Source organism: Coregonus clupeaformis, chromosome 21 (genome assembly GCF_020615455.1).
Source record: "Coregonus clupeaformis isolate EN_2021a chromosome 21, ASM2061545v1, whole genome shotgun sequence".
Taxonomy (NCBI): domain Eukaryota; kingdom Metazoa; phylum Chordata; class Actinopteri; order Salmoniformes; family Salmonidae; genus Coregonus; species Coregonus clupeaformis.
In genome coordinates, this window is record NC_059212.1 from 20,131,214 (window position 1) to 20,254,099 (window position 122,886).

General features: G+C 43.6%; 3 protein-coding genes and 2 non-coding genes across 8 annotated transcripts; 1 reads left to right on the forward strand and 4 right to left on the reverse strand.

Annotated features, from left to right (window-relative positions):
- The first annotated feature begins 3,079 nt into the window (after positions 1–3,079).
- Positions 3,080–5,693, forward strand: LOC121535043 (DET1- and DDB1-associated protein 1). 2 transcript variants are annotated; one of them, XM_041841728.2, is made up of 6 exons: positions 3,080–3,175; positions 3,489–3,620; positions 4,011–4,091; positions 4,330–4,381; positions 5,148–5,209; positions 5,334–5,693. In XM_041841728.2, exons 2-6 carry the CDS (start codon positions 3,612–3,614, stop codon positions 5,436–5,438), a joined length of 309 nt encoding a protein of 102 aa, XP_041697662.1. In that variant the 5' UTR covers positions 3,080–3,175; positions 3,489–3,611; the 3' UTR covers positions 5,439–5,693. The 2 variants fall into 2 exon arrangements, with proteins under 2 accessions (XP_041697662.1, XP_041697661.1); XM_041841727.2 differs by having other exon boundaries at positions 3,094–3,620.
- Positions 5,694–15,332: 9,639 nt separating this feature from the next.
- LOC121534795 (anoctamin-8-like) lies at positions 15,333–51,292 on the reverse strand. 3 transcript variants are annotated; one of them, XM_045206239.1, is made up of 17 exons: positions 51,026–51,292; positions 41,758–41,868; positions 40,992–41,124; positions 35,276–35,414; positions 32,368–32,464; positions 31,936–32,052; positions 31,628–31,755; positions 30,879–31,040; positions 29,532–29,684; positions 27,694–27,820; positions 25,689–25,744; positions 25,470–25,544; positions 24,715–25,368; positions 24,284–24,475; positions 23,447–23,578; positions 22,532–22,642; positions 15,333–16,445 (listed from the first exon to the last, which is right to left on the reverse strand). In XM_045206239.1, the coding sequence occupies exons 1-17, from the start codon at positions 51,042–51,044 to the stop codon at positions 15,798–15,800; spliced, it is 3,054 nt and encodes a 1,017-aa protein (XP_045062174.1). In that variant the 5' UTR covers positions 51,045–51,292; the 3' UTR covers positions 15,333–15,797. The 3 variants fall into 3 exon arrangements, with proteins under 3 accessions (XP_045062174.1, XP_045062176.1, XP_045062175.1); XM_045206241.1 differs by lacking the exon at positions 23,447–23,578; XM_045206240.1 differs by lacking the exon at positions 41,758–41,868 and having other exon boundaries at positions 51,026–51,291.
- trnak-uuu lies at positions 29,727–29,799 on the reverse strand. Its single transcript has one exon. It is a non-coding gene; the product is annotated as a tRNA-Lys (tRNA).
- Positions 30,053–30,125, reverse strand: trnak-cuu. The gene has a single exon. It is a non-coding gene; the product is annotated as a tRNA-Lys (tRNA).
- A 16,286-nt stretch (positions 51,293–67,578) lies between the features above and the next one.
- On the reverse strand, positions 67,579–76,723 carry LOC121535044 (keratin, type II cytoskeletal 2 epidermal). Its single transcript, XM_041841729.2, has 6 exons — positions 76,081–76,723; positions 75,439–75,529; positions 74,183–74,904; positions 68,248–68,899; positions 67,923–67,983; positions 67,579–67,752 (listed from the first exon to the last, which is right to left on the reverse strand). The coding sequence occupies exons 1-6, from the start codon at positions 76,468–76,470 to the stop codon at positions 67,740–67,742; spliced, it is 1,929 nt and encodes a 642-aa protein (XP_041697663.1). The 5' UTR covers positions 76,471–76,723; the 3' UTR covers positions 67,579–67,739.
- Between the last annotated feature and the right edge of the window lie 46,163 nt (positions 76,724–122,886).

Below are 122,886 nucleotides of genomic sequence, written 5' to 3' on the forward strand. Positions count from 1 at the left end.
CTGCTACAGGTGGGAGGAAGAAGACTAAGAACTGGCTGCTTCCAGGGACTCCGGAGAGCCCTGAGAGGGAGCAGAGGAAAGGAGAAGAAGCCTGTAAGCAATTACTAGTAATCATACTGTAATACTTTGTCATACTTTCTCTCTCTTGTTCATTTCTTAAATATACAATGGTAAATCTCATGAGATTTGTATCAAATAGATACTTGGAAAACGTGATTAGATATTTGAATGCAGTTGTCATTGTAGCAACACATCCTGTTAACACAGAATAACACAGAATATTATACCCTGGACGACGCTGGGCCAATTGTGCGCCGCCCATGAGTCTCCCGGTCGCGGCCGGCTGCGACAGAGCCTGGATTCGAACCAGGATCTCTAGTGGCACAGCCTTAGACCACTGCGCCACTCAGGAGTACCCCACCTTTTAGAGCGCAGGTACTGCCTTTGAAATTTATATCACCTGGAACATGCGCAAAATCACATCACAGGCAGAGGGGGCAGGAGTGATCCAGCAACTCCCCTGGCACCATCAGCAGGTTCGCACAGGGAAGCGGGGAATAGAGTACCAGCCCAAGAATATAAAGCGGAAGAGGACCCATGGCTGGATCAAGAGGATCAGCACGCAGGGTGGCATCGAGGTGATTCTCCGTAGGATGCTAAAAGGACGGAAATCCCTCTCACACTAAGCACCCAATGGACTCTTTTTTCAGTAAACTTATCGAAGTTGTGGTGCAAAGGTGCCCAGGTTTTACTACTATGTTAAAGAAGATGCCTAAAAATGAGGTACGAAACGTGGTGATGCCTTCCAATTATGTAGGCAACACCATGCACATTTACATTCAAGTAAGAATGTTAAATAAACTTCATTTACTCTGCCGATTGTCTGTGGTGTTGGTCTTTGAGTTGGTAGAAATGTTTGAGAAAATATCCACAGGAAATAATTATTAACCCAACTTCAAAACACGGGTCTCTGTGTGTAGCAATCAAGATTTGTTTGCTCATGACCAAAGGCACATGCACAAGACGGAAGTACATGCGCGCGATGCATGCATGTAACCAACATCTGCAGGTGTTTACATGGTTTTGCGCATGTTCCAGGTGATATAAATTTCAACGGCAGTACCTGCGCTCTAAAAGGTGGGGTAAACAACACTTTCCTGCAGATATTTTGTCTAAAATTTAGAGTGGCTGAAGGACCAACCACCAAACCGCCTTGCACACACTTGCCTGCATCTAGCTGATATAGGGTGTAATCATTAGTCCAACAGTTGCAAACGAGAGTTTCTATTGAACAAATTCAGGTATGTTTATCCCCGTTTCGTTCCGTTTTTCAACACAATCGGCGGAATGAATACACCCCTAATCACGTGTAAACACAATTAACTTTCATAGCAGCAGCACATAAGTATTACTTATCTCATTTATGCACTCTCCTCCTCTCACCTTTTCCCTTCACTTGTGGACTTCAATGCACAACACATCAGCCAAAATAAACATATAATAACCGCTACACACAGCCTACATCTTTGTCACCGTATTAGCTAAAGTAACGTCATATTCAAAATAGCTAATAGAACTAACGCGTTAGTAAACCCGCTACAATCATGCAGTAACGTTACAGTGTACAGTCAGTAAGCAGTTTAGCACTTACACCGGCGGGCCCCGGTGGCAATACATTTGTAAAACCAAAAGCTTACCTTGACTTGGAAGAGTTCCAGTGTTGTGTTGGATAGTCATAGCCAGCTAGCTAACATATAATCCCTCTGTTTGAGTAGGCTAAACTAACTAGCTAGCTGCATTTGCTAGCTAAGTAAGTGAAATTGAAAACAAATAACAATCTCTCTCTCTCTCTCTTGCTTCTCCTTCATTTTGGAAGAAATGTATTTGTTCAAAACTGTTCAAATATTGTCTTTCTCTCTCTTTGAGTCAACTACTCACAACATTTTATGCACTGCAGTGCTAGCTAGCTGTAGCTTACACTTTCAGTACTAGATTCATTCTCTGATCCTTTGATTGGGTGGACAACATGTCAGTTCATGCTGCAAGAGCTCTGATAGGTTGAAGGACGTCCTCTGGAAGTTGTCATAATTACTGTGTAAGTCTATGGAAGGGGGTGAGAACCATGAGCCTCCTAGGTTTTGTATTGAAGTCAATGTACCCAGAGGAGGACGGAAGCTAGCTATCCTCTGGCTAGACCATGGTGCTACCCTACAGATTGATGTTGAGGCTCCTGTAGACCTTAATTGCAAAACAGTATGTTTTAATCAATTATTTGGTGACGTGAATATATTTAGTATAGTTTTATTTAAAAAAAGAACTTTTTAAATGTTTTACAATTTTTATTTTTATTAAATTCACTGAGGATGGTCCTCCCGTTCCTCCTCTGAGGAGCCTCCACTGGAAGGCAGATGTATTTGCAGATGTATTTGACCATGCAAATGATTTTCAATGTCTTTGTCATCTATTTCAGACACAATCTTGGAAATGCTTGGTAGTGTGGTGCAGTTAGTCAATTTAGCATAAATGGCATATGGATGCAACTGTGACAAAACTCGAATTACTTATGCACCTGTCAACATGCAGTGGTGGGGTTGAACTAGTTCCTGAATTTGAATATTGGACTTTTAATATGCAAGTGCTGGGATATAAGCATCTGTGCTGCTTGTGTAAGGTATTTAGTTGCTGCGGAAATAAATATACCTTCGGACCTTGATACCATGCTGATACATAGTTGTCATTCAAGTTTTTGTCTTGTTCAAATAAAAGCACTCTTTCTATGTGTAGTTGGTTGAAGTCAGTGATGATGGAAGATTAGAAAACCATTGTTAACACATTTTATATCTCAATGTCTGTGTTAATATCTCCCTGTGAGAATAATTTCACAAACTTTGATACTGAATAACAATTAATTTGTATGCCGTAGCTAGCGACTGCTTATCACTGCCTCTTCGCCATCAAATCACGTGACGGCATCTGAAGCCCCTCTTCCCATTAGCGGGCTGGTTTATCGTGTAAAAACTAGTGACCCAATTAGCATTGTCCTTTGTCATTCTACGACTGTCCATCATCTCCTGCAGCCAATGGAGCATCAGGCAATACGAAGACGAACGCCCATACACGGACTAGCAACAAAGATGCAATTGTTATGCTAACTTGCGTACTAGCTAGCAATGAAGTATGCTTGGTTATTCGATTCAACATAGTTTGATTAGCGTCAATCTCAAACCTAATTTCACAAAAAACATCTCACTATTTGATTGTAGCATAGTCTACGCGAACTTGTAAACAACCAGTGGTTTCTTAGCTACGACAAAACACTGTCTAGTAGTAGTAGCAAGCAAGCGAGCTAACGTTAGTGAGTTGCTAGCTGGATAGAACGGGTTGTCTAGTTAGCAAACTGGTGGTCTTGCTAGTTTATATAATACTTGTAAATGACTTGGAATTGATGAACACATTCCTTGTACTTTGTGTAATCTTGAATATTTCAGATAGCCAACGCTGTACCGCGCATTTCGCTTTAACTAAGCTAGCGAACTACGCAGGTTCGTGTTGCTAGCATATTTTCAACGCGCATCAGCTTTTTGTCTGTCTTTCTGCGGTATAAAGCCACCATGGATAAGGTAACGTGTTATCCTTTTATGTAGCTATCAAACTAAACATGTTATGGTTACAGTTGACTGCTAACTAACTAGTAAGTTACCCTGTTTTGAATTTGAACTAGTTCAATTTAGGCCCTGTGTTCATCATCAAGCTGACTTAGTTAACATAATGACAGCTAGAAAAAATTAAGTTTCATGATATAGGCCTAACGTTATGTTGTCCCTCGATAACTACTTATCTAATTTATTATCTAGTTAGTTAAGCCAATGTCATTTGGGTAGGTACCGCAATTGTTCAGTTGGCTACCCAGGAAGATATTTCCCAATCCCAATGTTCAGACTTGAAGTATCCTAAAAAGCTAGAGTAGTCGGCTAGGTTCATTTCTCACATTTGCTTTCTTTCCTAAACAGGCAGAGTTTTTAAAAGGACTACCTGTCTACAACAAAAGCAATTTCAGCAGATTTCACGCAGACTCTGTCTGCAAAGCATCAGTAAGTGTCTTCCTGCCCTTAGTTCTGTATGTCAAAGCAATTCCAAATTAATGTGATTGTTGTTGGGCGTTTCAACTGAGAGCATGAATTGCCAATGGCCAACATAGATATTGAATTTAGTGCCAAACAATGCATCTTGTAATTGGTCTTTGTTATATTTCTCGCCTGTTGTTTGGGTTAGTTAGTTAGTGGACACATACTTGATTTAGACTCTCACCTATTTCTGTCTTTATTTCAGAACCGGAGGCCCTCTGTGTATCTCCCAACTCGGGAGTATCCATCAGAACAGAGTGAGTGTCCCCTCAGATTCAAATGATACTCTGTTGTCACAGTATATGTTTGCTGGTGTGTACTTCAGATCTGAATAGTGCGTAGTTTGACTGATAAAGGTTACATATTATTGATTAGCCTGACGACCGACGTTGAATTGTATTGGATTCAACGTCGGGCATAATTGAGCGTTTGGATCAGGAAAGTTTCCTCTCACGACCTCTACAAGCCAGAATGTTGAATACAATTGTATTTTAACTTACTTTAACATTTGTCTGTGTGGTTGGTCCTTTTGCAGGTAGGAATATGAGACAATATATCCACAGGAAAGTATAATTACATCAACTTTTCAAAGCGTTGGCAGTGCACCTGAAGCATGCGCAGAACTATGTATACATGTGCACGAGCTTGGCAAGTATGCATGTCTCTCCTGCATGTATTTTTATCTTGTGCGCATGCTTCAGGTGATAGAAATCTGAACGCACTGCCAGCGCTTTGAAAAGTTGATGTAGTTATACTTTCCTGTGGATATATTGTCTCACATTTCTACCTGCAAAAGGACCAACCACATGGACAACCAGTAAAGTAAGTTAAAATATCAGTTTATTCAACATTCTGTCTTGTAGAGTGAGACTTTCCTGATCCAAACGCTAATTTATGCCCAACGTAGAATTCAATGCAATTCAACGTTCGGTCTTCAGGCTAATTATTGATATACATTTACAAGATAAACACGTTCTTTGTGATTTATATTGGGTTTTGATCTGATATATTTTTTCTTCTAAGTCATTGTCACAGAGAAGACAAATATCCTATTGAGATATCTTCACCAACAGTGGGACAAAAAGGTAAAGTATTGGGAAGGTTGATACCTTCATAATGCATTGTTTCTTTACTCAATATGGGCACTGTATTGCTGTTTACTGTAGGTTAGCTAGTTTTCCAACCCCTCTCTGTATTTTGTCTCGACAGAATGCGGCCAAAAAGCGGGAGCAGGAGCAAGCTGAGGGGGAGAACACTGCACCCCCGCGGAAAATTGCCAGAACTGACAGTCAGGAATTAAATGAGGACTCGTAGAGTGCTGTACACACACACACACACACACACAACTATAGATAAAGAAGCACACAGGCAAAGTTGCATTTGACAGACAGGACAGACCACTTTCTACATCGTTCAACATGATCTTGGGATGTTGACAGTTTTCTCTTTGTGTTTTATGTACTTTTTTTTTGTTTTTTCCCTGAACTGTCCTTTATAAGTCTTTGATTGGCACATAGCTGAAAAGCTCTGCGTTCATGACGAAAGGCACAATAACATTACCTCCTCACCCTACGACTCATATTTAATTGTTGCTTAACCATGTTTCTACATGAGGAGCATTTTCAGTGCTCTGTTTGCTTTCATTAGTTTACTTGTACTACATGTGTACTTTGACCTGCATGTTTTAAAGTCATGTCCATTTAAGCAATTAAGTTCCATGCCATTTATATACATCCTTCTGGGCTTGGAGTGAATAGAATATTGTCTCTATAGCCTCGGTTATAGTTTGAGATATATGCGATGACAGAGGTATACCGTAACACTGAAGGATGCTTGTCAGATCCCCAACAATTATTCCAGTTACTGAAAAGGGAAGACTGTGTATAGACTTAAGATTAAATTAGTCTCAGGTTGTTGTTATGGGGAATGATGCCTCAAAAGGATTTATTCCTGAAAGTGCTGACGTCTCCTAGTTTGAGTGATTAATTGCCTTAATGGAAATGTTTCTTGATCAATGAAGGACCCACCCTCTGTTTACATTATGACGACAGTGGAGGAAATGCACACATTGTTGAGTTAACGAGGGGATTAATGGTGTGGATATGGAGAATGCTCCCACAGTGTCATATTGGGGCTCATTTAAAGGCATACCTGACACAAACCCTTTTACAGTATAAAAACAGACCAATTTTGTAGCAATACATCACACACGATGCTTGATGTTTGTCAATGTGCATAAACGTTGTTTCCCCATAGACGTGCTACAATCTACCACTAGCAGCTAGATTGTCATCACATCTAGAAAAGTTATTTTGTTGCAGATAATTGTCTGTGGATAGTATAGGGAATTGGACTTACCTGTCTGTTAACATGGCATGGCTCCACAAGTAAAAGCATAGCTGCTAAGTTGCAACTTAGCTCAATCGATCTATATGAACCTATAGGATATGCCTTGCTAAAAGGACTTTAGTCAATATGTAGGGTAAATGTGCAATTCAGGTGTATAGAATCTTGTCTCAAAGTAACCCGCTCACAAGTGTGATGTTAATGTGGGGCATAGTTTGACAAATGTAAATACAAAAATGGGGCGTATTGTTCCTGATATGCTCTCTATATCCCTCTGCTGCTATTTACAAAGATCTGGTATTGTCTAGTTGTGAATCCTGTCCAAAACTATGGGTTATAAAAACGATGGGTTGTGTATACATGGTTTGTTTCCTCAGACCATTATCAGGTAATAGTTCAAGGACTCGCAGGGTCCAGAACCTTTAGATCATTATATAATTGTATCTTACCTGAAACAGCCACACCTAATTGTTGTTTGAATGCATGTACAGTATAAACTCCGCAGGCCATATGTTTAGGTGGTGTCGGCTCATCTTGTTTGAGGTGATCTTGAGGCTGGCTGATGATCAGTTACCATATTTATATTTTAGTCATTTAACAGACGCTCTTATCCAGTGCGACTTACAGTTTAGTGAGTGCATACATTTTCATACTGGCCCCCCGTGGGAAACAAACCCACAATCCTGGTGTTGCAAGCGCCATGCTCTACCAACTGAGCTACAGGGGACTACCATTATGTTCCTTGGTGATGCTAGCTGTCTACATGTGTTAATGTTGAGAATTCTTTCCACAGGTAGACAAGTATTTTGTTTTTTATAATGGAAGATGACACACTCCTTCATTCAGTTCTCAATAATAAACGGTGTGATGACCTGAATAGACATTGTGTGCTGTGATTTAAACAGTGAATGTGGGGCACGGCACATTCACACAGTTTAAATCACAGCACACAATTTTGAGGTAATATTTAGAAAATTGACTTCTTTACATCCATTTCTCCCATGTTTGTTGAATGTTTCTCTTTAAAAAAAACAACAGCGGCAAGCTAAAAAAAACAGCACCTTTTTTGACGGATCTCATATGGAAATGGAAAAAAACAGCACCTTTTTTGACGGATCTCAAATGGAAATGACCCTCTGCAAAGATGTTGTCAATAAAGTGATCTGGGTATTGTGTGGATTTGCTTATGAATGTTTGTTTCTACTGAGCCTCCATGAGGTATGTTTTTTCTCATATATAATGTTGGAATTCACCAAAACATATTTTGTATACACACAAAGGTGGCTAGTAAAGAATGTAACTGCAGACGGTAGGAATAGGCAGGCTACATGATAAAGAAGTTATGGTAGCTCATTTTATAGTTATGTGTGAAACCCCTCCCACTCCTGCTTCTTATTGGTTGCCACACACACCTGTCAACTAATCAACCAGATCACCAACTCCTGAAAGGGGTGGGGCTAGCCCTTTAATTGTCCCATCTGCAGTGATTAAGTCCTCTTTCAACCAAACAGTACGGACCACTAGAGAGGCGTTACTGACTACAGTACCATTTCGCACCATCTACATCTATCAAATCATACACCGTCTGAAGCCCTTTTAACAGTATTGCTTCCGTCCTTATCCTTGCCCCAACCTGGACCTGAACCAAGGACCCTCTGCACACATCGACAACAGTCACCTTTGAAACATCATTAGCTATCGCTCCACAAAAGCTGCGGACCGGCAGAGCAAGAGAAACAACTAGGCCTACTTCAAGGTATCAGAGCGAATGACGTCACCTGATTGATACGCAACTAACGCGCACTGCTAACTAGCTAGCCATTTCACACCGGTTACACCTACAAAGACCAAAGACCCAAAATCTATTCAATAAAAGGTACAAGGCTACCCTCTCCTTGTGTTCTTGCAGATATATCCATTGCGTTGCCTCCTACCCAGACTTTAAGCTACACTACAAGACCGAAAGTATGTGGACACCTGCTCGTCGAACATCTCATTCCAAAATCTTGGGCATTAATATGGAGTTGGTTCCCCTCCCCCCTTTGCTGCTATAACACCCACCACTCTTCTGGGAAGGCTTCCACTAGATGGTGGAACATTGCTGTGGGGACTTGCTTCCATTCAGCCACAAGAGCATTAGTGAGGTTGGGCGCTGATGTTGGGCGATTTGGCCTGGCTTACAGTCGGTGTTCCAATTAATCCCAAAGGTGTTCGATGGGGTTGGGGTCAGGGCTCTGTGCAGGACAGTCAAGTTCTTCCACACCGCTCTCAACAAACAATTTCTGTAAGGACCTCGCTTTGTGCATGGGGCATTGTCATGCTGAAACAGGAAAGGTCCTTCCCCAAACTGTTGCCACAAAGTTGGAAGCACAGATGTCTAGAATGTCATTGTATGCTGTAGCGTTAAGATTTCCCTTCACTGGAACTAAGGGGCCTAGCCCGAACCATGAAAAACATCCCTAGACCATTATTCCTCCTCCAACAAACTTTACAGTTGGCACCATGCATTTGGGCAGGTAGCGTTCTCCTGGCATCCGCCAAACCCAGATTTGTCCGTCAGACTGCCAGAACGCGTTTCCACTGCTCCAGAGTCCAATGGCGGCGAGCTTTACACCTCTCCAGCCAACGCTTGGCATTGCGCATGGTGATCTTAGGCTTGTGTGCGGCTGCTCGGCCATGGAAACCCATTTCATGAAGCTCCCGATGAACAGTTATTGTGCTGACGTTGCTTCCAGAGGCAGTTTGGAACTCGGTAGTTAGTGTTGCAGCCGAGGACAGACGATTTCTACGCGCTAAGCGCTTCAGCACTCAGCGGTTCCGTTCTGTAAGCTTGTATGGCCTACCACTTCGCGGCTGAGCCGATGTTGCTCCTAGATGTTTCCACTTCACAATAACAGCACTTACAGTTGACCGGGGCAGCTTTAGCAGGGCAGAAATGTTATTTTAATTTCACCTTTATTTAACCAGGTAAGCCAGTTGAGAACAAGTTCTCATCAGCGACCTGGCCAAGATAAAGCAAAGCAGTGCGGTAAAAACAACAACGCAGAGTTACATATGGGGTAAAACAAAACAAAGTCAAAAATACAACAGAAAATATATATACAGTGTGTGCGAATGTAGTAAATTATGGAGGTAAGGCAATAAATAGGCCATAGTGCAAAAATAGTTACAATTTCGTATTAACACTGGAATGATAGATGTGCAAAAGATGATGTGCAAATAGAGATACTGGGGGGCAAATTAGCAAAATAAATAACAATATGGGGATGAGGTAGTTGGGTGGGCTAATTTCAGAATGGCTGTGTAAAGGTGCAGTGATCGGTAAGCTGCTTTGACAACTGATGCTTAAAGTTAGTGAGGGAGATAAGAGTCTCCAGCTTCAGAGATTTTTGCAGTTCGTTCCAGTCATTGGTAGCAGAGAACTGGAAGGAATGGCGGCCAAAGGAGGTGTTGGCTTTGGGGATGACCAGTGAGATATACAGTGGGGAAAAAAAGTATTTAGTCAGCCACCAATTGTGCAAGTTCTCCCACTTAAAAAGATGAGAGAGGCCTGTAATTTTCATCATAGGTACACGTCAACTATGACAGACAAAATGAGATTTTTTTTCTCCAGAAAATCACATTGTAGAATTTTTAATGAAGTTATTTGCAAATTATGGTGGAAAATAAGTATTTGGTCAATAACAAAAGTTTCTCAATACTTTGTTATATACCCTTTGTTGGCAATGACACAGGTCAAACGTTTTCTGTAAGTCTTCACAAGGTTTTCACACACCATTCCTCCATGCAGATCTCCTCTAGAGCAGTGATGTTTTGGTGCTGTCGCTGGGCAACACGGACTTTCAACTCCCTCCAAAGATTTTCTATGGGGTTGAGATCTGGAGACTGGCTAGGCCACTCCAGGACCTTGAAATGCTTCTTACGAAGCCACTCATTCGTTGCCCGGGCGGTGTGTTTGGGATCATTGTCATGCTGAAAGACCCAGCCACGTTTCATCTTCAATGCCCTTGCTGATGGAAGGAGGTTTTCACTCAAAATCTCACGATACATGGCCCCATTCATTCTTTCCTTTACACGGATCAGTCGTCCTGGTCCCTTTGCAGAAAAACAGCCCCAAAGCATGATGTTTCCACCCCCATGCTTCACAGTAGGTATGGTGTTCTTTGGATGCAACTCAGCATTCTTTGTCCTCCAAACACGACGAGTTGAGTTTTTACCAAAAAGTTCTATTTTGGTTTCATCTGACCATATGACATTCTCCCAATTCTCTTCTGGATCATCCAAATGCACTCTAGCAAACTTCAGACGGGCCTGGACATGTACTGGCTTAAGCAGGGGGACACGTCTGGCACTGCAGGATTTGAGTCCCTGGCGGCATAGTGTGTTACTGATGGTAGGCTTTGTTACTTTGGTCCAGCTCTCTGCAGGTCATTCACTAGGTCCCCCCATGTGGTTTCTGGGATTTTTGCTCACCGTTCTTGTGATCATTTTGACCCCACGGGGTGAGATCTTGCGTGGAGCCCCAGATCGAGGGAGATTATCAGTGGTCTTGTATGTCTTCCATTTCATAATAATTGCTCCCACAGTTGATTTCTTCAAACCAAGCTGCTTACCTATTGCAGATTCAGTCTTCCAAGCCTGGTGCAGGTCTACAATTTTGTTTCTGGTGTCCTTTGACAGCTCTTTGGTCTTGGCCATAGTGGAGTTTGGAGTGTGACTGTTTGAGGTTGTGGACAGGTGTCTTTTATACGGATAACAAGTTCAAACAGGTGCCATTAATACAGGTAACGAGTGGAGGACAGAGGAGCCTCTTAAAGAAGAAGTTACAGGTCTGTGAGAGCCAGAAATCTTGCTTGTATGTAGGTGACCAAATACTTATTTTCCACCATCATTTGCAAATAAATTCATAAAAAATCCTTCAATGTGATTTTCTGGATTTTTTTTCCTCAATTTGTCTGTCATAGTTGACGTGTACTTATGATGAAAATGACAGGCCTCTCTCATCTTTTTAAGTGGGAGAACTTGCACAATTGGTGGCTGACTAAATACTTTTTTTCGCCACTGTATCTGCTGGAGCGCAGACTACGGGTAGGTGTTGCTATGGTGACCAGTGAGCTAAGATAAGGCGGGGATTTGCCTAGCAGTGATTTATAGATGACCGGGAGTCAGTGGGTTTGGCGCCAAATATGTAGTGAGGGCCAGCCAACAAGAGCGTAGAGGTCACAATGGTGAGTAGTATATTGGGCTTTGGTGACAAAACGGATGGCACTGTGATAAACTACATCCAATTTTCTGAGTAGAGTGTTGGAGGCTATTTTGCAAATGACATCGCCGAAGTCAAAGATCGGTAGGATAGTCAGTTTTACGAGGGCATGTTTGGCAGCATGAGTGAAGGAGGCTTTGTTGCAAAATAGGAGGTCGGTTCTAGATCTAACTTTTGATTGGAGATGCTTAATGTGAGTCTGGAAGGAGAGTTTACAGTCTAACCAGACACCTAGGTATTTGTAGTTGTCCACATACTCTAGGTCAGATCCGCCGAGAGTAGTGATTCTAGTCGGGTGGGCGGGTGCAAGCAGCGTTCGGTTGAAGAGCATGCATTTAGTTTTACTAGTGTTTAAGATTAGTTGGAGGCTACGGAAGGAGTATTGTATGGCGTTGAAGCTCGTTTGGAGGTTTGTTAACACAGTGTCCAATGAAGGGCCAGATGTATACAAAATGGTGTAGTCCGCATAGAGGTGGATCCGAGCGTCACCAGCAGCAAGAGCGACATCATTGATATACACAGAGAATAGAGTCGGCCCGAGAATAGAACCCTGTGGCACCCCCATAGAGACTGCCAGAGGTCCAGACAACAGGCCCTCCGATTTGACACATTGAACTCTATCTGAGAAGTAGTTGGTTAACCAGGCGATGCAGTCATTTGAGAAACCAAGGCTATTTAGTATGCCAATAAGAATGCGGTGGTTGACAGAGTCGAAAGCCTTGGCAAAGTCGATGAAGACGGCTGCGCAGTACTGTCTTTTATCGATTGCGGTTATAATATCGTTTAGGACCTTGAGCATGGCTGAGGTGCACCCATGACCAGCTCGGAAACCGGATTGCATAGCGAAGAAGGTACGGTGGGATTCGAAATGGTCGGTGATCTGTTTGTTAACTTGGCTTTCAAATACTTTCAAAAGGCAGGGCAGGATGGATATAGGTCTGTAACAGTTTGGATCTAGAGTGTCACCCCCATTGAAGAGGGGGATGACCGCGGCAGCTTTCCAATCTCTGGGGATCTCAGACATTACGAAAGAGAGGTTGAACAGGCTAGTAATAGGGGTTGTGACAATTTCGGTGGCTAATTTTTAGAAAGAATGGGTCCAGATTGTCTAGCCCAGCTGATTTAGGGGGATGGTGGCCGGGGTAGTGGTAGCCAGGTGGAAAGCATGGCCAGCCGTAGCAAAATGCTTGTTGAAATTCTCGATTATTATACATTTATCGGTGGTGACAGTGTTTCCTAGCCTCAGTGCAGTGGGCAGTTGGGAGGAGGTGCCCTTATTCTCCATGGACTTTACAGTGTCCCAAAACTTTTTGGAGTTAGTGCTACAGGATGCACATTTCTGTTTGAAAAAGCTAGCCTTTGCTTTCCTAATTGATTGTGTATATTGGTTCCTGACTTCCCTGAAAAGTTGCATATCGTGGGGGCTGTTCGATGCTAATGCAGTACGCCACAGGATGTTTTTGTGCTGGTCAAGGGCAGTCAAGTCTGAGGAGAACCAAGGGCTATATCTGTTCTTAGTTCTGAATTTTTTGAATGGGGCATGCTTATTTAAGATTGAGAGGAAAGCACTTTTAAAGAACAACCAGGCATCCTCTACTGACGGAATGAGGTCAATATCCATCCAGGATACCCGGGCCAGGTCAATTAGAAAGGCCTGGTCGCTAAAGTGTTTTAGGGAGCGTTTGACAGTGATGAGGGGTGGTCGTTTGACCGCGGACCCAGTACGGTCACAGGCAATAAGGCAGTGATCGTTGAGATCCTGGTTGAAGACAGCGGAGGTGTATTTAGAGGGTACATTTGTCAGGATGATATCTATGAGGGTGCCCATGTTTAAAGATTTAGGGTTGTACCTGGTAGGTTTGTTGATCATTTGTGTGAGATTGAGGGCATCTAGTTTAGATTGTAAGTTGGCCGGGGTGTTAAGCATATCCCAGTTTAGGTCACCAAGCAGTACGAACTCTGAGGATAGATGGGGGGCAATCAGTTCACATATGGTGTCCAGGGCACAGCTCGGGGCTGAGGGGGGTCTGTAGCAAGCGGCAACAGTGAGAGACCTCTTTCTGGAAAGGTGGATTTTTAGAAGTAGAAGCTCAAACTGTTTGGGCACAGACCTGGATAGTATGATAGAGCTCTGCAGGCTATCTCTACAGTAGATTGCAACCCCACCCCCTTTGGCAGTTATATCTAGATGGAGAATGTTGTAGTTGGGGATGGACATTTCTGAATTTTTGGTGGCCTTCCTAAGCCAGGATTCAGACACTGCTAGAACATCAGCGTTGGCGGAGTGTGCTAACGCAGTGAATAACTCAAACTTAGGGAGGAGGCTTCTGATGTTAACGTGCAAGAAACCAAGGCTTTTACGGTTACAGAAGTCAACAAATGATAACGCCTGGGGAGTAGGAGTGATACTGGGGGCTACAGGGCCTGGGTTAACCTCTACATCACCAGAGGAACAGAGGAGGAGTAGAATAAGGATACGGCTAAAGGCTTTAAAAACTGGTCTTCTAGTGCGTTGGGTACAGAGAATAAAAGGGGCAGATTTCCAGGCGTTGTAGAATAGATTCAGGGCATTATGTACAGACAAGGATATGGAAGGATATGAGTACAGTGGAGGTAAACCTAAGCGTTGGGTAACGATGAAAGAGATAGCATCACTGGAGGCACCGATTGAGTCGGTCTCCGCATGTATGGGGGGTGGGACAAAGGAGATATAAGGCAAGTTGAGCTGGACTGGGGGCTCTACAGTGAAATAGTACAATAAGAAATAACCGAAACAGCAATAAACAAGGCATATTGACATGGGAGAGAGGCATAAAGCAATCACAGGTGTTATTCGAGAGAGCTAAGACAACAGCTGGTAATGGCGACAAAGTTTGGGCTGAGGCTAAACATAAACAGGATGCGGTACCGTATAAAGGAACAGTCCAGCAGGCATCAGCTGTATAGCTGAGTTATCATAAGGTCCAGTTAACAGCAATAGGAGAGTTGGGAGGTTGCTCGGGGGCTGCTACAGCACTGGCGAGCAAGAGGCACGGCTTGCGTGTGCTAGCGGGCCGGGGCTAGCAGATGGATCTTCGTGGTCGATGTCGTAACAGGAAGCCTGTTGAAACCACATCAGACGATTTTGTCGGCAGACCAGTCGTGTTGGATAGTTGGAAAGGTGGCATCCTATAACGGTGCCACACTGGAAGTCACTGAGCTCTTCAGTAAGGCCATTCTACCAACGCCAATGTTTGTCTATAGAGATTGCATGGCTGTGTGCTCGATTTTATACACCTGTCAGCATGGGTGTGGCTGAAATAGCCGAATCCACTAATTTGAAGGGGTATCCACATACTTTTGTATATATAGTGTATTTTATATCGTTATAGTTATCGTCCTTTGTGTCGTAGAATGTGTTCAAAACGTGATGCATTACATTTTCTGTGGTCTCATTAAGTTTATTGAAGTGTGTTTTGCATCATTGAGGTACATTCACTATTTCATGTAATAAAATAATTCATAGAAAAACAAAGTTAAGAAAAAAAAATATCTCTGTCACAGTGAATGTACTCATTCTGTACTATTGCAGGAATATAAGATGTCTTTGGCTTATAAGGTGCTGAATAAGACATTTATTTCAGGAATGCAGATGATTCGCCATGCTTTTTACACATCAAATCTGATGAATGGAAAGACAAAATATGGGATGGAATAAACTGCCATCCAGATCATCATTGCTTCATGATGATCAGAACCACAAGTCATGCAGTCTTATAACTGCATTTAATTACGGTACTAGGGACTCATTCAAGGGGGTAAACTGTTGCAATTTGTACATAGTATCCACTATAATGTCAGTATATAGAACAGATATAGCCTATATTTACTGTCATATCATCTGGATTGTGGAGAATGAACCCAAAACCTGCTGCATTCTGACCTTACATTACATCTTAGCTTATTTCGTTTATTCAGTATGACCTACAGGAGGTGCATAAACCATGTTGACATTTGAACAAGAATAATAATTTATTGTACTCTGCATCCCTTTCTTACATTTTCCATATTGCCATGATGATTGACTAAAACTTGGAGCCAGAAGTGTCAGTATCGCTAGATTGTCTTGTTTTTCCCCTCTCGCTCTCAGACGAGGGTAACTCGCCTGAGGGAGTTGTATTCAGGTCCTGCCTGGTGGGCTGAATGCTAGGAGTCATTTGGGGGGCAGCATCGCCTGGTTTGGACGGCTGAGCCCCGTTCGCACACACCACTGCCCCCTCTGATCTGCTAAAGCTGAACAGCTTCCCTGGGCTGAAGGTCCTGTTGGGGGACTGGGACCTCTCCTGGTTCACGGACGCAGCTGTCACCACGGTCCCCGGTGCTGGTGTTACCAACAACGGCTCCTTCTTCAACTCCGGAGACTTCCGGAACTTGAAGCTGAGGAAGCCTGCTAGTTTGGCTTCTCCCCCGATTGGGGACTGAGGGGAGCGGGCCTGCTGGGGGAAGATCTGCTTGAACTTCATCACATTGCTGTTGCCCAACAGAGAGCTGGGTCTCTTGGGCTTGTCCACAGGCTTCCACTGGGTCTTGTCGTGGTGGTGCTGCCGGTTGACCTTGTGGTACTCGTTCTCCTGCCGGGCCTCGGCCTGGAGCTCCACCTGACGCTGCAGCTCCTCCTCATGCTGCCTCCTCAGCTGCTGCTGGAAGTGCTGCTGGGCCTGACGCTCGTGCTTCTGCATATGAACAAGGTAATACTGTATGTTTAATATGTGGCAAAAAGAAAGCAGATTTGGTAGGCAACACTATCTGCAACCACGTTTCCATCCATCTCACTCTTGTCCATAATAATCTCATCATGTAGACTAGACAACCCGCACTCAGTGTTGACAACTCTAACGCATTCTTCTTCTTCTGCTTCTTCTTCTTCTTCTATGATATCATGGCGGTCTGCAAATAATCATTTAAGTGCATGCCGCCACCTACTGTGCTGGAATGTACGATCAATCATGATCTGACCTTCTACCCCATTAAACTTGATCTATATCATGCTGAAACACTCCACTATTAGGATTGTTCTACATGTCAAAACCATTTCAACAGTAACATCTGTTACCCCCAATATCTCTTTTGCCGTCTCCACAATAACCTTCAACCTGCCATTTCTGCTTTCCACAACCTGAGTCGTATTGATAACCTTACAAATAAAAGATATGAAGTCAACTTTATTTATTATCAAAGTGTCCTTTGACACCCCACATTCTGAACAGGCCTCCAAACCATGCCAGGACCAGCAGAAACACCAGCCCCGACATTAGGTCCACTTAGTACAGGAGCAGCCATGGAAGCTCCATCATTCCACACGGTAGTTCCACCAATCCGTCTTAAAGCCTCTGCATACGATACATCATGCCTCATTCTATATCTCTGAGTCTCTCTAGCCTCTCTCTGCACCTGGCATCCACCAAATGCTGCACTACAACCGAACTAATTTGACTTCACCTACATTAGTTAGTCGGATAGGGTGTAAATGAGGCCCTGTGGTATCATCAAATACGGTCACCACTTTCCACTCTAACACATTATTATGACTCTTACGCCCCACTGCTTTCTGTATCATGATCGCTCTTCTTCCTATGTCTTTCCACTACCGACAGTTCTGGTCCTTGACCCTCATGCTCCCGCTCCGTATCGTCAGAACTGACACCCATATTGTTCGCATTCCAGCACAGCTTTTGCTTCACCAACTTTTTCACCATTTCCTCCATTTAGTCCGCACTAATCGCCGCCATTTCCGACTCACTCCTCCACGCCGAAACTCCAGCCATGTCTTCCTTCAAAAACACAACAGCCCAAGAAAGTATTCTTCTTAGGCGTTGGATATCATTCACCGTTTAGTCCACTTTTATCCACGGATTAGCAACATTTTACTTCTCATTCTGAACAAGTCATATGACATTACTTGCATGCACTTCTGTCTGCTCTGGACTTTACATCAAGCAGCATGATTTCCTCTTGACAGCTGCTCTCGACGCCTTTCCTACTTCAAACTTTGAATTTCAGCGGGTCTTTGGACAGTCAGTGGTGCGTGAAAACATCACCATAACATGCTGACCACACCGCTCGCATTACGTGCGCGAGCACTGCAAAATAAATGTACACATACATGCTATTCAATAATTTAATCTAAACTGCAAGTGAACATCTCCGTAGCCAGCCGCTAAAATATAATTTAGTTCTATTTTTGACGCTTAACGCGCTGCAAGTCCCGCCTCTCCCATCTCCTCGTTGGTTTTTAGGAGCATAATACACACGTGGGGGATTGAAAGCTGAACTGAGGTCCACACTCCAGTCCAGTTGTCGGTGGTAATGCACCTTAAAGTTGGTTGCCACCCGCCATATAAAGTCCACAGAAGAAGACGGAAGGCTCGATTACTAGAAACTAACAAAATTGCCCCTTTTATCTGTGAATTAACTGTGGGAGTAGAGAACACACAAAATGAGTCAACATTCTACAAAGATCCAGGAAAAAAAGGACCTTGTGCATTTCAGGTAAAATAACAACACAGTTTATATCCCAGGACAAATTAGCTAGCAACAGCAAGCTAGCTAAATGTCCATGAATGTTGCATGTGTTTCGACCTGTCCCCAAATTAATATAGTTGGTTCAGAGTTCGTTTTGACACCTCAACCTGTGTGTCTTGATCGCTTCTGGTATGGATGGACAAAATCAACATGCGCGTGCCCGGTGTAGTCAGTGTGTATCACTACCGTCACTCTCACGCATTGGCCATGACACACGCATTTGACCCTCTTCACACGCCACACCTCTTATTTATCACGCACTGAAAAAAGTACTGATTTTATTTTCTAATTAATTCACTGTGCGTTCATTTTCAACCGTGCCTCCAAATCATTTTTTAAATCGGAGCATATAATATGCGCATGCAATTCTACATCACGAGCATTGTAACCGCTACAGCTTCAGCGGGGAGTTCCATCATTTTCCTGCCACTGCACCGTGAACCGCAACAGATTTAAGCTTGTGATTGGTTTAGTAAGGGTCGGGGACCAAGGTGATTGGATGCGCGTTTGTGAAGAAACGCCCCTCACGATTAGAGTGGAGCGCAGCCACGTCAGACTGGACAGGCACGTTCGTTTTCCGCTGATCACATTTTATGAACTAAAGAGTCAAAAGAGAAGCAAGGCAACTTGTCTTGTACGCTGTTTTGTACACATAGTTGTCAACAAATTATTTGCAGCCACTCCGGTCCCTGTCGCAGAATGCTTCCTTTTGACTGCATGTGATAATATAGCCTACTACAAGTGATGTATTAATCCACCACTTGCATTAGCCCAGATCCATTGGCTACAATATATTCATCTTGTTTGGTCATTGGCAATTTAGCACTAGGTTCATTAGGATGGAACAACGAAAAGGCAGCATTCTGCAGGAATTTTGATATGGCTACCTGATTTGTCTAACTGTATTATTAACATTATTTTGCCACAACAGATTGTGATCCCAAATGTGCAACTGATTCTAGTGGGGGGACAATACATTGAAGATACAATTTTGGGTTGGGTGTAGGGGCAGATTTAGGCTATGTCATCTTGTCTTCAGAATATTTTATTATCTTTTTAATTTATTTGGTCTTTCACAATAGTTGATGTAAGTCAATTCCCATTCCCTACATTGGGCTAAAATATAGAACAATTACTGAGTGTGCTTATCTCAGCAAGAACACTACTGTTATTCCCCATACTTTTATTATTTCACATCTAACCAATTTTGCTTGTGTAATTAGGCTATTTGAAATCTGATATGCCAACTTGTGTCTTTGAAAATAAATAAATAAAATAAAAAAAGTTAAATGAGAGCTATGCATATTTGTAAGCATTTATGGACAGTGAGTGAGCTCCAAAAGTATTGGGACAGTGACAAATTTTTTACGGATAGTCGGATAGTCCTGAATGAATCGTGAATAATGATGAGTGTGAAAGTTACAGACGCACAAATAGCATACCCCCAAGACATGCTAACCTCTCAGCATTACAATAACCAGGGAGGGTAGCTTTTTTTTTTGGGGGGGGTATCAAATCAAGCTTTATTTATACAGCACATTTCAGACATGGAATGCAACGCAATGTGCTTCACAGGAAAAAAACTAATTAAAACAATAAAATTTAAACTGAAATATTTACTACTCAACAAACATAAGAGGGTAAAAAACGAATGAATAACAATAAAAAAACAGAACTAAAAAGCACCCTATGGAAAAGCAAAGCTAAAAAGGTGTGTTTTTAAGATCTCTTTTAAATATGTCCACAGTTTTGGCTACCTGGCAGGCTATTCCAGAGGCTGGGGGCATAATAACTAAAGGCTGCCTCTCCATGCCTCTTGGTCCTAGGCTTTGGGATAGTTAAAAGGCCAGTGCCAGAGGACCTGAGGGACCTACTGGGTACATAACTTAAAAGCATGTCTGACATGTATTGGGGTGCACAATTGTGGATTGATTTAAAAACCAATAGAATAATCTTAAAATGAATTCTAAAACACACAGGCAGCCAGTGCAGAGACTTTAAAACCGGTGTAATGTGTGCTGTCCGTCTGGTCTTGGTCAGTACCCGTGCATTCTGTATGTTTTGCAGTTGACCAATGGCTTTCTTGGGTAGACCAGACAGGAGAGCAGTCATGCCTGCTTGTAATAAAAGCATGGATGAGTCTCTCTGTATCATATATGATATTTGTGCATCTGTAACTTTCTAACTCATCATAATTCCCGATTAATTCAGGACTAGCCGTAATCATGGTAGCATCCACATTAATGTAGAAGTGTTTAGAAAAATATTATATTCTTATTTACAATAAAAATGACTCCAAAATTACACTACATTATTTACCATTCATTTCTATTGGGCACAAAATAATCTGAAATGCAACCAAAACCAACAGCAAATGTATCCAACAAGTTTGTAGAGTCACAAGCTTGATGTAATCATTACGTGCTAGGAATATGGGACCAAATACTAAACATTTGACTACTTTAATACACATATAAGTGAATTTGTCCCAATACTTTTGGTCCCCTAAAACTATGTACAAAAAGTGCTGTAATTTATAAACGGTTCACCTGATATGGATGAAAATACCCTCAAATTAAAGCTGACAGTCTGCACTTTAACCTCACAGTCATTGTATCATTTCAAATCCAAAGTGCTGGAGTACAGATCCAAAACAACTACAAATGTGTCACTGTCCCAATACTTTTGAAGCTCACTGTAGGCTAAGTCATAAAATATAGGCTATATTGAAATGCCCCTTGCCTCAAATATGCTGTTTTGTCATTTTAGTATTGTGCACAAGCTACTAGGCAGAAACGGTAGGCATAATTGTAAGATGATGACAAGGTTTTGCAAATCAGCCTCAACCACCTGAAGATTGATAATCATTAGATTTTTCTTAAATGTGGGATAATATGTAGAATGTCAAATGTCACAAGAACATATTCAAACCCCCAGTATTTGGGAAACATAGATCAAGGGGGGCCAACACCCTTGGAGAGCTACAGTACCTCTAAGCAGGATTTTATTTACATGTTGGTTTCTTATGGACAAGGAGAGACTGCAATCCAGCCTATGGTTAGCCACTGCCACCGACCATTAATATTAGCATTTTCTAACCAAAAACCAATGTAATTCAATGTCCCCCAGTTAGCATAAGCATACTCTAAATTCCATGCCCAAATAATCTCAAAGTAGCTTCAAACTAAGTCGTCGAGTTTTGAGTGTGTATTCAACTTTAAAGAATCCTGAATACACCTGACCTGAGCTTTAAAAAATCGTTTTTTAATGGGGGGAGGGACCACCAGACCCCCGGCTAGGGGTGGAGCCAATGACATTAATGATAGGCAATCTCACTCCAAGCTATCTTCAAAAGTTGGCAGCCCTGCACATTGTATCTGCGAGCTGTTGGCTAGAGCATACCTGCCAAGACCAGAGTAGGCATATTTGCTACTTAACGCAACAGTTTTTGTGACAAAACTATCGGTAGAGTTGAAAATGCTATGTAAACACATTGAACTTTAGATTTTTATCCGGTACATGTAAACTTACGCGAAAAAGTACATTTTGTGTGCTCTATGTCATCATGCATTGATTTTTATCCGCAACAAGTCCATTTGGTGGAAACATACCACTGGTGGGAAAATTTGCATATTTTCTTTATGCAAATTCTAGAATATTCGCATGCAAATCTTTCGCCAACTGGATGAAAACCTAGCTTGTGACCAGCTTTGTCTTGTTTCATGACTGTGTAAAGTTAGATGCCATATGCTGACATCAGCTTTCATTTACATTTTAGTCATTTAGCAGACAGAATAAAAAATATTCCAAAACATGCATCCTGTTTGCAACAAGGCACTGAATTATTCCTGAAAAAGTGTGGCAAAGCAATTCACTTGTTGTCTTGTTAGGGGCAATTCCAATACAACACATTACTGAGTACCCACCTCATATTTTCAAGCATAGTGGTGGCTGCATAATGTTATGGGTTTGGCTGTATGAAATCTGTTATGTAATTACATTATGACAGCATTATGTTATTATGAAGGCCAATGTTACCAGAGGGTTCAAGTGAAGTGTCATACATACTTTTGTCAGTACAAAAGGATGCCCTACAGTGGCTGTATGTATCAGAAAATGCAAAGAAAATACACCAAAAGGACACAAACATGGAGGATGATAGTGAGATGCGAAGTACAGTATATAACAGCTTACTCTGTGGATTTAGCCAAAAGTGTTTTGAGCTATGCAACTGTACCTTGAAAGCCTCCCTTCGACGGTACTCTAGTTTGGCCATCTCGTCTGCGACCCATCCAGGAATATCAGGGATGGCCACATGGATGATGTATTTGAGGAGGATGGCAAAATGCTGTAAATCCCAACACAAGAAAGGACAGGCTAAACAAACAGTGACATGAAAACACAGAAAAGTATAGATTGCTGGTATCAAATTCTAGATGCCATTGCCTGCCGTTGTGCCCTTGAGCATGGCACTTAACCCCCCACAACAACTGCTCTGCAGGCGCCCAATGTGGCAGCTCCCTGCTCCAACCTCTCCAACCTGTATATGTATGTGTGTCTTATGGAGGGGTTGGGATAAAGCGGACATCAAATTTCAGTTAGACCTTGTGTACAATTGATGAATAAAGTGATCTTAATCTATACCAGAGTGGAAAGAGTATGTGTGATGTTGCCATGCTGTGTGTGGTATGTAGAGGGAACTGCTTGCTCTTTTCAAGCCCGGCTAGATCAGCCAGTAAAGCATGAGTCTCTTACTCTCAGGGTTGTGGGTTTGAGCCCCACATTGGGCACAAGCATTTTAGCAATAGTTTTTGTTCTTAATTACCTGTCCTTTCCTTTTTAATTTTGAAGACAGCACAATGTGGATCTAACTTCTTGTACAATGCTGCAATTGATATTCAAAACAAGATGTCATCTTTGAGTGAAGGCTATTCACTTGTGCTTGGACACCTCCTCCTCCTTTTGTTGCTATGCTCCATTGTTTTATATTCTGTAATCTTTGTGATTTATGTACAGTGTCCTTGGTTTTGATAAAGGGGGTATATAAATAGTACCACAATTGCTACGATTGTTGTCTGTATTTGTGACATCGATCTACTAGGTGTCACAGAGTGAAGACAAAATGGCTGGCTGCCACTGCACTGTCCTTTACCTCAAGTACCACGATGGAGATGATGACCATCTCCGGGCTCAACCAGGGGAAGAGACGCTGCAGTTGACCACACTGGCCAATGAGATAACAGTTCACTATAATGGCTATCAAGCCCATGGCCTCCATTGCTGTCTGCACACACAGAGGGTGAAATATCTCAGAGGAAAAATAACTTCATGAAATAAATAACTGTTGGCATGCTTTTTGCAGAGATGCTTGAAATGCATGATTCTAAAATGGTTATCTGAGCTTAATTGCAGGTGGGATAAATATACACTGAGTGTACAAAACATTATGAACACCTGCTCTTTCCAAGACATCGACTGACCAGGTGAATCCGAATGAAAGCTATGATCCCTTATTGATGTAATTTGTTAAATCCACTTCAATCAGTGTAGATGAAGGGGAGGAGACGACAGGTTAAAGAAGGATTTTTAAGCCTTGAGACAATTGAGACATGGATTGTGTATGTGTGCTATTCAGAGGGTGAATGGGCAAGACAAAAGGAAGAAAAGTGCCTTTAAATGGGGTACGGTGGTTGGTAACAGGCGCACCGGTTTGTGTCAACAACTGCAACGCTGCTGGGTTTTTCACGCTCAACAGTCCACCAGCCAACTTGATTGTGGGAAGCATCAGAGTCAACATGGGCCAGCATCCCTGTGGAATGCTTTCGACACCTTGTAGAGGTTGGAGAGTAGGAGTGCTGACCTAGGATGATTTTTGCATTTTAGATCATAATGAATAGGATTATATGAACAAGGGGGACCTGATTCTAGATCAACACTCCTACTCTGAGACATCTTTTGAATAAGGGCCCAGATGTGAGCGACCAATGACCTGCCACTGTCCAATGCTCTCCACCCTCTGGCCAAAGGGCCTCTGCAGGCCTGTGCAGAGCTTCAAGGCGTCACTCCGGATTTCAATGATATTGTTGATGAGGGCCCACATGGCAGCCAGTGGGAAGGCGGAGGAGAAGAGCACCACGTAGCCAAACTGGATGAACATCTCCTGGTAGTCCTGCAGGGTGTCCTGTTGGGTCAGAGGTAAAGGTTAGAGGTCAAAGTCACATAACAGCTGGGGTTGTCATAGAATAGCATTTGTGTTTCAAATTACTTTTTACTTCAAATTGGAATGTACTGCTGCATGTACCAGCTACTAACCCTAGCCAGAAATACTGTCCAAGTCCATTAAATGTAACTAAACACGCGTGGAATATAAACCGACAGCAGGTCAAGTTCATAACAACAGATCTGATGACTAAGACACACCTCATATGTCTGCATGCAGCTCTCAATCTCTGCTTGGGTGAGAATTACAGACTTGGGCTCATCAGGCGGGTCAATCCAGGACTTTGCCTCTTTCTTTGGGATTGGACTCTTCCATCTCTGACATACTACCGTGTCATAGCCATTTGGTGGGGAGACACTAGTCTCCTTGGTCTCAGAGGACTCATAGTCACTGTCATCGTCACTTATCTCAAAGACGCTGGAAGGATCCATGCCCTCCTCCACCAATGTGGGACTGTCCTCCAGGAAGCTGTCCTCGGGCTGGGTCGCCATGGCAATGTCCCTGGCAACATCCACCTTCTCATTGAAGCTAATCTTCCGTTGCCTCAGTGTGTCATTTATGTCCCACTCTTCCTCTGTGAACCTATAGCCAGCTTTGAGATCTCCTCTCTTGTTCTGTTCTGTCTGTCCAGGAAGTGTGGCAGGGCCTTTGGGGCTTAGCAGGGACTGGATAGTCCATGAAACCTGGGCTTTTCCTACAGCCAGGCGGCTGTACTTGAGTACTATGGCCTGGAGAATCTCCCACACAACCTTGGGGGTAAATACTCCTAGTTTGTGGTGCTCGTACAGATAAGGCTGGAGCACCTCCTTGATGTTCTGGAAGAACTGGCGGAAGATCAGGAGAGTGGCTAGCATCTGTGAGGAGACAGTGTGAGTGATTCTGTTGCTGTTCTTTAGGGAAGATAATTTTGTTCAATCATGTTTTCCATTATCCGAATCTAATTGACAGATTTTACCTCCTTCAGTCGCTCCATGTCCTTGAGGTAGAATCCGATGTAGAAAAGGCTAAGGTAAGAATTTATAAACTCAAACTGCAAAATGAAGAGAATGACTTTAAATCAGACATGGCATTTCTAAACATAATTAATATACCAAAGTGTTAGTCAATAATATACCCCCTTGGATAACAATGATCAGTATGGTCGAAATAAAAAAAGAAGAAATATCTAACTTACAAAAACCATTTTAATGATGAGATTATTCTCATAGGCACTCTGAAGTCTGTAGTTCTCTGTAAGAAAATAATACCAATCATCAAAAGACATCGCTCCATTTGATACTGATTACTGAACAAACCTGTGTGATCACTTTATACAACACTACGTACCTGGTTTGAGGAGTTAGCGAGGTAACTTTGGTCAACTTGGGATAACCGGTACTACGAAAGTGGCTCACATTTTAGCCAGGTAAATTTATATGGCAACGAATCCTTCAGAACTAACCTGCTCCAGGGCAGGCTAACTCAGGGCTAACTCTATTAATCCTGAATGAAATGTCTGAGCCGCAAGTTGAGGACCAATTAAATCAGATTCCCTCCCTTTGACAAAGACTGCGTCATCATAGTCTTCATTTGAGGAAAACGACTGATTTTAAATATTGTTTTTGTAGGCTAAGAGTAGGCCAACTATTCAAATAGATAAATGTGTCTGTCAACTGAGTCAGAAATTCACCTGTTTCAATATTTGTAAAAATAAATCCGGTTTTTGCTCTCAAAGTCATCCTTTATTAATAGAAAAACAACAAAATTGGATGTTCTAAGTCCACAACAATGCTTAAACCACATCAGGTGACCACTTTTGAGGTCTGGGAAAAATCTAAGACATTTAGATATTTTAGTGTAGTTACCCTTTTATTCAAGTGTGCTGGCACCTAGCACTGTTGTTTGGTTAGCGGTGTTTCTGTAGCGCATATGAGATGGAGTTTGCAAAACAAATGGCCACTGGATTGATGCAAATAATCATGATATCATTCTGCCAAGTAGGCACAGGCTCCTTTGTATCTATTTAACATTTAATTGAAAAAGGTTTTTGGGAAAGCCTTTCCATCTACCAGAAGACAGTTAGGCCTATCATTAGCTCCAATATATTTTTCCTGTTCCTTAATTGTTTGAAACCTGGACGTTTTACTTCATATTATGAAGCATATCTTATCTTGTTTCAAAGTAGCCAAGCCAAAAACCGACCATAGAAATGTTGAGGGAAATATTTTATAAACACTTCCTCATATGCGCTCTCCTATTCTATTGATTTTCAAATCAACTTTCTTTCATTGTCTAGCAGCCAAAGGTATTTTCCTAGTCATACAGTATTAGCAACCCATGATAATTGTTGCATCTTTAGACCTCCCACCTTTCTAAAATTCGAACAGATATTTCCATCTCTGTCCATGAAACTGCTCGCATGCGCTGAGCATTTTAGTACGGTGTTTTCCTGCAAATTGTATTTTGGAACATTTGTGCGTAGGCCTACAGTACCACCATGTGGACATTGCTGCACTAAAAATGTGAAGAAATAACCTTTCATCAACATTTTAAGCGAAACATTCAGATCTTTTCCATCAGCCTTATTAATTTATACAGCATATACCTCCACTACACGACTTTGATATAACACATCAGTTGGGATTAAGAAATTAGTATACGCAATGCCGACTGAAAACAAAGTGGGTATACGCCGTATACCTGCGTACAGCTTCCACTACACCACTGTCCACCGTCGTAATACGGATGAAAAGCTAACTGAAGCTGGCTAGCTTTTGAAAACCCTGAGTAGATCTAGCTTGCATCGTAGTATACCCCTCTGAAGAGATCAGAGCCAGTATTCATAAAGTGTCTCAGACTAAGAGTGCTGATCTAGGATCAGTTTTGCCTTGCATATCATAATGTGGTCCTCTGTAGCTCAGCTGGTAGAGCACGGCGCTTGTAACGCCAAGGTAGTGGGTTCGATCCCCGGGGCCACCCAAAAATAAAAAATAAAAAATGTATGCACGCATGACTGTAAGTCGCTTTGGATAAAAGCGTCTGCTAAATGGCATATTATTATCATATTATAATGAATAAGATTAAATGTACAGGGCGGGACCTGATCCTAGATCAATACTCTTATTCTGAGATGGGTGCTCACTGCTCCAATCATTCCTCACCTGGTGCTGATATTAATGAATCTCAGCTGCACAGCTTACCCATATAATTGAGCCAATGGGCGATCTTCCTATACACCTCATCACATACAGTCACAACGATGGCCTGTAACATTTTAGGAATGAATCTTGTGATACTGGGTAACTCCTTAATTTCCATCACAAACTCCTATAAAAAAAAAGGAGATAAACCACAACATAGGTATATTTAATTACAGAAAGACAGGTTAGAGTGGCTTGCGAAAGCATTCACCCCCCTTGGCATTTTTCCTATTTTGTTGACTTACAACCTGGAATTAAAATAGATTTTTTGGGGGGGTTGTATCATTTGATTTACACAACATGCCTACCACTTTGAAGATGCAAAATATGTTTTATTGTGAAACAAACAAGAAATAAGACAAAAAAAACAGAACTTGAGCATGCATAACTATTCACCCCCCCAAAGTCAATACTTTGTAGAGCCACCTTTTGCAGCAATTACTGCTGCAAGTCTCTTGGGATATGTCTCTATAAGCTTGGCACATAAAGCCACTGGGATTTTTGCCCATTCTTCAAGGCAAGACTGCTCCAGCTCCTTCAAGTTGGATGAGTTCCGCTTGTGTACAGCAATCTTTAAGTCATACCACAGATTCTCAATTGTATTGAGGTCTGGGCTTTGACTAGGCCATTCCAAGACATTTAAATGTTTCCGCTTAAACCACTCGAGTGTTGCTTTAGCAGTATGCTTAGGGTCATTGTCCTGCTGGAAGGTGAACCTCCGTCCCAGTCTCAAATCTCTGGAAGACTGAAACAGGTTTCCCTCAAGGATTTCCCTGTATTTAGTGCCATCCATCATTCCTTCAATTCTGACCAGTTTCCAAGTCCCTGCTGAATAAAAACATCACCACAGCATGATGCTGCCACCACCATGCTTCACTGTGGGGATGGTGTTCACGGGGTGATGAGAGGTGTTGGGTTTGCGCCAGACATAGTGTTTTCCTTGATGGCCAAAAAGCTCAATTTTAGTCTCATCTGACCAGAGTACCTTCTTCCATATGTTTGGGGAGTCTCCCACATGCCTTTTGGCGAACACCAAACTTGTTTGCTTATTTTTCTGTTTAAGTAATGGCTTTTTTCTGGCCACTCTTCTGTAAAGCCCAGCTCTGTGGAGTGTACGGCTTAAAATGGTCCTATGGACAGATACTCCAATCTCCGCTGTGGAGCTTTGCAGCTCCTTCAGGGTTATCTTTGGTCTCTTTGTTGCCTCTCTAATTAATGCCCTTCTTATCTGGTCCGTGAGTTTTGGTGGGCGGCCCTCTCTTGGCAGGTTTGTTGTGGTGCCATATTCTTTCAATTTTTAATAATGGATTTAATGGTGCTCTGTGGGATGTTCAAAGTTTCTGATTTTTTTTTATAACCCAACCCTGATCTGTACTTCTCCACAACTTTGTCCCTGACCTGTTTGGAGAGCTCCTTGTTCAATTTTTTCATTCCACTTCACCAATTTTGACTATTTTGTGTATGTCCATTACATGAAATCCAAATAAAAATCAATTAAAATTACAGGTTGTAATGTAACAAAATAGGAAAAACGCCAAGGGGGATGAATACTTTTGCGAGGCACTGTAGCCATTCTCTTTTATCTTAAAAGTGCCTACCCCTCAAAAGTTAATTGGTTTGCATGTGATTTAAATGGGAGAGTGTATACACTAATCGTACCTGACATTAACACTACTAAGTGCTTTGACGAAAGGAGCTTTCCCCTAAATATTATTAATGGGAATTAAGCTGCCGTCCTGAACCTTCTTTCAATACCGGACCATGTTTGATTATCATGACTTTGGGAATATGTCTGATGAGTCTATTGGCTATTTCCTGTTGACTTGGCTGTCTCTTACCTGCATCTCCAGACAGACTAGCATGGCCAAGAAGACAAAGCAGAGACAGAGGAGACAGATGGGGAGGCTGACCATCCACCTGAACATTGTCCTCTTCCAGGGTGGGTAGTATAACTCCTCACAGCCTGTTATTGGACTGCACCGCTTCACACCCTGCACACAGAGATACCGGGCTTAATCCAACTAAAATACTTGCGCCCAACATGGGGCTCGAACCCTCGACCCTGAGATTAAAAGTCTCATGCTCTACCAACTGAGCTAGCAAGGCCTGATAGGGGTGGAGACAGCTCCCCCTTTAGAAACCACAATACAGTAGTTGAGAAGCTCAGGAACACCAGCTAACACATTTACGCACAACGTGGGGCTCAAACCCACGACTAAAAGTCCCATGCTCGACCAGCTGGGCTAGCCAGGCCTGATAGCAACAGTGACAACTGCCTGTTTAGAAACCACAGGAGGCATGTGTCCCCCAAAGACAAGACGGTAGTTGAGAAGATCAAGAACACCAGCTAAAAGATTTACGCCCAACATAGGGCTCGAACCCATGACCCTGAGATTAAGAGTCTCATGCTCTACCAACTGAGCTAGCCGGGCCTGATAGTAACCATGACAACTGCCCGTTTAGAAATCTCAGGAGGCATGAACCCTGCCCCCAACTCTTGGAATTCACACAACACTCTCCAAGCCTAGAGCTCATATTACTTATCACTGTAGACCCGTAAACTCTGGCCCTGGAAAAGCTACTTGAGGCTGCTGATGGAATTTGTACTCTGGCTATAGTCCTGAAGGAACCAAACAGCACTGGTAGTAATCTAAGGCTGGGATTCAATCTAACGTGCGTTGTAGAGTGCTATCGACAATACGTCTTTTAAAGGCAATGTTCCCATGGCAGATGTCGGCTCAATCGGAATGTACCTTTAAATGTCAAGGGCTCTACAATGCGCCTCAGATTGAATCTTGGACTAATCTCCAGAACTAAAGTATTGCGTAATTGGTCAGCTGCTCGATTAAGTTCTGGGTCCAAACGTTTTAAGAGAAGAGATGAAGAGATGCTAGAACAAGGAGCTGAACCAGAACGAGGAGCTCCACCCTCTCTCTTTGCACGTTACAGGCCGAATGTTCCATCCCCTTCCAAAATTCAAAAGATGCTAACGCCATTGAAATCGTGATTTGTCCAAATAACCAGTGACGAAAAACCCAAACACTGGAACTACTGCTGCTCATTACCCCACGCATCCCATCCCTTCCCGACAGATTCTACGGTACCAGTTATGTTTATGTAGATCTGTCCACGAGAGATTAATCTCAACTCTGAAGATTAATAGAATGCAATAATAGGTCACTCACCCGGAACTGGCGACGGGGCTCCTCAAGGGACTCGGCAGGGGTGTCCAGTGTTCCCCACATGTATGCCAGCTCGGCCTCTCTCCGCTTCCATCTCTCCAGGAAGACCGTCGCCCACACCACGTTGAAAAGGGCAAACACTACACAGCAGATGTCCTGGCTGGTCTGTTGGGGAGTGTGTGAGCCATATGAGATACATACAAATCATAGGGACCTTCATACAGTAACAAAAAATAACAATGGACTGTATCATATTACAGTCAAGTAATTTAGCAGACGCTCTTATCCAGAGCGAATTAGAGGAGCAATTAGGGTTAAGTGCCTTGTCAAGGGTACATCGACAGATTTTTCACCTAGTCGGCTCGGGGAATTGAACCGCTAGGCTACCTGCCATATCACAGGGATAGTAAGAGCTGTGATGGGTGATACAGTTTTGAAGTATAGGCCAACACATCCATATTTTTTCACATGCTGTTTTATGCAGTGTTTGTGAAAAGAAACACCTACACATATTCCCACAATAGGTGAGTCATTTGTATTGTATAACTGTGAAATCCCATTGTGTATGGTAGCTACATTTAGCCTAATCCACGATCTGTTTGTGCTATCTTGCCAACTCCTATGTGATTGTCACTGGCAGATTAGGAAGTAGGCTGAACTACATTGTGTATCATACATTAGTTACTGTATGTTGACAGGTTTATTGACCAGTGTGTGGTCTCCATTGAGTCATGTGATGCTGGATCACCTACCTGGTCAGCCTCTGCCAGGATCCACAGCAGGAAGCCAATGACTGCCGGGTACAGCATGGAGTTGGTGTAGAAGCCCAGCCAAGCAAAGTACATGCCGATTTTCACCCCAAAGTAATCACAGATGTCATCTAACACACATGGACCAACAACATGGACATTGCAGACAAAAGACAGACAAAATGGGTTATTGGCTTCAGCTAGTGAATGATCATTTTAAGAAATGTGTATCTTTCCATTGATATTGCATTTGTAGCGCAAATAATTGTAACAATAAGTCATGCTGTATTGTCTCAACAGGTGCTGCTCACCCAAAGGCTGTCTCTCACAGACAGCTTGGACCCATGACGTCATCAGCTGACTGAGGATCCGTTGCTCGTGTAGAGGAAACACTTGACAGATTACTCCTCTGGCAACCAGCTCTGGAACTATAATAAAAAATGAATGCCATCTAGCAGAAGCTTTTATCCATAGCAACTTACAGTCATATGCGTACATATTATTATTATTATTTTTTTTACGTATGGGTGGTCCCGGGAATCGAACTCACTATCCTGACATTACAAACTCTTACCAACTGAGCTATAGAGGAAGATGTTATTTATGGCCATACTCTCCAAACATATTTAAACGTCTGAGATCAGTCAACATAGTTATCAGTCAATAATGAAGCCGTCTTACTTTAGATGTTGTTGACATGCTGTAGAGACAGGGATTGATGAAATACTAAAATAACAGTTTACTGATTGGTTGTCCCTCCAGGAAGTGGATGTTGTGAAGGACCGCCCCTTGTTTGGCACGTAGGTTGTCCAGCCAGTACTTGATGATACTCTGACGCTCCTAAAGATAAGGTAAGACCGGAACAACCACATAGATTAAGGGAACAAGGTAAAAGTCTGCAACAGGACATGCACTATACACCTATTGCAGATTCAGTGAAAAGTTTTAGAACACCTACTCATTCAAGGGTTTTTCTTTATTTGTAATATTTTCTACATTGTAGAACAACTATAAAATAACACATATGGAATCATGTCATAACCAAAAAGTGTAGTAACCAAAAAACAAATAAAAATATATTTTATATTTGAGATTCTTCAAATAGCCACCCTTTGCCTTGATTACAGCTTTGCACACTCTTGGAATTATCTCAACTAGCTTCACCTGGAATGCTTTCCCCACATATGCTGAGCACTTGTTGGCTGCTTTTCCTTCACTCTGCGGTCTGACTCATCCCAAACCATCTCAATTTGGTTGAGGTCGGGGGATTGTGGAGGCCAGGTCATCTGATGCAGCACTACATCACTCTCCTTCTTGGTAAAATAGCCCTTACACAGCCTGGAGGTGTGTTGGGTCATTGTCCTGTTAAGTGTGCCTTGAATTCTAAATAAATCACAGACAGTGTCACCAGCAAATCACCCCCACACCATAACACCTCCTCCTCCATGCTTTACGGTGGGAAATACACATGCGGAGATCATCTGTTCACCCACACCGCGTCTCACAAAGAAAAGGCGGTTGGAACCAAAAATCTCCAATTTGGACTCCAGACCAAAGGACAGATTTCCACCGGTCTAATGTCCATTGCTCGTGTTTCTTGGCCCAAGCAAGTCTCTTCTTGTTATTGATGTCCTTTAGTAGTGGTTTCTTTGCAGCAATTCGACCATGAAGGCATGATTCACACAGTCTCCTCTGAACAGTTGATGTTGAGATTTGTCTGTTACTTGAACTCTCTGAAGCATTTATTTGGGCTGCAATTTTTGAGGCTGGTAACTCTAATGAACTTATCCTCTGCAGCAAAGGTAACTCTGGGTGTTCCATTCCTGTGGTGGTCCTCATGAGAGCCAGTTTCATCATAACGCTTTATGGTTTTTACGACTGCATTTGAAGAAACTTTCAAAGTTCTTGAAATGTTCCGTATTGACTGGCCTTCATGTCTTAAAGTAATGATGGACTGTCGTTCTCTTTGCTTATTTGAGCTGTTCTTGCCATAATATGGACTTGGTCTTTTACCAAATAGGGCTATCTTCTGTATACCCCCCCCCCCCCCCCCCTACCTTGTAACAACACAACTGATTGGCTCAAACGCATTAAGAAGGAAAAAAAATCCATAAATTAACTTTTAAGAAGGCACACCTGTTAATTGAAATGCATTCCAGGTGACTACCTCATGAAGCTGGTTGAGAGAATGCCAATAGTGTGGAAAGCTGTCATCAAGGCAAAGGGTGGCTATTTGAAGAATCTCAAATATAAAATATATTTTGATTTGTTCAACACTTTATTTTTTACTACATGATTCCGTATGTGTTATTTCATAGTTTTGATGTCTTCACTATTATTCTACAATGTAGAAAATAGTACAAAAAAAAAAAACTTGAATGAGTAGTTGTTTTAAAACTTTTAACCGGTAGTGTATATGCAAAAGTATGTGGACACCCCTTCAAATTTGTGGATTCGGCTATTTCAGCCACACCCTTTGCTGACAGATGTATAAAATCAAGCACAGCCATGCAATCTCCATAGACAAACATTGGCAGTACAATGGCCTTACTGAAGAGCTCAGTGACTTTCAACGTGGCACCGTCATAGACAATTCAAATTTATGCCCTGCTAGGTCAGCTATAAGTGCTGTTATTGTGAAGTGGAAATGTCTAGGAGCAACAATGAAGTGGTAGGTAGGCCACACAAGCTCATAGAATTGGACCGCAGAGTGCTGAAGCGCCTAGGGCGTAAAAACCGTCTGTCCTCGTTTGCAATACTCACTACCAAGTTCCAAACTGCCTCTGGAAGCAATGTCAGCACAGTAACTCTTTGTCGGAAGCTTCATGAAATGGATTTCCATGGCCGAGCAGCCGCACACAAGCCTAAGATTACCATGCACAATGCCAAGCGTTCGCTGGAGTTGTGTAAAGCGTGCCGCCATTGGACTCTGGAGCAGTGGAAACGCGTTCTCTGGAGTGATGAATCACACTTCACCATCTGGCGGTCCGACGGACAAATCTGGGTTTTGCGGATGCCAGGAGTACGCTACCTGCCCGAATGCATAGTGCCAACTGTAAAGTTTGGTGGAGGAGGAATAATGGTCTGGCGCTGTTTTTCATGGTTCGGGCTAGGCCCCTTAGTTCCAGTGAATGGAAATCTTAACGCTACAGCATTCAATGACATTCTAGACGATTCTGTGCTTCCAACTTTGTGGCAAAAGTTTGGGGAAGGCCCTTTCCTGTTTCAGCATGACAATACCCCCGTGCACAAAGCGAGGTCCATATGGAAATGGTTTGTTGAGATCGGTGAGGAAGAACTTGACTGGCCTGCACAGAGCCCTGACCTCAACCCCCATTGAACACCTTTGGGATGAATTGGAATGCCGACTGTGAGCCAGGCCTAATCGCCCAACATCAGTGCCCGACCTCACTAATGCTCTTGTGGCTGAATGGAAGCAAGTCCCCGCAGCAATGTTCCAACATCTAGTGGAAAGCCTTCCTAGAAGAGTGGAGGCTGTTATAGCAGCAAAGGGGGGACCAACTCCATATTAATGCCCATGATTTTGGAATGAGATGTTCGACGAGCAGGTGTCCACATACTTTTGGTCATGTAGTGTATATCAGAGACGTTTCAATATGTTTGGAGATTATGGCCATAACTGATACAAACCTGTGAGGTGAAAAAGCACAACTCGCTCTCTATGTTCTCATAGATGTTATCTTCTTCACAGGAAAACCTGCGTGTTCCGCCGCCGTACTCTGGTTTCACCAGTTTGTGCATTCCTAACAGCTCTGCACCACGCAGCAAGCTGAGGAGAAATAGAGAATAAGGGGAATTAGGAGGTCAAAGGTCATTAGCGTGTCAAATATTGGCTTTAATTTACAGTCCTGTTTCAGTCTCTATTTACCTAGCCTGATCCCATATCTGACTGTCAACTCCTCCTATGGCCATTGTCACAGAACATAATTATCTGGAACCAGGCGTCCAGGCCACTATTTACGAATATGATGTTTACGAATTATGTGGTAACAATGTGAGTACTTCAGCTGCCAAATGGTACATAGTGGTGCTTGTTTCAAACAATCACACAGAAACAAAATAGTACTTATTAGGTAATTATCAAGTTTTCAAGTTTCAAGTTTTAATGTCACGTGCACAAGGACAGTGAAATGCCTTTCTTGCAAGCTCCAACCCCAACAATGCCGTAATCAATATCAATGTAGCACTAAAAATATCATAAGGTAGAACAAACACACACAATAAATATAAAGAAGAAATGAGAAGAACAGGAGAAAGTAAGTAAGCATTCTACATACAGTGGGGGAAAAAAGTATTTAGTCAGCCACCAATTGTGCAAGTTCTCCCACTTAAAAAGATGAGAGAGGCCTGTCATTTTCATCATAGGTACACGTCAACAATGACAGACAAATTGAGAAAAATTACATTGTAGGATTTTTTATGAATTTATTTGCAAATTATATGGTGGAAAATAAGTATTTGGTCACCTACAAACAAGCAAGATTTCTGGCTCTCACAGACCTGTAACTTCTTCTTTAAGAGGCTCCTCTGTCCTCCACTCGTTACCTGTATTAATGGCACCTGTTTGAACTTGTTATCAGTATAAAAGACACCTGTCCACAACCTCAAACAGTCACACTCCAAACTCCACTATGGCCAAGACCAAAGAGCTGTCAAAGGACACCAGAAACAAAATTGTAGACCTGCACCAGGCTGGGAAGACTGAATCTGCAATAGGTAAGCAGCTTGGTTTGAAGAAATCAATTGTGGGAGCAATTATTAGGAAATGGAAGACATACAAGACCACTGATAATCTCCCTCGATCTGGGGCTCCACGCAAGATCTCACCCCGTGGGGTCAAAATGATCACAAGAACGGTGAGCAAAAAATCCCAGAACCACACGGGGGACCTAGTGAATGACCTGCAGAGAGCTGGGACCAAAGTAACAAAGCCTACCATCAGTAACACACTACGCCGCCAGGGACTCATATCCTGCAGTGCCAGACGTGTCCCCCTGCTTAAGCCAGTACATGTCCAGGCCCGTCTGAAGTTTGCTAGAGTGCATTTGGATGATCCAGAAGAGGATTGGGAGAATGTCATATGGTCAGATGAAACCAAAATAGAACTTTTTGGTAAAAACTCAACTCGTCGTGTTTGGAGGACAAAGAATGCTGAGTTGCATCCAAAGAACACCATACCTACTGTGAAGCATGGGGTGGAAACATCATGCTTTGGGGGCTGTTTTTCTGCAAAGGGACCAGTACGACTGATCCGTGTAAGGACAGAATGAATGGGGCCATGTATCGTGGAGATTTTGAGTGAAAACCTCCTTCCCATCATCAAGGGCATTGAAGATGAAACGTGGCTGGGTCTTTCAGCATGACAATGATCCCAAACACACCGCCCGGGCAACGAAGGAGTGGCTTCGTAAGAGGCATTTCAAGGTCCTGGAGTGGCCTAGCCAGTCTCCAGATCTCAACCCCATAGAAAATCTTTGGAGGGAGTTGAAAGTCCGTGTTGCACAGCGACAGCCTCAAAACATCACTGCTCTAGAGGAGATCTGCATGGAGGAATGGGCCAAAATACCAGCAACAGTGTGTGAAAACCTTACAGAAAGACTTGTAAGTGAAGACTTACAGAAAACGTTTGACCTGTGTCATTGCCAACAAAGGGTATATAACAAAGTATTGAGAAACTTTTGTTATTGACCAAATACTTATTTTCCACCATAATTTGCAAATAAATTCATAAAAAATCCTACAATGTGATTTTCTGGATTTTTTCTCTCTCATTTTGTCTGTCATAGTTGACGTGTACCTATGATGAAAATTACAGGCCTCTCTCATCTTTTTAAGTGGTAGAACTTGCACAATTGGTGGCTGACTAAATACTTTTTCCCCCCACTGTACAGTGGGGAGAACAAGTATTTGATACACTGCCGATTTTGCAGGTTTTCCTACTTACAAAGCATGTAGAGGTCTGTAATTTTTATCATAGGTACACTTCAACTGTGAGAGACGGAATCTAAAACAAAAATCCAGAAAATTACATTGTATGATTTGTAAGTAATTAATTTGCATTTTATTGCATGACATAAGTATTTGATACATCAGAAAAGCAGAACTTAATATTTGGTATAGAAACCTTTGTTTGCAATTACAGAGATCACACGTTTCCTGTAGGTCTTGACCAGGTTTGCACACACTGCAGCAGGGATTTTGGCCCACTCCTCCATACAGACCTTCTCCAGATCCTTCAGGTTTCGGGGCTGTCACTGGGCAATACAGACTTTCAGCTCCCTCCAAAGATTTTCTATTGGGTTCAGGTCTGGAGACTGGCTAGGCCACTCCAGGACCTTGAGATGCTTCTTACAGAGCCACTCCTTAGTTGCCCTGGCTGTGTGTTTCGGGTCGTTGTCATGCTGGAAGACCCAACCACGACCCATCTTCAATGCTCTTACTGAGGGAAAGAGGTTGTTGGCCAAGATCTCGCGATACATGGCCCCATCCATCCTCCCCTCAATACGGTGCAGTCGTCCTGTCCCCTTTGCAGAAAAGCATCCCCAAAGAATGATGTTTCCACCTCCATGCTTCACGGTTGGGATGGTGTTCTTGGGGTTGTACTCATCCTTCTTCTTCCTCCAAACACGGCGAGTGGAGTTTAGACCAAAAAGCTATATTTTTGTCTCATCAGACCACATGACCTTCTCCCATTCCTCCTCTGGATCATCCAGATGGTCATTGGTAAACTTCAGACGGGCCTGGACATGCGCTGGCTTGAGCAGGGGGGACCTTGCGCGTGCGCTGCAGGATTTTAATCCATGACGGCGTAGTGTGTTATTAATGGTTTTCTTTGAGACTGTGGTCCCAGCTCTCTTCAGGTCATTGACCAGGTCCTGCCGTGTAGTTCTGGGCTGATCCCTCACCTTCCTCATGATCATTGATGCCCCACGAGGTGAGATCTTGCATGGAGTCCCAGACCGAGGGTGATTGACCGTCATCTTGAACTTCTTCAATTTTCTAATAATTGCGCCAACAGTTGTTGCCTTCTCACCAAGTTGCTTGCCTATTGTCCTGTAGCCCATCCCAGCCTTGTGCAGGTCTACAATTTTATCCCTGATGTCCTTACACAGCTCTCTGGTCTTGGCCATTGTGGAGAGGTTGGAGTCTGTTTGATTGAGTATGTGGACAGGTGTCTTTTTATACAGGTAACGAGTTCAAACAGGTGCAGTTAATACAGGTAATGAGTGGAGAACAGGAGGGCTTCTTAAAGAAAAACTAACAGGTCTGTGAGAGCCGGAATTCTTACTGGTTGGTAGGTGATCAAATACTTATGTCATGCAATAAAATGCAAATTAATTACTTAAAAATCATACAATGTGATTTTCTGGATTTTTGTTTTAGATTCCGTCTCTCACAGTTGAATGTGTACCTATGATACAAATTACAGACCTCTACATGCTTTGTAAGTAGGAAAACCTGCAAAATCGGCAGTGTATCAAATACTTGTTCTCCCCATATACAGGGTCAGTTCCAGTACTATATTTACAATGTGCAGGGACATTGGAGTGATGGACGTAGATATGTATAGGGGTAAGGTGACTAGGCATCAGGATATATGATAAACAGAGTAGCAGCAGAGTAAATAATGATTGTACAGTACCAGTCAAAAGATTGGACACACCTACTCATTCAAGGGTTTTTCTTTATTTTTTAAAACTATTTTCTACATTGTAGAATAATAGTGAAGCCATCAAAACTATGAAATAACACATATGGAATCATGTAGTAACCAAAAAAGTGTTAACTAAATCAAAATATATTTTATATTTGAGATTCTTCAAAGTAGCCACCCTTTGCCTTGATTAATGCTTTGCACACTCTTTGCATTCTCTCAACCACTTCATGGGAATGCTTTTCCAACAGTCTTGAAGCAGTTCCCACATATGCTGAGCACTTGTTGGCTGCTTTTCCTTCACTCTGCAGTCCAACTCATCCAAACCATCCCAATTGGGTTGAGGACGGGTGATTGTGGAGGCCAGGTCATCTGATGCAGCAGTCCATCACTCTCCTTGGTAAAATAGCCCTTACACAGACTGGAGGTGTGTTTTGGGTCATTGTCCTGTTGAAGAACAAATGATAATCCCACTAAGCCCAAACCAGATGGGATTGCGTATCGCTGCAGAATGCTGTGGTAGCCATGCTGGTTAAGTGTGCCTTGAATTCTAAATAAATTAATTTAATTTAATTTAAATAAATCACAGACAAAGCACACACACACCATCACACCTCCTCCATGCTTCACGGTGGGAACCACACATGCGGAGATCAACCGTTCACCTACTCTGCATCTCACAAAGACACAGCGGTTGGAACCAAAAATCTCACATTTGGACTCATCAGACCAAAGGACAGATTTCCACCGGTCTAATGTCCATTGCTCGTGTTTCTTGACCCAAGCAAGTCTCTTCTTCTTATTGGTGTCCTTTAGTAGTGGTTTCTTTGCTGCTATTCGACCATGAAGGCCTGATTCACACAGTCTCCTCTGAACAGTTGATGTTGAGATGTGTCTGTTACTTGAACTCTGTGAAGCATTTATTTGGTCTGCAATTTCTGAGGCTGATAACTCTAACGAACTTATCCTCTGCAGCAGAGGTAACTCTGGGTCTTCTTTTCCTGTGGCGGTCCTCATGAGAGCCAGTTTCATCATAGCGCTTGATGGTTTTTGCGACTGCACTTTTAAAGAAACTTTAAAAGTTCTTGAAATGTTCCATATTGACTGACCTTCATGTCTTATAGTAATGATGGACTGTTGTTTATCTTTGCTTATTTGAGCTGTTCTTGCCATAATATGGACTTGGTCTTTTACCAAATAGGGCTATGTTCTGTATACCACCCCTACCTTGTCACAACACAACTGATTGGCTCAAACGCATTAAGAAGGAAAGAAATTCCACAAATTAACTTTTAACAAGGCAAACCTGTTTATTGAAATGCATTCCAGGTGACTACCTCATGAACGAGAATGCCAAGAGTGTGCAAAGCTGTCATTAAGGCAAAGAATGGCTCAAATATAACATATTTTTATTAGTTTAACACTTTTTTGGTTACTACATGATTCCATATGTGTTATTTCATAGTTTTTCTGTCTTCACTATTATTCTACACTGTAGAAAATAGTAAAAATAAAGAAAAACCCTTGAATGAGTAGGTGTGTCCAAACTTTTGACTGGTACTGTACGTGAGTGTGTGTGTGCGTGTTTCAGTATAAATGTGTGTGTTGGAGTGTCAGTGTGCAAGAGTGTGTAGAGTTCTGTGAGTGTGCAACGAGAATACAAGGGTCAGCTCAGATAGTGGGATATCTTACTTCTCGAATGTACTTGTAATGCAGAACGTATATCCCTGTGTGTGTTGATGCTGTCGGATCTGGATTGTAACTTGTGGGATTCCCAGTCGAATATGGTTCAGCAGCCATAGCAAGGTGTTGTCATCTATGGTGTCTACAAGACATAAATGGTCAGTTTCTAGAGTCTGAGTCCACAGCCCAATTTCCATTCATTAATATTGAACCTGTTACAATCATTCATTACTTGACCATTTTTTACACTTTACATTCTAGACATTCATCAGACACTCTTGGAGCCACTTAATGAGTTTATTCAAATAAGGAGGTTGAAACAACGACATTCTCCAAAGCTTGACGGAAGTAGCAGCAGTAACAGTGGGAGGATTGAGCCGTGGAAAGGTCAATCCAATCAAATAAGGTAAACGCCTGACAGTTTATGGGGCAACGCACCACCGCATTTATTTCATCCCATCAAGAATCAGTGCAATAATTCATATCCAACCCAGTTTCATTTTGATCCATGTTGAAACTTGGTTTGACTTGATTCCTGAAATTGATCCATGTATAGCATGCATTCCCATAGCATGTGCAGAATCCTAGAGTACCTTACTCTGTAATAAACATACAGGTAATGGATGTGATTCAGTAGTCCCCGTGAACTGTTCCATGTCACGTCTCCGAGTGATTGGCTCATTGCCCACAATGGCCAATAAGATTCCCCCTCTACGTTTCCCATCATGATTGAGGGGAATGAACCATAGAAGGTGAATGTGGTGATTAAGTGTACCTGGGAATGTCATTAGGAGTTCACAGTCTTCGGTGGGAACCATTTTTAGCCAGGATTTATGGGACATGATGTACCGGCTGGCCTGCGAGAGGCGTTTCCCAAACAATTTATCTAAAGGGGGAGAGGTAGAGGAGAGGAGAGAGAGAGGGAGAGGGAGAGGGGAGAGGGGGAGGGGGGAGACAGATGGAGGTAAGAACAGTTCTCATCAGTGCGGTGTAATAGGGACAGGGGTGACAGAAGGAGCGAGGGAGGATTCTACCGAAGTGCCAAATCCTCACCGCCAGCTTTGTCACTTTTCTACTAATCAACAAGGCCAAAGCAGTTTGTTACTCCTTTCTCTCCTCTGACAATTTGAAATGGGCACAGATCATCCCAAATCATGAAAGAATCAGAAATGACAATTTTCTACATTGACATAAATAAAAAGGCATTAGCTTAAAAGAGGTTCCTCTTGTACAACACAGGGCCTGTGTAATTCTAGTAGTTTTTTGCACAACAGAACATAAGGCTCACCATTACATAAACACCAAACAAGTGTTTACTCTACTAAGCTGCAGTACTTGTAGGGTAGCTTTTGAACACCGCTCTTGAAAACCAACCACTACATGGGAGGTACAAACCACAGGCTCCAACTTAACCAGGTCAAACCACATGTGACACGATAACGATGAGAATCTCGAATGCTCTTTTCAGTGCATTTACCCACTGAAGTGGTAAAGCCACCTATTACTTGCATGGAAAGTAGTCCTCTAACCTTCCTCGCCCCTCTCCCCTTCTCTCTCTCCCATTCTCTCTCACACACAGACACCCACAAACACCACTAGGTTGTAGCGGGTGAGCAGTGTATAGTTTGCGCAGTGAAATGTATCTTGTCACTCTAACAGGGCACCACTGTATGGCTTTTGTTCTGAACAACATTAACTACTCTACTCTTTCTTGCACAGCCACATCTTCACTGCCAAGTTACAATGTTTAAACCTATGACAGCACCATACCTGGGACTTTTAGTGCTGGGACTGCTAAGGGACTAGTAGCTATACTCCACTGAACAGAAATATAAACGCAACATGTAAAGTGTTGGTCCCATGTTTCATGAGCTGAAATAAAAGATCCCATATGCACAAAAAGCTTATTTCTCTCAAATTTTGTGCACACATTTGTTTACATCCCTGTTAGTGAGGATGTATCCTTTGCCAAGATAATCCATCCACCTGACAGGTGGGTCATATCAAGAAGCTGATTAAACAGCATTATCATTACACAGGTGCACCTTGTGCTGGGGACAATAAAAGGCCACTCTAAAATTTGCAGTTTTGTCACACAACACAATGCCACAGATTTTGAGGGAGTGTGCAATTGGCATGCTGACTGCAGGAATGACCACCAGAGCTGTTGCCAGAGAATTGAATGTTCATTTCTTTACCATAAGTCGCCTCAAACGTCATTTTAGAGAATTTGGCAGTACATCCAACCGGACTCACAACTGTAGACCATGTGAATGGCGTCGTGTGGGTGAGCGGTTTGCTGATGTCAACATTGTAAACAGAGTGCCCCATGGTGGCGGTGGGGTTATGGTATGGGCAGGCATAAGCGACAGACAATGAACACAAATGCATTTTATCGATAGCAATTTCAATGCACAAAAATACCGCGACTAGATGCTGAGGCCCATTGTGAGGTCCATTTGTTTTTAAAGGTATCTGTGACCAACAGACGCATATCTCTATTCCCAGTCATGTGAAATCCATAGATTAGGGCATAATTAATTAATTTCAATTTACTGATTTCCTCATATGACCTGTAACTCAGTAAAATCTTTGAAATTGTTGCATGTTATGTTTATATTTTTGTTCAGTATAGTAGCAGCACGTAAAATACATCTATCAGCAAATATAGAAAACGTTCCTTTGTGATTGTACCTACTAGGGCTGTCCACGACCAAAAACAATATTGGTCGACCAAGAGTCGTCTGTTCCAATCGATTGGTCAAAATTTTAAAAAGTGTATTTTTCTGTATATAGACCCATCCTATGTGTTTTAATCAAATCAACTATATGCACTGAGCTTGTCTGATGCTTTAAGCTTTAAGCACACTGTTTGATTCAATAATTAAGACACAAATGACTAGAGGGAGTCTGAGCGAGTGTGCACCCGATGTCTCTCTATCCTCTATGCTGCAGAAACCACTACAGAACTTCAACAGTGTTTATCGCGCTGTCCATGTTGCTGGAGCTGCAACATAATTAAAGCAATTTCTGACTGAAAAGTTCTGTTACCGAAATCCCTCATTTGTTTAGGAAAAACATTCCCTATTCCCTCAACCCTTACTCTCTTTACGTGACACATCTATGCATTGTATGGACGTGACCAATAGGGCCTGACCTATAGCATATAATAATCACATCAATAAATTGGTTATAACAAACTCCGAACATATGTGACAGCTAAATGGATGCAGAGGAGGTGACAAATAAACTGGACGGACGCGATGGGGTGAGGTTGTGTTTCTATAAGTGGGAGGTAAGCTTGGCTTCTTCTTTATATGGTGTCGAGTAAAGTAAAGTAAAGCTTAAACCATGCATTTAGATTGTAGATAGGTATTGTAGTTAGGAATTGTAGTTTGGAATCGTAGGTAGTTATTGTAGTTATTGTATTGTATTCGGCTGATCCCGGTGAAGCACGAGGCTACCTAACACACTACCTGGACCAATATAGCTAGCTAGCTAGCGGGAAGCTACTGGTAACTATTGGCAACTGTGGATAGTTGTTTCCAATGTTATTTCATGCTTAAGAGTACCTGTAATTATGCTAGCTAGCTACCTACCATTCAGCTGTTTTTCTAACCTCATTATCTGAAACGTTAACGCTAGGTAGTAAACAGCTACTGTACTCAAATGTAGCGAGCTTGTTGCTACCTGGATAGCTAACTCAACAACAGCTGGAACGACCTAGCTGTAATATTTGGAGACGCTTTCTCTCGGTTGGGACAGACACGAACTGGCTAAATCAATTCAGTAGCTAGCTCTACACTTAACTAGCTATCAGTAGCTACTAAGGGTAAGTTATAACCTATATTTATTTTTCATCTGTACATACTGGTAACCAGAGTCTTTCAAAAGGAATTCAAGACATGGGTGACTTAACGTTAGCTTGGCTCTCTGTGTTTAATACCGTGGGGGGAGGGGTTGGTTCACTGACTGAGAGCAATGGCTAGCTAATATGCTAACTATTCTAGCTAGCTAACTAACTGGCTGAATAAGTTGACGACGTACTCACTCAAACTGTCAAAACTAACCCAAAACCTTACACAACGTTATACACGGACACGAATGATCTGTTTGGCGTGTTAACACACTATTGATGGCCTGTTGTAACCGAGTATTGAGAATTTTGCAACGTAAGCTTCACTTTCTGAACATTCGAGATGTCAACTTGTGTAGCTAGCATGACTGACTTTGTGCTAGCTAGCCAACGTTTAATTACTTCTGCGTTATGAAAGGAACTAGACACGGACACGAATGATCCGTTGGTAGTTTGTTGTAACCAAGTATTGGTGCTAAACCGTGTGTTATTTGATGCTAGTTAGCTATGGCGTCATAGGATACGGTGCCCTGCGCGGTTTTCACAGAAGAATACTGTACCAAGTTAGCTAGCTGAATAAACTAAGTTAGAGTCTATTCCTGGAAACATTGAACCACTGTAGATTACAACAATTATAATTTCAAAAGTGGAAGTTGGAAGAGTTGTATTTGAGTGTTTCAGTGAGTGAAAGATTAGTGGGGGAGGCCTACCTTCCCCAGATGTTTAGTGAATTTCATTCCGAGCTCATTTGCATTAGTGTAGCCTTTTCTGTAGCCTGTCAACTATGTGTCTGTCTATCCCTGTTCTCTCCTCTCCGCACAGGCTATACAAACACATTACACCGCATGGCTGCTGCCACTCTAACCTGGTGGTCCCTGCACGCACGACCCACATGGAGTTCCAGGTCCCCGGCAGCCTCTGGAACTGCCGTTCTGCGGCCAACAAGGCAGAGTTCATCTCAGCCTATGCTACCCTCCAGTCCCTCGACTTCTTGGCGCTGACGGAAACATGGATTACCACAGAAAACACTGCTACTCCTACTGCTCTCTCCTCATCTGATCATGTGTTCTCGCATACCCCGAGAGCATCTGGTCAGCGGGGTGGTGGCACAGGAATCCTCATCTCTCCCAAGTGGACATTCTCTCTTTCTCCCCTGACCCATCTGTCTATCTCCTCATTTGAATTCGATGCTGTCACAGTCACTAGCCCATTCAAGCTTAACATCCTTATCATTTATCGCCCTCCAGGTTCCCTTGGAGAGTTCATCAATGAGCTTGACGCCTTGATAAGTTATTTTCCTGAGGATGGCTCACCCCTCACAGTTCTGGGTGACTTTAACCTCCCTACGTCTACCTTTGACTAATTTCTCTCTGCCTCCTTCTTTCCACTTCTCTCCTCTTTTGACCTCACCCTCTCACCGTCCCCCCCTACTTACAAGGCAGGCAATACACTTGACCTCATCTTTACTAGATGCTGTTCTTCTACTAATCTCACTGCAACTCCCCTCCAAGTCTCCGACCACTACTTTGTATCCTTTTCTCTCTCGCTCTCCTCCAACACTACTTACTCTGCCCCTACTCAGATGGTAATGCGCCGTCGCAACCTTCGCTCTCTCTCTCCCGCTACTCTCTCCTCTTCCATCCTATCATCTCTTCCCTCTTCCCTCTGCTCAATCCTTCTCCCTCCAATCTCCTGATTCTGCCTCCTCAAACCTCCTCTCCTCCCTTTCTGAATCATTTGACTCTCTATGTCCCCTATCCTCCCGGCCTGCTCGGTCCTCCCCTCCTGCTCCGTGGCTTGACGACTCATTGCGAGCTCACAGAACAGGGCTCCGGGCAGCTGAGCGGAAATGGAGGAAAACTAGACTCCCTGCGGACCTGACATCTTTTCACTCCCTCCTCTCTACATTTTCTTCCTCGGTTTCTGCTGCTTAAGCCACTTTCTACCACTCTAAATTCCAAACATCTGCCTCTAACCCTAGGAAGCTCTTTGCCACCTTCTCCTCCTTGCTGAATCCCCCTTCTCTGTGGATGACTTCGTCAACCAAATTAGAAAAGAAGGTTGACGACATCCGATCCTCGTTTGGTAAGTCAAATGACACCGCTGGTCCTGCTCACACTGCCCTACCCTATGCTTTGACTTCTTTCTCCCCTCTCTCTCCAGATGAAATCTTGCGACTTGTGACGGCCGGCCGCCCAATAACCTGCCCGCTTGACCCTATCCCCTCCTCTCTTCTCCAGACCATTTCCGGAGACCTTCTCCCTTACCAAACCTCGCTCATCAACTCATCCTTGACCGCTGGCTATGTCCCTTCCGTCTTCAAGAGAGCGAGAGTTGCACCCCTTCTCAAAAAACCTACACTCGATCCCTCCGATGTCAACAACCACAGACCAGTATCCCTTCTTTCTTTTCTCTCCAAAACTCTTGAGCGTGCTGTCTTTAGCCAACTCTCTTGCTATCTCCCTCAGAATGACCTTCTTGATCCAAACCAGTCAGGTTTCAAGACTGGTCATTCAACTGAGACTGCTCTTCTCTGTGTCACGGAGGCTCTCCCGCACTGCTAAAGCTAACTCTCTCTCCTCTGCTCTCGTCCTTCTAGACCTATCTGCTGCCTTTGATACTGTGAACCATCAGATCCTCCTCTCCACCCTCTCCGAGTTGGGCATCTCCGGCGCGGATCACTCTTGGATTGCGTCCTACCTGACAGGTCGCTCCCTACCAGGTGGCGTGGCGATAATCTGTCTCCGCACCACGTGCTCTCACCACTGGTGTCCCCCAGGGCTCAGTTCTAGGCCCTCTCCTATTCTCGCTATACACCAAGTCACTTGGCTCTGTCATATCCTCACATGGCCTCTCCTATCATTGCTACACAGACGACACACAATTAATCTTCTCCTTTCCCCCTTTTGATAACCAGGTGGCGAATCGCATCTCTGCATGTCTGGCAGACATATCAGTGTGGATGACGGATCACCACCTCAAGCTGAACCTCGGCAAGACGGAGCTGCTCTTCCTCCCGGGGAAGGACTGCCCGTTCCATGATCTCGCCATCACGGTTGACAACTCTGTTGTGTCCTCCTCCCAGAGTGCAAAGAGCCTTGGCGTGACCCTGGACAACACCCTGTCGTTCTCCGCTAACATCAAGGCGGTGACCCTATCCTGTAGGTTCATGCTCTACAACATTCGCAGAGTACGACCCTGCCTTACACAGGAAGCGGCACACGTCCTAATCCAGGCACTTGTCATCTCCCGTCTGGATTACTGCAACTCGCTATTGGCTGGGTTCCCTGCCTGTGCCATTAAACCCCTACAACTCATCCAGAACGCCGCAGCCCGTCTTGTGTTCAACCTTCCCAAGTTCTCTCACGTCACGCCACTCCTCCGCCCACTCCACTGGCTTCCAGTTGAAGCTCGCATCTGCTACAAGACCATGGTGCTTGCCTACGGAGCTGTGAGGGGAACGGCACCTCCGTACCTTCAGGCTCTGATCAGTCCCTACACCCAAACGAGGGCATTGCGTTCATCCACCTCTGGCCTGCTGGCCCCCCTACCTCTGCAGAAGCACAGTTCCCGCTCAGCCCAGTCAAAACTGTTCGCTGCTCTGGCACCCCAATGGTGGAACAAGCTCCCTCACGACGCCAGGACAGCGGAGTCACTCACCACCTTCCGGAGACACTTGAAACCCCACCTCTTTAAGGAATACCTGGGATAAGATAAAGTAATCCTTCTATCCCCCCTTACCCCACCCCAAAGAAAAAAAAAAAAAAAAAAATTTGTAAAGTGGTTGTCCCACTGGCTATCATAAGGTGAATGCACCAATTTGTAAGTCGCTCTGGATAAGAGCGTCTGCTAAATGACGAAAATGTAATGAAAATGTAAAATGTAAATAAACTCGAAACGGGGGAATGTTTACTGGTTGCTGAGGAGGTAAAGGGGAAGTCGGATGTGTGGAATAAATTTGACTAGTTGTGGAAAATACTGGCGATCAAGAAAAAGAAGGTAAGGAGCAAGCGCTGTGTGCATATTATGTATGCCAAACAGGTGCTGTTAGATTACAATATAATTTTTCTGACCGTTTGGAACAATGTAAACAACACTAAATAAATGATAAGTGTACCAGAGAGTCTGTTGTAATGTTTTTTTTTTTTTTTTGTAAAGCCTTTATTACAGCAAAGACTAAAAACAGTTGCATTCATTTGTGAATGCAATTTCTGAAATGGAACGGTCTATTTACTTTTTATGCTAATTATTCAAGGGTCTCTTTATTTTATTTTTAAACGAAAATGCTTGATTGTATTTCAAATCATGAATGACTCATATGCTGTGTGATGACATGAACGAATTAATGATTGATTGATTCAGTAGCATATATAAGTATTGAAATATAGGCCTAAGTAAGTTAGGGTATTAAGACTAAACAGGATGCGCTCTTTGGCCTACAGCTCGATGGTGGTTATAAAAGGCTGCTATACTAAGCCTACTAATGATAACGACATTACTTATTACTATAATGATTATCATAATAATAATAATAATAATAATAGTAATAACAATAAGAAGGAGATAAAGAAAAAGGAGTGTTATTATTATAAATATTATTTTTCTGACAATTTGGAAGAGTGTAAACAACACTAAATACTTTGCTGGTGACACTGTCTGTGATTTATTTAGAATTCAAGGCACACTTAACCAGCATGGCTACCACAGCATTCTACAGCGATATGCCATCCCATCTGGTTTGGGCTTAGTGGGACTATCATTTGTTTTTCAACAGGACAATGACCCAACACACCTACAGGCTGTGTAAGGGCTATTTTTACCAAGACTGAGAATTATGGAGTGCTGCATCAGATGACCTGGCCTCCACAATCCCCCAACCTCAACCAAATTGAGATGGTTTGGGATGAGTTGGACTGCAGAGTGAAGGAAAAGCAGCCAACAAGTGCTCAGCATATGTGGGAACTCCTTCAGGACTGTTGGAAAAGCATTCCAGGTGAAGCTGGTTGAGAGAATGCCAAGAGTGTGCAAAGCTGTCATCAAGGCAAAGGGAGGCTATTTGAAGAATCTCAAATATAAAATATATTTTGATTTCTTTAACACTTTATTGGTTACTACATGATTCCATATGTGTTATTAATTTTAGCAAACAGGAATTCGAATAGTTTGCCTACAAGCAAGTATAGTGTAGAGCAGTGTTTCCCAAACTCGGTCCTGGATATTGCAGCGTTAAGTATAGGCCTACAAAAATGTGGACTTGGAAGAAATGTGTGTGGTTGCTTAATGTTATGCACAATGCAGTTTGTAAGTTGTAATAAAATAATCACTGTAGGCTACTAAAATCCAACATTAAATATTTTGTTTTTAATCTTACAGTTCTGTTTAAAGTAACTGTCCAGTGTTTACAGATTTCTATGAGTGAAATAGTTTTCCATTCCAATTTTTTTTATTTATTAAGTATCTTAAAAAGCAGCTTTTCTGTGTTAGAATGGTGTGGGCGTATCCCGGTCATTCATGCAAGTAGAGCGCTGATTGGCCAGCTTATCCTCCTTAGGAGGATGACGTCATCCTCTGTGAGGAAATAGCAAGCATTTTGTTTGAGATACAAGTTTGAGTTTGGGCTTTTGAAGTTTTTTTTTTCTTCTCACATTTATGCTTTGGCCACAAATAGGAGTATAGGATGAGTCAACAACATTATTTGGGTATGGGTTAACAGAATATGAACTTTTAAAAGTGAGATTTTTACTGGACAGTTACTTTACTTATTTGACAGCTAGACCACTGAAATAAATCATGTACATCCAATATTTATCAAAATACAAAGTCTACATTAAAACAATATAATGAATGAAAATGCAGTTGCATTGCCTTGGACTAGGCTACACCTGTGGGACCACAAAAGCCAGCCCAGCAGCCATTCGGCCATTCTCTTTCTCATCGGAATGCGCACAATGTTATAGTACGCGAAAACAAAAAAACTAAACAAATGTGGCATGAAAGGTGAAGGCTAAACTATGGGATTAACCTCGAAGGCTGGGGTCAATGGCATTTTGCGTGAATGTGTGAGAATACTGCATCATAGCCTACCACCACAAATAGCATACTTTATAATTATCCTCTCTGTAACCATCTATCTCGAATTTACGCACCCTGTCACGACGACAAATGCTGTGTTCCTCAAGACACTTACCCAGTACACCTGACGACATTGAAGATGTTTGTTCTTGCTTAGTTATCTTGTGCTCTTCGGTGGGCACTGGTTTCTCCGTCCTCTCCCCTGCACTGTCGCCGTCTGCGGTGCTGTTGTGTTTACAGACCCGGCGATATTATGTGCCGCACGCTCTCGTCATGAGTATGGTGCATGAATTCACAGTCAAGTGCAGGTCCTGTGCTGGAAAGACAGCACTGCAACTATGGAAGATGATATATAGGAATGAAGACGACTGATGGTAGAGCTACAGCAAAGGTGGATCTCTATTGCTTTGCTATATCTGTCGTCAATGATGCAGTGGTAACAAACATCAATATCTGCTACCTTCCATCGGAGTGGGGTAAAACATTATGTGAGGTTGTGCCATAAAAGGGCTATAAAAGGGCATATTCTATTGCAACTCCATCCATCATGTAGGCTATTCAGACAAAATATTCCTGAATGTAGGCTACAACACAGATAGAACTCCACAGTGCTTCCAGGAATATGTGTGCATTCGGAAAGTATTCAGACCCCTTGACTTTTTTCACATTTTGTTATGTTACAGCCTTATTCTAAAATTGATTAAATAGTTTTTCCCCTCATCAATCTACACACAATACCCCATAATGACAAAGCAAAAAGAGGTTTTTAGAAATTTTTGCAAATGTATAAAGAAAACCCCCGGAAATATCACATTTACATAAGTATTCAGACCCTTTACTCAGTACTTTGTTGAAGCACCTTTGACAACGATTACAGCCTCTAGTCTTCTTGGGTATGACGCTACAAGCTTGGCACACCTGTATTTGGGGAGTTTATCCCATTCTTCTCTGCAGATCCTCTCAAGCGCTGTCAGGTTGAATGGGGAGTGTCGCTGCACAGCTATTTTCAGATCTCACCAGAGATGTTCGATCGGGTTCAAGAACGGGCTCTGGCAGGGCCTCTTAAGGACATTCAGAGACTTGTCCCGAAGCCACTCATGTGTTGTCTTGGCTGTGTGCTTAGGGTCATTGTCCTGTTGGAAGGTCAACCTTCGCCCCAGTCTGAGGTCCTGAGTGCTCCGAAGCATGTTTTTATCACTGATCTCTCTGTACTTTAGTCCGTTCATCTTTCCCTCTATCCTGACTAATCTCCCAGTCCCTGCCGCTGAAAAATATACCCACAGCATGATGCTCCCATCACTATGCTTCCCCGTAGGGATGGTGCCAGGTTTCCTCCAGACGTGACGCTTGGCATTCAGGCCAAAGTATTCAATCTTGGTTTCATCAGACCAGAGAATCTTGTTTCTCATGGTCTGGGGTCTTTAGGTGCCTTTTGGCAAACTCCAAGCGGGCTGTCATGTGCCTTTTACTGAGGGAGTGGCTTCCGTCTGGCCACTCTACCATAAAGGCCTGATTGGTGGAGTGCTGCAGAGATGGTTGTCCTTCTGGAAGATTCTCCCATCTCCACAGAGGAACTCTGGAGCCATCTCAAAATGACCATTGGGTTCTTGGTCACCTCCCTGACCAAGGCCCTTCTCCCCCGATTGCTCAGTTTGACCGGTGAGGCCAGCTCTAGGAAGAGTTTTGGTGGTTCCAAACTTCTTCCATTTAAGAATGATGGAGGCCACTGTGTTCTTGGGGACCTTCAATGCTGCAGACATTTTTTGCCACCCTTTCCCAGATCTGTGCCTCGACACAATCCTGTCTCGGAGCTCTACGGACAATTCCTTCAACCTCATGGCTTGGCTTTTGCTCTGACATGCACTGTCAACTGTGGGACCTTATATAGACAGTTGTGTGCCTTTCCAAATAATGTCCAATCAATTGAATTTACCACAGGTGGACTCCAATCAAGTTGTAGAAACATCTCAAGGATGATCAATGGAAACAGGATGCACCTGAGCTCAATTTCGAGTCTCATAGCAAAGGGTCTGAATACTTATGTAAATAAGGTATTTCTGTTGTTTTATTTTTAATACATTTGCAAAAATGTCTAAAAACCTGTTGTCGCTGTGTCATTATGGGGTATTGTGTGTATATTGATGAGTGAAAACAAATATTTCTTTAATTTTAGAACAAGGCTGTAATGTAACATAATGTGGAAAAAGTAAAGGGGTCTGAATACTTTCCGAATGCACTGTAGACATCACCCTTCATGTATGAGATGAAGTCATGTTCTCTCTATGCCTATCATGTGACACTTCAATGGCTCCCTTAGAGAAAAAAAACATACATTTAATGTGATCACGTGATTTAATGTGAAGCAACATGTGACATCATGTGAAGCAACATAAAACTACATGTTACATGAGAACATGATCTCATGTGAAATTAATGTGAAATAAATGTGACAACATGGGGATGCATAATGTCAACATGAGAGAACATGAAACTACATGTGACAACATGTGAGCACATGTGAAAACATGATCTTGTGAAAAGAATTTACAACATGGGGATGCAACATGTTATACCATCCCTTAAGTAAAGGCCTCTCTTTTGTCCCCACATATGAAACTGACTCTTTTAGATAAAGACTGATCTTTTTCAATTTTTTTGACAATCTAAGTTAGGCATATGTTTGGCAAGTCTAATGACTCCAATGATACACAAAACCCCAATATGCCTGTGTTCAAACCCAAGAGTATATTTATGCCTCAAGTATCGAATCCTTCCATTCACACCTGTAGAATTGTGGAACAGGATGTTTGAAACTTTTGTCAGTCCAAACCAATTTATTCTCCAAAGAATGTGAGCCGAGATGAAAGACTAGCCATTCAGGAACTTGCTAAAGATACTCAGATTGTCATTAAACCTGCTGATAAGGGAGGAGCTATAGTCTATCAGACTATAAGGCAGAGAGACCTATCGCCAGCTTGATGATGAACATTTCTATAGGAAACTCAGAACTGACCCTACTTCTGACTTCTAGACAAAGGTAACCAACTATCTGACATTTGCTCTTGATCAGAACTTTATCTCTAAGCATGAATTTGACTACCTTCATTGCAAATTCCCTGTCATACCTGTTTTCTATACGCTACCTAAGATCCATAAGAGCCTATACAAATCTAAGGGCAGACCCATCGTTGCCAGTATTAACTCTCATTAAGCCTATTGTGCAAAAACTCAGAGCATTCGTCAAAGATTCTACAGATGTGATAAACAAAATATCAGAACTGTCTAATCTCCCGGACAAAATCATATTGGGTACATCTAGAGAGCCTCTACACTAATATCTCTCATGAAAAAGGCCTAGATGCACTGGGATATTACCTAAAGGAACGTGACGGAGAAATGTCACCACCTAGTGAATTTATCTGTGAACTGGCTTCTCTAGTTCTCAAGCTCAACTACTTTGCCTTTGAAAAACACTTTTACCTTCAAGTTAGTGGAGTTGCTATGGGCTCCACCTTTGCCCCTAGTTATGCTAATTTATATGTGGGCTATTTTGAGCAAAAGTTTATCTGTGATGAGACCAGGAACCCTTACTTCTCCATGATCCTCAAATGGTTCTCTATTGAATATGACCACAAGCGGGTCCATTTCTTGGACATGTGGATAGAGGTTGCTAATGGGGAACTTATCACCACTCTATATCAGAAAGAGACTGACAGAAACACTTTTCTCCTAGCAAGTAGCGCTCATCTTAGTGCCCTTAAAAGAGGGTTACCCAAGAGCCAGTTCTATAGGCTCAGACGTATGTGTCATTCGACTAAGGACTTTATTGATAAAGCTGTCAACATGAAACTGGACAGGGGTTACTCCACCTAGTGTGTGGAAAAGGTATACCGCTCTCTAAAAACCTCGCCAGGATGTACTCCAATTTTATTTTATTTTTCACTTCTAAGGAGTTTATTACTTGCATTACTACATTCACCCCCAAAGCCTTTATGATTAAAACATAGTGATGAAGCACTGGCATATGCTCACCTCAGACCCGGAGCTCAGCCAGGAATTCAAGGACCCCCCCTTAATCGTCTACAAACGGGGCCCCAATCTTCGCAGTAGACTAGTCTGAGCCAGCCTCAACACGGGTTCTAAACAAACCGTCCTTACTCCACTGAGAGATGGAAACTACCCCTGTGGCAATTGTGCTCAGTGCAACAAAACCAAAAAACACCCTAGGTCTGGATACAGTGTTAAAGGCATGATCACATGCAACACAATTTTTTTAAATTTACATCCTGTTTGTGACAATATGTACGTGGGCAAGACATCCAGAAGCTTGAAACAGAGAATGAGCGAATATAAGGCGCAAGGATGAAAATGACCCTGTTGCTTGTCACTTTGTCCAGTGCTCCCACAGTGTGTCTGTTGCTTGTCACTTTGTCCAGTGCTCCCACAGTGTGTCTGTTGCTTGTCACTTTGTCCAGTGCTCCCACAGTGTGTCTGTTGCTTGTCACTTTGTCCAGTGCTCCCACAGTGTGTCTGTTGCTTGTCACTTTGTCCAGTGCTCCCACAGTGTGTCTGTTGCTTGTCACTTTGTCCAGTGCTCCCACAGTGTGTCTGTTGCTTGTCACTTTGTCCAGTGCTCCCACAGTGTGTCTGTTGCTTGTCACTTTGTCCAGTGCTCCCACAATGTCTGTTGCCTGTCACTTTGTCCTTGTCACTTTGTCCAGTGCTCCCACAGTGTGTCTGTTGCTTGTCACTTTGTCCAGTGCTCCCACAGTGTGTCTGTTGCTTGTCACTTTGTCCAGTGCTCCCACAGTGTCTGTTGCCTGTCACTTTGTCCAGTGCTCCCACAGTGTGTATGTTGCTTGTCACTTTGTCCAGTGCTCCCACAGTGTGTCTGTTGCTTGTCCCTTTGTCCAGTGCTCCCACAGTGTGTCTGTTGCTTGTCACTTTGTCCAGTGCTCCCACAGTGTGTCTGTTGCTTGTCACTTTGTCCAGTGCTCCCACAGTGTGCCTGTTGCTTGTCACTTTGTCCAGCGCTCCCACAGTGTGTCTGTTGCTTGTCACTTTGTCCAGCACTACCACAGTGTGTCTGTTGCTTGTCACTTTGTCCAGTGCTCCCACAGTGTGTCTGTTGCTTGTCACTTTGTCCAGTGCTCCCACAGTGTCTGTTGCCTGTCACTTTGTCCAGTGCTCCCACAGTGTGTATGTTGCTTGTCACTTTGTCCAGTGCTCCCACAGTGTGTCTGTTGCTTGTCCCTTTGTCCAGTGCTCCCACAGTGTGTCTGTTGCTTGTCACTTTGTCCAGTGCTCCCACAGTGTGTCTGTTGCTTGTCACTTTATCCAGTGCTCCCACAGTGTATCTGTTGCTTGTCACTTTGTCCAGTGCTCTCACAGTGTGTCTGTTGCTTGTCACTTTGTCCAGTGCTCCCACAGTGTGTCTGTTGCTTGTCCCTTTGTCCAGTGCTCCCACAGTGTGTCTGTTGCTTGTCACTTTGTCCAGTGCTCCCACAGTGTGCCTGTTGCTTGTCACTTTGTCCAGCGCTCCCACAGTGTGTCTGTTGCTTGTCACTTTGTCCAGCACTCCCACAGTGTGTCTGTTGCTTGTCACTTTGTCCAGTGCTCCCACAGTGTGTCTGTTGCTTGTCACTTTGTCCAGTGCTCCCACAGTGTGTCTGTTGCTTGTCACTTTATCCAGTGCTCCCACAGTGTATCTGTTGCTTGTCACTTTGTCCAGTGCTCTCACAGTGTGTCTGTTGCTTGTCACTTTGTCCAGTGCTCCCACAGTGTGTCTGTTGCTTGTCCCTTTGTCCAGTGCTCCCACAGTGTGTCTGTTGCTTGTCACTTTGTCCAGTGCTCCCACAGTGTGCCTGTTGCTTGTCACTTTGTCCAGCGCTCCCACAGTGTGTCTGTTGCTTGTCACTTTGTCCAGCACTCCCACAGTGTGTCTGTTGCTTGTCACTTTGTCCAGTGCTCCCACAGTGTCTGTTGCCTGTCACTTTGTCCAGTGCTCCCACAGTGTGTATGTTGCTTGTCACTTTGTCCAGTGCTCTCACAGTGTGTCTGTTGCTTGTCACTTTGTCCAGTGCTCCCACAGTGTGTCTGTTGCTTGTCCCTTTGTCCAGTGCTCCCACAGTGTGTCTGTTGCTTGTCACTTTGTCCAGTGCTCCCACAGTGTGCCTGTTGCTTGTCACTTTGTCCAGCGCTCCCACAGTGTGTCTGTTGCTTGTCACTTTGTCCAGCACTCCCACAGTGTGTCTGTTGCTTGTCCCTTTGTCCAGTGCTCCCACAGTGTGTCTGTTGCTTGTCACTTTGTCCAGTGCTCCCACAGTGTGTCTTCTCTACAATTCCAGGGCACTGAGAAGGTGGAAGTGTCACCAAGAGGAGGAGACAATGACCGCAAACTCTGCCAGAAATAACTTTTCTGGATTCATACTTTAAGCACCCTACAGCCGTTAGGATAAAATGAGGATTTAATACGAGGGTCATGTTGTAATTCCTATTGTCAGCATCTTAGTTTCACACACCCTCCCTGGTATGGGTGTCCTGTATTCATGATGGCCCTAGTGCCCGACAGGTTACCTTAACCTTTATCTAGTTGTTTTCTAGATTTCTCCTGGTTCTACATATGTATATAGTGTTGTATATGTTTTCCTTTTACTTTATTTTCTTTTGACATTTTTCGCCTTTATTGCTCTCTCTTTGAGAGTATTGGTTCCTTATACTAACACCACATTCCCTGTGTTCATGTGTTTTGTTCTAGCAGAAATACATCTATAACATGTTTTGTCCTATCCTGTATTTCTATCTCATATTATGACATCTAGTGGCCCTTTTGGGTACTTTAGATGACTACAGGTGTCCGCAATTACCTCTGGCTCACTGTGTGGACTTATCGGTCCACACCATTGTTTGTGGTGATATGCTCTGATGAAGGTCGACTGACTGAAAGCTCAGCTATAATTAAAATACATTTGCATCTGACTGGAAGTGTGCAGAGACTTTTTCCTGTTTCTCCAGTTTTGCCTTTTGCCTCCAGCACCTTCACAAATCAGCTTTGGGTGTGCGGTAGATTCTGCCTATTATCAACATGTGATACCATGAAATTACATGTGACAATATTTGAGCACGTGAAAGCCGAGGTGTCAAATGTGATTTAAAATACTTTACTTTAAAAGGTGTAATTTACATTAATTACATTTAAACAGTCATGGTCCCTTGCAGGTTTTGTCTAGTTCCCGCTCTGTTCCAAGGACGTTCTCAGAACGTTGTGTCATGGTCCCCTGGAGGTTTCTGTCTAGTTGCGGTGAAAAAACAGTAAATCTATAGCTAGTTACTGTGTTTTTACAGCTAACTTAAGGTGTTAATGTAAATGATAGTATGTTGCTTACTTGGGACTTGAACTCACAACCTCTTGGATACTAGCTACATGAAATTCCTGCTAAGCCACCAGGCCTATGGACTTAATAGAGATTGGCTATATATTTATTGCCAAGAATACATTTCTACACTTTGCCTAAAGTTGCAGTAAAAATAAAGTCATTATACTGAACAAAAATATAAACGCAACATGCAACAATTTCAACAATTTTACTGAGTTACAGTTCATATAAGGATATCAGTCAATTGAAATAAATTCATTAGGCCCTAATCTATGGAGTTCACATGACTGGGCAGGGGCGCAGCCATGGGTGGGCCTGGGGAGCCAGGCCCAGCCAATCAGAATGAGTTTTTCCTCCACAAAAGGGCTTTATTACAGACAGAAATACTCCACAGTTTCATCAGCTGTCTGGTTGGCTGGTCTCAGACGATCCCGCAGTTGAAGAAGCCAGATGTGGAGGTACTGGGCTGGTGTGGTTACACGTGGTCTGTGGTTGTGAGGCCGGTTGGACGTATTGCCAAATTCTCTAAAACGGCATTGGAGTCAGCTTATGGTAGAGAAATGAACATTCAATTCTCTGGAAACAGCTCTGGTGGACAGTCCTGCAGTCAACATGCCAATTGCACGCTCCCTCAAAACTTGAGACATCTGTGGCATTGTGTTGTGTGACACCTGTGGAACGATCATTCTGTTTAATCTACTTGTTGATATGCCACACCTGTCAGGTGTAACAACCTCTTAACAGCGCAGCGCTTGATTTTCACATGTTCTTACAAATATTGCAGCACTGACCGTGTCAAAAGAGGTGCTCAACCTTAATTAAATGTTTTGTCATTTAGCTGAAGCTCTTATCCAGAGCGACTTACAGTTTAGTGAGTGCACACAATAATTTATTTCATACTGGCCCCCGTGGGAATAGAACCCACAATCCTGGCATGGCAAATGCACCATGCTCTACCAACTGAGCTACATCCCTGCCGGCCATTCCCTCCCTTACCCTACCCTGGACGACGCTGGGCCAATTGTGCACCGCCCCATGCCCCCAAATATGCTAATGAGCCCCTGCCAGCACATTGCCCCCACCTACATTTCAATGTGCAGTGATGATTGTACCTGATCCTGCGTTCGTAACCAAATCCAATTGAACGGCCTGCCAACTGGTAATTACTACTGGGAAATGCTTCTATCATGCCGCATTCAAAATAACTCGGAACTCGGAAATCTCTGACTTCAGTGCGTTCAAGACAACTGGGAACTCAGCAAAAAACTAACTCCAACTGGGAAAATATGTTTTGAACAGTCATCCAACTCGGAATTCCTAGGGGGGAACTCGGGCATCTTTCTAGAGCTCCAACTTTCTGACCTGAAGATCACTGACGTCAAGATTTGACCTAGTTTTTTTCAGAGTTCCCAGTTGTCTTGAAAGCACCATCATCCCTGAGCTCCTACTTCTCCCACAAACTGACCTCTGAACTCGATAACAGCATTTTCGGAAGTTAAATGTAACAACAAAACATTATTTATAAAAAGCAATCTATTAAAATGGTTTTTGAACTCTATAATTTGTTGACAAGCATAATAGTTTATATAAACTTGTAGTTTATGGTTGACACAGCTTGTTGACCATTAGCCAATTGGTGTTTCTTAATGAGTTTAAAGCACATGAATGCTGCCAACTGGTATTTACGACTTCACTACTGAACTAACTGTAAGTCGCTCTGGATATGAGCGTTTGCTAAATGACTAAAATGAACAGGTGTTCCTTGTTAATTTGTGGAATTTCTTTCCTTCTTAATGCATTTGAGCCAATCAGTTTTTTGTGAAAAGGTAGGGGTGTATACAGAAGATAGCCCTATTTGGTGAAAGACCAAGTCCATATTATGGCAAGAACAGCTCAAATAAGCAAAGAGAAATGACAGTCCTTCATTACTTTAAGACATGAAGGTCAGTCAATACGGAAAATTTCAAGAACTTTTAAAGTTTCTTCAAGTGCAATCGCAAAAACCATCAAGCACTTTGATGAAACTGGCTCTCATGAGGACCACCATAGGAATGGAAGACCCAGAGTTACCTCTGCTGCAGAGGATAAGTTCATTAGAGTTACCAGCCTCAGAAATTGCAGCCCAAATAAATGCTTCACAGAGTTCAAGTCACAGACACATCTCAACATCAACTGTTCAGAGGGGACTGTGTGAATCAGGCCTTCATGGTCGAATTGCTGCAAAGAAACGACTACTAAATGACACCAATAAGAAGAAGAGACCTACTTGGGCCAAGAAACACGAGCAATGGACATTAGACAGGTGGAAATATGTCCTTTGGTCTGGAGTCCATATTTGAGATTTATGGTTCCAACCGCCGTGTCTTTGTGAGACGCGGTGTGGGTGAACGAATGATCTCCGCATGTGTAGTTCCCACCGTAAAGCATGGAGGAGGAGGTGTGATGGTGTGGGGGTGCTTTGCTGTTGACACTGTCTGTGATTTATTTAGAATTCAAGGCACACTTAACCAGCATGGCTACCACAGCATTCTGCAACGATACGCCATCCCATCCGGTTTGGGCTTAGTGGGACTATCAATAGGACAATGACCCAATACACCTCCAGGCTGTGTAAGGGCTATTTTACAGAGAAGGAGAGTGATGGAGTGCTGCATCAGATGACCTGGCCTCCACAATCCCCCGACCTCAACCCAATTGATGTGGTTTGGGATGAGTCGGACGGCAGAGTGAAGGAAAGCAGCCAACAAGTGCTAAGCATATGTGGGAACTCCTTTAAGACTGTTGGAAAAGCATTCCAGGTGAAACTGGTTGAGAGAATGCCAAGCGTGTGCAAAGCTGTCATCAAGGCAAAGGGCTGCTACTTTGAAGAATCTCAAATATAAAATATATTTTGATTTGTTTAGCACTTTTTTTGGTTACTACATGATTCCATATGTGTTATTTCATAGTTTTGATGTCTTCACTATTATTCTAAAAAATAAAGAAAAACCCTTGAATGAGTAGGTGTCCAAACATTTGACTGGTACTGTATATATATTTTTACTCAAAACAACCGCATTTGTATTGTACTATAGGGAAGAAAGAACATGAGCCATTCAGAGTACTTTTATGTCAAAAGGACCCCTTATCTCGCATCAAAAAGGCTACACTGCCATAACTCTTGTGCATAACAGAAAATAGTGAGCATGAGCTGATGTTGTGATCCGCAAGTCATTATTATAGATGCTCACCATGAGAGTCTTTGGACAGACCAATTGGCAATGAGAAACCAGTCTTTGCAATAAATATAGCTTGTGTTTAAAAAGTTCCTCTGAAATCCATTGGAGGGCACCAATTTGTAGAAGATCCTACTTCTCAATTCCATCAGTTACAGTATTTCAGGTCCTCCATTACAATATCATGGCCGCTAGAGAGACGTTGTGTTAAAGTGTGAGAAAAGGCATATTTCCTATCCAAAACAGTTTGTGCATATATTATGACAACATTTTGTGACGTTATTGTTTGTTTTGGTGTTCGGCAAGGTTTTTTCGGCTGTTTGTGCACACCAATTTTTTTAGTTAGCCGAAGTCTACGCCCCTTCGACGGTGATTGGTCAACAGTAGGGATTCTTCAATTAAGTGTTTGTTGTCATTTCATGCACATTTTTTCACTTGAGAAATACTGCACCAAACATACTAGTTACAGTGCATTCGGAAAGTTTGCAGACCCCTTCACTTTTACCACATTTTGTTATGTTACAGCCTTATTCTAAAATGAATGAAATAGTTTTTTCCCCTCATCAATCTACACACAATACCCAATAATTACAAAGCAAAAACTGTTTTTTATAAATTTTTGCTAATTTATAAATAAAAAACCCTGAAAGATCACATTTACATAAGTATTCAGACCCTTTACTCAGTATTTTGTTGAAGCACCTTTGGCAGCGGTTACAGCCTCGAGTCTTCTTGGGTATGACGTGACAAGCTTAGCACACCTGTATTTGGGGAGTTTCTCCCATTCTTCTCTGCAGATCCTCTCAAGCTCTGTCAGGTTGGATGGGGAGCATTGCTGCACAACCATATTCAGGTCTCTCCAGAGATGTTCGATCAGGTTCAAGTCCGGGCTCTGGCTGGGCCTCTCAAGGACATTCAGAGACTTGTACCAAAGCCACTCTTGCGTTGTCTTGTCTGTGTGCTTAGGGTCGTTGTCCTGTTGGAAGGTGAACCTTCGCCCCCAGTCTGAGGCCCTGAGCACTCTGGAGCAGGTTTTCATCATGGATCTCTGTACTTTAGTCCGTTCATCTTTCCATCGATCCTGACTAGTTTCCTAGTCCCTGCCGCTGAAAAACATCCCCACAGCATGATGCTGCCACCACCATGCTTCACCGTAGGGATGGTGCCAAGTTTCCTCCAGACGTGACGCTTGGCATTCAGGCCAAAGAGTTCAATCTTGGTTTCATCAGACCAGAGAATCTTGTTTCTCATGGTCTGAGAGTCCTTTAGGTGCTGTCATGTGCCTTTTACTGAGGAGTGGCTTCCGACTGGCCACTAACATAAAGGCGTGATTGGTGGAGTGCTGCAGAGATGGTTGTCCTTCTGGAAGGTTCTCCCATCCCACAGAGGAACTCTGGAGCTCTGTCAGAGTGACCATCGGATTCTTGGTCACCTCCCTGACCAAGGCACTTTTCCCCCGATTGCTCAGTTTGGGGAAGAGTTTTGGTGGTTCCAAACTTCTTCCATTTAAGAATGATGGAGGCCACTGTGTTCTTGGGGACCTTCAATGCTGCAGAATTTATTTGGTACCCTTCCCCAGATATGTGCCTCGACACAATGCTGTCTCGGAGCTCTACGGACAATTCCTTGACCTCATGGCTTGGTTTTTGCTCTGACATGCACTGTCAACTGTGGGACCTTATATAGACAGGTGTGTGCCTTTCCAAATCATATCCAATAAATTGAATTTACCACTGGTGGACTCCAATCAAGTTGTAGAAACATCTCAAGGATGATCAATGGAAACAGGATGAACCTGAGCTCAATTTCGAGTCTCATAGCAAAGGGTCTGAATACTTAATACCCCATAATGACAAAGCAAAAATAGGTTTTTAGAAATTCTTGCAAATGTATTAAAAATTAAAAACAGAAATACCTTATTTACATGTGTGTAGATTGATAAGTTTTAAAGAAACTAAAAATCAATTTTAGAATAAAGCTGTAATGTAACAAAATGTGGAAAAAGTGAAGGGGTCTGAATACTTTCCAAATGCACTGTAGATGTAAAATTGCTCGACTTAGATCTCCTCTGCAAAAACGTCCAAAATTAATGACAGATTTCTTGAGTTATCTTAGATTAATTCAGACTATTTTGAGAATGTGTATACTGGCTACAGCATCGCAAGATGGACAAACAGGATCAGGTCCCCATGTCCACATAATCTTATTAATTATGGTCTTAAAGGTTCAGCTGATCCTAGATCAGCAATGGGCACAGATATGTGTCAGTATCTGACTGGCTCTGCTGAACTGATTAAATGATCTGTAATCCACTGTCTCTCCCTACTCTGGCAGAATACAATTGGGGCCCTCTGTTTGATGGATAATCAATGGGGTTGATATATTACAGTAAATCTAGTCTGGTGACATGCTAACATCCAACGGAATTGCCATTATGTATTATTGATGATCTTGTTGAGGAGAGGCCATGAGTCTATGTACCGGAAAAAGCATTTAATCATGAATTTAGTATTCATTGTACATTTCCGTTTAGTCTTAGTTTGAATAGGATTGTAACATTCATTTTGAAATATAAGTGAGAAATTCAGTATACATTTTAAATTGTTTACAATAACTTTACGATTAGATATGAACAGATACTAGGCTTCCGAGCAGCGCTACAGGACTGAAGGTCCCCCAGAAAACATATAGATGACTGGGTCATCTAAAATTAAATTAAATGTGCAGATGTAATTGATAGTAATGCAATGACAAGTGCTTGACCTGACATAAGAGGCCAAGGTGAGTTCAGGTTGTGTTGGACAGATCCTGGGACGCCATTGAGGCTCATTGTTTCCTTCCAGCTGCTTCCACTGTTTACCACAGCCTCAACTATCAACAAGAGAAAGGTTTTGCCCTCTAATGTTTTTACCAGTCAGGCGGCCATGGGACTGAATGAGCCAGCCAAATAGGAAGTGTAATTAGCACTCATGGTCAAGAGGGAACGTTAGTAGCCAGAGACAAAAGGGGTCAGAGTTCTGCAACCCCGGGTAGGAAGGAGGTAGCAATAATAAGCACCCATTCCCTTCCTGCAGTTTGGGTGGAGTGGGGAGACGTAGCCCCTGGCCTTTCTGGGCTCCAAATGGCCACTAAAGTCCCCCAGACCAGAGCAAACCCATAGCAAACCCAGCATTCTCAGACACTATTGTGGCACCAATCTGCGTCATCTAGAAGGGTTTTGACCTAATCGGCCTCAGATACCTGGGGACGCCCAATAGCAAATTACCCGTGGCAGTAGAAGACAAGCAGAGATAACCTAAAAAGGTTATTGCGAATACTACCCATCATGCTTTCATGTTACTGAACCTACAACACTACAGATGGATAAGCAAGCAATTCTTCATATATCAAATTAAGATGAGTAGATGCAGGTTTAAAGGGGACGTTCACCTAAAATACATTTAAAAAATATTTTCTCTTCTTTTGTTGGTTGTTGTTGATTGACCCAGTTTTAAAGTCCATATTTTGGTTATTTGGTTAGTTCCAGCAGCATCTGTCTACTAGCGCACCTCTGGGCAGGGCTAACTGTAAATAGGTGGACATTTCCACCCCACAGTTAGTCAAGTTAGCCAGCTAGGTAGCTAGAGTTATTTACATTTATTTACAGTAAACCAAGTTAGATATCACTCCTACACTCTTTTGCTAAATACCAGTAACAATGCTTCATGAACATTTTGTCGATTGTGACGTATCCACTTACATAGCATATTCAAGCCTGCTTGCAATTTGCACAATGCATAGCACACACCTGTGTGAACCCACTCTATTACATGGATAATGTAAATTAAAGTCAGTACTTTTGATGAGTTTCATTTATTTATATAAAATCAGCAACATCTGCAGTTTTGATGTCTCTATCTCAGATATTTTCAATGGAAAGAGTCAAAGAGACTATGTTGTCCAGTGTGGCGGAGTGTGCCAAAGTGGAATCAGACCAGAACACAGACATACAATCTCCCCATGGCTTCTCTCAATGTGAATTGGAGGTCCAACTGTCCTGACTGGAAAAACACTTTATGTTAATTAAACAAAGGATTTCCTTTAGACAGGATAGAGGTCTCCCGTACTGAACTCTACCATATATTAGTTGGCAACCAGTCAAACCACTTTACGTATTTAAAATGTTTGAATTAACAATTTGTTCCCTTTGGCATTATTTCCAACAGGATGTTTGCCACCAACATTTCTCAGTCGTTCTACTGTTCTACTTTAATTGTGCTTAATGTAGTTAAATTTGATTCAGGAATTGAACAGGATGTGCTAATTTTATAGAATAACGCCGTGCAAATGGTTTCTGGGTAGTTTTCGAGATTCCTTTGAGACTAATTGAAATGGAACTGACCCTAACCTTAGCCTAGCACAAACAGTCATGTAGTACGCAATGGATGATCCTCTGTAGCTCTGTTGGTAGAGCATTGTTCTTGCAATGCTAGGATAGTGAGTTTGATTCGCAGGGCCACCTATACATAAACAAAATGTATGCATGCATGACTGTAAGTTGGTTTGGATAAAAGTGTTGGCTAAATATCTGGTTTGGCATGCTCCTAGACTTAATTTAAGCATGTTACTTTTATTTAGCAGACACTCTTATCCAGAGTGACTTACAGGAGCAATTAGGGTTAAGTTCCTTGCTCAAGGGCACATCGACAGATTTTTCACCTAGTCGGCTCAGGGATTAGAACCAGCGCCCTTTCGGTTACTGGCACAACGCTCTTAACCACTAAGCTACCTGCCGCCCCATTGAGGACACAATGCTGTTTTAGACTGATAAAGTTAGTGTTTGTATTATTGGGCAAGAGGTTGCTGGGATGCTCTTTCCAGTAGTTTATATATCCCATAGACACAGCAATAACAAAAGAAAACATTGTTTGATGTCCAAGGCTATTTTAGGGTCTGGTTTTGGGGAAAGGACATACTGAAGATTTGATGGATCCTTCCGCCTCTCAATGTTGTTTCGTGTTCTTTGTAAGTGTATGGAAATATGTGGTCTGTAGCCAACCCAGGGGGTATTGTTCATGTTGGGTTTTGTATACACTGGTGTTTGTATCTTTCCCTCCCATCCGCTCCAATTGGTCTGACAGGTTGGCAGATAAACATAAACATCTTGGTCGGATAAAATTGTCTTCCAGTAAATTATGTCTGTAATGTTACAAGGGGGAGGGACTGTCAGCAGTGAGACTATTGTACTCACAATGGCTGACGCAAATGGGGACAAACAATTCATATCCGTCATGGATGGGGTACATGTTTTTTTTCTGAAATCAGTGGTGTGAAATTCAAAGTAGTACCTTAAACATTGAGGTCATCACACTTCATTCATAGAACCGGGGTTACAATAAGTATCCCTTCATTTTTTTAATAGAAGTATATACAGTACATTAAAAACAGCTTATTTATGACTTTTATGCCTTTCTCCTGACTAAATCAACATATTCAAATAACATATATTCGTGTCTGTTTACCAATGGCATTCAAGCCCCCAAAAAGTCTAAAAATGTAATACATGTCACAGTAGAAGCAGATCTTCTTTTATGATATATTACAATGCAGCTGCTGCTGGTAGAAATTATATTATACATACACTGAGTGTACAAAACATTAAGGACACCTTCCTAACACTGAGTTGCAGAACAGCCTTAATTCGTCAGGGCATGGACTCTACAAGGTGTCGAAAACTTTCCACAGGGATGCTGGCCCATGTTGATTCCAATGCTTCCCACAGCTGTGTCAAGTTAGCTGAATGTCCTTTGGGTGGTAGACCATTCTTGATACACATGGGAAACTGTTGAGGGTGAAAAACCCAGAAGCGTTGCAGTTCTTGACACAAACCGGTGCTCTTGGCACCTACTACCATACCCCATTCAAAGGCACTTAAATATTTTGTTTTGCCCCTTCACCCTCTGAATGCTGCACATACACAATCCATGTCTCAATTGTTTCAAGGCTTAAAAATCCTTCTTTAACCTGTCTCCTCCCACTCATCTACACTGATTGAAGTGGATTTAACAAGTGACATCAATAATGGATAATAGCTTTCACCTTGATTCACCTGGTCAGTCTATGTCATGGAAAGAGCCGGTGTCCTTAATGTTTTGTACACTCAGTGTATATTGACATACCAGAACTCAATATGAGGAGACTGGGTTTTATAGCAGAGGGTCCCATTTCTTCTCCATTTTCCTCGGTGAGATTTCATGGATTACCCAGATACTCTGCAGATAAGAAGAAATAACAGAAATACTTGTTCAGTTCATTGTACTGCAGTGTCATAATTAAATGTTCTCTCAGCCATGTTTAATTAAAAGGTCAAGAAACCTGGTGATTTTCAGCACAAACACATTTATTTACGGATCACTTTGCTGTACAGGGGGTTTGAACTCACTCTGAGCCGGAGTTGGGGTTGAAATACTGCTGCAGCTCTCGTAAGTGTTGATTGATATTTGCTGTGGAAACAACAGAACAACAACATTAGCCATTGCCCATAGCATATCACAGTCTTTATAAGAAGTGATGATCCTCTGTAGCTCAATTGGTAGAGCATGGCGCTTGTAACGCCAGGGTAGTGGGTTTGATCCCCGGGACCACCCATATGTAAAAATGTATGCACACGTGACTGTAAGTCGCTTTGGATAAAAGTGTCTGCTAAATGGCATATTATTATTATTATTATTATGTTTATATCAAGCCTTGATACTAGTATGTCTTACCTAAACTGTAACCGTTGGAGCTGCCCATGCCTGGTCCGTTCTTCTTTGCACCACCTGATGATGACAACGCACTTGACCCGGCACCACCCAATCCTGTCCCGCCTGACCCCCTAGTACCCACTCCTGTTGCACTTGACCCTGCCCCACCCATTCCTGTGTTGCCAAACCCTGTATTGCTGTTTCCTGTTGCAGATGCACCCCACCCACCGGTTCCTGCCCCCAATCCTGTTCCAGCAGTTGACCCCCTGTTACCGTGCCCTGTTGCACTCGACCCTACCCCGCCCATCCCTGTGTTACCCATTGCAACCCACCCTCCTGTCCCGTCTCTCCCTATTCCACCTGGCCCTACTTTACCTGTCCCTAACGCACCCGATCCAGTAGAACTTGAACTTAACCCTGTTCGGCCCATTCCAATATTACCAAATGGATTAGTTGAGTCTGGCTTGTTACCCGTCGCTAGTCCACCTGCACTACCAAACGGATTTGAAACCATCCCAGTTGAACCTATTCCAGTCAACCCAAACCCTCTTGAGCTTGACCCTGCCCCGCCAAATGCATTCCCAGTTGAGCTCGGTCCACCCATCCCAGGTCGGCTGCTACCCCAGGGCACAGACTGACCTGGTACAGACATCCCTGGGCTACCCATGCTGGTCTGAAACATAATAAGACAAAGAGAATAATGTTAGGTGAAAATACTGTCATAAAATATAAGAATGAGTTATACATTATTTATAATTACAGATAATAATAGCACAAACAAAGCATATAACTTAAGATTACTTCCGTTACCGCGGTTCTATGAGAATATATGTGAGCTATCTCACTATGGCAGTGGTTCTCAATCCTGGTCCTGTGGACCCAAAGGGGTGCACATTTTTGTTTTTGCATTAGCACTACACACCTGATTCAAATCATCAAAGCTTGGGCTTTCAAAGCTAAGGCGGCAGGTAGCCTAGCGGTTAAGAACATTGGGCCAGTAACCAAAAAGTCGCTGGTTTGAATCCTAGGTGAAAAATCTGTTGATTTGCCCTCAAGCAAGACACTTAATCCTAATTGTACCTGTAAGTTGCTCTGGATAAGAGTGTCTGCTGAATGACTAAAATGTAAAAAAATAAAATAATGTAAAGGATGATGAGTTGCTTATTTGTATCAGCTTTGTAGTGCTAAGACAAAAATGTGCACCCCAGGATTGAAAACTGCTGCACTATGTCCACAAGCTTGAAGTAAGCAATCACACAGTGTCTGTGTCAGACAGGTTGAGTTGTGAATGAGGTGAGCCCCTCTCCTCCATAAAGGGAGTCGCCCGCCAACTGGTCATTATTGCACTTTTGCGAGCAGGGAAAAGCGGTGAGACATCTCACTCATTCTCATAGAACTGGTGTCACGATCGTCGGATGTAGAGGACCAAGGCGCAGCGTGGAAGGTGAACATACTTATTTATTAAATGATACACGAACAAAACAACAAATCGATACGTGACGTCCACAGGTGCAAACCACAAACCAACACGGAACAAGATCCCACAAACACTGTGGGAAAACCACCTGACTAAATATGGTTCCCAATCAGAGACAACCAGCAACAGCTGATACTCGTTGCCTCTGATTGAGAACCACTCTGGCCAACATAGATATACAAAAACTAGACTAGACACAACGAGCACAAAACATAAACTCTACACACCCTGGCTCAACTTAAAAGAGTCCCTAGAGCCAGGGCGTGACAGTACCCCCTAAAGGCGCGGACTGCGACCGCGCCTAAACATCACCCGAACAGGGAGGGCTGGGTGGGCATTCCTCCTCGGAGGCGGTTCCGGCTCCGGGCTTGACCACCACCCTCTACAAACCCCCCCGTAGTGCCCCTGGTCTGGTCTAGCCCCACTGGCTGGAGCTGGACTGGACGTCGGTGGAGCGGATTGCTCAGGCTCCGGTGTGGAGCAGCTGACCGGTACCTGACCAGGCACCGGTGAAACGGGCACGGGCTGGCGATGCGCACCACAGGTTTGGTGCGGGGAGCAGGAACAGGCCGGACCAGGCTGGCGACGCGCACCATTGGCTTGGTGCGGGGAGCAGGAACAGGCCGGACCAGGCTGGCGACGCGCACCATAGGCTTGGCGCGATGGACAGGAACAGGCCGGACCGTACTGGGAACACACACCACTGGCCTTACACGGGGATCAGGAACGGGCCGGACCGGACTGGCAACACACTTCCGTACCTCTCGCCGTGCCTCTACATTTTCCTTCCCTCTATACAACAATGGCTCCCGTAACCCGGTGGCCTTCTCTCTTCGTCCACCAACTCGCCCCTTATCTGCCTCCAGTGGCCCCGTCGTCCCTGCCATGTGCCCCCCCCTAAAAATTTATTGGGGGTGCCCCTCGCCTGTCCGACGACTGCCCGGTTGGCGCCGCTTCTCCTTTCCTGCCTGGGCACGCTGCTTGGTCCTGTATTGGTGGGATCTTCTGTCACGATCGTCGGATATAGAGGACCAAGGCGCAGCGTGGAAGGTGAACATACTTATTTATTAAATGATACACGAACAAAACAACAAATCGATACGTGACGTCCACAGGTGCAAAACACGGAACAAGATCCCACAAACACTGTGGGAAAACCACCTGACTAAATATGGTTCCCAATCAGAGACAACCAGCAACAGCTGATACTCGTTGCCTCTGATTGAGAACCACTCTGGCCAACATAGATATACAAAAACTAGACTAGACACAACGAGCACAAAACATAAACTCTACACACCCTGGCTCAACTTAAAAGAGTCCCTAGAGCCAGGGCGTGACAACTGGGGATACGTAAGTAACCTTAAGTTCTATTTCAAATACTTGTTTTGATGTCTCACTATGGGATAGGGCCAACTCCCGTAACGCAGACATGCTCTCCGAAGCAAGGGTAGTTCCAACAGCATCACCCCTCAGAGACTCCGACACTGAGTGCCGTTTTAACAAGAGTGAACATTTCCTCAGCCGCTCATTCCAATAGTGAAAGTAGAGCTGACAAGTGCCCGAATGCATGAACCAAGCGCAGGTAGGAACGGGACGAAGAAAAAACACCAGAGCGTGGTAGACTTGAGATAGCTGTCTTTCTTTTTCCTCGGACCAGAAAGTACGAGTAATGGAATACTGTACTGACTGTCGTATAGCTCGATAGAAATCGTTTATTATCAACAGAGCTAGTTGCCATAAGATTTCCCCCAGAAGATCCAGAGAAACCCAGTGGGTTACGGCTTGAACCACAGAAACCTGTTTCCCTGTTTGTCATATGAAAACGCGGAATAGTGTCAGTTCTCTTCCCTGCCTTACCCACATAGAGTGATGGCACCTCCTGGTGGTAATACCGAGGAGGTGCCCACTTGAGCCTGTTTAAACTGTGTTGCTCGCGCAATAGACAGTCGATAAGGCAAGGGAAATGGGGAGCCATGGTTAAAAGTAGAAGAGACCGGAGGGAGAATGGACATGCTGACTGTTGTCCTGGCTTAAAACCTGATAAGGTGCCGAGGGGATAGCCGAAGGGGGGGAATGGCACTTGGGGATAAGAGTGTACATCCCCCATTTTCGCATGTGAGTGAAGACACAAAAAAGCACTGTTACACAGGGAAGACGTTGTTTCCCCCAACGTAGACGTGCCTCCCTGAGGCAAAGGGATGGCTTACGTTAAACCAGAGAGGGAGAGGATAGGGCAAGAAAGCCGGAGGCTTTGCACACTATCCTCCTCTGCCACAAAGGGCTGTGCCCTAGGTTGTCCGACCAACGTAGACGTGCGCCCCCCCACTCCCCCGAGTGGAAGGCAAAGGGTGGCTATTTGAAGAATATTAAAATATATTTTGATTTGTTTAACACTTTTTTGGTCACTACATGGTTCCATATGTGTTATTTTATAGTGTTGATGTCTTCACTATTATTCTACAATGTAGAAAATAGTAAAAATAAAGAAAAACCCTGGAATAAGTAGGTGTGTCCAAACTCTTGACTGATACTGTACATGTAGCAACTGAAATAGACTATTCACCACCCGCCCACTGTTTATTCTGTCTAGATCTAAAGGTCGGCTACAGGTGGAAATTAACATTATACCTGCCATACACTTGTCATGCACTGTGCTCTTCCACTACGACTCTATCATAGTCCGTCCCTTGCATCCCCAAAACATTTGTAGTACAGTTTAAATTTTGCTATTACAGTCCTTGGCCTTTCTGTAGCCTACGATGTTTTCAAATATTTGATTTTGTGTTGGCATTGGATGGGACAACCTTTTTTCTCTCATAAATATATTTATTTCTATATACAGTATACCCATTTTAATCAGAGCTGGACGCAGTATTGGACTATGGCATCTGACCACAGAGCTAGTATGCACTTGGTTTCTATTTAAGACCATGATCTTAATTCAACTGGCTGATGTGAGTTTTTTGAGAGGGCGGGACAACCGTGATGTTGGCAAAATGTATACACTTTGGTTTGGATTCGTTTACATTTCAAGGATATCCATACAAAATGTATTTTAATCACAATCAGATCACAATGCATCTTTTGTCTACACAAATGTGGGCACAATCAGAATGTGGACAAGATCTGTTATCCATCCACTGTGTCTGCATTGTGACCAGATTTCCTGTTCCCTTCCTTCATGGAAATTATTTCACAGCTATTCTTTCCCTTTAAGAGTGTGCTCCTAATCACAGCTCGTTACCTGTATAAAAGACACCTGGGAGCCAGAAATCTTTCTGATTGAGAGGGGGTCAAATACTTATTTCCCTCATTAAAATGCAAATCAATTTATAACATTTTTGACATGCGTTTTTCTGGATTTTTTTGTTGTTATTCTGTCCCTCACTGTTCAAATAAACCTACGATTAAAATGATAGACTGATCATTTCTTTGTCAATGGGCAAACATACAAAATCAGCAGGGGATCAAATACTTTTTTCCCTCACTGTATTTATTGTAAAACACATACTGATGTAATCAGTCAATGGTGCCACCTGTCAATGATTTTAGAGGGTGGAAAAAATTATGATTGAAATGGTTTCTCTGTCCATATCTGTCTACACTTGTAAGATATCCAGACACAATGTGTGTCTGACTACCTCCGGAGGTGGGCAGGATGATCTGATCACAATCAGATCACAATGTGTCTTTTGATTGTCTACACCTGTCAAAAAAATTGGGCACAATCCGAATGTGGACAAAATCAGGACAAAGGACGCAAGTTAGAACCAGGTATAAACAGGGCTTTAGACTGATAGACTATATTGACCTGTGGTATAACTAGGGAGCAGAAAAGCATAGTGCATAAGGGAAGTACCAAAACACCTTGATATAGGGAATGTGCATGCAAGCAGATGCAGAAATGTGGTTAGGATGGAAGAAATTATATAGTAAAACCTGCAAAGATGCACTACCCTCCCCTGTGCCCAATAAAAAAAACACACAACCCTTCCCAAAGAAAAAACAAAAGTTAGACAACCCTCCCCTATTTTGGACCACGCCCCCACCTGGGTAAATTTCGTCTCTTAGTTGAATGCATTGACTGTAAGTCGCTCTGGATAAGAGTGTCTGCTAAATGATCATACACAGAGATATATTTATTGAAGAAAAATCTGCCCATTACTTAAATAGATTTTCTTTTTTAAATGCTTGTATTAAATTAAGCCAATTTAGTGCAATGTAAAGCACTACATCCTATCAAGTATAGGTTTCATTTTCAACTAATGTATTTTCCTAGAAATAATTGTCATAGTAAATCTCATTTACATGATTAGATCTTTTGACCAATGTCTCAAGTCCATCCCTACACCAATGACATAAACCATTTCTGGCCTCAGTTTGACTTCTAAATCATTTTCTGTGTATATTTATCGCCACTTATCTCTGACCTGGATGAAAGCCCAGTACTAAACCACACAATAGATCTTCCCTTACCTTGGAGCCACAGTTGGCCAGGGAGGTGTTGAGGTTCCTGATCTTGTCGTTGAGGATTTTGATCTCGCCCTCCTTCACCTTCATCGCTGTCTCCCCCAGCTCCTTGTCCCCCTGCAACCTCCTGCGGTCCATCAGCAGCTTCTCCATCTCTCGATCGTATTTCTCCTGGGTCTTCTGCAGCGTTTCTTGGTGCCCCAGGGCCATGGCGCTGCGGTTGAGGCTGCACCAGCGGTAGTCCTCGGCCAGCCGGTCTTTCTCCGCCTGCAACCAGGCGCTGCGGCCCTGGATCTCTGACACCTGGGTGCCCACGTTGTCCAGGTAGTGCTGGAACTTGGTCTCCACCTCGCGGGACAGACTGGTGCAGTTGTTGCGGATCTGGTCCAGGTGGTCGCGCTGCTTCTCGCAGGTGAGCAGGAAGGGGCTGACTTTGGGCAGGAGTGTGTCGATTTTCAACAGGAAGGCTTTGGAGACGTTGGAGATGCCGCTCAGGGATTGGACGAAGTCCTCCTTGCACTTCTTCCTGTAGCTCTCCAACTGTGTCTGCAGGGAGGTCTTGTCCCTCCGGAGGGAGATGGCCTCCAGGGTGAGAGTGTCCCGGTCCCTGGCTGTGTTGTCTATCTCAATCCTCATGAACTGCACCGTCTGACTAAAGTTGGTGCTCACTAGCTTTAGCAATTGCTCCAGCCGCTGGACCTGGTTTTCTTGCATATTGTTGTTGTTGCCTTTAAACGTTTTTGAAGAAGAAAAAGAAGAATGAAAATGTTTTATGTTAATACTTCTGAACAACGATCAGATTTGATCCTGAATTCAATCCGAGGAGCACTGTCAAAAATGCGCCTTTTAAAGGCAATGTTCCTGCATTGCAGAGATCATATTCACAGTAAACACTGCAGATGTGGGCTCAACAAAAAATTCCCTTTAAACCAAACAAGGCGGCTTGGATTGAACCCCAGCCCTGTGTTGGTTTTAAGTGAATTCAGAATGACGAATAAATCATTTAAATGATAATTTCACTATTTGTATTCTTACTACAACAACAAGCATTTTCCAAAAACTGTGAAGACAAAAAATCATTGCAAAGTTGTAATTTGCACCTTGCTTATTCTTGTCCAAAGAAGTACCAGTTAGGAAAGCTAGGTATAGGAAAGCTCATCTGTGAATTATAAGGATGAGATTCTGTGTGGACGTTTGAACATGTGTAACACTAGTGCAGAGTAGAGCAATGAAAGCATTGGTTCGTCTTACAGTTGTCTTACCATTTGGTGGCATCGCTGGTGTCATGGGTCTGGAGCATCGGTTCATGCTAAGTTGAATCTGACAGCTTTTCTTATCATTATCACACTGAATCTGTGGATATTAATAACAGATATGCATCACATTTTGTCAGCCAAATAACATTTGAGTGAAAGTTTCACCCACTATATACAGTACATGCACATTATTGTTGACACTTATTTTATACATCTATTTTATACAACTGACAAACTTAAATCTGAACATAACTAGTGATTGTTAATGTTTATGACTGTAGTAACACTGTTTTAACCTTTTCAGGTATATATTTGCTGAAATGAACGGATATAATGATTGCTGAAATAATGTATATGATATGCATAATAGACCTGAATATAGTGTGTTTTTTGTTAGGTGTGTTGTTTCATGTTCAATTACACTCAAATCAAAAATAATGTAGCATGTTTTATTTGTCTATCCACTAATACAACTAAACTGACATTTTAATATTCAATAAACCAATTACTGTGACCCCACTGTATGTATTGTACTGATGTCGTTGTGTTGAATATAAAAAATGAACCATTCTCTAAAGTATTTCAAAATATCTAAAACATCCACCACAACCCTCTAGCATTGATCTCTGAACCAGTCTCAGCTCTTACCGCTTGGTCTCTGAGATTGGTGATGAATATGCCAGACCTGTTTGCCATTTGACGCAGATTCATCATCTCCCTGTTGTTGCGCATCTTGTCAGTCTGAGTGGCATTCAGGAGAAGCGTCAGGTTCTTTCCATGCTGCCGGAGGTTCATGTTGTTAATGGAGAGCCGGTTGAAGCTCTTCTCCAGGTCTTGGACCCGGCTCTCGGCTGCCGCGTCCAGGGACCTCCCGTAGACCAGGAAGAGAATGAGGCCGACGATGATGAGCGACTGGATCAGAGAGGAGAAGAAAAACAGAACCTTCATGTAGTAGCCGCAGCTCTTCCCTCTGGGCTTCTGGATCTTCCTCCTGGCCTCCAAGCCAAACTTGGCCTGGGAGTAGCTGCTGTTGTACATGGGTGCTCAGCCTCTGAGGCACAGAACAGTACAGCACACCCTTACTGAGAAACAGCCAAGCCCAGACAGAACTAAGACGGTTCAAATGGGTTCCACTTCTTGAGGACCAAATGAAATACCAAATAAATAGAAAAGATGTGAGATATCTTAGGCAAGCAACCAAACTCAGTCCCTGGTAGTGGAGTGGTTTGGAGATAGTATCTGACTTAAGTGACACAGTGGCAGCCCAAACAGCACTCTCCTAAGCGTTGTGTGAGAGTGAGAAGACAGGATTGTGTAAACATCGTCAGGAGTTTTATAAACGCCTCGCCACACTTCCCATTCTGGGAACTCCTTCCTGATCCCCTCCCCACCCCTGGACATCATGTCAGGGGTTAACATAACATTACGCACACACAAACACATACATATAACATCATGCACAAACACACACGCACACGCACACACACACACACACACACACACACACACACACACACACACACACACACACACACACACACACACACACACACACACACACACACACACACAGGAGGTGGTTCAGACCATACTCACACATTGTTTTTAACCCCTGGCCCCCTGTGGTGTCAGCCGCCCCTTTGTTTGACAACATATCAGCACATGTGACAAGAGATGGTGGTCCTGAAATTACATGCTCCAAAGAGGGGAAGAGATAATAATCTTAGGAAAAGTCTTCGGGTATAACAGTCCTAAGTACTATTTAATAAGGTGTACCTACACTGTACCAGTATATGTACCTAACATAGGTTTTAGGGACTCAATCAAGGGTTTTTCTTTATTTTACAATTTTTTACATTGTAGAATAATAGTGAAGACATCAAAACTATGACATAACACATATGGAATCATGTAGTAAACAAAAAAGTGTTAAACAAATCAAAATATATAAACAAATCAAAATATTTGAGATTCTTCAAATAGCCACCCTTTGCCTTGATGATAGCGTTGCACACTCTTGGCATTCTCTCAACCAGCTTCACCTGGAATGCTTTTCCAACAGTCTTGAAAGAGTTCCCAAATATGCTGAGCACTTGTTGGCTGCTTTTCCTTCAATCTGTGGTCCGACTCATCCCAAACCATCTCAATTGGGTTGAGGTCAGGGGATTGTGGAGGCCAGGTCATCTGATGCAGCACTAAAACATTCTAAATAAATCACAGGCAGTGTCACCAGCAAAGCCCCCCCCCACACCATAACACCGCCTCCTCAATGCTTTATGGTGGGAAATACACATGCGGAGATCATCCGTTCACCCACACCGCGTTTAATAAAGACACAGTGGTTGGAACAAAAAATCTCAAATTTGGACTCCAGACAAAAAGACACATTTTCACCGGTCTAATGTCCATTGCTCGTGTTTCTTGGCCCATGCAGGTCTCTACTTATTATTGGTGTCCTTTAGTAGTGGTTTCTTTGCAGCAATACGACCATGAAGGACTGATTCACACAGTCCCCTCTGAACAGTTGATGTTGAGATGTGTCTGTTACTTGAACTCTGTGAAGCATTTATTTGGGCTGCAATTTCTGAGGCTGGTAACTCTAATGAACTTATCCTCTGCAGCAGAGGTAACTCTGGGTCTTCCATTCCTGTGGCAGTCCAAATGAGAGCCAGTTTCATCATAGCGGTTGACGGTTTTTGCGACTGCACTTGAAGAAACTTTCCGGATTGACTGACCTTCATGTCTTAAAGTAATGATGCACTGTCGTTTCTCTTTGCTTATTTGAGCTGTTCTTGCCATAATATGGACTTGGTCTTTAACCAAATAGGGCTATCTTCTGTATACCTTGTCACAACACAACTGATTGGCTCAAACGCATTAAGAAGGAAAGAAATTCCACAAATTAACTTTTAAGAAGGCACACCTGTTAATTGAAATGCATTCCAGGTGACTACCGCATGAAGCTGGTTGAGAGAATGCCAAGAGTGTGCAGAGCTGTCATCAAGGCAAAGGGTGGCTATTTGAACAATCTCAAATATAAAATATATTTTGATTTGTTTAACACTGAATTGGTTACTACATTATTCCATATGTGTTATTTCATAGTTTTGATGTCTTCACTATTATTCTACAATGCAGAAAATAGTAAAAATAAAGAAAAACCCTCGAATGAGTAGGTGTGTCCAAACTTTTGACTGTTACTGTACATGTTCACACTCTTGACATTAACCATTGTTCTGACCTTTGTTCTGACCTTTGTTCTGACCATTGTGCTGACCATTGTTCTGAAGATATAATTTGTTCTGAAGATTTGATCTGTATATATTATCTTCCTCCATAACTGCCTTTCTCAAAATGACACATTGTAAAGACCTAATTTCCCAAAACAATACCAAATTTTTTATGGGATCATGAACATAGTTTCCGGTCCACGGCTTCACTAGTTAAGTGACAGGACAATAGTAGGCCTACACGTTGTTCCACAAAAATCCTCATCAAAAATCAGAGCCAGCAAGCCTTTGATACTGTGCGTCTCAACCCAACTTGCTGACGTGGGCAGCCATTGTTGCCGTGCCAACCCCCGTCTTTAGAGGAAGCAGTAATTCATCAAGGTATTAGAATTGGCCATTTCCGAGTTTTTACCATCAGGACAGATCACAGATAAAGCTTGGGAACAAAAGCAGGATATCAGGGACAAACACAGAAGTACACACAAAATGTTGAATATTGAGAGTGAATTGGGTTGTTTATTTGGAGCATAAACAAACGGTATTCTGGTCAATGCTGTTAGAATAGAATTTGGGTTTGGACCACGTGCGTAATAAAACGTGCATCCCCTTGGTTACCTGTCTCCTAGAATTCTATTCTGGCGACTCAACTCCTTCACTCTAATGTTGTAGACAGCCCTTTAGGACTATCACAGAACATGTTATAGTTTTCAGCCTATAGTTTCCACCTAGGAATACAGAGAAGGAACTGCCAGATGTGTCATAATAGCCCAGAAGTAAAGCCGCACTGGGAGCCAAACTTAAAATGGAATACATTGAATACATGGAGCAGGGTAAAAAATCGAATTAAAACACGATTTAAATGTATTTTCGGAAGGGCTGTGGTCCCCATTCAATTAATACATTAAATATATACAGTGCCTTCAGAAAGTATTCACACCCAATGTTTCCTCTAAACTGCACATGCGCGGGCACGCAGCTCCCCAGGGACTGGCACTCAGAAGAAAATCAGCCTATGCAGAGAAGCACGAGATTAAATTTCACTCAACTTTCTAGTGTTTTCCCCGTTAGTTAACACTATCAACTTTTCCCTTTACTGTGGGAATAGTGATCGAATCACTGCAATATTAGCCACTTTCAACGCAACATACCGAAACAAAACAAACTATGCAAGACATTTCCTTTTTTTACCCTTTTCGGAGGACAAATATATATATTTTTTTTATTACAGCTTTTCTGCTACATATACATACATTTTACATACATGGTACTTTTATATAAAGCTGTCATATAACAATAATCAATTACCAAACATAAACTCTTTAATCCCACCCCTCAGCCACTCTCATCCAATGTCCCCCTGTAGCTCAGTTGGTAGAGCATGGCGCTTGCAACGCCAGGGTTGTGGGTTTGATTCCCACGGGGGGCCAGTATGAAAAAAAAGAAATGTATGCACTCACTTAACTGTAAGTTCCTCTGGATAAGAGCGTCTGCTAAATGACAAAATTTTTAATATCACCATAGACCCCTCTCGTTTGGTTTCCATGTGCCATTTATTTTTCAATTGTGCTGTGATGATTTACATACATTTTCAACCTTTCTAATCGTATAGTATCCACAGAGTGTGAGCTAAAGATGAAAACCTTTCCTACGAGTATTATTATATTATTTATTGACTGACTATGGCTTTCCAAATTGCCCAACACTGCTATTTGTAAGGTTAATTTTAAGTGAATGTTGTGATTTTTTAACCATTCTTGGACCTGTGACCAGAAACAAGCTACATAGGGGCAATACCAGAACAAATGATCTAGTGATTCTGTCTCTTCGCAGCAGAATCTAGTCGGAATCTAAAGCAAAAATCCAGAAAATCACATTGTATGATTTTTAATAATTCATTTGCATTTTATTGCATGACATAAGTATTTGATACATCAGAAAAGCAGAACTTAATATTTGGTACAGAAACCTTTGTTTGCAATTACAGAGATCATACGTTTCTTGTAGGTCTTGACCAGGTTTGCACACACTGCAGCAGGGATATTGGCCCACTCCTCCATACAGACCTTCTCCAGATCCTTCAGGTTTCGGGGCTGTCGCTGGGCAATACGGACTTTCAGCTCCCCTCCAAAGATTTTCTATTGGGTTCAGGTCTGGAGACTGGCTAGGCCACTCCAGGACCTTGAGATGCTTCTTACGGAGCCACTCCTTAGTTGCCCTGGCTGTGTGTTTCGGGTCGTTGTCATGCTGGAAGACCCAGCCACGACCCATCTTCAATGCTCTTACTGAGGGAAGGAGGTTGTTGGCCAAGATCTGGCGATACATGGCCCCATCCATCCTCCCCTCAATACGGTGCAGTCGTCCTGTCCCCTTTGCAGAAAAGCATCCCCAAAGAATGATGTTTCCACCTCCATGCTTCACGGTTGGGATGGTGTTCTTGGGGTTGTACTCATCCTTCTTCTTCCTCCAAACACGGCGAGTGGAGTTTAGACCATCTTTTCACTCCCTCCTCTCTACATTTTCTTCCTCTGTTTCTGCTGCTAAAGCCACTTTCTACCACTCTAAATTCCAAGCATCTGCCTCTAACCCTCGGAAGCTCTTTGTCACCTTCTCCTCCCTGATGAATCCCCCCCTCCTCCCTCTCTGTGGATGACTTCGTCAACCATTTTGAAAAGAAGGTTGACGACATCCGATCCTCGTTTGTTAAGTCAAATGACACCGCCGGTCCTGCTCACACTGCCCTACCCTATGCTTTGACTTCTTTCTCCCCTCTCTCTCCAGAATAAATCTTGCGACTTGTGACGGCCGGCCGCCCAACAACCTGCCCGCTTGACCCTATCCCCTCCTCTCTTCTGCAGACCATTCCCGGAGACCTTCTCCCTTACCTCACCTCGCTCATCAACTCATCCTTGACCGCTGGCTATGTCCCTTCCGTCTTCAAGAGAGCGAGAGTTGCACCCCTTCTCAAAAAACCTACACTCGATCCCTCCGATGTCAACAACTACAGACCAGTATCCCTTCTTTCTTTTCTCTCCAAAACTCTTGAGCGTCCTGTCTTTAGCCAACTCTCTTGCTATCTCTCTCAGAATGACCTTCTTGATCCAAACCAGTCAGGTTTCAAGACTGGTCATTCAACTGAAACTGCTCTTCTCTGTGTTACGGAGGCTCTCCGCACTGCTAAAGCTAACTCTCTCTCCTCTGCTCTCGTCCTTCTAGACCTATCTGCTGCTTTTGATACTATGAACCATCAGATCCTCCTCTCCACCCTCTCCGAGTTGGGCATCTCAGGCGCGGCTCACTCTTGGATTGCGTCCTACCTGACAGGTCGCTCCTACCAGGTGGTGTTGCGAGAATCTGTCTCCGCACCACGTGCTCTCACCACTGGTGTCCCCCAGGGCTCAGTTCTAGGCCCTCTCCTATTCTCGCTATACACCAAGTCACTTGGGTCTGTCATATCCTCACATGGCCTCTCCTATCATAGCTACGCAGACGACACACAATTAATCTTCTCCTTTCCCCCTTCTGATAACCAGGTGGCGAATCGCATCTCTGCGTGTCTGGCTGACATATCAGTGTGGATGACGGATCACCATCTCAAGCTGAACGTCGGCAAGACGGAGCTGCTCTTCCTCCCGGGGAAGGACTGCCCGTTCCATGATCTCACCATCACGGTTGACAACTCTGTTGTGTCCTCCTCCCAGAGCGCAAAGAGCTTTGGCGTGACCCTGGACAACACCCTGTCGTTCTCCGTTAACATCAAGGTGGTGACCCGATCCTATAGGTTCATGCTCTACAACATTCGCAGAGTACGACCCTGCCTTACACAGGAAGCGGCACAGGTCCTAATCCAGGCACTTGTCATCTCCCGTCTGGACTACTGCAACTCGCTGTTGGCTGGGCTCCCTGCCTGTGCCATTAAACCCCTACAACTCATCCAGAACGCCGCAGCCCGTCTGGTGTTCAACCTTCCCAAGTTCTCTCACGTCACCCCGATCCTCCGCACACTCCACTGGCTTCCAGTTGAAGCTCGCATCTGCTACAAGACCATAGTGCTTGCCTACGGAGCTGTGAGGGGAACGGCACCTCCGTACCTTCAGGCTCTGATCAGTCCCTACACCCAAACGAGGGCATTGCGTTCATCCACCTCTGGCCTGCTGGCCCCCCTACCTCTGCGGAAGCACAGTTCCCGCTCAGCCCAGTCAAAACTGTTCGCTGCTCTGGCACCCCAATGGTGGAACAAGCTCCCTCACAACGCCAGGTTAGCGGAGTCACTCACCACCTTCTGGAGACACTTGAAACCCCACCTCTTTAAGGGATACCTGGGATAGGATAAAGTAATCCTTCTACCCCCCTTACCCCACCCCCCAAATTTTTTTATAATAATAATAATAATAATTGTAAAGTGGTTGTCCCACTGGCTATCATAAGGTGAATGTGTAACAGATCAAAGAATTACAGATTTTTGCAACCGTTCATTTTCTATTTTTTATTTTATTTTGTGAGTTGATTTCACCAAAATATTGTATTGTTCAGCATTTCGTGTAGTCTACAGATATTGGGAGAGTTAATTGTGTAAGTGCGCCCTCTAGAGTTGGTTTGGTTATATGCGGAGGGAGGTCATGCTTTTCTCAGTCTGCATTGTACTCGGCTGGGAGAGGTATGTGTTCACTTCGGCGTGATATAAACTTGATATACCTGTTAAAACTAAAACGTTTCAGTGCACATAGTAACTTGTATGTATATTATATGATGAGTGTACGTACATTTAATCAAGCTGTGTCGTGAATTTAGCCATTTTTGAGAGTTGAGAAATTGCTAACTTAGCTAACCTCGTGTTCTGTTTAGCTGTAAGTTAGCAATCGTCATTCTATCCTCTTGTGTTGAAGCCCACGTTGTTCTTTTTATGTTAGGTGGATTCTGGTCGAGGGTAGAGTTTTGAACATTTTCTCTCCTTGATGTTGAACAGATTGAGAGAGTTGTACACAATAAAGTGCCTTCAAGTACGCCAGTGTCTTGTCTTCAGTGCACCGGAACACAACGCAGTAGTCGGCAACGAGCAGACCGCGCCGGCTACATTGGTGCCGTGACCCGGATTATCTTCGCTTCAGATCATCGCCAGGGTGATCGCCGGTGGTTGCTGTGACGAGTAGGAACCTCTTCGGAACGTTACAAGTATAAGGGCAAACATTAATGTGTAAATTGTAGCTCTTAATTGCTTACCTCAGCTACTTCTATCATTTTACAAATTTTTTTCTTCATATTCACATGTTCTGGTGATTCACATATCATTACCATAGTCTATTACAACTTTCTATTTTTTTTTTTAAATGGCTGATGGTAAGGATGCGCAAACACCATTTAGTGTTGGAGATGCTGCAGGGGTAAGCCTGGGGAGGGGCAGGTTTATGAGTATGGTGGAGAGCACGCCGGTTAGGGGTGCTGGTATACTAGGCAGACCTGTACTCTCGTCCACACGCTTACGCACTGATGAATATTCCCCCGCACCACACATGCGTAGCATAAGAGATGCTCCAGACATTGCCAGCAGCGTTAGTTCAGTGGGCCGTCCTGCATTTTCATACACTCACACCCAAACAGATGAACATTCTCCACGTCAGCCAGTGTCTAGTTCACATGTGAGTTCTGCAGACCTAGGGAGTCTCATCACACAGTTAGCTCATGAAATAGGAGAGAACATTGCTAGCCAATTACAGAGATCTGTTGGTAGTGCAGATAACCAAACCACTCCTACGCCTAGCCTGAACTTAGGATATGGACAGTCTGATTTGAACATGACAGGAGTAAAGTTAGTCATGAAGACAGATGTCAAAGAGCCGCCGTACTTCAGGGGTGATGGAACAGACAAACACACAGTGCATGAGTGGGAAGAGATTATGAGCGTTTACCTGAATAAGAGGGGTGTACACCCGCAAGAGCACTCCCAGGAGATAATGTCAAGACTAATGGGAAAGGCTAGAGACATTGTTAAAGTTACCCTGCGCAGTATGCCATCGCTGCAGCCAGCTGAGAACTCCAAGCTCGTCTTTGATATTCTGAAACAACATTTCAGTGAGTTAACCTACTCCTCTATGCCTTTAGCAGATTTCTATAACACACTTCCTCTGGCCGGAGAAAGTCCCATGGATTATTGGATACGCTTGAACAAGGCTGTGGATGTCGCAGATGAGTGTCTGAGAAGGCAGGGGCGAAACATTGAGGACCCCTCTCACGAAGTCACAATGATGCTGGTGAAACACTGTCCCGACCCCGCTCTTGCAAGTGTCCTAAAGTGCAAAACAGCTGAAAAGTGGACAGCAAATGAGATTCAGGAACACCTCGTTGAACATCAGAGAGAGGCTAGAACAATGTGTCAAGCCAAATCTTATCGGCCAAAGAACATTGGTGCACATGCTCAGGCATTAACCACAGAGACAGTCGCTGCTGAAAACCCAACAGACCTTACTGGTTACCCAAAGGCAATGGGGCTTCCATCCTCTCCTCAGACAGAGAGCATCTGCATGCAGTCTCTCATTGGCTTGCTGAACCGTGTGCTAGAGCAGACGGCACACACAACAGCAGTCGTGCCACCAAGCAGGGGGCCAGCAGCCATTGTTCAGAGTAGATGTAAAGTCTGTCAGTCTGCCGAACATTCAACTACTGCACACTGTAGACAGGCGAACCTCTGTATGGGCTGTTACAAGCCCGGCCACTGGAAGAGAGAATGCCAACAGCGCCGGCCAAGAATTAACGCTCAGCCACAGGTAGCGCACACACCACCTAACTCTGAGCAAGTTGGAGACAGTTTAAACTAGATAGCTCACATACGGAAAGGGGATGTGTGAGCGTTGAAGATTCAACCCTTGAAGAAAGTGAAGAATTGAAGGAGATGTATGTCAATGTCTGTAAAGCAATGTCTGATAATTGCACGGTAATTGTTCAGAATATTCACAGAGTTGAGACGTTCAGTGAGTTATTTCAGGCACCGGTGACAGTTAATGGCTGTGCTCAGTTGCAAGGGCTCCTCGATACAGGCTCAATGGCCTGCACGATAAGTGAAGAGGCAGAGCAGAGACTACTATCGGATAGCGTCTTGACCCCACATCAAGAACTCTCACAGCATATCATCCTTGTTGGCTGTGGAGGAGTACAAGTGCGCCCCAAGTGCATGTATGACATGGAACTAAGTCTGTATGGGGTAAAGTGCATGGTCCCAGTTCTGGTGATCACTGGTCAGAAAGACGACATAATAGTAGGCACCAACATGTTGAAACGTGTACTGCATCAGCTGAAAAACGAGAACAGTTATTGGACACTTATCTCGAGCAACACAAAAGGGTCTCCAGATGGCGAACAGTTTCTAGAAATGATGACCAGTCTCACAAGATGGAGGGGTGAAGATGTTCCAGGAAAAGTAGGGACAGTGAAGCTAACTCAGGCGGTGACTCTCCTTCCCAAACAAGAGTACCTGCTGTGGGGAAGACTGCCAAGTAATATACCCAAGTCACCTGGGAGTACAGTTATGGTGGAGCCTACAACCTCCAGGTGTGTGCCTCGGGGCATTATGGTGGGGAGAGTGGTAACACCGCTATGGGGAGATGGCTGGACTCCCATGAAAATCACTAATATCTCAGACAAACCACTCACACTGAAAAGGAACAGCAAGCTTGCGGACGTCTCTACTTGGGTTGCAGCTGAAGATCTCACACTGTTCCAGGGTTCCTGTCAGAGTGATGCTGGCTCTGTTGGAGTGACTCATGTGAAACAGGACGACAACGGTGACCTGAAAGACAGACTGCAGAAGTCTGGTCTAGGAAATGTCGACATTGATCATTGTGAAGCGAGCCCCTCCACCAAGCTCCAACTTGTGACATTGCTGGAGAAATATCAGGATATATTTTCAAAGCATAATCTTGACTGTGGAGAAGCCAAGGGCTTTGCCCATAGGATCCGCCTCACTGACGACCGTCCCTTCCGTCTTCCATATCGCAGAGTGCCGCCAGCCCACTATCAAAAGCTGCGCCAAGTTCTCACCGAGATGGAGGAACAGGAAATCATACGGAAATCAATGAGTGAATATGCTTCTCCACTCGTGATGGTTTGGAAGAAAAATGGCGACCTCCGGATATGCACAGGCTTTCGATGGCTGAATGCAAGAACTATCAAGGATGCTCATCCTTTGCCCCATCAATCGGACTGCTTGGCTGCCCTTGGCGGTAATGCTGTCTTCAGCACCATGGACCTCACGTCTGGATTTTATAACTTGCCCATGCATGAGGAGGACAAAAAAGTATACCGCCTTCACAACACCATTAGGCCTGCACGAGTATAACAGAATGCCACAGGGGCTTTGCAACAGTCCAGCGTCCTTCATGAGGATGATGCTGAGTATCTTTGGCGATCTTAACTTCAGCAGTCTCTTGTGCTACCTAGATGATCTCTTGATATTTGCCCCCAATGAACAGCAGGCCCTCAGCAGATTAGAGGTTGTTTTCCAGAGGCTACGGGAGCACAATCCAAAGTTGAGTCCAAAAAAATGCCATTTGTTGCGGAGATCTGTGAAGTTTCTCGGACACATCGTTGACAGTGACGGTGTTGCTGTTGACCCAGAGAAGGTCGAGGTCATCACCAAAATGTCAAAGAGGGACTTGATGGAAGATGATGGCTGCACTCCTTCAGTTCGCAGAGTGAAGTCGTTCCTGGGGATGGTATTTTATTACCAACACTACATACCAAATTGCTCCTCCATCGCAAAACCCCTGTTTGCTCTCACAGCTGGCCAGAAACGGAGAGGAAAGGCCGGGAAGTACAGTCAGAATGCGGGAGTCTACAGAAAGCTCAAACCTGCGGATTGGACCCTTGACTGCGATTCCGCTTTCGCCGGCCTTAAGGAGAAGCTCCTGAATTGTGTGGTCCTTAGCCATCCAGACTTTTCTAAGCCCTTGGTTTTGTCCATTGATGCGTCTCTTGATGGCCTTGGGGCAGTTCTGTCCCAGATACCAGAAGGAGAAACGAAGGCACGCCCGATCGCCTTTGCCAGCAAGACCCTCACTGGCTCACAACAGAGGTATCCTGCTCACCGACTGGAGTTCTTGGCGCTCAAATGGAGTGTTTGTGAAAAATTCAGCCACTGGTTGAAAGGCCACACTTTTACAGTGTGGACCGACAATAATCCTTTGACCTATATAATGACCAAACCAAAACTTGACGCTTGCGAACAGAGGTGGGTGGCAAAGCTTTCCCCCTACACCTTCAGTATCAAACACATTCCTGGGGTAAAGAACATTGTGGCAGATGCCCTGAGTAGAGATCCGTTTGCTAAATCAGTGAGCCAAAGGTTGATCAGTGAGCCCTATGGAAGTCTTTTGGCCGAGGCGGAGGGAACCAAAGAGGAGAAAGTCCAAGATCTCTTCCGGAGTAAGACCCAGTGTCTCCAGGCACTTGATGCAGAGTGCTGTGTAACTATGGACCCCACTCAAGACAGGCTGGCCAGCAGTCAAGAACCCTCTCATGTGAAATCTGCTTGTGAAGCTCATGTAGAGTGGGAAAGGGGAGCAGAGATAAGAGCAACACAGTTTCTCAATGTTCTTCCCCAGGCGGTGCCCTCAGAACAAGACACACTTCCAGCCCTCTCCATCGGCGAGCTGAGGCACAGCCAGGAAATAGATCCAGTTATCAGGGAAGTCCTGCCACTCATTCAGAGGGGTGAGCCACCACCTAGGCGAGGGAGGAGGAGGTTAGCTCTTACGACCCAGACACTGTGCAAGCAGTGGCATCATCTAAAAGTCCAGGACGGAGTCCTATATAGGGTAACCAAAGACCCATTAAGCAGAGAGAAGAGGTATCAGTTTGTGCTGCCTGCTAGCTTGAAGGCCAAAGCTCTCGCTGGTGTGCATGATTTCGCTGGGCATCAAGGGCAGGCTAGAACAGCACACCTCGCCCGACAGCGTTTCTTCTGGCCGCAAATGGGAAGAGACATCAAGGAATATGTGAAATGCTGCCAACGCTGTATCCTTGCAAAGACCCTTGAACCAGCTGCCCGAGCTCCCTTGGAGAGCATTCGCACTTCGGCACCCATGGAGCTGGTGTGCATTGATTTTTGGAGTGCTGAGGACTGTAAGCAAAGATCTGTCGATGTGTTAGTCATAACAGACCACTTTACAAAATTGGCTCATGCCTTTCCCTGCGTAAACCAAACTGCAAAGCAAATAGCAAAGAAGTTATGGGATAACGTATTCTGCATCTACGGTTTCCCAGAGCGAATACATTCTGATCAAGGGGCCAATTTTGAAAGCAAACTCATAGCTGAACTCCTCAGCCTCACAGGGATTAAGAAAACACACACAACAGCATACCATCCCATGGGAAATGGGCAAACCGAAAGGTTCAATAGGACACTTGACAGTATGTTGCGTGCCCTACCCCTGACAGCTAAGCAACACTGGGCCCAACAGATACAGACTTTGACTTTTGCGTATAATGCCACCACTCATGAAACAACTGGATATCCTCCATTCTATTTGATGTATGGTCGAGTCCCCAGACTCCCAGTAGACATGGTCTTCAAACAAGTCTTGAGGGATCCAGTCGTGGTGAATTATAAGACCTATGCAGAGAAACTGATGGCGAACCTCCATGTGGCTGCCGACATAGCTCAGCAGCATGCGAGGAAAGGACAGCAACATCAAGCTGATTGCTACAACAAGAGAGTTCGTGGAACCCACTTGAACGTTGGCGACCGAGTTTTGTTAGCTAATAAAGCAGAGAGAGGGAAGAGGAAGTTAGCGGATAAGTGGGAAGCCACTATGTATACCATCATAGACCGGAACCCTCAGACTCACGTTTACAAAGTCAGAGACGAAAGTGGGAAAACAAAAGTTGTTCATCGGAATTTGATGTTGGACGTGAGCTTCTTGCCCATGCCAGAACTAAGCGATGAAGAGACGAATGGAGCTGCCTCGGATGTGGCCAGTGAGTTTCAGCCTCCTTCTGTTGATGCTTTGAGTGGCCTAGCAGTAGATGCTTCTGAGGACCGTACATGTTCGTGGTTAAACGCATCCTCTGACTCTGAGTCTATTGGAGAAGCTGATGAGTCTGAGATGGAGAATGAGATGCCCCACTCTCTGTCCAGGAAGTCTGTTCAACTGACACCCACGAGAGCCCAGTCTAAAGAGGTCAGAGGCCAAGGGGAAAATGAACACTCACCTGTGAGAGACTTGTCGGATTCCAGTGACCCCCCTGATTTGCACATGACTGACACTGACTCTGTTGCCCCAATTGATGTTCCTGACTTAGATGAGACAGGGTCTTCGGACGTCAATTCACCTGTTACACTGATTGATAGTCAGATACCCTCCCAAGTACAAGGGTTTGAAAGTCAGGTTGTCAGAACACGTACTGGCAGGGTTGTTAAGGCAGTCGATCGCTTGATAGAGAACATGGTGCAAAAACCACTCACCAAGGGTTTTGTTACAGGAGTCAGAAGGTCACTGTCTTTCCGTTCTTTATTTTAGATACATTTTTGAGATTAAGATATTTTTCTTTATTACCAGTAGTATGACCTGGGTCATGAGATGTTCATAATGGAGGGAAAGTGTTCCAAGATTTCATATGATGTATAAGGCATCATATTCACTAGAAGGGGCAGTAGCCTGATCAACTGCTGTTTTCTTTTAACTTACTTTGTAAGTAGCTTTATACGCTGTATATGGGAAATGGAGTCCCAGGGCTATCTTGGACCAAATGGACAAGAGATTTATTCTATATGTTTTTGGTTATTTTCCACCCTCGAAGTGTGAAGGCTTTTGGTGAAATTAAAGAGGGGTGAATGTAACAGGTCAAAGAATTACAGATTTTTGCAACCGTTCATTTTCTATTTTTTATTTTATTTTGTGAGTTGATTTCACCAAAATATTGTATTGTTCAGCATTTCGTGTAGTCTACAGATATTGGGAGAGTTAATTGTGTAAGTGCGCCCTCTAGAGTTGGTTTGGTTATATGCGGAGGGAGGTCATGCTTTTCTCAGTCTGCATTGTACTCGGCTGGGAGAGGTATGTGTTCACTTCGGCGTGATATAAACTTGATATACCTGTTAAAACTAAAACGTTTCAGTGCACATAGTAACTTGTATGTATATTATATGATGAGTGTACGTACATTTAATCAAGCTGTGTCGTGAATTTAGCCATTTTTGAGAGTTGAGAAATTGCTAACTTAGCTAACCTCGTGTTCTGTTTAGCTGTAAGTTAGCAATCGTCATTCTATCCTCTTGTGTTGAAGCCCACGTTGTTCTTTTTATGTTAGGCGGATTCTGGTCGAGGGTAGAGTTTTGAACATTTTCTCTCCTTGATGTTGAACAGGTATGTATTCCCTATATCAGGTTAAAAATATGTGTTCATTTAAAATGTTTTCATGTATTGATTAGTGTTTAATGGCACTGAAAAGCTCAAATGTGAAGGATTACATGTTGCTTCGTGCATATTACTGTATGTATTACCTATTTGAAAGATGGTTTATGTCATGTTGCACAGTATTAATGTAAAGGCTAAAAGCTCAGAGTTTTTGGTGAGATAACATGCAATATGACACATACATAAGATATACACCAGATGCAATGTTTATTTTCCAATTATGTTGTATTTTATTCCTTGTATTTTTGAATGTGATTATACTCAGTCTGCATTGTACTCGGCTGGGAGAGGCGGATTCTGGTCGAGGGTAGAGTTTTGAACATTTTCTCTCCTTGATGTTGAACAGATTGAGAGAGTTGTACACAATAAAGTGCCTTCAAGTACGCCAGTGTCTTGTCTTCAGTGCACCGGAACACAACGCAGTAGTCGGCAACGAGCAGACCGCGCCGGCTACAAATGCACCAATTTGTAAGTCGCTCTGGATAAGAGCGTCTGCTAAATGACGAAAATGTAAATGTAAATGTGTGTTACTAATGGTTTTCTTTGAGACTGTGGTCCCAGCTCTCTTCAGGTCATTGACCAGGTCCTGCCGTGTAGTTCTGGGCTGATCCCTCACCTACCTCATGATCATTGATGCCCCACGAGGTGAGATCTTGCATGGAGCCCCAGACCGAGGGTGATTGACCGTCATCTTGAACTTCCATTTTCTAATAATTGCGCCAACAGTTGTTGCCTTCTCACCAAGCTGCTTGCCTATTGTCCTGTAGCCCATCCCAGCCTTGTGCAGGTCTACAATTGTATCCCTGATGCCCTTACACAGCTCTCTGGTCTTGGCCATTGTAGAGAGGTTGGAGTCTGTTTGTTTGAGTGTGTGGACAGGTGTCTTTTATACAGGTAACGAGTTCAAACAGGTGCAGTTAATACAGGTAATGAGTGGAGAACAGGAGGCCTTCTTAAAGAAAAACTAACAGGTCTGTGAGAGCCGGAATTCATACTGGTTGGTAGGTGATCAAATACTTGTGTCATGCAATAAAATGCAAATTAATTACTTAAAAATCATACAATCATACAATCATACAAAAATCATACAAAAATCATACATTCTGGATTTTTGTTTTAGATTCCATCTCTCACAGTTTTACCTATGATAAAAATTACAGACCTCTACATGCTTTGTAAGTAGGAAAACCTGCAAAATCGGCAGTGTATCAAATACTTGTTCTCCCCACTGTATATGGCATTCTGTTGGTGGCAAGAATTGTATATAATAATTTAAATTGAAAAACTAGAAGTGTTGACTCAAGTGTTGTTTTTTGTACCAGTTCATAAACCATGTGCCATGGAATCGGTACATCGAAAATCTCTTCCCATTTATTTTGCAACCTGTATGGCGCAGCTGTCAACATTTATGTCCTCAAATGAAACTGGTATATTTTTCTATTCATGCCAATTCCTTTCAGCCAATTTGTATCTTTAATATATGGCAGGCAAACAAGTTCCATACCTTCTCCCATTTCCACTTGCCTCCTCCATTTCTGTGGTAATGGTGCAATCAGTTGGTTGTAAGTTTGGATTGAGCAGACATTCCAATATATTTTTGATAGCTGCATATGTGACATAACTCCACCATTTCTATTCATTATATCATTTATAAATATAATACAGATTGTAAAAAAAATTCCATAAATAATGTTTTTTTATTAATCAGTATATTTGAGTTTAACCATAACATTTGTTGTAATATTTGTTCTATCTTTTCTGGAGTATAAACTGAAATTGTAACAGCTTTGTATGGCTTGTTTAAGAAAAGGCAATACTTTAAACAAAATGTCATTTTCAATTAGTCGAAATGAGAAGTTGTAATCTGTATAAAGGCAAAAAGGCCATTTTTGAACAAAAGATGAGCCTTTCTTAATAATCTACTGGAGAAGCATTTTGGGTTTAAGTATAACCTATGTATGAGTGAAGCTTTTAGTGAGAGTTTTAAAGCTTTAATATTTATTCATTTTAGTCCCCCAAACATATGAATTATATAAATAGGCACGTTTAATTTTGTCTGGCTTAGCATTCCAAATAAAATGAAATATTGTTTGCTCATATGATTTTTTTAAACGAGTCGTCTGGAGGAGGCAGTGCCATTAGTAAGTAAGTAAACTGTGATAGGACCAAAGAGTTCATCAATGTGATTTTTCCATAAATAGACAAGTATTTACCTCTCCATGGTTGCAGAATCTTATCTATTTTTGCAAACTTTCTATTGAAATTGATTGTGGTAAGTTCATTTATATTTTTTGAGATGTGAATACCAAGTACACTACCGTTCAAAAGTTTGGGGTCACTTGTTTTCGAAAGAAAAGCATTTTTGGAACAAACTTGGATTAGCAAACACAATGTGCCATTGGAACACAGGACTGATGGTTGCTGATAATGGGCCTCTGTATGCCTATGTAGATATTCCATAAAAAATCAGCCGTTTTCAGCTACAATAGCCATTTACAATATTTAGAATGTCTACACTGTATTTCTGATCAATTTGATGTTATTTTAATGGATTTTCTTTCGAAAACAAGGACATTTCTAAGTGATCCCAAACTTTTGAATGGTAGTATATGTCTACTTCACCATCCGCCCATTTTATTGGTAAACTACAAGGTAGTGTAAACACTGTGTCTTTTAACGATCCAATACGTAATATGTTATCCTTGTCATAATTAGGTTTTAGTCAAGAGAGGCTAGAAAAGTGATCAAGATCTTCAATGAGACTGTGCAGGGATCCAGATTGCGGACTTAAGAAAAAACTTGAGTAATCGGCATATATTGACACTTTTGTTTTTATCCCCTGGATTTCTAACCCATTGATGTTCTTGTTGGATCTAATTTTAATAGCTAGCATTTCAATGGCCATAATAAATAGATATGGAGACAACGGACAGCCTTGTTTTACTCCTCTTAAAAGCTCAATACTTTCTGAGAAGTAACCATTATTTACTATTGTACATCTGGGGTTGCTGTACATAACTTTAACCCATTGTATAAGAGATTCACCAAAATTAAAGTAATCCAGGCATTTATATATTAATTCGAGTCATATTTTATCAAATGCCTTTTCAAAATCTGCTATGAAGACCAGGCCTGGTATCTTTGATGTTTCATAATGTTCAATTGTTTCAAGTAATTTTCGTATATTATCTCCAATGTATCGTCCATGTAAAAAACCTGTCTGATCAGGATGAACCATATCTGGTAAAACCTTTTTTATTCTATGTGCTATGCATTTCGCCAGGATTTTCGCATCACAACATTGAAGTGTAAGAGGCCTCCAGTTTTGTAAATGGACTGGATCTTTATACTTACCACCTGGGTCCTGTTTTAGTAGTAATGAAATCAGACCTTCTTGTTGAGTACCTGAAAGTCTACAATTTTTATAGGAGTAATTCAAAAATGTTAATGCTAATAATGGATCCCCGTCCCCGTGGAAATTCTGTAAGCGTTATATGGAGGCCAATTAGATGGTGGTCCGATCGCATTCGGTCTCCTATTAATACTTTTTTTTTTTTACTTTTGATGCCAGCAAGAATGAGACCAGGAAGTAATCAAGATGGCTAGCTTGATTAAGCCTCCTCCATGTATATCTCACCAGGTCAGGGTTTTTCAGCCTCCATATATGCACTAGTTCTAATGTATCTATGATATTCGTGATCTCCTTAAGTGCTTGAGGGTGATAGTTTGTAGTGTGATTTCCTTTACGATCCATTGAGGTACTTAAAATTGTATTATAATCTCCCACCATAATAATAGATTCATTCGTTGCTTGTGAGCTCAATAGATGATTATATATATTTTAGAAGAAGTGTGAATCATCATTATTTGGCCCATATACAGTAGATTAATTAGCCAGATCTGTTTTTGGTCCAATAGCATATTTAAAATAATCCATCTTCCTTGAGGATCTGTTTGTACAGTTTGCACAATCGGATCAAAGTTTGTATTAATTAGTATAATCACCCTTTTTGAGTTTCTTTGCCCATGAAAAAAATATTTTTCTCCCTCCCAGTCCTTTTTCCACCCAACCTCATCTACATTTGTAGAGTGAGTTTCCTGTAAACAATAGATATTATATTCTTTCTCTTTTAGCCAGGTAAAAATTGATCTTTTTTTATGATCTGCTGAGCCATTACAATTGTAACTGGCTATAATTATTTCCCCACTTACCATGATGATACCCAAGTTTCAATTATACTTACCACAACCAATGTTTGTAAACTTACCATTAAAAAGCACCATGATGATTAAGTGTCCATATAGCTGTACCATAATATTTGCACTGTTATGCATACTGTAGCTGCAACTTTGTAAACCTCCAATTGTCCTAATATTCCACCCACTAAAACCCCAATTTCTAGGTCTGTTGTCACTAAGACCATCAAACCATCTCCCTAACTCATGACGCACCTTTGTGTCCTAAGGAAAACTCTTGGCCGCCAATTGGCGTAGGCCAGAGGGAAATATGGGCAGTCCCATGATAACATAATTCAATACTGCCACTCTTCACTAACACATTCTACTGCATATCTATATGGGAGATTTTTAAGAGAACTAACCAAATAACATGGTAAAACAGTCAGAAAAATAATAATAACAACAATAATAGATCATATTAATAGAAATAATAACAGCACAATCTTATAAATGCATGCTCATATTTAGAAAGTCCTAGCAAGGCTATCAGCATGTCAGCCCAGCCTGCTCAGTTCCAATTGTTCAAAATGTTTTGAAAAAATGAAGAGAAAACGACCTATATATATGCAAGACTTATTAGTATGCAAGACATTTTGTTGTAGGCAGAGCACATCCGATTAGGATTCTATTCAGGGGCGCAACGTTCACTGGGCACGGGGGGATATGACCCCCTCACATTCAAAAATTGCATTTTTGTCCTCCCCAGTTTTATCATTGCACTGTGATACAAAAAAAGCGGCATCGGTGTGCTTCAGGACCATGCGGACGCCTCAGAGCGGTCGGGTAGGCTGTTTGACAGTTTCAGCCGACTGGATTTAGGACCAAGCAGATACCACAGAGCTTGCAGACAGGCTGTGTGAAGGCAAAGCTTCTGACCAGCATGGTGCTGCTGTCTGCAGCTGCTGTCTCTCTGTGTTACGCTTTTTCTCAGAGTTGTAAAAGCAAGCTGAACAGAAACTGGCTACTCTTTATTTGACTGATGTAGCTGGCAAGGTAACTGCTGTTGTCAGATAGCAGTATCTAACAGCTGTTGTGGGTATGGAAATGTTTTGTAGCCTTTTTGTCCCGTTTCAACAGAAGTCAATTCACTTGGCTAGTTTTCGCCAGTTGATAAACCATTAAAGCTAGCCAAAAGTTGGCTAACGTTAGCTAGCTAGCTCACTAACTCTAGGTATAATTTTTTGCCTCAATCACACTAGACCTGAATCAAACGATGAAACCAGCGGCCAACCGATTGAAGACTGATCTTCAGACGTTTTTTACCAGCGCAGTGTGAGTTTTTCTATTCGATTCAGTATAGCAATGTAACGTTATTGATCTGTCAGTTTCCCTAGCTAATTCCCTACTTTTCACACTGACATGATATAAACAGCGCTACACACTACACTATGTTATGATCTTGTGAAGGCTGGCTGAATTCTGGCAAAGAGTATGTTATTTTATCTCAGCATGTCTACAGATTCTCCCTTTTTCCTGTTTTTGTTTGCTTGGAAACGTTGATACTGGAGACTGTTATCAGAAGAAACTGTGTAACCTAGCATTTATAGCAGCTAAGAAATGCATTGCCATTAATTGGAAGGTTGGTTATCCTCCCACAATGTCACAATGGATGGCAGAAATGTCAAGTTATGTATCACTAGATTTGATTAATTACAAGATTAAGAGTATACTGTACAACTTCCATAAGGTCTGGGTGCCTTATATGGAATAGCCTACTGTATGACAAAAGGGGTCTGTATTGAAAATATACTATTATTTTAGTCGAGCAGTCGCAAAATATATATATTTTTCTTCATGGCACATGAGACACCTGTGTGATTCGTGCCTCTATCCGTGGACTAATCCATTGAGAAGGCCTTGGGGATGCCACGGTCCAAGAATATGGGGAATGTGGCTCAGATGCACAAGACACTTCTCTCTCCCACCATTCCGTGGGTATTCATAACTTCATTGTGTGCATTGTTTGCTATGTCTATCAATTCCCCATTACATACATCACCAGTAGCAGCCTACGTTTACTGTTAATTCCAAGAATTTCTAATCTGCAATGTTTGTTTGGTTATGGTAAGTTTTATTATTACAGTAATTTACTGTTCGTTCTCATTGTCGGAGTGAACATGTGTTTTGCAGAACTCACAACCTATGCTACACTTGTGAGAAACAAGTTTTTGTTTATTTCATGACATTTACGAGTTTTGTCAATTTATTCAATCGTCTTTTGTTTGAAACACTCCAGTCAATGTTGAGCAAGGATACACACCTGATTACACATATAGAAGTAGCACTAGTCTACCTGGCCTGCGCACAACTGTATGCCTATAAATGTGCCCATTTGGGGATGTCTGATAGTATTTCAGAATCTTTTTATTTTTTTTATTTTTTATTTTAGTCATTTAGCAGATGCTCTTATCCAGAGCGACTTACAGTTAGTGAGTGCATACATTTTTTTTTCATACTGGCCCCCCGTGGGAAACGAACCCACAACCCTGGCCTTGCAAGCACCATGCTCTACCAACTGAGCTACACTGGGCTTTTTCTTAACTCAACACCACTATTGAGCTGTGGAGCTTCTCAAAGTAATTTTTCTTCACCTCAAACAGCAAGTAAACAAAGTCTGTTTTTAGAATCAATTCAGAATGACAATAGTTCCTCAAAGTATTTGAACAATATTTCCAGCTCTCTCCCTTTCGATAACCACTCGGCATTAAAGGGAAAAATGTAATGCTCTGATCCAGTGATAAGTATTTTCTACCTGCAGGCTGCAATGTTTTTATGTGTTGGTTTTATGTAGGTTATTATTACATATTTGGCAATGGCAATAAAAGTTACTTTTAGATTTGTATAATTTTCATTTAGATTTAGATAAAATGTAGATTAACCACTGACAATGATTTTGAGATACGAAGACTATTATAAATGAAATAAAACAAAGATGTGCATATGAAAATCATTACTGGTGTGCAGAATGGTATAAATGGTAAGATAAATTGGCACTCCAAATAAAAAAGGTTGCCGACCGCTGGTGCAGCCTATTACCAGCAACTTCAGGAACGTAACGGCAGAATCTGTGAAGGCCAGCTGCAGTGGGAGAAGGAGGGTAGGGAACAGGGTTTTTTCTTCTGGTTAGGCTATCTTGATCTCTGGCTCCCTCTTGAGTCATTTGTGTGTCTTCATTATTTAATAAAACAGCGTGCTTAAAGCATAAGACAAGTTCAGTACATACAGTTGATTTTATTAAAACACATAGGGTGTGTCTATATAGTATACGGAAAAATACACGTTTTCAAATTTCGAAGGACTACTCTTGGACCGAGATTTATTTTTTGTCGGGGTAAGCCCTAGTAGAAATGCAGGAAATGAGCTTTAGATGCCCCCAAAAATTCTGAGGGTGGACCCCCTGCCAGGTTATGTCCCCCCCACTTCTAAAACCAAAGTTGCGCCCCTGATTGTATTGCATTGACAGGCATGACTCAGCCCCCTACTCTACACAGACTGGTGTGCCATAACCAATCAGAGCTGCAGTAGGCCTATATGCAAATACACCATTGCCATATATCGATCTGTGCCTTTCACTTTGAACTGGACTGTTTTACAGCATGAGTGGTCGCGATTATTATCGTTATCGTATTATTATTATTATTGTTTTGAGATCAAAGCGAGAGCTGCACGTAGCTACATGTGCACATTTGTTCAAATTCTTTGCTAGTTAGTGAGTTATTAGCCCAGTTATAGATAATGTGTTGTCAGCAATGTGAGAGTGATTGCTTCCTACAAGAGCACAAAACGTTTACATTTCTAGCCATCTTTCAAAAGCGAGTCAGGTAAATACCTTTTTTTTATGTATTAAAGGGAGCAGTGTTGTATTTTCAGACAGGGTTGAATAAGCTAAGTAGCCAATTGGCAGAGTGTAGCATGATTTGTCTGATTCTCTGTAATAATGGTATGGGAATAATAATGCATTTTATTTTGTAAAGTGGTTTCTTACATCCAACAACACAACAAAATGTTCACTCACCTCCTTGTCTGAAGGACAAGTGGATAAACAGGTTATTGTTAAGCCCTGCATGTTTTTTTCAAAGTCTCATGGAATGTAGGCCTACATTGAACACCACACATTGGTTGTTACTGTAGGCTGAATGATAGAACTGCTATATCTATGTTAAAATGTTATGTGATGCATTTTCTCCATTGTTTTTTATGGTAGGCCACTCTGGTAGGCCTACATTATGACCAAATAGCCACATTAGCCTGACTGGCCACTGTTAAAACAGTAAATTAAAGCGGGTACAGCCTCAGTGTTCACAGTAAACACGTGCCAGAAGTTGCACAGAAATTTCAAGTTTGCGCTCAGCAGACCTGAAATTTGCTAAGTGCGAAAAATATTAGAGGCAACATTTTCCACATTTAGTTGTGTTACAGCCTGAATTTTAAATTGAGATTTTGTGTAAATGGCCTACACACAATATCCCATCATGCCAAAGTGGAATTATGTTTTTGACATTTTTACAAATTAATAAAAAATGTAAAGCTGAAATGTCTTGAGTTAATGGAACCCCTTTGTTATGGCAAACCTAAATATGTTCAGGAGTAAACATTATTTTATTTTTTTACACCCAGTCACTACTAACTCAGTTGCTGGAGAGGAAGGACCGCTCAGGTATTTTATCATGAGGCCAATGGTGACTTTAAAACAGTTACAGAGTTTAATGGCTGTGATAGGAGGAAATTGAGGATGGATCAACAACATTCTAGTTACTCCACAATACTAACCTAATTGACAGAGTGAAAAGAAAGAAACCTGTACAGAATAAAAATATTCCAAAACATGCATCCTGTTCCAACAAGGCACTAAAATAATACTGCAAAAAAATGTGGCAAAGCAATTCACTTTTTGTCCTGAATACAAAGTGTTATGTTTGGGGCAAATCCAATACAACACATTAATGAGTACAACTTTCCATAGTGTCAAGCATAGTGGTGGCTGCATCATATTATGTGTATGCTTGTAATCGTTAAGGACTGGGGAATTTTTCAGGATTAAAAAAACTGAATGGAACTAAGCACAGGCAAAATCCTAGAGGAAAACCTGGTTCAGTCTGCTTTCCACCAGAAGCTGGGAGATTTCACCTTTCAGCTGGACAATAACTTAAAACACAAGGCCAAATATACAGTTGAAGTCGGAAGTTTACATACACTTAGGTTGGAGTCATTAAAACTCGTTTTGCTAACACACTATAGTTTTGGCAAGTCAGTTTGGACATCTACTTTGTGCATGACACAAGTAATTTTTCCAACAATTGTTTACAGACAGATTATTTCACTTATAATTCACTGTATCACAATTCCAGTGGGTCAGAAGTTTACATACACTAAGTTGACTGTGCCTTTAAACAGCTTGGAAACTTCCAGAAAATGATGTCATAGCTTTAGAAGCTTCTGATAGGCTAATTGACATAATTTGAGTCAATTGGAGGTGTACCTGTGGATGTATTTTAAGGCCTACCTTCAAACTCAGTGCCTCTTGGCTTGACATCATGGGAAAAACAAAATAAATCAGCCAAGACCTCAGAAAAAGAATTGTAGACCTCCACAAGTCTGGTTCATCCTTGGGAGCAATTTCCAAATGCCTGAAGGTACCACGTTCATCTCTACAAACAATAGTACGCAAGTATAAACACCATGGGGCCACGCAGCCGTCATACCACTCATGAAGGAGACGCGTTCTGTCTCCTAGAGATGAACGTACTTTGGTGCGAAAAGTGCAAATCAATCCTAGAACAACAGCAAAGGACCCTGTGAAGATGCTGGAGGAAACAGGTACAAAAGTATCTATATCCACAGTAAAACGAGTCCTATGTCGACATAACCTGAAAGGCCGCTCAGCAAGGAAGAAGCCACTGCTCCAAAACCGCCATAAAAAAGCCAGACTACGGTTTGCAACTGCACATGGGGACAAAGATCGTACTTTTTGGAGAAATGTCCTCTGGTCTGATGAAACAAAAATAGAACTGTTTGGCCATAATGACCATCGTTATGTTTGGAGGAAAAAGGGGAAGCTTGCAAGACGAAGAACACCATCCCAACCGTGAAGCACGGGGGTGGCCGCATCTTGCTGTGGGGGTGTTTTGCTGCAGGAGGGACTGGTGCACTTCACAAAATAGATGGCATCATGAGGAAGGAAAATTATGTGGATATATTGAAGCAACATCTCAAGATATCAGTCAGGAAGTTAAAGCTTGGTCGCAAATGGGTCTTCCAAATGAACACTGACCCCAAGCATACTTCCAAAGTTGTGGCAAAATGACTTAAGGACAACAAAGTCAAGGTATTGGAGTGGCCATCACAAAGCCCTGACCTCAATCCTATAGAACATTTGTGGGCAGAACTGAAAAAGCGTGTGCGAGCAAGGAGGCCTACAAATCTGACTCAGTTACACCAGCTCTGTCAGGAGGAATGGGCCAAAATTCACCCAACTTATTGTGGGAAGCTTGTGGAAGGCTACCCAAAACGTTTGACCCAAATTAAACAATTTAAAGGCAATGCTACCAAATACTAATTGAGTGTATGTAAACTTCTGACCCACTGGGAATGTGATGAAAGAAATAAAAGCTGAAATAAATCATTCTCTCTACTATTATTCTGACATTTCACATTCTTAAAATAAAGTAGTGATCCTAACTGACCTAAAACAAGGAATCTTTACTCAGATTAAATGTCAGGAATTGTGAAAAACTGAGTGTGAATGTATTTGGCTAAGGTGTATGTAAACTTCCGACTTCAACTGTACATTGGAGTTTCTTACCAAGATGACATTGAATGTTTCTGAGTGGCCTAGTTACAGTTTTGACATAGCCCTTTCCTGCAGTAGAATGACCACAAGCGCCCTCTAGTGGCCTCATATATCTTTCATAATTAATAAACATCATTAAAATATATATATATATAAATGTCAACGGTTTTGTTATATTTCAGTCTTCTGTGATGTATATAAAGTGTAATATTGGGATGCAAACTCAAAATGTAATACATTTCAACTCTATATCTGACATGGTACAGGTGTCTTTTTTTTTTAAGCCCATTACCCTGTGTGTGAGGTGTATACTTTTGTTTCAAAGTAGATTTGTTTAAGACTACCAAGAAACACTGTGGGACACTGATTTAGCCCACTGCAGTGAAAGGTTAAAATAGCTTGAAAATCTATGGCAAGACTTGAAAATGGCTGTCTAGCAATGATCAACAACCAACTTGACAGAGCTTGAAGAATTTTTGAAAGAATTATGTGAAAATATTGTACAATCCAGGTGTGCAAAGCTCTTAAAGACTTACCCATAAAGACTCACAGCTGAATCACTGCCAAAGGTGATTCTAACATGTATTGACTAAGGGGTGTGAAGAATACTTATGTAAATGAGATATTTCTGTATTTAATTTGCAATTTGCTAAAATGTCTAAAAACATGTTTTCACTTCGTCATTATTACATTTTAGTCATTTAGCAGACGCTCTTATCCAGAGCAACTTACAGTTAGTGAGTGCATAATTATTTTATTCCCATAATGGCCGCCCGTGGGAATCGAACCCACAATCCTGGCGTTGCATGCGCCATGCTCTACTAAGTGAGCTACACGGGATTATGGGGTATTGTGTGTAAATGGGTCTACTTCATCCATTTTAAGCCTGTAACACAACTAAATGTGGAATAAGTCAAGGGGTATGAATACTTTCTGATGGTAGTGGGGAGCAATTTTATAGTTTTTTCACTGGTCCATTATTTTCCCATTTAGGTCTATAGCAACCTTATATTATTTGCAGCCCTCCTGTGTGAAGGGGAGGAATGGCAGAAAAGACCGTCATATGACCCTAAATATTTTGATGTGTGGTGTAATTTGTGAGTGAAATTGATAGACTACATATAGACTACAGCTGTAGCTCAGCTGGTAGAGCACAGTGCTTGTAACGCCAAGGTAATGGGTTCGATCCCCGGGACCACCCATACACAAAAATGTATGCACGCATGACTGTAGTCACTTTGGATAAAAGCGTCTGCTAAATGGCGTATCATATTATTATTGCTTCTGTTGACCGTGAGAACCACAAGTTCTTTCAAGTTTTGCACTGCATCAAGTTTTGCACTGTATGTTCTAAAGGTTTGTATAAAAATAAAGTGTATAGGTTATTAGGCTTACTATTTCCTTTTTCATGGCATCTAAACTGATTGGATCCCCCACACCTACAGAACGAACGTGCTTGTCAAGGGCTGAGGTGTAAGGTGTGTAGAAGTCAGGCGCAGGACACCGAAGCTAGTCCAACAAAGTTTACTGAAGTTTACCAATAGGCAAAAATACAGAGAACGGCCTCAACAATAAACAGAGGCGAGCAATTACGCAAACTGTGCGTAAAACAAATAAACAAGAAAACAGGTACAAAACACGCAGCACAACGGACAGGCGAAAAACAACACACAATCTAACCTAAGCAAAACACGGAACTTATAGGACAAGTAATCAGCACACAAACGGACACAGGTGTAAAAGACAGACGAAAGCAATCACACCAAGAAACATGGAGCGGTGGCAGCTAGTACTCCGGGGACGGCGAACGCCGAAGCCTGCCCGAACCAGGAGGAGGAGCAGTCTCGGCAGAATCCGTGACAGTACCCCCCCCTTGAGCCGTGCGCCGACCCCGGCCTTGGGGACGGCCAGGAGGACGCGGACTCGGGCGCGTGGGATGCCCACGGTGGAACTCAGTCAGGAGGGACGGATCTAGGATGTCCCTCCTAGGCACCTAGCACCGTTCCTCCGGACCGTACCCCTCCCACTCCACGAGATACTGGAGACCACTCATCCGGCGCCTCGAGTCCAAGATGGTCCGGACCCTGTACGCCGGGGCCCCCTCGATGTCCAAAGGGGGCGGAGGGGTCTCTCCTATCTCATCTTCTTGGAGTGGGCCAGCTACCACCGGCCTGAGAAGAGACACATGGAACGAGGGGTTAATATTCTTGTACTCAATAGGCAGTTGTAACCTGTAACACACCTCGTTCAACCTTCTCAGGACTTTAAAGGGCCCCACAAACCGCCGACCCAGCTTCCGGCAGGGCAGGCGGAGGGCCAGGTTTCGAGTCGAGAGCCAGACTCGATCTCCCGGTGCGTACACCGGTCCCTCACTGCGGTGGCGATCGGCGCTCGCCTTTTGTTGACGGATGGCACGCTGCAGATGGACATGGGCAGCGTCCCACGTCTCCTCCGAGCGCCGAATCCACTCGTCCACCGCAGGGGCCTCGATTTGGCTCTCGTGCCATGGTGCCAGGACCGGCTGATAACCTAAAACACACTGGAAAGGTGTTAAATTGGTGGAGGAGTGGCGGAGAGAGTTCTGGGCCATCTCTGCCCAGGGGATGAACCTAGACCACTCCTCCGGCCGGTCCCGGCAATAGGACCTCAGAAACCTACCCACATCCTGGTTGACACGTTCAACCTGCCCATTGCTCTCTGGGTGGTACCCCGAGGTAAGGCTTACCGAGACCCCCAAGCGTTCCATGAACGCCCCCCAAACTCTGGAGGTGAACTGGGGACCTCGGTCAGACACAATATCCTTGGGGACCCCATAGTGCCGGAACACATGGGTAAATAGGGCCTCAGCGGTCTGTAGGGCAGTAGGGAGACCCGGCATTGGGAGGAGACGACAGGCCTTGGAAAACCGATCCACAACAACCAAAATGGTGGTATTCCCCTGGGAGGGGGGTAGGTCGGTCACAAAATCCACCGATTGGTGGGACCATGGTCGTTGTGGAACGGGCAGGGGATGTAACTTACCCCTGGGCAAATGTCTAGGCGCCTTACACTGGGCGCACACCGAGCAGGGGGAGACATAAACCCTCACATCCCTAGCTAACGTTGGCCACCAATATTTCACGCTAAGGCAGTGCACTGTCCGGCCAATACCTGGATGTCCAGAGGAGGGTGATGTATGAGCCCAATAAATCAGACGATCACGAACCTCGAGCGGGACGTACGTCCGTCCCACAGGACACTCGGGGGGAGTAGGGTCGGTATGCAGTGCCCGCTCGATTTCCGCATCGACCTCCCACACCACCGGAGCCACCAAACAAGACTCCGGCAGTATGGAAGTAGGCTCAATGGACCTCTCCTCTGTGTCATACCGCCGGGACAGGGCGTCTGCCTTACCGTTCTGGGACCCTGGGATGTATGTGATCTTAAAAACAAACTGGGTCAGGAACATGTTCCACCTAGCCTGACGAGGGTTCAATCTCCTAGCTGCCCTGATGTACTCCAGGTTACGGTGATCAGTCAGAATGAGGAAAGGGTGTTGAGCCCCCTCAAGCCAATGCCTCCACACCTTTAGGGCCTGGACTACAGCTAACAGCTCCCTGTCCCCAACGTCATAATTTCGCTCCGCCGAGCTGAGCTTCTTGGAGTAGAACGCACAGGGGCGGAGCTTAGGTGGCGTGCCTGACCGTTGTGACAGGACTGCCCCTAAGCCGGCCTCGGACGCGTCTACCTCTACTTGGAATGGTAAAGAGGGATCCGGATGCGCCAGCACCGGGGCCGAGGTGAACAGGTTCTTCAGCTTGGCAAATGCCCTGTCCGCCTCAGCTGACCACTGCAACCGAACCGGACCCCCCTTTAGCAAGGACGTAATGGGAGCTGCAACCTGTCCAAAGCCCCGGATAAACCTCCGGTAGTAATTAGCAAAACCCAAGAACTGCTGCACCTCTTTGACAGTGGTTGGAGTTTGCCAATTACGCACGGCCGACACACGGTCTACCTCTATCTCCACACCAGACGCGGACAACCGATAACCCAAAAAGGAGACAGACTCCTGGAAGAACAGGCATTTCTCTGCCTTGACATACAAGTCATGCTCCAACAGTCTTCTCAACACTCGGCGCACCAGGGCTACATGCTCGGCTTGTGTGGAAGAGTACACTAGGATGTCGTCGATGTATACTACCACACCCTGCCCATGCATGTCCCGGAAAATCTCGTCAACAAAGGATTGGAAGACTGAAGGAGCATTCATTAACCCGTATGGCATGACGAGATACTCGTAATGACCCGAGGTGGTGCTAAATGCGGTCTTCCATTCATCCCCCCTCCCTAATGCGTACCAGATTGTACGCGCTCCTGAGATCCAACTTTGTGAAGAACTGCGCTCCGCGTAATGATTCTGTCATAGTCGCAATCAGTGGAAGAGGGTAACTGTACTTAACCGTGATCTGATTGAGACTACGATAGTCAATACACGGGCGCAAACCCCCCGTCCTTCTTCTTCACAAAGAAGAAACTCGAGAAAACCGGGGAAGTGGAGGACCGTATGTATCCCTGTGCCAAGGACTCGGCTATGTAAGTTTCCATAGCTGCTGTCTCCTCTTGAGACAGTGGATACACACGGCTCCGCGGAAGTGCCGCTCCTGTTTGGAGATCTATCGCACAATCCCCCTGTCTATGAGGTGGTAGCCGTGTAGCCCTCGTTTTACTGAACACAAGTGCTAAATCCTCATACTCAGGGGGAATGCGACATTGCGGGCACTTGGTTCGGACTCTCTACCGAGGTCGCCCCTAAGGAAACACCTAGACATCTCCCTACACACTGGGCAGACCACTCCATAAGAGCCCTCTGTTGCCACGCAATGGTAGGATCATGGGTGCTTAACCAGGGAAGCCCCAGCACCACGGGATACGCAGGAGAGTCAATCAGATAAAACTGAATGGTCTCCTCACGACCCCCCTGCGTCGTCATCTTTAGTGGTGCTGTGACTTCTCTGATCAGCCCCGACCCCAACGGCCGGCTGTCTAGGGCGTGAACAGGAAAGGGGGCTTCTACCGGCCGAAGGGGGAATTCCTAACTTATAACAAAATGCACGATCAACAAAATTCCCAGCTGCGCCTGAATCTACTAGCGCCTTATGCTGGGAATGAGGTGCCACCTGTGGAAATCTCACAGGTATACTCATGTGACCAACAGAGAGCTCTGGGTAAGTGGGGCGCCTACTCACCTGAAATGACTCCCCAGTGCGTGACCTGTTGTCCCCTCTCCCAGGAGACCCTCCCCAGCACCTGGCCGCGGTGTGTCCTCCACGGCCACAGTTGGTGCAGGGGATGGCCCCCTCGGGTTCTCTCTCCTCCTCTCTCTAGCGCCAGCACCCCCGAGCTCCATGGGAATCGGCTCGGAGGTGCTGTAGGGTGGAATGGACGACCCCCCACTCGGGGACGTCCGCGGGTAGCCAGCAGGGTGTCGAGACGGATGGAGATGTCTACCAACTGGTCGAAGGATAGGTTGGTGTCCCTGCAGGCCAGCTCACGGCGAACGTCCTCTCGTAGGCTACACCGGTAATGGTCGATGAGGGCCCTCTCATTCCACCCCGCATCCGCCGCTAGAGTCCGGAACTCCAGGGCGAACTCCTGTGCGCTCCTCTTCCCCTGTCGGAGGTGGAACAGACGCTCCCCCGCCGCCTTCCCCTCAGGTGGGTGATCGAAGACAGCCCTGAAGCGGCGGGAGAACTCCGCGTAGGTGATGGTAGCGGCGTCTATTCCCTCCATTCGGCGTTGGCCCACTCCAACGCCTTGCCGGATAGACAGGAGATGAGGGCGGAGACGCTCGTACCCCGAGGGCGCTGGGTGTATGGTAGCCAGGTAGAGTTCCACCTGCAGGAGGAACCCCTGACACCCGGCTGCAGAACCGTCATATGCCCTCGGGAGCGAGAGCCGTATGCCACTGGGTTCCGGTGCTGAGAGAGGAGGACTGGCCGTTGGTGATGGGATGGTGTGAGAAGGCGTGGGCACCTCTCCAGTCACCAACCGGCGCAGAGAGTTGGACACCTCGTTCATGGCGGCCACAAGTTGCCGGATCATGGTGTCTTGATCGCTGATCCGATCCTCCAGCGACTTGGGTGCCGCCACTGCTCCTGCTGACTCCATGATGGTGTGTAGTTCTGTCAAGGGCTGAGGTGTAAGGTGTGTAGAAGTCAGGCGCAGGACACCGAAGCTAGTCCAACAAAGTTTACTGAAGTTTACCAATAGGCAAAAATAAGTGTCCATAAGGTGTAGATAGTAAGTATAGACCGGAAGTAGAGACCTGGGCATTGTTGTTCACTAATTTACTCCAAGTAGGGAAAGGATGGTGGGGTTGAAAAGTAATAAAGGGGAGTATATATATAAAAAAAAAAAAAAAAAAAAAAAAAATGGGGGATTGGAAGTGATGCAGACAATTACATTGATAGAAGATACAATCTATCTGCAATATTAAGCTGATCCATTCCCCCAAAAAAAATAAAAAAAATAATAAAAAAATAAAAAAAAATAAATATAGGCAAAAATACAGAGAACGGCCTCAACAATAAACAGAGGCGTGCAATTACGCAAACTGTGCGTAAAACAAATAAACAAGAAAACAGGTACAAAACACGCAGCACAACGGACAGGCAAAAAACAACACACAATCTAACCTAAGCAAAACACGGAACTTATAGGACAAGTAATCAGCACACAAACGGACACAGGTGTAAAAGACAGACGAAAGCAATCACACCAAGAAACATGGAGCGGTGGCAGCTAGTACTCCGGGGACAGCGAACGCCGAAGCCTGCCCGAACCAGGAGGAGGAGCAGTCTCGGCAGAATCCGTGACAGTGCTATACAGCACAAAACCCGCCACATGTTCTCCAATCCAGACCACCCACTCCACCACTGCTTTGATCTCCCATCAGGTCAGCGAAATCAGTCAATTAAATGGCGCGCAGTGCATGCTTTGGGAGGAGTTTCATCCCATGGGCTATCATTATTATGAACAACTCCCCATATGGGCACACTGTAAAACCGGATAATGTCTGGCTACTCAAACATTTTGAAGAAACCGATTACATTAAAAAAATAAGTTAAGAAACTTAAATAGCTGAAGTGAGCAGTACTACCTACATATGAGTAATACAAATGCAGTTTGTTTTTGTAAGGTATACTTAAATTTAACGCCCCCACTAAGCCACGCCTCCAATAATTTCCCAGTGTGCCTTGCCTTTTCGATTGACTTGTAGAGTTACCACCCATGACTGTATTTGTTAATGACAGAGACATAGTTGTTCAATTCGTTCACTTTCAGTCCTGTGGCTTTCACCAAGCGAATATTATCATTATAATTGAACCATTACATATATCATAAGGCCTTATACAGTGGCCTGAATCTCATAGTCCACAGGCCACGTAAGGCCTGCAAATAAATTAGCAAAAAAAATTTCCAACCAGGATTTCTGGAAAACCTGGGAAATGTACCCAGATTTTGAAACCGTAACTGTAAATCACATTACGCTGGCTTGCAAAGTGATGTGTAATTCCTATTGGAATCTAGCCAGTGTTAGGCTATCCCACAGTTAACATTTTTATTCACCTGCAACCTGCATTTATAATGACTGCCAGGGTTAAGAACAGTGGGAGGAAACTACCTCAGCCATTTAAACTGGAACAACGAATTCAGTAACGGGTGCAATAATTCAGTGATTGGATTAGTTTAGAAAATAAATTATAGAAATACTTCTCATTTAGTTTTGAGTCAGTGCCACATACACATTTTAAGTAATTGTTACACGCCTCAGATTGAGATGTGGCCAGCAGATAATAAACCTGAATTAACAGGATAAAATTATGAGACGGAGAAACGTTAGTGGTGTTCAGTAGTAGGCATTCTCCAAGATTTATAAAAATATTATATTTTCTTCATCTTTTTTGTTGTTGTCAAAATCAATTATGCATTACAACTCGATTGTAGTATTAAATCTTCCCATTCCATATTCCAGTATTCAAAAAAATAAAAGGTCTCAGGTTCAAAAAACCTATCACCATACTTCAACACATTCACATTATATATAACTTACTGTACTATCAGTGTCAATCTCGAAAAAGTTGTAAATTACTGGAGGCCTGTGCTAAACAATGCTACAACAATTACACTATAAACCACCAACATGTAAGCTAACAGAGCCTAGAGCTAGCTAGTGTCCAGCCAAGCTAAATTCGGTTAGCATCAAGCTAGCGAACTGTTAAATGTCATTGTTGTACAAATAAACACTTTAACACATTTTATCGTCACCTCGCACTTTTACATATATTCCCTGATCTAAACTGAGCCTTGGTTCATAGAAAATAAACAAATAGGAGCTAAAACGTTGTTGAAAAAAAGGACAAAAAGTTCAGACGCCATCTTAATGCCTTCTCTTACATATGTAAACCATTAGCAACCTAGCCAACTTCCATTACTTACAATGGGGAAAATACCAACTCCCTCCAATTGCCTTCAAACGTCACCAAACTCATGAACTATGTAATTAACCATGTTACCTCAATATTTTGAGAGTCATATTGCACTGTTGCACATTACATACCTGAATTAACAGGATAAAATGATAAGACGGAGAAACGTTAGTGGTGTTCAGTAGTAGGCATTCTCCAAGATTGAAGAAGAAACCCCCAAGACCTCACAATCTCACTAACGCTCCCATTTGACATCACAGCTCCCCCTAGTGGCACTACTCGTATACATTAATGTAAATGCAAATACCTAGGAGGCCTAGAAAATGATATAAGGGATGGCCCCATAAAATAACTAACAAAATAAAACATCAAAAATATGACCATACATATTTGTGTGTGTCACACGCTCCCTGACAAAAAGAAAATGGCTCCTGACATTTAACCCTTATTTACATCTCAAGTATAAGTGCTTCACTTTAGATTCTTTCTTGCTTTCCTAATACACTTAAGTGGGAATATGGTGAGGCACTAGTGTGGGGTAAGGTAAGGTTTGGTAGGGCTGTGCAATGTGGTAAAGTGTAATTCTCCAGACTGTCGTAGGTGGTACCCCATAAAACTCTACAGTGTTGATTGCAGTGTGTAGGATGGCTGCCCTTGCGTCCGGTAAGTGAGTAGCTGTGCAGGCCTTCTCTCACGTGTGGGCCTCCTAGCCTGTTCAACCGGAGTGTTAACTAGTGGGGGGGTTCACTATGTGTCTTTTCTCTCCTACCGATGTTCTCTGTCCATTTCCATCTTCTGTATCTGACCGCCTCCGGATTCCACTTGAAGGTCCTGATACTGGAAGTCAAGGCAGTTAACGGAGCGGCCACACGGCTGTAATCCCGGATGAATCTGCGGTAGAAATTCGCAAACCCCAAAAATCTCTGGAGTTGCAATCTCGTACCGGGCTGGGCCCATTCCAGAACCGCTCTAACCTTCTCCTGGTCCATCCTAATCTCTCCCCTGGAGATGATGTACCCGAGAAAGGATGTCGTGTGGGCGTGAAACTCGCACTTCTCGGCCTTCACGAACAGGCGATTCTCCAACAATCGCTGCAGAACCTGCCGGACATGCTGGACGTGGTCGGAAGGTTCCTTCGAGAAGATCAGAATGTCATCCAGGTAAACAAACACAAAAAGACCGATCATATCTCTCAGGACGTCGTTCACCATACTCTGGAATACCGCTGGAGCATTGGTCAGTCCAAACGGCATCACCTGATACTCGAAGTGACCCATCGGTGTATTGAAACCCGTCAACCACTCGTCCCCCTCTCTGATCCGGACCAGGTGATACGCATTGCGTAGGTCTAGCTTGGTGAACACCGTAGCACCCTGTAAGGAGTCGAAGGCAGAACTCATCAAGGGCAGGGGATACTTGTTCTTGACCGTGATGTCATTCAACCCCCCGATAATCAATACACGGTCGAAGAGAGCCATCCTTCTTACCCACAAAGAAGAATCCTGCCCCCAGGGGTGATGACGAGGGACGAACGAGACCAGCAGCTAGGGACTCCTTGATGTAGGTCTCCAACGCCTCACGTTCAGGTCGGGAGATACTGTATAACCTTCCCTTGGGGTAGACAGCTCCAGGGACCAGGTTGATGGCACAATCATATGGTCGGTGGGGAGGGAGTGACAGAGCCTTCTGCTTACTGAAAACTTCCCCCAAATCGTGATATGTCTCGGGAACCAGGGACAAATCTGGGGGTTTAGCCTCAATCACCTGACTGGGAACCGAATGGGGGCAGGCAGTCTTGAGACAGTTAGCATGACAATCCAGGCTCCAACTCGTTACCTTGCCCGTCACCCAATCGAACGTGGGATTGTGTTCCTTCAGCCAGGGGTATCCAAGGACCAGAGGAACATGGGAAGACGGCAGAATGAAGAATGAAATCATCTCAGAATGATTCCCCGACAACCGCATCTTAACCGGTTCAGTCCTCATCGTGATACGTGCCAGACTACCGCCGTTCAGAGTGGTCGCTTCAATGGCTTCCGGCAATTGCTCCTTGGAAAGCCCCAGCTGTTCCACCAACTCGGCATCAAGAAAGCTTCCATCGGCACCTGAATCGATAAAAGCGTTAAGCGCTAAGCTCTGATTCCTGTTCACAAGGGTAGCCGGGAAACGGGGTCTGACAGAGGTACTGAGAGGTTGAAACTGGCTCGCTAAAAGTCCTCCCAACTTTAGCGAGCCGGGCAGTTTGACGACCGCCGGGAACAAGTGGAGATGTAATGTCCCGAGCTACCACAGTAGAGGCAGCAGTTGGTCTTACGTCTATGTTGACGCTCCTCCTTGGTTAACCCGTGCCGCCCCACTTGCATGGGTTCAGAATCGGGAGAGAGGACCTCTCCACTAATCCATTGTGGTGGAGAATGATCGACGTGTTCTGGTCCACCACCCGACCCGACTGGGAACTGAGAAGCTGATCGATTGGACGGACCCCATTGCTTCTCCCTCCTTCGCTCTCGGACACGATTATCCACCCGAATAGACAAGGCTACCAAGCTGTCCAGGTCACTAGGCTCCGGATAGGAGATCAACTCATCCTTGAGCTGCTCCGACAGACCCTGGTAAAAGGCCGCTTGCAGAGACTCCTCGTTCCACCCACTCTCCACAGCCAACGTCTTGAACTCGATCACGAAGTCGGCCACGCTGCGAGTTCCTTGGCGAAGCGAAAACAGGCGCCTAGCTGCGTCCCTCCCTCGGACGGAATGGTCGAAGAGCTTCCTCATCTCGGCCGTGAACCCCTGGTATGAAGCCATGCAGGGATCCTGTCGTTCCCAAACGGCTGAAGCCCACTCCAGCGCTCGACCACGCAGCAACTCAATCACAAAGGCTATCCTAGCCTTGTCTGTGGCATAAGAGTAGGGCTGTAGATCGAACACTAATCCACACTGCATAAGGAAGGAACGGCATCTTCCCAGCTCCCCCTCATATTTATCCGGCGTCGGAACCTTGGGCTCACGGATGGACACAGCTTCAGAAGCGGCAGGCGAGATGGGTGAAACCGGTAGTGGATCCTCCACCGGACACTTACGTTGGTTCTGGACCTCCGTCAGACCGGTAGAAAGGTTCCGAACTGACAACGCGATCTCCTGTAGTACCGTGCTATGATGGCCCAACATCTTCTCCTGCTGGGTAATAGCATGGCGAACAGAGTCCAGGTCCGCTGGGTTCATTACTGGCCGGATCGTTCTGTCACGGTTTACTATGCCAGAACCCAGAAGCAGACCAGGACAAGGTACGTTGAGAGAAAGGTGAGTGTTTATTTAATAGATTCCGAGTGAGGCTGAATAATCCAGGGAACAGAGCGGGTGGCGTGGATGGGTTGTTGAGGGTGCAGTGGTTGGTCCGGTACTGGCTCGGCAGCCGCCGACCATCAGGCAGAGGTTGGGTGAAGGTTCCGGGTGAGAGACTGCAGACAGAACAAAAACGGAGGTCAGTACACAGCAAGTCACAAAGTGCAAAACAACAAAACTAACACTAATGGCTCAGAGGCTGATACGCTGACAAACATTCTGTTCATAGCTAACGATCCGGCAGGAACTGGATGTTAGGCCAGAGCCTAAGAAGGGTGATGATCAGGACCAGGTGTGCAGATTGCTGATGGGATGCAGGTGCGGAAAACAAGAGCGCTCCCCGGAGCGTTCCCGAACCCTCGGGAAACTGGAGATTACGAACCGGAACACTAGTCACCAGACAGGACCCGACTCAGACAGCCGGGATCGTTACAGGTTCAGCAGGTAAGTATTCCTCTTCTTGTTCTCCTTCAGAGTCTTCTGGTCTTCGGATTTCTCTTTCGGTTGCAACAACTCGGGTAGGTACCATGTCTTGTGTGGGTCCTACATGGGCTGGATTTCTCTGAGGCTCATAGGTAAGTCTCACATTGTCTGTTCTTTGCTATTTTCTTACAGGTATTCTCAGCCAGTAATGTGCTCCTGAGCTTTCTTTGTCTGAATCTGTTGTATCACTGTTTTGGGTCAGCTCTCTCTCTTGTTCAGCTCTTTTGTTTCTGCTTTTTCCTATTTTCTCTTTAGGTGGGTTTGTCTGTGCAGGCTGCGGCGGTAAGTCTACAGGTAAGTCGTTGACTAGGTGCAGGAGATTCTTGTTCCCACCGGTCTCTGGGCAGACTTTGTACACCAGGTTGTCACTCACTTGCTTTTTCACTACATATAATGGGCCTCATTCACCAACCGTTCTTACGAGGTAATGTGTTCTTAAACCCCACTTACGCACTTTTTACGAAGATTCTGACATTCACTAATGTTTTCTCATCTTGGATTTGTTCTTAGCTAAGAACAAAATCCACGCACACTCAAGAGCATTCTTATGCACATTTGAGTGATGACAGTTTGCTCCAAATAATTGGTTACTGCATTTCATTTAATTCTACAGTTATTTACAATTATAGTATTTTACTGTAATGTATTTCTGATCATTTGTTGAAAAAAAATCATAGTATGCAAAGAAACACTAACACTGCAATTTACATCAGCAATTAAGCTGATTAAATCCTGCATTATGTGGTGATTGATCGCGCTATTTATAGGGCCAAAATGGGCCTGTTTCTGCACATCAGGAATGCTATCAAAATGGCACATCTATTGCTGCCTGACGACATTGCAGAGCGTGCTCTGAGAAGGGAACGCATCGTTGAGGATCACGTTGATTTATTTGCAGAGACTGACGAGTACTTGATCGGATGGTTTAGGCTTCCAAGACACGTTTTAATGGAGCTGTGTGATACTTTCGAGCCAGCGCTGCGAAGCCATACCCAACGGTCCAATCCCGTACCACCTCATGTGCAGGTACTCTCCACCTTGGGATTTTTAGCCACTGGGACATTTCAGCGGGAGTTAGCAGACCGGGTGGGCATATCACAGCCATCCATCAGCCGCGCTCTCCCACGAGTTGTGGATGGAATAAATCAACTGGCCACACAATATATTTTCTTCCCCTACACAGCGCAACAACAGCTGCCGGTCAAGAGAGGGTTCTACTCTATTTCGGGTCTGCACAACGTAATCGGGGCAATAGACTGCACTCACGTGCGCATTAAGGCACCCTCACCAGACCCATTCCCATTCCTCAACTGCAAGCAATATCACTCAATCAATGTACAAGTCATCTGCGACTCAGACAACCATCTCTTGAACGTGGTCTCCCGCTTCCCAGGAGGTGCACATGACGCTTAAATTTTGCAGAACAGTTCTGTGGGAATGCGCCTGGAACAAGGAGCTGCTGGAGCCGCATGGCTCATTGGTAAGCATCGTTCAGTAATTTCAAATTCCAATAGTTGGTTTCAAAGAGTGGGTTTCTTCATTCATGACTTGTTTCATTAGGAGATCGGGGGTATGCCCTTGTGCCCTGGCTAATGACGCCACTAACAAACCCTCAGACGCACCAAGAGGCCTCTTATAACCAGAGGCACGCACGCACCCGCTCCACCATTGAGCGAACCATTGGTATTCTGAAGGGACGCTGGATGTGTTTGGACACAGCAGGTGGTAAGCTGCTTTACAAGCCAGAGAAGGTGAGTAGGACTACTTGTTTTATTCAGGTTTGAAAAATGGAGAACATGTTGTAGAATAATCTAATTCTAACAATTCATTTTATTTAGTTTTTCTAGCTTTTGATCATCTTTACACCGTTTTTAGGTTTGCAGAATAATCATGGCCTGTTGTGTGTTACACAACATTGCTATGAAGCGTGGTGTTCCACTTCCACTTCAGTCACCACACCAGGATGTGCGTCCTGACCCATTGCTGGGACCAGACAACCGACTTGGCGTGGAAGTCAGACAACAAATAATTTATTGTTTTTGATTTGTTTTGTCCTTTAAATACCACTAATTAAACACATGAAATTACACAGGTTTCAGTGCGTGTTCTTTATATTTTCTAATGTGTGTTTATGTCTTTGAGTGTTTCTGATATTGTGGCCAGAGTAGAAGCAATTTCACAGAGACTTTGCACAATCCGCTCCTGGTTATCCAAGACCGCATCGGAGATGACACGTGCAGTTGGACAGGACCTGGGGGCACGTACAGAGGCAGGCCTACTGCAGTAAGGCCGAATGGTGTCAGGTTCCTCTTCACAGAGGGGTTGCCTGGATTGGAGATCTGTAAATAACAAAAACGATACTGAAAGTAAAACAGTCAGAGTGCACTGATTTTTTGTTGTTGTTGATGTTTCAGTTTGTTCAATATAGGCCTACTGCAAAAACAATAGGATTTCAAACTGAATAAACTAGGAATTCAGGTGAGGTCTCATTCACAGTCACATAGGCCCAAATTTGGTTTGACAAACTGGTGTAAAATTCCTTTCCAATGGTTTCACCGTTGCTTTCAGTTAAATTATGTCATGAAATTGTATAAATTCAGAAAGACTTGCTTACCGTCTGATTCCCTGGTGGGAGATGGACTTGGAGGATATGAAGCTGTTGACATAGGGCCCTGGTCAGTGTCCAGTTGCTCCGCTGATGGCACACCTGAGAGTGCCGTCTCACCAATAATGGCCCCGATGCGCTGGTCAATCTCAGATAACTCAGGGCCTGCATGCCCCCCTCCAGTGGTCAGCATATGTCTCTTATGTTTGGCAATGGATTTTTTGGTCTCTGATTTTAAGTAAAACCATTTCTTTTTTACATCTTCAATTGAGCGACGTTGTCCAGAAACAGAGTTCACGTAATCCGTGATCTCCTTCCATGCCTCCGTTTTGTTGGTGGCTTTAAAACCACTACTAAATATCAGGCCTCGTTTGGCATTTACCTGTTGCAGTAGAATTTCTATTTCAGAATTACTGAAGTTCCTTTTCATTTGGTGATCGGTGGCCCACCACCGTCTGTGCATCTTTTGGACATTCTCCAACTTTTTTTGCACACGGCCCTGAAGTGTCATGTCCTTATATCTGAATTTGCGGGGCGTTTTCTTATGCTAATTAGGAACAACTGGCACACGCTTTCAATTACGAAGACGTGGGATTCATCAATCCTAAGAACACAGGTGCAAACAAATCTCTGTTGTTTAAGAACATGTCATGAATCCGACGTAGACTTTTCTTAGGGAGTTTATTAAGAACAAAGTTTAGAAAATTATTAGGTAGATATTGGTGAATGAGGCCCATTGTCCTTTCCCAGTATGACCTTAACTTTCCAGGACCACCTCTCTCACTCAAGTTTCGTACGAGGACTCTGTCGTCGGATTGCAGAACCACTCTCCTCATGTGACGGTCGTAGTACTTTTTGCCTCTTGCACTTGCCTGTTTGTTGTTCTCAGACACAATTCTGTATGCTTCGGTCATTCTTTCAGTCCGCTTTTCAGCATAACTTCTAGGTGTGCGTGACTCCTCTCTTGTTGCCAGGTCAAACAGCAAGTCTACAGGTAGGCGCGGGTGGCGACCATATAGTAAGTAGAAAGGTGAGTATCCAGTCGCTTCATGTCTGGTGCAGTTGTAGGCATGTACAACTTGTGGAAGATGCTCTTTCCACCTGTCCTTCTCCTTTTCCACAAGCGTTCTCAGCTTCTGAAGTAGGGTCCTATTGAATCTTTCGGCCGGGTTACCCTGAGGGTGATAGGGAGATGTCCTTGAGTGACCCACTCCTGTCATTTGCTGCAGTGTTTTGAAGAGTTCGTTCTCAAACTCTCAACCTTGATCATGGTGTAACTTGGAGGGGTATCCGAACCTTGGGATGAAGTCATTGAATATATTTTCAGCTGCTGTTCTTCCGGACTTGTTCTTGGAGGGGTATCCGAATCTTGGGATGCAGTCATTAAATATATTTTTGGCTGCTGTTCTTCATACGGGATAGCGTGTCTGCATCTATATTGACTTTGCCTGGTCTGTACTTGATGTTGAACCTAAAGTCTGACAGTTCCCCAACCCATCTGTGGCCTACTGCTAGCTTGGCTGTGCTCATGACATATGTCAGGGGATTGCTATCCATGTAGATGGTAAAGTAAGGGGCGTAAAAGAGTTAGTCCCTGAACTTTTCACACACAGCCCACTTCAAGGCAGAAACTTGTGTTTGCCAGAGTGAAGGTTGTAATTATTCTCGGCTGGTGAGAGGGTTTTTGATCCATACCCAACGACCCTCAGCTTTCTGTTTTGGCGTTGGTAAAGAACAGCTCCAAGCCCCTTTTCGGAGGCATCAGTGTGGAGCGTGACGGGCAAGTCAAAGTCGGGGTAGGCTAAGACAGGCGGACTGCTTTGGTGTGTCTCGGTCCATTCCACTGGAGTCCTGGATGACAACTGAGCACCTTTTCCTTTCTCTTCCCGTGGTTTACATGATGGGACTACGGCTGTACTGTTTCTTCACTTGGAGTAGTTCGTAGATTGGCTTCGCGATTCTTGAGAAGTCCTGTATGTAAGTTTGGTAGTAACTTAAGAATCCGAGTAGTTTGCGAACGTCCCCAACAGTACCGTCTTTTTGTCTCTCAAGGCAAAGACGGCTTCCGGGTCCTTAGGGTCGATCTGAACTCCATCTGCAGAGACCAGACGTCACACGTACCTGACTTCTCTCCAGAACAGTTCAGACTTGGTTGGTCTCAGCTTCACTCTGTGGCGTTGAAGGGCTTTCAGTACTCTTCAGAGTCCTTCCACGTGCTTTTCGAAGGACTTGGCGTAGCGAAGGACATCATCCAGGTAAGGAATGCAACATTCGTCTCACAGGGTATCTAGCATCTCCTCCATGCTCCTCTGGAATGCTGCAGGAGCATTTGATAAACCAAAAGGGATTCTCAGCCGTTCATACAGACCCAAGGGGTGATAAACGCGGTCAAGTGTCGTGAACCTTCAGCCATGAACCCTTGGTGGTTATCTTTGCCTTGGTCCAGGATTAAGAACCAGCTATAACCGCCTAGAGTGTCCGTGAGGTCCTGAATCTGAGACAGTGGGTGCCTATCTGGTACAGTCTTCTGGTTCAGCAACCTGTAATCGATGCATAGTCTGAGTGTCCCATCTATCTTGCGGACGCATATGACCGGTGCAGAGTAAGGCGACTTGGACTTGACTATCCACCGTTTAGCCAGCAGGTCTTGGACGTATTCTTTCACCTCCTTGTAGAGCGGCTTTGGGACAGAGGTGTATGTTCTCTGGACAGGGTTGTCATCCTTAAGGTTGAAGGTCATCTGTAGGCTCGGGATACATCCAATGTCGTCATCATCACGGGTGAATGCAGCTCATTCCTCATAGAGCATCTGTCTCACCATCTTCTGTTGTTCCTCCTCGAGATGGCTGACATCAACTGGGGGGGTGCCACAATCTGCTGCGTCACCTCTGTCACTGTTTGGGTTTCCTGCAGAGTCCACACTGTTGACTCCCACGCCTGGTTTCCTCTGGTGGTCTGGTTGGTCTGTTTCAACTATTTTTGCTATGGGATGGATGATGCTGATGGCAGTTTTCTGAGGCAGGGTAACGTCATGCTTGGTGTAGTTACCGATAGGAACTTCAACATAAGGGTTCTCAGTTTTGTAGATCTCAATCAGTCCCTCTCCAACATCCGGCTGCTCCAGCTGTGTGCTTACTTCGTTTGGTTAAAACAGCACCACTTGGTTGGATAAATCAAAACTGGCACCTTACACTTGACATAAGCGACTTGGCCTGGGCGGATGACAACATCCTGGAACCCTACTTTCACCTCAGCATGTTCATCGTCAGTGCTTTATGAACTTACTATTGCATTAGATTGTTGTCACTGGATCTCCAGAGCTGCACCGAGCAGGCTGGCTATTGTAAGCAGCACCTGTGCTCCACTATGTTGTCCCTTTATCAGCTCTTGGATGACATTGAACCCTAGGAGTGGTCTCTCTAGTGTCATGTGACTAACCAGAAACGGTACCTTTATTGACAGATCTGGATCACCATTTCCCGGGAGGTCCATCTTCACCTCAACCCAACCATCGACAGGGATAGCATCTATGTTGACAGCCATGACATCAAGGGGCTTTGTTCCCATGAGTTCGGTCAGTGGTCTGACTCTTTGATCAGGTAAGTATTTTTCCTTCCATTTGTGGTCCAGAATACTCACTTGCGCACCAGTGTCTAGTAGAACGTTTACTGCATAGCCATTCATGTAACACTTGAGTATGCATTTTTTTCGAACTAGCTACTTTGTCTTGTGTTGGCTGACTGGTATGTGATGAAATGTGCAGTTTACTTGATCTGTATTGGGCGCGAGAACCGCATCAGGCTGGGACTGTTGGTTTAGGCTGGTCACTGGCTGTCCCCCTGCAATGACCAGACCTCGTTTCCCGAACGCTTCAGTTTTTTCAGACAACCCACGGCTCAGTGTCCCTCTTCTCCACATGCAAAGCAATGGTGGCAGTCTGTTGCACCTCTCTCTCTATATATCTTGAACATCTGTATGGTCTCTCTCTTCTTTGGAACGCTGGCTTACTGGAAGCACATTGACACGACAGAACATTTTGCTTCAGTCCTACCAATCTGTATAGGAACTGCTGAGGTGTCTCATGTTCGTGTTGCTTCGCACACATCAGTTCCTGGAAGAGTTCAGTGCTGCTCTTTTCTCCTAAGTGAGACTGGAGCTCTGCAACACCCATTTCATCCTTACTTATTAGCATGTCTTGAAAGTGTCCTGGTTTGATGATGCGGAAGACGTCTCTAATGATTTCAGCTTCATTGTGTTTTTCGTTTAACCCCTCTTCTATTTGTCTACATACGCTCTTATAACTAATGTCAGATGTGTTGTCCCCTATTTGACCCCCATGTATTTTAAACTCCCTGCGCTGCAGATATGGTGTTGTGGGGGTCTGGACAATTCAACTCTAAAATTGCTTAATTGTTTCAAATAATTATTATATACGTGACGATAGTCACATCTATTATAGGTATTGGTTGAAGCTCAGTGTTAAATTCAAATCTCCCTATCATCATATATAAGGCAATATGACACCAATCTCTGTGAAAATTCGCAAATCAACTTGATTGGAGGTACACAACACACTCCCCTTCTCTCGTCATGAGCCGTCCGTCCATTACCGAGAACCACATACCTGATTTTTTTACAGGGTCATTAGCAATTGCGTTTTAAGAGTATTTCTTGCACCTACATAGCTCAAATTTGAGACGTCGGATTAAAACGAGACCGTAGCTTTCATAAAGTGACCATTGGACTTAAAAAATGCCGGATTGACTAAGTTTGTAGGTGCAATATTTTTTATTAAATGTATAATTTATCGCTCTAACGTGCACATTTCTGTTCATTAAAAAACAATGATGCGCTACCTTTTTGTATCATTTCTGAAAATGCTAACATCTCTTTTAGCCGAAACTCAGAGTTCTAACACCTGGGCGGTTGCTCGGCAACAACACAGCTGCTTGCACCATGCTGCCTATCAAAAGAAGTGTATGCGAACAAACCTAGGTTACTGTATATAGCTAGCAATATGGCGGTATTCAAGCTAAGGTTAATCAATAAATGCTAACAGATATTTCGATTAGCTAGGTAGATAACTAGCTAATGTTATCTAGCTAATGTTAGCTTGCTTGTACAAAGTTCAGCAGTTAGCCTCTGTAGCTAGTCAGCTGAAAGCTAGCTAGCTAACGAGCAGGCAAATAAAGGTAGCTAGCCAATTAATGTGGATTTGATTTGATTAGCTAGGTAGATAGCTAGCTACCTAGCTAATCCCTACGGTGAAGCATGGTTGTGGGAGCATCATGCTGGGTGGATGTTTTTCAGCAGCAGGGACTGGGAGACTAGTCAGGATCGAGGGAAAGATGAACGGAGAAAAGTACTGAGAGATCCTTGATGAAAACCTGCTCCAGAGCGCTCAGGACCTCTGACTGGGGTGAAGGTTCACCTTCCAACAGGACAACGACCCTAAGCACACAGCCAAGACAACGCAGGAGTGGCTTCGGGACAAGTCTCTAAATGTCCTTGAGTGGCCCAGCCAGAGCCTGGACTTGAACCCGATCTAACATCTCTGGAGAGACCGGAAAATAGCTGTGCAGCGACGCTCCCCATCCAACCTGACAGCGCTTGAGAGGATCTGCAGAGAAGAATGCGAGAATCTCCCCAAATACAGGTGTCGTGGAAATTATCACCAGGGACACCTGAAGTCAATCTTAAATTAATAATTGTTTTATTAACAGCAAGCTGGAGAGGTCACAGTCAAACTTCGATGCATAAAGTACCGGTCTGAAGTGAGCTCTGCCGGGGCATTCTCGTTAGTTCTCTTATATACTGCTTACACAGACAAGTTATATTTGCATGATTTAGCTTATTCATTATTCATAATTAATTCATAATTAACGTTTGGTTCA

Coding starts and splice junctions, on each gene's coding strand:
- LOC121534795 (XM_045206239.1), bottom strand. Junction 25,369..25,469: donor ACATGGAGCGACTGAAGGAG/GTAAAATCTGTC, acceptor GTCTCCTCACAG/ATGCTAGCCACTCTCCTGAT. Junction 16,446..22,531: donor GTCGAAGGGAGGCTTTCAAG/GTACAGTTGCAT, acceptor GTTCATATGCAG/AAGCACGAGCGTCAGGCCCA.
- LOC121535043 (XM_041841728.2), top strand. Junction 4,382..5,147: donor GGAGTATCCATCAGAACAGA/GTGAGTGTCCCC, acceptor TTTTCTTCTAAG/TCATTGTCACAGAGAAGACA. Junction 5,210..5,333: donor ACCAACAGTGGGACAAAAAG/GTAAAGTATTGG, acceptor TTGTCTCGACAG/AATGCGGCCAAAAAGCGGGA.
- LOC121535044 (XM_041841729.2), bottom strand. CDS start 76,470: ATGTACAACAGCAGCTACTCCCAGGCCAAGTTTGGCTTGGAGGCCAGG. Junction 75,530..76,080: donor CCAATCTCAGAGACCAAGCG/GTAAGAGCTGAG, acceptor TAATATCCACAG/ATTCAGTGTGATAATGATAA. Junction 68,900..74,182: donor TGGCCAACTGTGGCTCCAAG/GTAAGGGAAGAT, acceptor ATTATGTTTCAG/ACCAGCATGGGTAGCCCAGG.